Genomic DNA, 117,123 nt, shown 5'->3' on the forward strand with positions numbered 1-117,123 from the left:
ATTGAAAAGAATGGCGTTCCTATTTGTGCGTCCCACAATGCACAAATCTTGCACGATTTCCTCGCCAGTGTGAAGGAGTCCTAACACAGAGATGGCGAACCTTTTAGAAATCAAGTGCCCAAACTGCAACCCAAAACTAACTTATCAAAAGGTGCCAACAAAGCCATTTAAGGGCTCATTCACACGGGCGTATGTGTACAATACTACGAGTATCGTGCCGCGTTGTACTTATCGCAGCCCATTCGCTCTGCCAGCAGACAGCCATCAGTGAACGCGTACGGGATTCTGACATCACAGACATGCGCAGCGCGACTTTTTTTTTTTTCAAATTCCCCGCTCTGTGCAGAGTGAGGTTATGCTCTAAACGCTGTACATTCGCAATGCCGGTGAAAGGACAGTGTTTCATACGCAGCCCTTCAGGGGCTCCTATGATACGCGGAGGAATAAAGCACACTGCGATTTATTTCACTTGCGTATTATATATATTTTTTCTGACCAGACCGCTGGGATCCAGAAGCCGGGGAGCGCCAACAGCGGGAAGCTCACGGAGGAGGTGAGGGGCAGCGCCGCATGGTGTGAAATCAGCAGTGGATAGGCAGCTGATCTCCAGCTAAGATCCGCACCAGTAGATGCAGAAATGCTGCAGAAATATCGACTGCGGACATTCCATAGCATTTCCGCCTCATGTAAATATATCCTAAGGCTAGTTCCACATGGGCAAAATCGCTTCTTTGTTCCCGCCATTTTTGAGCGTCAGCGCTGCTTTTTTTTTTTAAAGAATAATATTGCCTGTTGCCGCCCATGATAGCATCGCACAAGTTTTAAATCATGAAAGTCAAGAGGACTTTCTAATGTTAAAATCGCGTGGCAATGCAAATTTGTGCATTGTGATATGAAAAAAAGGGGGCTCCATAGGGAAACATGGGAGATAAATAAAAAAAAACAAAACAAAAAACAAAAGAAAAAAACGCACATCACAGAAAGTTAGAGCATGCCGCAATTTTTTGTTCTCGCAACATCGCATCAGTGAGAACATTGCAGATGGGAGGAAACCCATTGAAAGTCCCCGATTTCATAAATCTGCTTTTTTTAAATTCACTCTCGCATCGCTCAATTTTATCGCCAGTGTGAAACCACGCTGAGTCAGATTGATTTATGCTGCCACATGCAGAGTGGCCTCAGTAGTAATAGTGTCCTCTATGTTGGCCACAGTAGTAATAGTGACCCCCACAGTGGCCCCAGTAGTCACAGTGTCCCCTATATGGGCCCCAGTAGTCATATTGACCCTCCCAGTGGCCTCAGTAGTAATAGTTTTCCCTAAACTGACCCCAGTAGTAACAGTGAACCCCCCCCATAGTGGCCTCAGTAGTAATAGTGTCCCCTATATTGGCCTCAGTAGTAAAAGTGACCACTAAAGTGGCCACAGTAGTAATAGTGTCCCCTATATTGGCCCCAGTAGTAATGGTGACCCCCACAGTGGCCTCAGTAGTAATATTGTCCCCTATATTTGCCTCAGTATTAAAATTGACCCCTAAAGTGGCCCCAGTAGTAACAGTTACCCTCACAGTGGACTCATTCATAAGTGTCCTCTATATCGGCCCCAGTAGCAATAGTGACCCCCACAGTGGCCTCAGTAGTAATAATGACTTCCACAATGACCCCAGTAGTAATAGTGACCCCTATATTAGCTCCAGTAGTAATAGTGACCCCCACAGAGGCCTCAGAAGTAATAAGGTGCCCTATATTGGCTGAGTAGTAATAGCGCCCCCTGAGACCGATATACCTACCTCCTCATTGTCTTCAAAGCGCCGCTGCTCCTTTGCTTGGCATTGCTGTGGGCAGTAGTGTGTGTGCCAGGATGCCTCCTCCCTTCTCCAGCGGAGCCAAGGAGGAGTACTCAGGGGAGGAGGAAACCAGGTGCACACACTAACATGAGTTTGAATCCCCGTAGCAATGCCACTGAATGATTACCAGCCGGGAAGCTGCAGCACCCTGACTGGTAATCACTTTCTTGGAGATCAGACAACCCGAAAAGACGTCAAAAAAGCAGGACAAAAGTGGCTGTTCCACTTAGGGACCATGGGGGCAGTGGGACACAGGAACTTAAAGCAGGGCTATCCCGCCTACATCTGGTCACCTTATTCTAGAAGTACTAGTAACAAACCGAGCGTGCCCACAGAGAGGCCATAGGTCCACCACCACTGGTCTAACACTTGTTCTCTACTCATCTGGTTATCATCACAGGCTGGATTACAATAAAAGTTATAAAAACTAAATGGCCTCTTTATTAGAGATATTCATATGGTAGCGCGTTTCACCTCCTGTGGTCTTCCGAACAGCAGTAATTCTTCATGGCATAGATTCCACCATGTATAAAAATCGTTCTGCAGGAATACTAACTCATGCGGACGGGAAACTTCTTGGAGTTGGTGCAAATTAATGGGGTTGTCCAGGAGTAGAAAAACATGGCTGCTTTCTTCCAAACACAGCGCCACCCTTGTCTGTAGATTGTGTCTGGTATTGCAGTTTAGCTCCCAGTTGCTTCAATGGAACCGAGCTGCAATACCACAAACAACCCCATGGGCAAGGGTTTGTTTGAAAGAAAGCAGCCATGTCTTTCTAACCCTGGACAACCCTTTTAAATGGTGGTGCTGACATGTTCTTAGCAGCTGACAGGAAGGGGGTCATCAATTCATGCTGCTTACACCAAATTCAGACCCTCCCATCAGCACGGTGCAACAGAATTCTGGATTCATCTGACCAGGTGATGTTTTTACACTCAGTGATCAGATTTTTTCATGGTTTTGCCTACTGGAGTCTCGCCTTTCTGTTAAACTATGGCGCTGGAACCAGTTGTCTACTGTTGCAGCCCATCTGTACTAAGGATCAACGAATTGTGCATTCAGACATGATCGTTGGAGAACCAGCGTTATATTGGGCTGAAACTATGTGCCTTTTTATCAGACCGATTCTTGACATCCACCTTGACCCCTTCCAGGAGAGTCCCTGTGGAGCCACTGCTTCCTTCAATCTCTTCCTCACTCCAGAGGATGCGGTCCTGCTCATGGCCTTGGGCTCACAGGCAGTGCTGATGTACATGGATGTTGCTGTGTTATATGAAGCGCGTACAATGTCATATCATCGGACGTATAGTTGGAGGCCTTGGAGCTTCAGGCCAAATTTTAATTTCTGCAGCAAATTTAGTCCAGGGACGGTGAACAAGTCATTTTTGTTATTTTGAATTTCCGTGTTAATGGAAAAACAATGTTGTGTGTCCCCATTCTAGAATGATTAGCTGATCATGTAACTGTATGTGGACCAGGAAGCAGAGAGCGATAAGGCAGGAGATCATACAGGCTTATATTATTACAAGGCAGTACAAACACAAATCCTTCTATAAGAAGCAATTAACCATTCCCTCTACACCAGGGGGAGTGTAATCCCTGTTTAGCAGCTTGTGGCTGCACTATAAAAGATTATCGGCTTGCATGCAAATCATTCAGCGTCCCCTCTACAGAATCCCAGCCCAGTGTCTGCATTGATCTCCTTCTGACAGTAAAAGGGTCACCGGGGAGGCTGTTTCTGGCAGAATATAACGTGCTGAGCAGACTAATAACATGCCGCTGTCCAAGTCACTACAGGAGACTCCAGGAAAAGTCCTTCCTGCACCTTCATTACACGCTGTCAAAAAAGAAAAAAATGAATCAAGTCCCTAGAAGAAGTTGTCGTTTGCTACAAAACTCGGCATGCGGTTCCATCTCAGGCAGATATGTAAATGATTAGAGTTGTGGTGATTAGATGGACGGTCTTGTCACCGGAGGCCCTAAAATTGGTTCCCCCCTTAACCTATAAAAGCCTCTCGGAGCCTCCTTGTGTGCAGTGACCTCTTCTTCCGCTTGTGTAGGGCTTGTTGACCACTAGATATGACTCTACAATGCAGAGAAGAGACTTCACCCCGTTACCAGAGTCTGAGAGGGGAGCATTATTGGGATGCGAGAAGCTGGATGGTCGTATCGAAGAATTGCCCGCTACCTGGGCCGTTCAGACAAGACTAGTAGGAGGTGTTGGGAACAGTGGATGCCTGATGGCACACAAGCTGACCGGCCTCAAAATGCCCTCGACAGGCCACCAGTAGAGTGAACCATCTGATCATCTGACAAACATGAGCAGCTGCAACTGTTTCGTTGTCCACCATCCAGACACAGGTGGCACCAGCATTACACCCGTGTCTGACAGAACCATTGTCTTCAGCAACAAATCCAGGTTTTGTTTGGACACTGACGAGGACTGTTTGTGTCTGGAGACCTAGTGTTTAGCACCTCAACCCGGACTTTGCTGTGGAGCGGCACACTGCCCCCACTGCTGGTGTGGTGGTCTGGGGTAGCAATTACATACTGCAGTTGTTAGCCCTAGTAGTGGTACGAGGGACAGTGACAGCTCAGCAATATGGACAGGACATCTTGCAGCCACATGTGTTTCTCTCATGGCGGCTGCCAAGAGGCATTTTTCAGCAGGATAATCCTTGGGCGCAGCCAGCAAGAAAGTCACAGGAATGTCCCCACAACATTGTCACACTTCCATGGCTGCCCAGTCGCCAGTTTTATCGCCAATAAAACATGTATGGAACCATCTGGGACGCCAGCTTCCACAGCCTACAAGTTAGCGTGATATGCTGCAGGATACCATAGGGAACCTGTGTGCCTTCATGTCCAGTCGTATCACATCTTGTATTCAAGCTACAGTCGGTAAAAACAGGGTACTAGAGCCTCCATGCCCCGTTTCACATCTTGTATCTAAGACAGAAGTGGCCCAACAGACTACTAGAGCCTCCATACCAGCCAGTATCACATCTTGTATCTAAGTTACAGGTGGTACAACAGGGTACTAGAGCCTCCATGCCCGCCTGTATCACATCTTGTATCTAAGTTACAGGTGGTACAACAGGGTACTACAGCCTCCATGCCCATCTTTATCACATCTTGCATCCAAGCTAGAGGTGGTACAACAGGGTACTAAAGCCTTCATGCTGGCCATATCACATCTTGTATCCAAGGTAGAGGCGGTACAACAGGGTACTAGAGCCTCTATGCCGCCCGTATCACATCTTGTATCCAAGCTAGAGGCGGCACTAGAGCCTCCATGCCTGCCTGTATCACATCTTGCATCCAAGCTAGGGGCGGTACAACAGGGTGCTAGAGCCTCCATGCCCTCCCATATCAAATCTTGTATTCAAGCTAGGGGCGGTACAACAGGGTACTTGAGCCTCCATGCCCTCCCATATCACCTCTTGTATCCAAGCTAGAGGTGGTACAACAGGGTACTAGAGCCTCCATGCCCACCGGTATCACATCTTGTATCCAAGCTAGAGGCGGTACAACAGGGTACTAGAGCCTCCATGCCCTCCCATATCACCTCTTGTATCCAAGCTAGAGGTGGTACAACAGGGTACTAGAGCCTCCATGCCCTCCTGTATCACAGCTTGTATCCAAGCTAGAGGCGGTACAACAGGGTACTAGAGCCTCCATGCCTGCCCGTATCACATCTTGTATATAAGCTAGAGGCAGTACAACAGGGTACTAGAGCCTCCATGCCCTCCCATATCACATCTTGTATCCAAGGTAGAGGCGGTACAACCGGGTACTAGAGCCTCCATGCCTATCTGTATGACATCTTGTATCCAAGCTAGAGGCGGTACAACAGGGTACTAGAGCCTCCCTTCTAGGGGTCCATTTTATGCAATGAATTCTTGTGCTTTGATATTGTAAGCACTTGATATTTTGTTGACAATGCGTATATTTACATAATAAGACTCTTAGGGACAGAAGTAACACTTAGATATGGGCTGCAGCAATACCTGTTAGCGTTGTATTTCATGGGTGAGTGGGGCTGTAGAGGTGAAGGATTAAAGAAAATAAATGGAATGGTTGTTCAAAAAATCCTTGGATCGTGTGAATATGAACAGCGATTCGTTTGCGGTTCATTTCATACAGACATAACATTCATTGTTCTGTCGTTTGCAAGTCGTTACATGTAAAATTGATCGTTCAGTCGTTCACATTCACTGGTGCACGGCCCTGAAAGAGCGAATGCCGAAAAAAAATGTAAATGACTACCTGCGCATGTAAATCATTCTTTCGTTAGAGCAATTTCTTGCTCCGTGTAAAAGGACCCTAAGGGTGCCTTTACACTTGCGATCGCGATTACGCTGCATTTATTTAATGCGGTTGTCAATAGGACTCTCTAATGTTAAAAACGCATTGCACAAAAATCACAGGTTCGTGCTCTGCGATTTTTGTGCGATGCATTTTTAACATTAGAAAGTACTATTGACATTCGCATTAAAAAACGCAGCGTTATCGTGATCGCAAGTGGGAAGGCACCCTTAGTATAACTTAAAAATATGTAAGAGACGTATATTCAACTTCGCATCCCCCTTTTTTTTTTTTTTTTTTTTTAAATAATTGCTGCAGTAGATTTTGTGGTCAAGAGTTAAAGCCCTTAAACAGAGAATGACTTCAAACAAGTGAAAATGAATGATAACAACTAGAGATGAGCGAGTATACTCGTTTACAGTAATTACTCGATCGAGCACCGCAATTTTCGAGTACTTCCGTACTCAGGTGAGAAGATTCGGGGGGCGCCGGGGAGGCGTGGCGGAGCGGGGGGCAGCAGCGGGGAACAGGGGGAAGCCCTCTCTCTCTCCCCCCCACTCCCCGCTGCAACCCCCCACTCACCCACAGCGCCCCCCGAATCTTTTCACCCGAGTACCGAAGTACTCGAAAATTGCGGCGCTTGGGCGAAAAAGGGGCGTGGCCGAGTAGGCTCGCTCATCTCTAATAATAACCAACGATTAATTGTTCCCTTTTCATTCATCGTTTATTTCACGTAGGCAGAAAATCAATTGTGATTTCCGCTTGCAGAGGAAAAATTGCAGCATGTTATATTTCAATGCAGATTCCGCACGGACGGCTTCCAGTGAAGGCAATGAAAGTTGTCCGTCCCACAGCTCTTCCGCAATGACAGTGCAGAAAGGTCATAGGCACCAGGGTCATCACCGAGCAATGATGTGGGGAAAGAAGGAATTAAAAAAAAAAAAAAAAAAAAAAAAAAAAAAAAAAGATTGTACTTTGCCTTCTGACGTCTCACCATGCGGATCATCCACAGTACAGAAAAAGAAGAATGTCAGGTACGCGCAGATGCCGGATGGGCACAGGGTCAGATTTCGCTACGGGCTCCCGCATGCAAAATACGACCCGGTCGTGTGAAGCTGGCCTAAAGTAGTTATTCCAAAATAGACTTATCACCTATCACAGGGTAGGTGATAAAATTTGGGTTAGTTGGGTTCACACTGCTGAGACCCCCACCGATCCTGAGAATGGTGTTCCCGTTTACGCTCCTGCCTGTTGCAGGGCTTAATAGGCTACAATCGAAAGTACAATATACTGCAGTACAGAAGCGCTGCTCTACACCATCCAAGTGATCAAAGTTTGAGTTCCCTTAAAAAAAAAAAAAAAAAAAAAAAAGGAACATCAAGCTGAATGTTTTTCAAATATTAAAAATTTGAAAAAGCCATTTCTATTTTTTCAAAGTTAGTTCCACTTTGTCCTGAAAAGTCTGAACTATTAGAACATGTCATTATTTATCCCGTACGGTGTACAAAAAAAATGAACTCCTAATGGGGTAATGTGCTGTGGTTTTTAAGAACTTACAGGTTGTTTCTGCAGCTCCCCTTCAGGAGATGAGTCCAGTTTATTTATGAGGAACTGCTAGATCCACCTATCAGCTGTGATTCCATTCTGGGATAACTGCCTGTATATTAGCTAGAAAACGGTCAGGCATGGCGGATGGGCGGGGCTAGCAGCGCCTCCTGAATAAATTGGACTCATCACTTGCTGGGAGTTGCAGTCACAATCTGTAAGTTCTTAAAAACCCCTGCACATTACCCCATAAGTGACAGACAGATGACCTCAGTGTGTCCGAGGAGCAGAAAATAATGACACCGTGAAGAGGCAAGATGATGTAACCGATAGGTTACCTTTAAACAGTAACATTTAGGCCTCCTTCCCACGAACGGATTTACGCCGCGTAAATTCGCGGCAAAAATCCGCTGCGTTGCCCCCTGCTATTATGAACCTAATAGCACAATGCTCACGGTGCGGAATTCCACCGCGGAATTTCGCACCGTGAAATCTCCCGTCCTCACCCGCAGCATGCTCTATTTGCCGCGGGTGTACGCGCTGACGGCTTCCATTGCAGTCAATGGAAGCCGTCCGTTCATGCTATCTCCCGCTGTAACGAGCGGAAGATAGCGTGAAAACGCTTCCCCGCCGCCGCGCCATATGACGGTGGGCGTGTCACATGACGCGACGGCGGTGGGCGGGGAAGTGTCTTCACGCTATCTTCCGCTGGTAAGTATGGGGTTTCTGGGGGGCGCCGTGACGGGCTTCACTGCGGAATATTACGCGGCGGAGCCCGTCACGCTCGTGTGAAGCCGGCCTAAGGAAAACAGCTCATTCCACAAACAACAAGCCCTCTTACAGCTATGCTGATGAAAAATAAAGTGATGACTCTTGGGACAAAAACTAAATAAAAAAAAGTTCCTAAAAGGGGTTCAGCAGGATAAATAAAAACACTTGTTTCACATGAAAGCATAAGTAGTAAACTTACACTCACCTCTCCCGGGTCACCACATCTCCAGCTCCATCCTCTGCAGCAGGTCTGTGTTTGCAGACAGTACAGGCTGCAGTCAGCCTATTTACAGGACGTACATGTACAGGCTACTCAAGAGCTGAGGTATATGATTGGCTACAGCAGCCTGTGACGTCCCTTACACAGGCTGCTGCAGCCTGTAAACATCGCAGCATGGGTGACACAGAGCTGTCTGCGCAGGAGATGCAGGGATCCTGGAAAGCCGAATAGAAGCTTATTTTCTTTCCTTGAGAACAAGTGTTCTGGTTTTTTTTCTTTATTCTCAGACAACCCCTTTAAAAAGGGCCAAAACCGGTCTTACTGCAGTTCCACTGCCTGACAGAACCCCGTTCATCTTTAGCTTCCTAGTGGACATCGTGCAATGGGGGGTGCGGACACCGTAACTGCTCCACAGCGCTGTATTTTACAGTAGTGGTCACATATTGCATTACTTCAAACTGTGTTTTCCATGCAAAACATTTCTGGAACTCTATAGCTGTGTGATCCCCTAAGAGCACTATGAGGGGGGAGGCAAATATATTATGCAGGCTGTCACAACTAGAACCTGATATGGGATATTTCCAATTATCACTTACCGTACTTCCACTACTCAATGCTTTGCTTGCTTACCTCCGGCTTCAGTGTAATTACTATGTACTCTCCGTGCCCCCCGGCCGGACTTGCGGAGTGATGAATCAGTCACCTATGAAACACTTTGCTATTAATAGCTGGTATGATCAGCACAGCGTGTTCTATAAAGGTCTCCGTGATGTATTTACTAACAATTACTAGACATGACACCACAGCGATGCCTACGTAACGGGCTAATTACTTGTCACCCGGGCCACCACCGATCAAAATGTCTGACGACACTAGGACATGGTGAAAGTTTTTAAAATGTTTAGTTGACCTTTCTCAATATTTTTATACTCCGGCTTCGTTGTAGAGATTTAGGACTAGGTGTTCTTCACAATATCCCAAATGTCTTTCCCATACAGCTTCCTTGATCCATATGTTGTGGAATCTTCCTAAATGGAGAATGTAATGGCCGGGCATGATTAGCAAGATCAATGACTTATTTGGAGTATGACTTTCCTCTGGACGCTGTGGCCTGTCTTTGTTGATCCCACTGGACACAACTACTTGAAGAATGTGAGTATTCTTAGAGCTTTACAAACCCTTCATAAGGTGATCTTAGGTCTTCGAATTACTAAAAAATAGGCCTTCATTAATTGGACCACGTGTTTCATTAATGTTCATTGCAATGCAGTCTATCATTTCTCTGTCAATAGCTGATGATAGTAATTTCACTTTTTTGGTGTGTATAATAACTAAAAGTTATCGTGAAATCAGCATTTTTCCATTTCTTTTTCCTTTCTTGCTGCTCAGGGTATAGGAAGGAGATGCAGTGGGTTTTTTTCTTTCTTTCTGTCTGGGTTTGTAGGGGCAGGGGGAGCAACGCCGGCCCCATTGAAAGCTATGGGAGAACTTTGTGATCCTCTGAGTGCTTTTAGATAAAGCACTCACTTTGCGCTCCAAGCAGGGTATACAGAAGACAACTGCAGCACCGTCTTCTGTATACTCCTGCTGTGTTGACGGGGCGCATATTTGGTATTTCAGCCGCAATTCAGTAGCGGTGAGCGATTCCAGCGACCTGATTGGTTGTTGGGTACACACCCCCCCTTTGGAGATGTGCACGACTGGGCGGCCCATTAAATAAGCAGCAGCAGGGCCGTAGGAGGGTTGGCAACTAACCCTAAACCTAAACCCTAAGCCTAACCCCCCACTGGTCTCGTGAAGTAGCACTTGTGCACATCTCCAAATGGGGGTGTGTACCCAACAACCAATGATGTGGTTGGAATCGCTCACGGCTACTGAAGTGCGGCTGAAATACAATATATGCTCACAGGGCACAGAGCTGAGCGGTTTGAGTGAGGTATGCAGAAGACAAGCCGGGCTACTTGTCTTCTGCATCCAGGTGTTCTCGTCTCGGAGCGCTCAGCTTTTATACAGCTAAGCGCTCCAAGCGGGGTATGCAGAACACAGGTGGAACGCTGTGTTCTTCATACCCCGGCAGTGGTCACGAGTGGGATACCAGCTGAAACAATAGTATCAGCTGTAACCCACTGGGAACTCCTGATAAGGCTGATGGTTCTCTTTTAGCATGCTGAGGGTGCATTCACATGAACGTATATCGGCTCGGTTTTCACGCCGAGCCGATATACGTTGTCCTCATCTGCAGAGGAAGGGGGGGGGGGGGGGGGGGAATGGAAGAGCCAGAAGCAGGAACTGAGCTCCCGCCCCCTCTCTGCCCCTCTGCACTATTTGCAATGAAAGGGGGCGGGGCTAAGTTCCAAGAATTGTCCCCCCCCCATCTCTCTATTGCAAATAGTGCAGAGGGGCGGAGAGGAGGCAGAGAGGGGGCGGGAGCTCAGTTCCTGCTCCTGGCTCTTCCACCCTCCCCCCTGCAGATGAGCAGGACGTATATCGGCTCATGAAAACCGAGCCGATATATGTTCGTGGGAATGCAGCCTGAAAGAGACCGATCAGTAACTTGTTAACAAAAATTGCATAATGTCCTGGCAGTTAGACAACGATTCTCGCTCAAAAGACAGCTTTGAGCAATTTTTGAGCGAGAATCGTGATGTGTAAATACGCCTTTAGGCATTAGTTTAAACACACAGATTACAAAAAAATATTATATATATATATATATATATATTAGTTTAACAGGATTGTTCAGTTTGCGGCACCAGTAAAGGAGAACGACTCTGCGATTGGGGTTTTACCCCAACGATCAGCAAATGATCCAATGATGATTTTTATGCTTGCATAAAATGATGAGTGAACGAATTGTCTTTCAATCCCTGGCCGCGTTTACACTAAAAGATTATCGTTCAAATCCGAATGATTTTTTTACAACAATCATTCCGTGTAAAAGCACCCTTAGTAAATGTGGGCCAATGTGTGTAGAGAACTTTGTCTCAACACCAGCAAAAGTGGGCAGGGCTTCATAGTTCCTTAATAACCACTCTGCCACCTGCAGACCGGCATCACCAGTCTTGTACTTCAATCACTTTTATGTCCATCACGCCTCCTTCATGGTTTCTCTTTAAAATTTCCTACTCCATCTTCTAGCAATACGGTCAGGCTGCAGAAATAGATTGTGAGCTAGGAACTCAACTTCTGCATGTTCGTGTATCACCGACGAGCACGTGGCAATGGGACAACATAACATGACTAACCTATTACTATGAATCAGTGTAACTAAAATCCAATGCTACCCCAGGCAGAAGCTGGCTCTACCCTGAGGACGGACCATGAATTTCATAAGGTTAGATAACCCCTTTAAAACTGCAGGAACTAATCTTTTGCTACTCCACATTCCGGAGAGCCATATTTGTCCGTCAAACAACAAAATTCCAACATTTGCGTTAAAGTTTAGAATTCACTGTTCAGCATAAACATTATCTTTATTCTACAAGTTGGTACAACTACAGCGATACCAAATATAGGTTATTTTTAAGGGATTCTTTTACACAATAGCACATTTTATGGAAAACTATTTGCATTCCAAGAGTCGTAAGACTTCTACTGTCAATATAGCTGCATGTGGGCTTATTTTGTAGGACAAGTCTTCTTTCCAGTAGAACCATTACAGGAAGAAAAAAAAACTATTGACATATTCTTGCGTTTCTTTTAACGCCATTCACCATGCTGTTTAAACAACTTTTGCTTGTGGGAACTGCCAAGGCGTTATATATCATTTATAAAAATGTTGTATAAAAATCAGTCACTTTATTTTGGGTAAATCAAGTAAATGGGGGCTATGCTTATTATCATTGGCTATTAAATAAGCACAAGTTGTCTGCATTGGTAAAATTGAGAATGCTTCCCAGAGGCTCCTTTCTCAGTCGATGTGGCAATTACCTGATAATCGGCTTCTTCCTTACAGGGGGTTTAATAGTTGCAAAATTCTAAATCATTTTATTCTTACTTTAATAGAAATCTTCTTGTACCGACTATGTGGGATACAGAACTGACTTGGCTGAATTCACAGCAAGCAATCTGAGAATGCAGAATTACAGTGTAAGGGCACATTCACAAGTGGTGCAAGAATCCACTATAAACAAAATTTGCACCAGATTTGCCCTGGATTATGCCCTTTGCATTGCATTTAAAACACGTGGATTATGGTGAGGACTTGTTTGTGGTGGATCTCTATGCATGTATAGGAGACAGACTAGCTACCAGAGACTCAGGTAAGATGGAAGGTGGATTTCAGACCATCACACACTACAATAGGCAAAGCAGCTAAGCCAAGTCACTGACCATAACTGGGCCTAATGGAGCAAAATGAAGTGTCATCCCTAATTATTCTCTTCCGTGTTGGCTAAGGCCTCCTTCCCACGAGCGTGACGGGCTCCGCCGCGTAATATTCCGCTGCGAAGCCCGTCACGGCGCCCCCCAGAGCCCCTATACTTACCTGCGGGAGATAGCGTGAAATCGCTTCCCCGCCCACCGCCGCCGCGTCACCGCCCGTCACCGCCCACCGCCGCGCGTCACCGGCCGTGTCACGTGACGCGGCCGGCCGTGTCACGTGACGCGGCCGTGCGCGTCATATGGCGTCATATGACGCGCGGCGGTGGGCGGGAAAGCGTTTTTTCACGCTATCTCCCGCTGGTTACAGCGGGAGATAGCGTGAACGGACGGCTTCCATTGACTGCAATGGAAGCCGTCAGTGCGTACAGCCCGTCCTCACCCGCAGAAAATAGAGCATGCTGCGGGTGAGGACGGGAGAAATCGCGGTGCGTAATTCCGCGGTGGAATTACGCATCGTGAGCATTGTGCTATTAGGTTCAATAGAACCTAATAGCTGCGGGCAACGCAGCGGATTTTCGCCGCGAATTACGCGGCGGAAATCCGTTCGTGGGAAGGAGGCCTAAGTCACTTGCAATGAGTTTTTAGAATATATGACTGACCATCAGCTTTGAGGCAATCATTATTCTCCCTATTATGACAAACCATAACTATGAAAAGTTAGTTTCAATTACGTCTTGCTCTTACCAATGCAGACAACTTGTGCTTATTTAATAGCCAATGATAATAAGCATAGCCCCCTTTTACTTGATTTACCCAAAATAAAGTGACTGATTTTTATACAACATTTTTATAAATGATCTGGAGAAGGGAATTGATGTTAAACTGATCAAATTTGCTGACGACACAAAGCTAGGAGGGATAGCTAACACTAGGGAAGAGAGAGAGAGTATTCAAAAAGATCTAAAAAAGCTTGCACAGTGGGCGGCAACTGACAGAATGGTATTTAACAAGGAAAAATGCAAAGTCCTACGTCTGGGCAAGAAACATGAAGAAAGCACATACAGAATGGGAGGAATTGGGCTAAGCAGCAGCACATGTGAAAAAGACTTGGGTATACTAATAGATCATGGACTGAACATGAGTCAACAATGTGATGCAGCAGCCAAAAAGGCAAACACAATTCTGGCATGCATTAAGAGAAGCATAGAGTCTAGATCACATGAGGTCATTATCCCCCTCTACTCTTCCTTAGTCAGACCTCATCTGGAATACTGTGTCCAGTTCTGGGCACCCCACTTTAAAAGAGACAGACAACCTTAAGCAAGTTCAGAGAAGAGTTACCAAGATGGTGAGCGGTCTGTAAATCATGTCCTATGAAGAACAGTTAAAGGATCTGGGAATGTTTAGCTTGCAAAAAAAAAAGCGACTTAATAGCAGTCTACAAATATCTGAAGGGCTGTCACAGTGCAGAGGGGTCAGCCCTATTCTCATCTGTACAAGGAAAGACTAGAAGCAATGAGATGAAACTGAAAGGGAGGAGACACAGATTAGATATTAGACAGTGAGGGGGATCAATGAGTGGAACAGGTTACCACGGGTGGTGGTGAATTCTCCTTCAATGCAAGTGTTCAAACCGAGGCTGGACAAATATCTGTCTCAGATAATTTAGTGAATCCTGCACTGAGCAGGGGGTTGGACCAGATGACCCTGGAGGTCTCTTCCAACTCTACCATTCCATGATAGGGGGGAGACTAGGACAGCAGAGCAGAGGATGAGTAAAAACACTCATTGAACTGTATGCAGAGTAGAGGGGGAGGGAGAGCCACACAGACCTGAATGCTAAATCTAATGCCGAGTTATCTGCTGTAGTTTATACACATAGACACAACCTCATCATGTAAGAGTGTACAGAAAGATTTGGCCGTGTAGGTGTGTGTTTAACAGACAGAGACCAGAATCTGCAGTTCTCTGTGTACAGTCTACAGCACACATAGAACAACATCAGTGTCTCCCATGTGGGAGATTTCCAATAGGTTCACCATTTTGTATGTATTTTCTGTTGTCAACTGTTAAGATACTATATTTTGTCTATAATGTAAACCTCTGGGGGAAGGGAACATCGACCCCCCCACCTCCACAAGAATTGGAAGCGCAGTGATGTGTGTCCAAGAACTGGTCAAACCGGTTCTAACTGGCAGAAACCTATCTAGGAATGTCTTTGTCTTCGACAAGCAGAGAGGAGAAACAGGATGTTCTTCACATGAGACCAAATTCAAGAATGAACTGAGCGTGCTCACCGAGGTTCCTCCCAGATGGATGACCTCACAAGCTACCTCACAAATACCTCCCTCTGAGAATGACCTATCAGCTCACTAAATAATGTAACTGTATCCTAAATTACTTCCCTTCCTGTGTTGAGATTTTATTTAAACTTTACGCGCGTGAATAAAGTTCAGATTCTTTTGGGGACACATGATGTAGACTCGTGGTCTTTGAAAGGCTCTCCGGGCCTACACATATTATCTAATTTGGAACGCACAGCATATCGAATAGCGAATTTTGCGCTAACACCCACCAGTCCTGAGAAGATGGGGAATCCGATATACAGCCGTCAGAGAGGAAAAAAAGTACAGAAAACACGTCATATAATGGCCAGAAAGAGGGTTCATGCCTCATGTACACACACAGCAGCTTATTCCAAAGAGTCAGGAAATCTTAAAATTAAAGGGTCACAAGGTAGCATGTTTATACCCTGCAAATAAACACTCCGCACACAGTTCCTGCAATGTCATCATCGTTTATTGTTTTTGTGTTTTTTTTTCCCAGACTCCATAACTCAATGGGAAGGAGGGTGTTAATTCTGCAGGGAAAAAAAAAACTGAAAATATAAAGGAGAGGGGAAACACACATCTTTCTTTTTACAGTTTTCATTTTTAAAAGTTTCCTGCCTTTCCACATGAAGAGTACAGGAATTCAAGTATGTTGTGGAGGGCAGTAATACAAAAAGGTTTCATAAAAAACAAAGCAAAAGAGAAAAATGAAGAAAAAAAACAGAAAGAAAAAAAAAATCCTTTGCACATGCCAGTCCCCCTGGCACCGATCACTTTGGTAAGGCTAAACAATAGGTGCAAACCAAGATTTCACAAACAGGGCATTATCCTCTCACACATAAGCAGGAGGAGAATGGGGTACAAAGCAGGGTTAGGGGCGTAACCTGGCAGACCATTACCTCCTCCCCCAATCTCAAGAAAGCCAGCGATTAAAAACAAATTCCCGGGGCTGATCTTTCAACAAGATGATGTTTGCATTTGACCGCATAAAGAAAAGAAGAAAGCATCTAAAGCCTGTGATAAAACATTTGCAGTAGCTAAACTTAAAACAAATATACTCATAATATATAAATATATATTTGGTAATATATATCATATATTACACAGATATAGATCATAAAAAGAGCAATCCACAAGTCAGATTTTTGGGTCCCAGAATCAGAATAGCGCATCTCGGAGGAGGGGGAGGGGTTACAACGCAAGTAGCAAGATATAGATCTCAGCCCAATATGAATTTTCAGATATTTCCTATATCCTCATACACTGGTATCCTGGCAAAAGAGAGAACAGAGAGGGGGAGGGGAGTGGTAGGAAAGAGGGGGGTGTTGTAGCAGCAGAAGAAAATAAAAAAATTAGAAAAAAAAAAAAGAAGATTGATACATTGTTGCAGTCAGCTTTTCGCCAGCGTGTAGTGAAACTTGGATGTTTTGTATCACAGACAAGCTGAAGGTCTCCACCTTCTGGACTGTAATTGCTGGCCTTTGTTAAGAAAATAGAATCCCCTTATATTTATTCCTCGTGGGGTGAGCTTGTCAACGTGTGGTGATATTATTTAAATATATGTACAGGGTTTCATCTGTTGTGGTGTAGCGGCTTCCAGAATGACAAACCTCTTCGTGATTCATCGCCGCGTCATCGGTCGGCACTCTGCTTCTCTCTCATCCATGCATGGATCCTCTCCTTAAGTTCTGGCACTGCAAGAAAACATGTTCAAAAGATTTAAACCTCCTGAAGCAAAACTAATTACTACTTAGGGACATGTTGTCGTCCCCTTCACTGATCAAATTAGAGCAAATCACATTGTTCCATCAGCAACACTTAAAAAGGAGCTGTCCCTTTATTAGGGCAGGTGGACCTCATACTGGCGGTCGCCCTTCTGTTAGCCAACATGACTCTTCCTGTGCCCCGGTGATGCAGCATCACATGCTAGCCATCTAAATACATTTCCCCTGCACCACATGATGTAATGACCATACATAGGGGCCTCGTGTGGAGCAGAGTGTTAAGGCAGCAGTATACAGTAGCTCTCGCTCACAACCTGAAGGTTGTGATTTCAATCCCTCCATGATTCAGGTAGCCGGCTTAAGATTTACTCAGCCTTCCATCCTTCTGAGGTCCGTAAAGTGAGTACCCAGCTTGCTGGGGGGGTAATAAATAAAATTACCTTAATAAATAAGTCACTTTCCACTGAAATACTTATTTTGGGTGGGTATTTAGCAGCCAGTGAAGATGAATATACAGGGTGTAGTCAAACACACTGATCCAGCACTATATCTCAGTACTTGTGTCCTCTATTGAAATAATAGCGTTCCTGACTAGGAATGTATGGATGTGCTACAAGATGGTATGGCGCATGGGCCCTTCGAAGCCCCGGAAAATGGATTTCAATTGTGTTGTGGCCCATGTAAGAGATAGAAAGTAAAACCTAAATTGCAAAGTTGAAGAGCATGTTTTCCACTTCTCTCTAAGTCCTATGGGATGACTGAAGTAAGAGAAGAGTACTCAAAGTGGCCTCCTCCTGCTACGACAGGGACAGATCATCCAGGAAGATACAGGCAGTAATCTGTAATGAGTCCGAGGAATGAACGCCGGTCCAACAACGGCTCCACACATGCATCATAGAAGGAGGCCACATCAAGTATGTTTTTTCAGTCATAGCAGCCATTCCAGACTTTGAGAAACACGGAAAGCAGACTTTCGTTTCTCACATGCTACTCTTCAGCTTCGCAATTGGGTTTTACTCCTACATGGGCCACAAAGCAAAGTTGAAATCCATGTTTTGTGGGACCCCGGGGATCCATGCGCCATACCATGTGTTCTTATTAAATATGCCATTATTTCAATATGGAACAGCAGTATGGAGATATACAGGGTGTAGTCAAAAAGACCGATCCAGCACTATAATTGTAGAAATAACCCGCACCCCACCTAGAGTCAGTCTGCATTTTAAAGATCCCAATAAAAGGCATCTGAAGCCAAATAAAACGTGCGGTAGATCAGGTGTGCCAGGGAGACAGGACAACGTTTCTTGTTTTCATGATCCAATTATGGGATGCGGATGCAACACCCTTAAATTACGAAGCATCATCACACTGCTAAGACTTGCCACAGACAGAGAGAGCAATGCTCATGTAACAGCATGAACCATCACATCTCCTGGGCAGATAACCAACTGGTGCCGGCGAATGGAAACACTGAAAACCAGCCCTGATCATTACCAGCAGACAAATGGAACTTCATCTACTAATATTTCGGCAATGATAAGCACTGAGAGGGAGTCCGTCAGCGTGAACACGCTGTCCCAACTGCAGGCAGGATGTTAAAGAGAAGCAGGAGGGACGAGCAGATTGATACATAGCTGTATGGGGAGACACTCAGGAGAACTTGTGTTAGATTCATTTAAACTGCTGCTCATTCTGAGCTGACCAGTCTGGTGGGCGGAGCCATCAGTGATTGACAGTTTTCTCTAAAACCAGTAACACTGATAACTCCGCCCACAGGATTGTTCAGCTCAGAACGTGCATAGGTTTAAATAAATAAAAACACACGTTAGGCCGGCTTCACACGGGCGTATTTGGAGTGCAATATGCAGAGACTAGAAGCCATCGATTTCATTGGGTTCGTTCACCTTTCTGTATTTAGTGCACGCATTTCGACCATGCAAAAAAATAAATAAAATATTTTTCTGCGTGCCAAAAGGTCCCTGTAGAAGTCAAATGCATGCGCAAAACTCTACGACGTGTGAAGCACTGCGGAAGTCCGCTGGAAAAAGAACATATCTGGAGCTAGTTTGCCATTTCAATCTGTGCGTCTTTGTTTGCCATTCGCAAATGAACATGCCTGCGGGTGCAAAAAGTGCAGTAAGACATGTGATGCACGCACAAAAAAAAGCTACGCTCCGGCGCTCGCAAATACACATTTGACAGTGTGAAGCCGGCCTTAGACTGAATCTTTCCCCATAAAACGATTCATCCATCTGCCCGGCTGCTCCTGATCTAGAACATGATGCCTCGAGCCGAGGGGTTCCCTTCAACCCTTTAAGGACATCGATTATTTTGGCCATAAGGACCCGACAATCTTTTAGGGATTTTCCTCTTCAGTTTTCAAAAGCCATAACTTAATTTTTCTGTCAACATGGCCATATAAGAAAAAAAATGTTTTTTGTTTTTCTTTGAAGGGCATGGGGGAAAATAAGTCAATAAATAAAAAAAAATAAATAAATAAATAAAAATAAAAAAATCAAATCTGCCTTTTTTTCTTTTTAAACAGCGTTAATACTACATCTTAAATGACATGATAAAGAAATTTTAATTAATTTCAGTATTGCTGTAATTATATACCAATCCACGGGGGGGGGGGGGGATTATTTTAGGTTTTCACACTTTTGGGAAAAATAAAAACCCTTTTTGTAAATTTGTTTCTTTTTGCATTACGTACTCAAATTCCCATGACTTTTTAATTTTGCCAAGTGATGGAGATCTGACAAGCTGTATTTTTTGGCACCATATTGGGGTACATGTGGCTTTTTTGGGAGGCAAAATGAACAAAGGTATTTTGGCTTTTTTTTGTTTTGCTATGCAGGATAAATATAGTGCATTCAATTTACTGTACAGAAAAGATAACAAAACAACCCAAAACACACATTTGGCACTAATTTTACTTATACCAAAAAGGGAAGGTACGCAAAAAAAAAAAAAAAGATTTTTTATTACCATTTTTTTTTCTAAATTTATGTCCCTGTAGGGGATTTCAACCAGAAAAGTTATGATCAATATGATCACAATTCTAATTGCCAAATACACAAAATACCCATAGATAATATCCTCTAAAATATAATCTAAATACTTTATTATTCAAAAAAAGACAAAAACAACATTGAATGATATTCAAAATAAAGAGGCAATAGGCGGCGCAAATGAAATGTGGCCAGCAGTCATCAGTTAGTATCATGTGTGCAATTGTGCATATACACACTAAAACATAGACCTGGATGGCCAACTTCCAAAAGCCTATGTGGAAATAAATAAGTCAGCACCACTAAAACCCTATTAAAACCTAATCTATAGGGGGTCGCTATAGGTAAGATTTTAATAGGGTTTTGGTGGTGGGAGCAACCTCGTACGCTCCCACTGAAATGCATGTGCAACCTCCACTCCATACACACGAGTACCTTCAGGACCCCTTTTCTGGATTAGTGGGGATCCCAGTGGTCAGACCCCGACTGATCATAACTAGAAATGAGCGAGCGTACTCGGAAAAGCACTACTCGCTCGAGTAATTTGCTTTATCCGAGTATCGCTGTGCTCGTCCCTGAAGATTCGGGTGCCGCTGCGGCTGACAGGTGAGTCGCAGCGGGGAGCAGGGGAGAGCGGGCGGGAGAGAGGGAGAGAAAGATCTCCCCTCCGTTCATCCCCGCTCTCCCCTGCAGCTCCTCGCTCCGTGCCGGCACCCGAATCTTCAGGGACGAGCACAGCGACACTCGGATAAAGCAAATTACTCGAGCGAGTAGTGCTTTTCCGAGTACGCTCGCTCATCTCTAATCATAACATTACTCCCTATCCTGTAGAATAGGGATACATTTGTAACCTTGCACAACCCCTTAAATTTTGAAAAGCCCTATAGTGTACATTACAAATGTGAAGCTCATAAATGAATTGCCTGAAGCTGAAAACTGCCAGTAGTGTACGGTGTGCATTGTACCTGGTTCAAGCATGTTTTCTGTGAGTGTTTGTCTATTGAAGGGATCTGTAGATGAATTAAGAAGGTGTCTCAGAATGATCGACCGGTCCATGATGGTCCCAGATGGCAGTCTCACTGGCTCCGACATCAAAGTGTCCATCAGTGGATCTGGAAGTGATAAAGATAAAAACATATTTTTGCCAATGCAATGTGCCAATGTCCCAATCTTTCTCCTGATGCATTACAAATAGGTTGTGACCCGTGTCTGAATCAGAGGGTAGTAAAGTACGCAATCTCAATAAAGAGCCATGGTGGCTGTTGAGAACACTTATTTCATGTATTTAAAATGAAGAGGTCGCTAGGACAGACCCCTTTAAGGACATCATCTTTAGTGGCATTTGATGTAAGCGTGCCTTTAGTTCATATGTTACAGCATTCTGTAAATGCATTACTTAAAAACAACTCCTTAAAGTTTGGGGATAAAAATCGTGTCCCAGGACTGGAGAGCGATGGGGGCGGTGGGACATCATGCATTGCCCTCCCGATCTGCCGGGTCTCATTTTCGGCTGTCCAATATGGCCGATGCAATCTACAAACTACCCAATCCCCATAGTGCATTTGTAGTGTTAGAGTACCAATTCACTATATCTGCTCTCTGATTGGCCAGGCTTGCTAACATGACCATTGCTGGCCAATCAGAGGGCAGTGCACAGTGTGCATTATGTAGAGAATTGCAGTGGTCATTTTGCATGGCCGAAAACGGTACCCAGAGCCAAAAATCATAGGGACAGCAGAAGAAAAACTGCTATAGCTCTGTCCCCTTAATGGTCCGGTCCAGAATCTTATCCCAAGAACTGAAAGGTCACTTTAAAAACGCCTTCATTAACAATACAGAAGAACCTTGAAAGACATTGTGGAATCCTATTCTTTTTCCTGAGACGGTTACGGATACACTATTCGTATACCTCTGAACTCATCTGGTGCATCACTATAATCGATCTCTGCCCGAGCGTTCCTCGCCACAATCTCCTCCACCTTCTCTGCCAAGAGCTTGAACTTCTCAATAGCAATAGTGGATTTAATTCCGGCCTTTTTCATCTTTGATATGACCTCCTCGAAAAGTTCTTTGCTATAAGATCTCTGGAGGACAGGAAACACAAATGACAATTATCTGGATTTATTGCACACGGAGCTTGTCTGTATACTGAATGCAGATGTAAATTACTAAATGTCCTTCAATAGACTGTCACCCCTAGTGGCCAAAGTAAACAATGCATATGTATGATAACCACAGTTCGATCAGGTGGTGACACAGACCTGGTCATCCGCTATGGCCTTTGCAAATCTGGCACAGTCTAAATGCAGGTAGATATCAGTGAGTTGATCCAGAAGTTTCTTTGGTTCAAACCCATACTTCTCTGGGTTCTCCACCTTCAGGTCTCGACATTTAGGTCCGCATAACTGCTGCAAGTTAAAATTTAGCATGGCCGCTAACCGGGGGCCAAGCTCCTGCAAGAGAAGGAAGCAGAGTATACATTGGAAGGGATAAATATAACAAGAGCCACGAAAAAAAAAAAGAAGAAAAACGTCCACTTACAGGTCTAAGGAACGGCTTCTGCACTTGTTTGGTAAGAATGTGAAACATGTCAACAGTCTCAGTGGCTAAAGCGAGATAGGAACGGGACACGCGCTCATCCTGAGCCAGCTGAGACTGTCGGGTCTGCTGCTGATCCTGCAAAGAAGATATCAATTGGAGTTTTACAATTCTTCCCTAATAAATGGCACATAACCAATAGGACTCTTCTAACACAACGGTTCAGCTGGTAGGCAGATGGGACTAAGCTGGGAGTAGAAGAGACTTCTCATCTTACTATTCCCTGCCCAGCTCTGGCAGCCTTGCGACGAGGGTCCACTTTACATATAATGTTTGCATCCTCAAACTAACCCGAGGTAGCTGATCCCAGTGCTCCTTGTTCCTCATCTCCTCTTGCATTTCGTGGATTCGCTTCAGGGACTCCAAGCTTTCATCCAGCAGGAAGGTGGTGTCATTAATCAGCATGTTTATGTAACGCACAAACTGCTTCCCCGAGCTGCAAATGGAAGAACGCCTCTATATCAATTCTGCCACAAAGCATAACAGAAAAGGCGAAATCCAAGAACGTCACAGCTAAAATGAGTCATGGCATGACCAAGATACCAGACAGAGAGAAATCACATATAGACACATTGTGCTCTCTGCAAAGCAATGCAAACACCAGGCTTTCGTGTCAAGTTTACAAATGTTTCTACCACCATCAGCCATTCCATGATTGCACAATTACCCTAATGTTAATGGCAAATGAGAACCACTCACTTATATAGCATTACTTCACTTCCCCATAAGTAACATCCCCATATGTGCATCCTCACAACTGCTGATTACAGGGGGTTGTCCAGCGTACTGGACATTTCCCCTATAGGGCCCACTGTGCTAAAGCAAAAGGAGCAGCGCTTACCTGTTCTCTACCACCACAGCCCCACTGTGGTCCCATGTTTGTCGCGGCAGAGGTCACTTGACTACTGCAGCATCACCATTCATTCCAAATCCTGGCATTGCGGTTCCCAGGATGTGAGCGCTGATGACCGGGGAACAGGCAGTGAGGTTGCAGCCACAAGAAACACTAGGACTACAGCAAGGCTGTAGCAAAGAAACACTTGCAATCCTCTGAAGCGTATCAAACAAGCGCCTATGGATGGCAATTTCACAGAAACGATGCGAGGCGTTTTTGAATGAAAAACGTACGTTGCCAAAAACGTCTGATATCGGGCAGAGTTTCTTAGCCAGATCTTGCACTCACCAGTGTGTCAGGTAGCCTTATAGGCGCGATCTGCTACACGTCTATCTGGGTTTTTCTATACAAGTGACATTTTGGGTGTATTTAGGCCAAGCAATGAATTTTATTGGTCCTTTTATTCTTTTAATTAAGAGGTGTTCTTATATCTTTGCTATGATTAAGAACTGTAAAGTGTAAACGTGTTAAGAAAGAATTTTTGTATTTGGCTATTTTGGAGTTGCTCTATTATATGGATTTGGCGCCACTGAAGTGGCCACAGCATTTCTTTCCCAACATCGATGGGTGTCCCAGAGTTTGGGCCCTCTTTGTTCATAACGGATGGCATAGCCATGTAAAGGGTAGTATAAAAGACATATAAAGATAGTTATATAAAATGGGAACACTTCGATTTGGCAAGAATGGGCCACACATGGAATATTGTGGACAGTTTGGGGTACCGGTCCTCAAGGAGGACATATCAGAGCTTGAACAGGTATAAAGACAGGCAACTAAAGTAATAAATGGAATAAATGGACTACAATACCCAGAGAGGTTATCAAAATTGGAGATATTTAGAAAAAAAAAAGACAGCCGATGGTGCTGTCAGGCTTCTGGTCTGAGATGTTATATCCTCCAAAGTTACGGATTTTCCTCCTCTCCCAAAACCACCCACATTCTTCCTCCTGCACCTCAGAGTCATCTCCACTTACTCCTATAGGCACTCTGTGGTGAGACACCTGGTTAATGCATCAAGAGCATGCATCCCAAAGCTATGGCGACAGACGTCACCTCCCTCTAGCTCAATGTGGCTCCACATGATCCGCCAGACGATGGAGAACCTTACAGCATCCATTAAAGACACTCAGGACAAGTTCTCTAAAACCTGGCACTACTGGGTTGAGTGCCTAAACTCAAAAGGAATATAAAAACCTACTTGTCAATGACCTCTCCAGCCCACTACTAGGGGTCCATGCACAGAATGGCTGGACACTGTGCACCCCTCTTTCCCCAATAAGGCAAAAAGGGGGTTAGGTGTATGGGGCTGGTTTGGTCCTACTTACCCCCTCCCTTTTTCTTTCCCCCCACCCTATACCTTTCGTGTGCACAGAGTCTTCCTTTCCTCCCCCTTTTCACCGTTCTTTGGTTCATATGGACCAACAGTCAACTTCCAGTATAAAAGAATTCCAGGCCCAACATTCCTGTTGGCGCATGGGTACCAAACACATTCACTCCTTACGACACGAACTCCATTGTGTCCCTGACTGTTTCTGCTAGGAACAAGCTTTGAAAATATGTAAACCTGACATTACCATTGTATGTGACAATGTTAGATTTAAAGGGGTTGTCCTGCGCCGAAACAGGGGTTTTTTTTTTCCAATAGCCCCCCCGTTCGGCGCGAGACAAACCCGATGCAGGGGTTTAAAAAAAAAAAAACGCATAGTACTTACCCGAATCCCCGCGCTCCAGTGACTTCTTACTTACCTTGCGAAGATGGCCGCCGGGATCTTCACCCACGGTGGACCGCAGGTCTTCTCCCATGGTGCACCGTGGGCTCTGTGCGTTCCATTGCCGATTCCAGCCTCCTGATTGGCTGGAATCAGCACACGTGATGGGGCGGAGCTACGAGGAGCAGCTCTCCAGCACGAGCGGCCCCATTCAGAAGGGAGAAGACCGGACTGCGCAAGCGCGTCTAATCGGGCGATTAGACGCTGAAATTAGACGGATCCATGGCGACGGGGACGCTAGCAACGGAGCAGGTAAGTGAATAACTTCTGTATGGCTCATAATTAATGCACGATGTACATTACAAAGTGCATTAATATGGCCATACAGAAGTGTATACCCCCACTTGCTTTCGCGGGACAACCCCTTTAAACTATATTCTAGAAAGAAGAAGAAGAAAAAAAAAAAAAAAAGAAGAAGAAGAAGGACGGCTCAGCTGATGAACGACCTAATAACTATGTATGGATCTGACCTGTTTATACCCAGGACTGCAACGTTAACAAGAGGAAATCCTCTACGTCTAGAGGAACGAAGATTTCATCCCCAACATAGAAGGGGGTTCTTTACTGTAAGAGCAGTGATACTGTGGAACTCTCTGCCTGAGGACGTGGTGATGGCAAAATCCATAGAGGAGTTTAAGAGGGGACTAGATGTCTTTCTAGAGCGCTGTATTATTACAGGGTATAGACATTAAATAACCTGCGGGTGTTGTTGATCCGGGTCTTGGAGTCAGGTAGGAACTTTCAGAACGTTGATCCAGGGACTATTCTGACTGCCATTATGGATTCGGGAAAGGAATTTTTTCTCCCAAATGGGGCAAATTGGCTTCTGTCTCATAGGGGTTTTTTTTGCCTTCCTCTGGATCAACGGGGGGAGGAGTGAAAAATGCTGAACTAGATGAATGTTGTCTCCCTTTGGCCTAACATACTATGTTACTATCAGGGCACAATACATAAAAAAGGTTAGTCACAAGTAGTGGTGACATGGGAAGCCCTGACTGAACAAATCTATCTCTTCCTCACACAGGCTGAACGTAGGTAGTCAATCTTCATGCTCATTTGCTGTACAGTTGAACTGAAATCAATAGCCATTATTGGGCAGAGTTTGCCATCTGGAACCCCTTTAGCAAAGAGGACCTATAGTAAGTAATTCGGCTATTGCTATCCCTATCAAGCAATCTAACGTGTGTCTCCAAGTGGTGCCTCCCTGCCAACAGTCACCTAATCACTTTAGAGAGCATCTTCCATAAGGTTAAAGGGACTTTGTCATCCTATAAAGAACATGTGCCAATTGTTTTTGGTTATGCATTGGACGACATGTTTAGAAAGCCCCTTTTCAATAAAAAGCCAACTTGTCTCATGCAATTCCAAGCTGATCTGTGGTTTGTGCCCAGTGCTTCTTACTTGAATTCTTCCATAAAAGTGCCGTGATGAGCCGGATTCTGCCAGAGGCTTTTGAAGATGGTGCTTATGTGGTAGCGTATGGTGAACTTATCATAGAACTCGCTGGTAGCGCCGGTGTGCTCGACATCTGGGAAGAGAGAAACGGAAACTTTCACTTAACTGAAGACGAGGCCAACGAGAAAGTAGCTGATGAAACGGAGCATCACTTAAGAAACACATGCCAGTCCCCTAGAGCTGCGAGGAGCTCGAGGCCGCGACAGAACCAGAGAAAATCTGATTTTGCAAGTCGACATAGCAGAACTAATGGAAGGAATCACTCTTGCAGAAGACATGAAAGAACTGTCCGAACAAACACAAGGTCACGGCATGCAAGGCACACGCATCTCCTGCATGCCTGCTCATTAGCTGCTGAGGAAACAGCTTGGGGGGGGTCCATTATTCATCATGTTCTCTAATAGATTTAAAAAGCTATTTACTTAGGTCTTCCATTATATGGCGTCACAGGAACTGCGCGCACGTCAGCGGTAGAATATGACAAACTAAATATTATAGTGCTTAACCCTTTTATGTCTGAAGCCTAGTTTTGACCTAAGGATACAACGACTTTTTGGGACTTATATCTCAACTTTTTAAAATCCTTAACTGTTTTTGTCTGTCGGCATAGCCACATGCAGGCTTTTTTTTTGCATCATTGCATTTAAAGACCCAGAACTTCTTTATTTTTACCATGGACAGAAGGGTGTGAGGGTTGTTGTTTTTTATGTGACGAGCTGTAGGTTTTTTTGCTACCAGTTTGTGGTACATATGACTTGGAGGGGGGGGGGGGGGGGTGTGGAAATCCCTTTATTTTGATTTTTAAACAATAGATTTTTATTGGCATTTCTAAAGTATACAAAGCAAATTAATGCGAGAGTACATCAATTAATATCCATTAGAGATGAGCGAGCATACTCACTAAGGGCAATTACTCGATCGAGCATTGCCCTTAGCGAGTACCTGCCCGCTCGGAAGAAAAGATTCGGCGGCAGGTGGGGAGCGGCGGGGGAGAGCGGGGAGGAACGGAGGGGAGATCTCTCTCTCCCTCTCCCCCCCCCCCCCTCCCCCCTGCAACTCACCTCTCACCCGCGCGGGCAGCCGAACCTTTTCTTCCGAGCGGGCAGGTACTTGCTAAGGACAATGCTCGCTCGAGTAATTGTCCTTAGCGAGTATGCTCGCTCATCTCTAATATCCATCAATGCACATCATATGCATTTTAACAACTTTTGAGAGGGAGCTAAAAATCACTTTTTGTGAAGCGAAAGGAGCATAAAGAGCATTCTGGACCTTTCTTTGCCTTTTATTTTACTTTTAATTTAATTTACTTTTACTTGCCTTCCAGTGTTCACTTTATTGTATGGGTCATTATGGGTGCAGCAATTTTTTACCTCAAATAAAGGGGGGGGGGGGGAAACTCTGCAAAAAGTTAACGTTTTTACATTTTTTCCCCCCAAAATTGTTTTTAAATGTCACTGTAGGGAACATGGACCTGCGATCTCAAGATCATTCAGATAATACCCTGTAGTACATTATCTATATACTTTAACTATTACAGTAGCAGACTCAGAAGCCATTGACTGCTGCCCGGTTGCCACACCAACCTATTAGCCCTCAGCGATTATATGGTGGAGGACCGATGAAAACCAGAGAAAGCTCCCTCCCTCTGTTAACCTGGTCATACCATGATCAACCACTATCGCGGCATGCAAGTGGTTAATGCTGGGGGATCTATATTTTTCCTGATCCCGCCAACTGTAGCAGCACCCTGGCCTGTCTGTACCACAGGCGGTTCTCGTTGCGGACGGCACATGCTCAGCTTCTGAGTCTGCATTATCTGTATGCTGTAAATATAGGACATTTCGCTGCAACCTTTTCCTTCCCTTGACATGTGCATGCCATGAGTCAAGAAGGGGTTAGTAGTGAAATAGATACCTCGTTAATAGTCAAATGCATAAGAATTGACTTTGCTATGAAAATGGCTTGTATTAGGCTAGGATTGCTGCCCAGTGCCAATCAACAGGATGAAATGACACCACAGACCACCACCACAATGCAATCCTATTACATCAGGTCAACCCAAAACTGGTCGAAATAACAGGAGAGGAGGGACCAGAATAAAATGGACTGAAAGTTAAGAAAAAAAAAAAAAAACTACTGTGAATGGCTACATTGTCCCTTACCTGTGTAAAACTTCATCAGCGAGGGTACAAGAAGTTTGGTTGACAAAGGGTGACCTTCGATCATCTCAAAAAACTTCTGAGTCCGATGCTGAATTGCTGGATTAGTTACAAACATCACCTCCACCAGCTTGGCCACTAAGTATGGGTTTCGGATATAATTCTGGTTGCATAGTAGCACCACCAGGAACGTCGCAACATCCTGTGTACAAGACTCAAAAAGAACCTGAGGAGCATATCTGGAAGAAAGCCAAGAAACGCAATGATTAAAAAACGCCCCGGCAAGTGATCGACAAGAACTACAAGCCTTTACGGGACCGTGTAGAGCCGTATACAAAGAGGAGCAATGATAAAACAGTTTACTTACTGCACAATAAAAAACAAAAATTCAGCTACATCTTCTACATAAAACTCAGGCAGTGCAGCAAATATCTTGGGAATGTCTGGACTTAAAGGCAGCGTTATACTGGGAGAGAAGAAAAAAAATTAATTTGTCATGAGAAACCCTGATACAACGATAGTTATATTAAAATAGAAGTGACCAAATTATAGAAGAGAAGTGCAGAATTTGGCTACAAACGCGCACTGCTAATCTAGATGTTAAATGGTCACTAGCGTTTCAATCCACTTGTGCTTATGGGATTTGCACTTTATCACCAAGTTAGCACTTTTGATAGTTAACGCCACTTCAGAGACAGCGCTCGATGAACCAATCACAGGCATTTATTGAATGACATTTGGCTAAGGTGGCGTTCCTGAACCAATCACAGCAATCTCTTGCTAGAGGCGGGGTATACAAACCCTGTTACCAGAAAGAGAATGCTCCCTCACCGCTGAGGACTACACAGAAGATTACCGGAGCGCCGCAGCCCAGCAGGAAGGACCTGGACGGCGCCTGCTAGGTTAGTATTAAACCACCCCTGAAAATAAGACACCGTGCCTCTTTTGCGGCAAAAAATATAAGACTGTGTCTTATTTTCTGAGCAACACGGTATGATGTACCGATAGATGCCAGTTCCACCAAATGCCCTTGGAGGGATGGTACATGCTTCAGATCAAGAGAACTTACCTTGGGTAAGCAGGATCCACCATGCGTAATAAGAGTTGTATAACCATTCCATAGAAATTGAGGCATCTTCTAAGGAAATTTTCGTCCAGCAAACCAGCATCAGCACAAGCCTTGCAACGTACTAGCTTCTGCAGTGTCAACAGATGAGGAAGTCATTAGATTTCAAAGCACTGAATTTATAGTGGTTGCTAGACATACAGCGCACAGAAGGAAGACCCACTCTTACAAGGGTGAGCTCACAGGGTGGGAACGGACGTGGATTTTCCTGCTGCGAATGGGCAAAATCTGCATATGGATCTCGTTAAGAAATGACATGTCGTCACTTCTTTAACAGATTGTTGCCGAATTGCGGTGGAAATTTTGCATGTAGGTTTTGCCCATGCATGGGGCTAAATCAAAGTGTAAATCCATGGCAAAGCGTATGCAGCTTAGCTACAGATTTCTGTTTACGGTTTAAGAAATGGAATCAGTGTGGAAAACTCCACATCGAATTCTGCAGTGTTAATACAACCAAGAATCTGTGACTTGCTTTTTTTTAAACTCGTTTTATTGAAAATAAAAGAACATTTTAGGTTTAGGTTCAAGTACATAAAAGCGGTTACAATTGCCATAATGCGTTTTGCGTGTGGGTTGTGGTTGATGAGCCACACCAAATTCCTCAGATTTTGTAGAATTTATCTGGGCACTTTCTATATTATTTATAGACTATTTTTCCATATATGGGAGAATAGAATGAAGCAGATTATGCCAATTGGGGGAGAGTCGGGGGTCTCCTATCCATCCAGTGCAATGCTACAGCCTTACGGGGCAGAAACAGCATCTCACAGAATCTATGTTTTTAGTGAACTATATTGCCAATATCCTCCTCAAAATGGCGAATCAATGTATACCCTCTCCCAGAAGGACTTATTCTTCCTGCGCAATACAAAATATTCTGTCAATAAGAACAAACCTTCAGCTGAGTTTTACAGCGTTTTAGCATCTCTCTGTGTCTGGCAGCAAGCGGGGAATCTTTCCATTGACTCTCATTGTTCTTCAGCTCTTCCACTGTCCTAAGGTTGAGTAGGAAGAAAAGCAGTAATACGTACATGTTTTCAGTAAATCTATGAACCATGAATACGTTACCCAACTGCTGTGAATAAAATTCTGATACAACTGATGAAGCAGTTCCCACTTCCTATTCATATCCCCTGCATTTAAAGGGGTTGTCCCGCGAAACAAAGTTGGGTTATACACTTCTGTATGGCCATATTAATGCACTTTGTAATGTACATTGTGCATTAATTATGAGCCATACAGAAGTTATTCACTTACCTGTTCCGTTGCTAGCGTCCTCGTCTCCATGGTGCCGTCTAATTTTCAGCGTCTAATCGCCCGATTAGACGCGCTTGCGCAGTCCAGTCTTCTCCGTGTTGAATGGGGCTGCTCGTGCTGGAGAGCGCTCCTCGTAGCTCCGCCCCGTCACGTGTGCCGATTCCAGCCAATCAGGAGGCTGGAATCGGCAATGGACCGCACAGAAGACCTGCGGTCCACCGAGGGTGAAGATCCCGGCGGCCATCTTCGCAAGGTAAGTAAGAAGTCACCGGAGCGCGGGGATTCGGGTAAGTACTATCCGTTTTTTTTTTTCAACACATGCATCGGGTTTGTCTCGCGCCGAACGGGGGGGGGGGGCTATTGAAAAAAAAACAAAAAACGTTTCGGCGCGAGACAACCCCTTTAAGTTAATGGGATCCAACCTAGGACCTCCTGGTGAAGCCAACTATGGCACTAGCGCTGTCCTCCCCTATAACGACATCCGGCCCTGCTGCACTGACAGAAGAGTCCCGAGTTGATGGCTTCTCTTCATTATGTTCATATGATTTAACAGGGTCTATAGGAAGAAACGCTTTCCAAAGAGCAAAACTCTGTCCAAATTACAAATGCATTGCAGCTAACCTGTTCAGCTCCCGGATGGCCCTTAATCGTCGGATATAACGGCGGCAGCTAGGCAGAATAGCGAGGTGATGAGCGTGCAAGGTCAGAAAGAAGCACTCCGTAGGAAACTTGGGCTCCGAGAATGAAGAAGACTCTTGATCTACAAATGGTATAAATCAGAATACATATTATGGGATATACATTAGAATAGCCATTGTATCTACCTGGACAACTAACCTACTAATGTTTATGTTAATCTTTTTGAATGCCAGGAAAAAAAAAAAAAAACAGAATCCAAATAGGACATGACACCTACTCAGCTCTGCCATCCAGCTGGCGACCTCCTCCATTGAGGCTTTGATACGGGTCTCATCACTGGGCAGTGCTATGCGACATTTTGCATGGAAAATATACATGGGGTCCACAGTTTCCAGCTTAATCTTGGTGCTAAGCTGCTGTAACACCCATAAAAAGTTCAGCATGAAGCCATCGGTAGACACCAGCCGGTCGTCCGTCTGTGGTGTACAAAAAACAAACTGGATTAACAATGCTCTACTGTCATACAAAAGACATGAATTGTGGAGGAAACTATACCTGCATCTGTGCCTTTTTCATATTGCCATTGACTATGGCAGCCATGTAATTCAGAGCAGATTCCCGGGTCTCACCATTTAGCAAAATACTGTGTAGAATCTTGAATAATTCTTGCTAGAAACAAAAACATAAAAAAGGCATGTAATAAATTCTTGCAGCATTAATGAAACCTTCTGAATTGCATCTAAAAAATTATACCGGCAGTGGAACCCCGCCCCCATGTGGTCAAATTACCAAACTGTCCAACTTTAACGAACGGCACATTAAAAAGGGGTTGTCCCACTTCTAGCAGTTTTACTGCAGGATTCAGACTGCTCCAGACATTGCAGAGTGGCCCAAGTTGGTACTGCAGACCAAGTCCCAATCCCTTCAGTAGGACTCTGTGCCAACCCAAACCACTGTGCAATGTAAGAAGTGGTGTGCTTCCCACAGAAAAACAGCAAGAAGTAGGTCAACCCATTTAACGTCCTACATCATACTGTATATTAAACCAGTAGGATGGGGAGGGCTCAGCAGCCATGCATGCACCATATCCAGTAGGTGGCTCTCTGCCATAAGCCAACGATGATCATGCTCTGCACACTACCTGTTATATTACAGGTGCCTATAGGGCTTACTAGTCCAATGGAACTAAAGCACTTAAATCCAATTAGCAGTAGGAATTTAAGATTCATTCAGCATGAGTAGATCTACATTTCTACTGCAAATTCGATTGGTATTTTGCGCACCTGCAGTAATACCAATCATGGTATTCGAGTAGTATTTTACCTCTGTTAGCCCATTGGCGCTGCACTGGTGTGATCGTGGGGTGATGATTGACTGCCATATGATAGTCTTGGTCTTTAAGTGGGATTCTGGGCAAAAACTATTGATGATCTACCCTTAGGATAGGTCATCAACATTTAAATCAACTAATTCCCGGCCCGCAGTCAGTACAGCGGGGTCAGATGTTGTTATAGGAAACAGCAGAATTGCCATAGTTGAGCTTCACTTATATTAAAAATCCACAGAAGCTGAAGCAGACTATTAAACTTCCGCCTCAGACACTGTGGTCAGACATGGAAGTTCTTATGGATGTCAGTTGAAGTGAAACCAGCTATGGCACTTCTGCTGCCATTTCTTATGATATCCAGCCCTGCTGCACTGACGAGTGGAGTGATTAGCTCATCATTGGGGATCCCAACCAGCGGGTCTTCAGCAATTAACTAATGATGACCTACCCAGGTGATAGGTCATCAATATTTTTTGCCTGGAATACCCCTTTAACAATGGTCCCCATATCTGACATGTACAAAAGCCCATTAGGTTTTGCAAGACACAGCACCTAATCAGCAGCCAGAGTAAAGGCCCATTTAGACAACGATTACAGCTCAAGAGAGGTCTTTTGAGTGATAATCGTTGCATCATTTACATCGCAAGATGATCGATCACCTTGCGCTCTGGAGGATGCAGAGAACAAGCGGGAAGCCACTTGTTCACTTCATCCAACTATTCCCCGCTAGGAGCGCCCAGCTGTCTTATAGCGGAGGATGCAAAGGACAAGCGGGGTGGTGGTGGGGGACTGGGAGCGCCCAGCTGCCATACAGCCGAGCGCTCCCAGTGGAGGATGCAGAGGACAAGAGGGGAGCTGCTTGTTCACTGCATCCAGCTGATCCCCCGCTGGGAGCGCCGGGCTGTCATACAGGTGGGTGGGTGGGTGTGTGAGTCCCTGTGTCCTATAAAGCGAATGGGCCAAAGTTCAGCCCAGCTGGCAGCAGTATGAAAAACATTGCACATCCTTCTCACCCAGTTGCCGTCCGAGACCAAATATACAGTGAGGGAGCCCGTACTAACAGATGATTAGTGGGGCTTAGTGGCGGCGGGGGAACAGCAGCAGTTCCCTCCAGCACTCAGCAGTCAGCTGTTTGTATGGGTGGCTCTTCTCCCCTGCTGTGTGGAAATGATCAAAGGTGGGCTCTATAGCAGCTGCCCATACAAATTGCTGATTAGTGAGCTGAACAGAACTGCTGCTGCTCCCCCACCATCAGCTGTAAGTACTGGCGGCTCTCCTCCCCTCCTTATCATACAATGCTCACATTGTCACGTCACACCATTTGTCCTGCAGCAGTCGACACATGAGAAACGTATGCGTGGCTGTACAATGTTTCTGTTATGGGAATGCTGGTCTTCAGGGATTTAATATCAATCCCGTTCGAACACAAATAAAAGAATCACTTAAGAGATTGGCCCCTACAGACATCAGTGCCCACAGCAGCAGCAACACTCACCCGTGCGGACTCCAAGTAATGCTGAAGTGACTGACTGACCACTCGTGTATTTTCTAAAGTAATTGCAGGACCAGAGAAGTATTTCTCAACAACTTTATTCTGCAGTGAGATAAAAAGTTATGCCAATTATATAATTATAACCAGGAAAAATAAAAGGATCTGTTATCTTGACCTTATTCTTAACAGGGAGGGAATGGTTGAGGAAATAGGGGTGGCTAGGGCCATAAGAGGCAGTGATCAGGTCATTATTGAATTTTGGATAAACAAGGGGAGGAAGACCTGAAAAGACTCAGACCTCAAGGTTGGACTTCAGAAAGGCAGATTTCAATGAACTCAGAAAGAGGATAGAAAAAAAATCCATTGGATGTATGTTCTTAAGGACAGAAATGTCCAAGAAGGTTGGGAAATACTGCAAAAAGAGATTCTCAAAAGCACATCGTTAACTATCCCTAAAAGAAGGAAGAATGGGAAGCATTTAAAGAGACCAGGATGGATGAACACAGAACTTTACACACGTTAAAAACAAAGAAATATATGTTTATCAAATGGAAAAAGAAGGTAATATCTAAAGAAGAATATAATGGGGTCTGCAGAAGCTGTAGGGCAAGTGTCAGAAAAGCTAAAGCTAATAATGAATTGAGGCTTGCAACAGAGGCCAAAAGCAATAAAAGTATATTGGGTGGGGGCAAAAGCAAGAGAAAAGTCAAAGATGCTACAAGCAGCAGAGGTAATGGCTGAACCACTCGCCATAATCTTTGAAAATTCCTGGCGAACAGGAGAATTCCCAGAAGATTGGAGAAGAGTAAATGTTGTCCCCATCTTCTAAAGAGGGAATACAGGTGGACCCAGGATACTACAGGCCTGTGAGCCTGACTTTTATACCAGGAAAGATCTTTGAACAAGTTATAAAACAGCATGTATGCAAGTACTTGGATTAAAATAGAGTAACTAACCAGAGCCAGCATGGGTTTGTAACAGACAAGTCATGCCAGACAAATCTAATTTCCTTCAATGACAGAATCACTGTCTGCATTGATCAGGAAAATGCAGTAGATATGGTATATCTTGACTTTAGTAAAGCATTTGACAAACAATCCCACTCATAACGAAAAAAAAAATGATGAAACATGGGAATGACAAGGCAACGGTTAGGTAGATTCACAACTGTCACGTGGGGTACCACAAGGCTCTGTCCTAGGCTCAGTGTTGTTCAACACTTGTATAAATTATCTAATGTAGACAACGGAGGGAAAACTGATCAAATTTGCCGGTGACACAAAGTTAGGAGGGATGACTAACACTGGAGAAGGGAGAGGGAGAGAATTCAAAAAAGATCTAGAAATGCTTACACAGTGGGCAGCGACTAACAGAACGGTATTTAAATGCAAAATCCTACATCTGGGCAATAAAAATGAAAACAAAAAGGCACATACAAAATGGGAGGAATTGGGTTAAGCAGCAGCACGTGTGAAAAAGACTTGGATATACTAATAGATCACAGACTGAACATGAGTCAACAGTGTGATGCAGCAGCAAAAAAAAGGCAAATGCATCTCTGGTATGTATTAAAAGAAGCAGAGAGTCTAGAAGACGTGAGGTAATTATCCCCCTCTCCTCTCCCTTAGTCAGACCTCATCTGGAACACTGTACTGTGTCCAGTTCTGGGCACCCCACTTTAAAAAAGACATAGACAAAGTGAAGAAAGTTCATAGAAGAGCTACCAGTATGGTGAGCGGTGTGCAAATCATGTCCTATGAGGAACGGTTAAAGGATCTGGGAATGTTTAGCTTGCAAAAAAGAAGACTGAGAGGAGACTTAATAGCTGTCTACAAATATCTGAAGGGCTGTCACACTGCAGAGGGATCAGCCCTATTGTCATTTGTACAAGGAAAGACTAGAAGCAATGGGATGAAACTGAAAGGGAGGAGACACAGATTAGATATTAGACAGTGAGGGTGATCAATGAGTGGAACAGATTGCCACAGGAGGTGGGGAGTTCTCCTTTAATGGAAGTCTTCAGAGGCTGGATAGACATCTGTCTGGGATGACTTAGTGAATCCTGCATTGAGCAGGAGTTTGCACCAGATGACCCAGGCGATAACTCATGTTCAAAGATTGTTTTTATAGAATGATAGAGTCTGAAGGGAACACTTAAACATTATAAGGCGGGGGGTGGGAGGGTATGAGAAAACTCAGAGGCAAAAAAGCAAAACCTCACGGAAATCCTGAAGAAACTTACATCATCTTCAGCAAAGACCGAAAGACTGAAGAAAGAACCAAGGTAAGACAGTCGCTGTAGCTCACGGCCAGTCGCAGGGCTCAGAGGTTTGGGTAACCAAAGGGGTAGAGAGGCCATCTAAAACAAAAAGGAGTGCGATGAGGCATTTTGACAAACGGAACATAAGAAAGTTGCAAAGTTCTCAATTTGGCACTGAGAAAAGCAATGAGTCATTATTTGGCCTCTTAAAAGGCCTTGCCATATGACCAGCGATGTAACCAAACCTGAGCACCTGTGTACATACAGCTCTTTCAAGGGTTCACGCCCCTCATCAGTGTAATGTAAGGTTTGGGTTACACCCCTAGGCACATTGCATGGCCTGTAAGGCTCCCTACATCCCTGTGGTGCGCTCTCGTATTGGGCCTTCAACAAGGAAAAGAATATCCCCTCCTGGATACAAAAAGGAATATTAAAATAATAACTTACCAAGCAGCAGACGGGATGAGTCTTTCCAAATTTAATCTCACAAAGTTCACCTAAAGCCTGCAGAGGAGACAATGCATTACTGAAAGCCAAGAACTATAAACGATCACCAACATTCAGCAGAAATCATTGCTAGTAACAGGTTCTTGCACAGAGCATGACCCTGTAGAAGTCCTGCAGAGAATACAAGAGTCAATCTCCTCCTGGGGTGTTCCATTTTCAGCTAAGCAATATCTGAGAGGGCAGGGTTAGCAAAGTCTTCAAGTACCCTTACATGGGCTAATAGTCACCCGAATAATCGCTCAAAAGACCAATTACGGGCAACTGTCAGTCCATGTACAGACAGCCACTGACAGGGCAGACTGAGAGGTCGCTCAGTAGTCGCTAGTCGTTCCATTTCGAAAGCCTACTGAGCGGCTTCTCACTCCGTGGAAATGGAGTCGCTCAATCTTCCAACGACCGCTGCTTATTATGAATGGAGGTGGGTGGTCAAATATACAGGCCGACAATAAGACCACCCAAAACAACGCATTTCTGATGCAGTGAAACTTACCTATTCCTCCCCAGAAAGTCCTCTTACCACATCTTCTCCAGTCCACTGGTCACAGCAAGTAGGCCGGATCTTCCTATTCTTGTTATGGAGCGTCCATTCTCGGCAGTCTCCTTCCAGCAGGTCAGTGTAGGTCACATTACTAGTGATGTAGCGTTAACTGCCTAGCCAGGAATGCTGAGCTATTGCCGAGACTGCGCATGTGCGCTGACTCGCCATGTTCCCATACTATTGCCGCAAAACAGCATGCATGCGCAGTCTCTGCATTAGCTCGGCACTCCTTGCTAGGCTGTTAGCCCTACTAGTGACTTGATACATTACCCTGCAAGAAGGAGAATGCCGGCAATGGACGCTTTGTCACCGTAAGAAGATGAATCGGCCATCTGGGGGGGAGGTGACCCGGGGGACTTCAGGAGACGGAAGAAGATGGTAGAGGAGATGTGGTAAGAAAACTGACGGGGGAGAAATAGGCAAGTATAGAATATATATATTTTTTAATGTCAGAACCCCTTTATCATTCTGCCATGTCACTGCAGCGCCCACATTGATCATCTGTAAGGTGCATGAAGGGTTCTGCTATCTTCTCATGCCATTCTGGCTGCTCTAGGTCATTTCATGTATGACAGAATCAGCTTACTTCTGCACCACCGTTTATGAATCACCCTGTATAGGTCTCATTCAGACGAGCGTGTCCATGAGCAGGGATTATATTTCAAGCATTCTCAAAAAGCCTGAAAAATCATTCTGCATCGTCAAAAAATTCTGAAAAATCATGCTAGGTCTTATTTTCAGGGAAACCGGGTAGGTATTGTACATGTCAGTTGTGTTTATATCCACGCGCCATGCATTTTTCTCGTGTGCAAAAAAAACCCAAAAAACTGAAAAGGGCAAATATTTTTCTTGAATTGCTAAGAGATGATCAGTGAAAAACTGAATGCACACAGGGGTCATTCACAGGCGCTCTGTAATTTTTTCCCCCCAATACACTCATATTGAATGGGTAATTCTGGTTGACAGACTTTAAAAAAAATTTTTTTTTAAAGTACATAGAACAAATCAGTCCATGGCTGGATTCAGACGAACGTATATCGGCTCGGTTTTCACGCCCAGCCGATATACGTCGTCTCTCTCTGCATGGGGGGGCTGGAAGAGCCAGGAGCAGTGCTCTGAGCTCCCGCCCCCTCTCTGCCCCCTCTGCACTATTTGCAATGAGGAGAGGTGGGGCGGGGACGGGGGCTAATTCTCGGAACTTCGCCTTGCCCCCGTCCCGCCTCCTTTCAATGCAAATAGTGCAGAGGGGCGGAGAGAGGGCGGGAGCTCAGTTCCTGCTCCTGGCTCTTCCATCCCCCCCCCCCCCCTGCAGATGGACACCATATATCGGCTCGGCGTGAAAACCGAGCAGATATACGGTCGTCTGAATCCACCCTTAATATGTCCATGTACTGTCAGTTACACACACAGCCCTAATATCTGAAAATATGCCTGTGCGAATTATCCCCAAGTCACACAAAAGTATCTAATGTATTCATAAAGCATTAAGGGGCATGGACCACCAAAGGATGGAAGTAGGGGTCTTGCAAGCCCTCACATGTCTATTTAAATTTCAGTCTCTAGGTTCCCTTTATTGGGATTTTCAGACACAGCTATAAATGATGCAGAGGATTTCTGCGCTGTTACAGAACCTCAGAATTTGCATATATTTTTTACGTGTGATTATTTTGCAATTAAACAGACAAATTTTACAGGATTCAAGACAAATACAGACCATTGCAGACAAACTATAACGAAACCCTTTAGCACACACAGAGGTGTGGTAATGGTGCGGTGATCTGCGGGACGTGACTACGGGGTGTAAATAATGCCGCCCTCCCTCCAATCTGATGCAACTGGAAGAGTCTTTCATCTTCTAAAAGTTCTGGGGTTGCCCCCACTGAGCAGCGGCGCAGCCTCCTTACCATTAACGGGTATTTGAAGTTGTCACTATCCAACGAACAATCTTTAGCTGCCAGAGCCAATCCTTGCAGAATAGGAATAAAAATCTGCGGACATTAGAAAAAAAAATGAATCAGTAAGGCTTTGTTTCTTGGGGGTTCATCAGTTCGTTCCATGTAAAGAGTTGTCACCAAGTTTATAGATTCTCTCAACCAATTACACAAATAGGTAAAGGATCCAGAACTTGGGACCCTTTTAAACGAAACCATTATCGTCCAAATAATTGTTACATCGCGCGAAAATGAAAGTTAATAGTTCAGTGTAAACATGGCAAACGATTGAACGTTGTACGATAATTAGCTTATAAAAGTCGTTGTTCATCATTCGCCAGTTGTTTCGTGTAAATGGAGATGGTTCAGTCATTCGCAGACCGTCCCCGGGCACTTGCAGACATCCCCGACAAAACAATAGACTGAACAAGCTATGACCAAAAAAAACAAACCCGCAAACAATTATCTGTGCATGTAAACAGATGCCGTCTGAAAGTAAACGATATGGCTGATGCTCACTTGTTCCAACGCTAAGTTGACCCTTAGGTTACCTGTTTAAACACCTCCTCATCCTGATATGTCGTCCTTACAAGTTCTTGAATGAAGCCAAAAGGCAAGTTCCTACAGAGCATATATGGCACCAGGAGAGACTGTTGCTGTACAGACCTGAGACAGAAATATTACATGAAAGGAAGCGGCACAACTGGGAAACTGCATGAAGCTTTATATGAAAATCAATAAATCCCCATAGTGGATCGGAGACATCTTGTTCTGGGTGGAAAACTGCTTTAAGAGTATGTTCACATGCTGCAGAAATGCTGCGTCGGTTTTAATCAATCGGTTTTGATGTGGATTGTAACTCGAAATTAGCTGTGGACCACCAGCCGATTTTAGCCTGCCACTGCTCCTACCTTGCAGTTAGAAGCCCCTGACGGCAGCGCACAGAACCGCCCTCACGTGGCAACCACTACTAAGCTGACGGTCAGGCGATGCACCCACTTCCATATCCCCTGACTGGCAGCAGCAGCTCTTAGTTGTAGCTGTCGGGTGAGGAAGGTGAGGGCTGCTCCGTGTGCTGCATTGAAGGGCTGCTGATTGCGAGGCGAGAGGAGTGGCAGGCCGAAAGCAGCTGAATTTGAGCCAGACTCCACCAATGGTGCAGATTTTTACTTTTGATGTGAATGCTGAGGATTTTGCAGCAGGATTTTCCACTGCATTTCTGCTATATGTGAACATAGTCTAAGGGTACATTCACACTAAATAGGCTGTGGATTTGGGTGCAGATCTACACCGAAAATCTAACTGCTCTAAGGCCGAATGCACACGGCCTGGTTGGATTCCGACTGCAAGATTCCCTGTGCCCTAGGGGTGATCCCCACATACCTGTGTGATGGTTTTTCTCTTTGCTGCGGATGTACCGGCGATGATGCGCATGCAGGGCGATTTCGAAATTGACATTTCAGAATCGCCGCGAGATGGGCGGCTTCCATTGACTGCATTGACTGCAATGGAAGCCGTCCGTGTGAGGCCCGCACTAGAGTAGGACATGCTCTAACCTTTGAAGTGGCCAACGCTTGTAACTGCAGACACATCTCCCACTGATTTCAATGTGAGCTGCACTTGCAGTTACAAACACTGGCCACTTCACAGAGGTTAGAGCAGAGACATCCGCTCCAACCCCTGTGTATTTGTGGCGCACAATCAGCGCTTTAATTCTGGTTCAACCCAGTTAATGTGACTGATAGGGATTGAATATCTTGTACTGGGTGGTACCTACCTTGGCTGGGTGAGTGCTCCCTGCAACACCAGAGCAGCATGGCAGATACACTGTGATCGAATGTTGCTCAGGAGCTGGCTCACATCTGGCTGACTGCACATCTACAGAAGGAATACAAGAAAAAAAAGAAGGAGGGGGGGGGGGGGAATTATTATATCCCATCATTATGCAATACATGTCAATCACAGGATGAGGCAGAGAATAGAAGTGACAGAACAAGTGCGCCACCCAGTGGACGCATGATGCCATGTCATCTCATTTATCTTTACCTTTGGTGCTTTTCTCTCCTCTATTCCCACTCTATCAAAGCACTCAATGAGGTAGTTGAGCATCTCTGTTTCTTTGCAAGCTTCTATTGTGAAGTGATCGCCGCAGGACTCCGTACTACTAGTTCCACTGCAGGAGAGCAGAAACACTAGATCAATTTAATCTTAGCAGAAAAAAAAAAAAAGAAGAATTAACACACAAAAACCAATTTTCCAAAATCTGCAAATCTCTATTAATCCTGGATTATCCAGTACACAAGGTCTCAAACTTGAAGATTTAACAGTATCAGCTATTCTCAGGAAAAAAGGAAGTTAGTGAGCAAGCGCCAAAAGACACGAAGTCCAGAACACGAGGTTTGTTAGGGTTTAGTACTCAGAGTCCACACAGCGGTTAGGTCATCTCCTTCCAGTGTAGCCCAAGGATATAACTACTAAGGAATCAAGTAGGAGGCGTAAAACTATAAACCTGGAAAATGAAAACGTGACTATTGAGAGTTTCAAAAGGCAACATAGTCACAGCTGTGCTCATTCCATGCACTACCAATGGCAACCCTTCATTAGGGTACAGCCCCGCGAAGCAGTAGGACATGTTTGTATAGCACCAACGTATTCCGTAGCGCTTTCAGGTAATTTGTTTATTACCCCCAGCAAGTTGGGTACTCATTTTACCAACCTCAGAAAGGCTGAGTCAACCTTGATCCAGCTACCTGAAGCATGCAGGTATTGAGCCTGCAACCTTCAGGTCATGAGTGAGAGCTTAGGACTGCATTCTGCTGCCTTAATACTTTGTGCAGCAGCTAATGGCACACAATTTTACTGGCATTATTGGGCGACCGTTGGCCATCGCGTGTTGTTTCAGCCCCATGTGGTCACTGCATTGTGGGGCTGTACCCTAAACTCATTAAAAACTTACCAAAAATACTCTTGGCCATTACATTATGGATCACACCAATTTAAAAACACCATAGTCAGTCAGTGGCAACCAAAAACAGTTCTTCACTGTAGACACACAATGCCGCTGGGGCAATGACCGACGCAGATCAGAGCAATCAGTAGCCAAATACAGCAAGGAGAATCAATACACTTGTTAAGGGACACTGAGGACCAAACATGATAGGAGTATCCAGTACACCAAGTGTCTCACGTGTATGGCGCTACGACCAGCGCACCTTTGTTAAAGGGGTTGTCCAGTTGTAAAGTATTGATAGTCTATTCTCAAGATAGATGATCAATAGTAGGCCAGGCTGCTTATAGCGGGTGACTGGGCTGGTGCGCTCATAGATGGAGCTGATTTCTGCAGGAAGCAGACAGCTCTGTACTCAATGCAGAGGCCAGGCTTGGTATTGCAGAGCAAGTTACCATTCATGTCAATGGGAATATTGCCTGTAATACCAAGCATGGCTACTGCAGTGAGAATGGAGCCATTTTGCGATATTTTGATGGATTGCACTTTTAATGAACGTGAGGATACCCATATGTGTATTTGAAATTTCCACGAGGGATTTCAACTTGAGATTTGATTGCTTGTAACACATACTGCACTACTTTGGTATTGCAGCATATGGTGCTTCGGCAGGCAGACACATGCCAGTCCTTGGGCTGCCATGACAACTGGACAGTATCTTGCAATCTCATTGTGGGAGGGGGGTGTTCGGGGCATTTAAGCAGTTTACAACCACAATCTCTGTAAACTGTCAATGTTTTGGCTGGGTGTCAGCCCTGTTACAAGCCTATGCCATATTAACCCTGCGCGCCTGGGATGTACATGTACGTCCTGGGGTGCTAAGGGGTTAAAACAAAGTAGAATACGTTCCAGAAGATCAGGCCCACAAACATTTCCAAAAGCAGTCACTTTGCACCTACGTAGCAGCATGCAGCCAGAGCTGTTAAAGAGTTAAATTCAGATAGAAAGTCCACTCATTTGCAAAAACTGCAATGCATTGAATAGGCACAGCAACCGGTACGGGTGAGAGTTAGTGAGCGCTTGGGCACGTCGACATGCCACGTGGCCAGTACCTGGACCCAAAGTGCACACTAGAGAAATCCTCTTCATCGCTCTCCTCGTCACTGCTGACCTCAGCCTCACTGACGTGGGTGAGGAATAGGAGGGACAGAGGGTTGTCGAACGCACTGGCACAATATGGAAACACAAAGTCAATGAGTGGAAGGATGTGGAGGAGGGAACGCACCAAACATAAGGGAGAAGCAAGTTACCCCTGTCTGCCTTTATATGCATTAGTACCCGAGAGGTGTTTGTATCACTACAGCTCAAGTTTACCATCCAGGGGCCCGGGGAAACAAAGTGGCGCAAGGGATACAAAAAGGGCCATATTGGTAGCAAACCAACTTTCAAAGATTTCATCTTTTAAAAAAGGGGGTCTTTCCACCAATCAGAAAATCCCTTCAAAAGAGAAACCCATCAAATACTTGGTCAGACAGGCGTACTTTCCATCCGTGTATGTCGCAGACCCATTCTAGCGTATGAAGTCACGCAACAAACACGCTTTGTCACACGGACTGATGGTCTGTATGAAAAGATTGCTGCCTGCCCCATTCATGTTATAGGCGAGAGTAAGACGTGCCATATGCACCATCCCTGCAGGTGGGACGTACACAGACTGGAGTCCGACGAGAGCGGCGGTCGAGGTTCTCTGGACAGGAGTGGGTCTGGACCTTTTTGGGGTAGATTTCCTGTTTTCTCAGGGACAGGAAGTGAGATGAAATCTTTTTACAGGACACGGACCAGTAAGAACATGACCGTGGCTCCGACCCCACACAATACCAAATAAAATAACTTGCATGGAGTTCCACTTTAAATGCAACTTGGACAGAAGTTCTTTGCTGCGGGAGTGGAGTAACGGATATCATTTTCATGGCTGTCCAACTGCAGTTGATTACCAATAGTAACCACAGCTTGCAGCGATATCATCTGTAAACTCATGTGTGAATTGGGGACACAATTTGTTCCAAACGCCTCTCCCTTGAAGGGTTTTTCCCCACAACTTAAAATTGTTTCCCATCCACTCTGACCTTCCTGGTTGCTGCGGTCCAGGACATGTGACTGCTGCAGCCAATCACAGCAGTGACTTTCTAGAGCCAGCGATTGGCTGCAGCAGTAACCCGGAAGACAGAGGATGAGGTTGTGAAGCCATTTTTAGTTGAGGGAAAACCCCTTCAAGGTCATCTCATCATTCTGGGTAGCCGAAAACTTGACCATTATTTCCTATAGGAGAGTTAAAGTAAAAAAAAACAAACAAACAACAAAAAAAAAAAAAACACATTGCACTCACAGGCAGGATTGGGGGTTTAAGATGCGATATGGAGCCAAGTTTCTCGGATATCATACTTGCCTGTGTAAATACGACCCGCCTCTGCACTGGCTAACAGCAGGATCTAGTCACAGACATGCTCACAGGAGTTTCGTAATACCAGAGTTTTACTTTCCCTCTAGCTCCTCCATTGTGGGAACCTTCAGTCTGCCAGCCCATGAATGTATCAGAACTGAAAGGCCTTCAGCTCCAATTAGTTTCTGTGTTTTAAGCCTCCAATCTGCGTTTGTTTCCAGTTGAAACGTTTATTATTTATATATATATTTTTTTATATTGTGGTCAACGAAAACAGAAGCAAACTGAAAACAATCCATTCGCTTCCCTTCTTCATTTCAATTTACTTTCCATTTAGCTGTTTTCACAACAGAAAAGGTAGATGGTAGCAAAAACCGCTAGTGTGAACGTCGCCTTATATTTGTAAGTTTAGAGCGCTTGTCGCAAAGGTTTTCGATGTGGCTCATTAACCCCTTAACGCCACAGGATGCAAGCTTACGTCCTGCCAGAATGGTACGTGCCACAACAGGGTATAAACTTAAAGTGCCTGTCCACGGGCGAACCACGCCGGCCGACGCTTTCCATAGCATTGCTATGGAAAGCGCCGGCATCTGTCTACGAGTGGAGAATCACTGCAATTCTCCGCTCGCGGCGGGACTTTGCATCGCCCGTGGACAGGGGGCCTTACATCCTGTGGCTGGACCAGGGTGAGAAGTGAACCTGCGCCATCCTGCAGCGGGAGTCAGCTGTGACAGACTGCCTTCTGCTGCCACAGCGGGAATCTGTGAGAACAGTCATGGGTCCTCCACTGGTTAATCGCAATGGGGTGCCACAGCAAAAGAAGGCCAGACAATGGCGTCAAGGCCTGCCATGACCTGTGATTGCTATGGTGAGTGATAATGCATTGCAGTACAGAAGTACTTCCATGCATTATCATAGCTTTTCTGGTTTAAAGTCCCCTACAGGGCCCAGAAAATAAATAAATAAAAAACACGAAGTCTGAATACACACGGCCGGGTCAGATACAGACTGCGCCCCAGCATCGACCCCCGCGAAACCTGTTACCTTGTCTTCTTTCTGCCCCCAATAAATTGCACACTATCCTGCTTTTCCGAAAATAAGATCTACCCCGGAAAGAAGACGTACCTGAATTTTCCGGATTTTCGGGTAGGCTTGAAATATAAGTCCTCCCCGGGAAAAAGGCCCTAGTGGCATTACATAAAATAAATAAATAAATGGAATACTTACCTGGCAGGCTCGGTCCTGGTCTTCCTGCTGCTGTCCGGAGCTCAGCCATGCGTCCTGCAGTCAATGCCGCTTCTCAGCGAGCCAGAGCTCTGGAGAGCAGCGGGAGGGACCTGGACCGAGCAATTAGACAACCCCTGGAAATAAGACCTAGCGCTTATTTGTGGGCAAAAAAATAAAAAATATTATATATAAAAATATAAATAATAGGACAGGGTCTTATTTTCAGGGAATACATAATTTATCCTGCAGGACAAAAAACAAGGAATTGATCCACAATATTTATTTCGTTCACACACACACACACACACACACACACACCACACTAAAAAGCTGTATGCATCTCAAAACTGTACCAATAAAACTACAGCTCGTCACGTAAACCACAAAACAGAAAAAAACCCAAAACTGAACAACTTGTTTAAGGCCTCCCTCACACAGGGCGTTTGAAAAACGCTGTTTTCAACGCTGCGTTACTGCAGATTCCGCCCCGTTTCAGCATCAAGAATGCTGAAGAAAAAAAAAAAAAAAAAAGCAATACTCACCTAGCCACTGCAGTCCAGGTCGCGGCCGCTGGTCTCTGCCGCTGATCCGGGCTTCCTCGGCACTCCCAAGTCTATTGCCGGAGGCCAGGTTTGAGAACCCCGCCTCCGGCAATAGAGTGCTATGATTGGTTGTCGGTGCTTGGTCGACAACCAATCACAGCACTCTATTGCCGGAGGCCGGGTTCTCAAACCTGGCCTCCGGCAATAGACTTGTGAATGCAGGGGAAGCCCGGATCAACGGCAGAGACCAGCGGCCACGACCCGGACTGCAGCGGCTAGGTGAGTATTACTTTCTTTTTTTTCCCCTCTATCTAACTGGGACTGATTTTCGGGGTAGGGCTTCTATTACAAGCCCTCACCCCGAAAATCGGCGAGCGGTTAACGCTGCCAAAAACGCGGCACCAAATGTTGCCGTGTTTTCAGCAGTGCTAAAACCGCTGGCCATTTCATTTTCCGTTTCACATACAGCATTACAGAAGCATATAATGTCCAGCAGTCAGAGGGGAATCTATACTTCATTACCCCTATAGAGCTGAACGCATCATCGTAGCAGCCTTTACTGTAAATACAATGCAGTCACAAGACCCGCAGCATTCAGAGCTGAACTGCAAACTCCAGCAAGTAGAGACGTCACGAACACCGCACAATGCCTGTCAGCAGCCTGTAAAGCCACACACACAGGTTTTTGTTTGACTGCCATTGTCCAAACCGACTGAAACACAACAAACCTGTCACAGAACACCCAGAAGAGTCACCATCATCAACTCCTGTGCCTTGTAAAAATGGGAAACGCAGATCTTCAAGACAGAAAAGCGCACTTTTACTAAGCAACGCAAACCAGTTCTGGGCAAAAAAACAAAAATAGAAAAAGAAAAAAAAAGAAAAAAAAAAAAACCTGCAAGTGATCTGCAATAAAGTTGCACCCCCCCCCCCCCCCCCAAAAGGCAGGTTTTCTGACCACTTCATAAATGTGAAAAGTGACAATAGGGAGTGATCAAACTTAATAAGTAGGAATTCTGAAAATGTTGCAAATTTTGGAACAAAACTATACTTGCCGATTACTGGCTCAAGTTTCCCTTACGTGAAGGGGTTGTCTGACGAGATTTTAATTATAGCCACAACTGTAACAAAAGCGGGGGTATTTCCCAATCCTCTTCCCTGGCGATCCAGCCCTGCAGCTCAATGCTCCCCCTGGTCTTTGTTTAGGAGTGGATACTTCCTGACTGCTGCAGCGAATCAGAGGCTGCAGCCGTTACATACTGCCATGATGCCAGTAGAATAGAACCTGGCCTCTGATTGGCTGCAGCAGTCAGGTGATAGCCATTCCAAAACGAAAACTGGGCGGACCGCGGCGCTGCAGCAGTGGGTTTCCGGGGCAGAGGATGGTTAGGAACCACCGATTCTGTTATTTTAACACATTTTCAGCTATACTTCATAAATTTGCAACCGTTTAATGGGGCTATCCGGTCACCAGATTCTTTTAAGAGCTACGCACCTTGAAATAAATTTGGCGCCAATCCCTCCAATTATCTCCTTCACTTAGACTTGCACAACATATACCAGTCTGGGTTTACAGAAACAGACTTCTGACCAATTAGACAGACCGCGCAAATTACAAAATTGGTCCAAATTAGAGGTTTACATCTGCGGATATTCTCTTAGGCGCGCACTAATTCGCATTTTCCCCCCAACTGCTGTATTCCTCAGAAAGGATCTTTTTATTTCCTAGAACGGCGCTGATTTCACGCTACAATCACAGTTATTGCCTTTTTTTTTTGCATGTCAGATCAATTTTCTGGTGGAAGAGACATTTTAAACCGATCAATTAACCATTTACAGCAATTTAGATTGATATTGGCCTAAGTGCACAGAAACGGATCAGATGTACTTAGTGAACGTGGGCCATCGATTGCGGAATTCAGCGAGAACAAGACGCAGGCGGTAAGATGTTAGGGAACTGAACAGTCTGCTGCTGATCTGAAGGGAAGCAGCGACGTCACATACCCCCAAGCAGCGCTGATATATGCTCCGCTAAGAACTCATTGGCCGCTCAAACAAGCATATTTTTATGTTTTTTTTGCATACTGTAACCAAAGCCAATGTGAATCTACAGACTTAGACAAATTAAACTTCCACAACTCAGAGGACTCTGGAGGGCGCTCTGCTGAGACGAAATTTGGACGATAGCCACTTCAGACAACACATTCACCATTTCTGAAAAAGTACTTAGTAAAAAAAAGTCGTCGATAGGTGGCGCTGTAGTGGACAAGGTCTACCGTGACAGATCTGCATCAGTGTCAGATCTGAAAGACGGCATTTGTTGACACGTTGTAGCGAATAGAGCAGAGTCACTAAGTTGGAAGACAGGATTTTGAACATGGAGAGCATTGTTGAGAACCAAGGGGAACTTCTTGAACATTTACAGTGTGATTTGCGTAGCTACAGCGCCACCTATGGATGACTTTAATAAAAGTGTGGGCTTTTTTTCCATAATTAGCGAGCAAGTAATCTAAACGTGGTCGTTGTCCGAATTCCATCTCAGTTGAACAGCAGAACACCCTCCAGAGGCTCCGAACTGGGGAAGTTTAATTTCGCTAATCCAGTATTTAAAAAAAAAATAAAAAACCACACTTTTCATGAACCTTTTTGGGAGCTGGGTGCAAACAGAGTTAGGTCTACAAACCATCTCACTCTTGTAATATTTTACCCTACGAAGGATGAAACGGAATATCACAAGTGATGCAAATAACTTCTCTTAAAAGGACCATACGGGATCTCCATAGACATGCAAAGAAAGCAGCGAGGGAAGGGAACACAACATTCCGGCGTCATGCACACACCCACAATCTGCGGAGAAAATACCTAGGCGGTATCCGGTTTTGCCTGGGGGACATTCTGGGAGATACCAAAGACCTTCGTCTGGGTGAACTGGCGGGCACGGCTCGAGGACTGCTGGACAAGGTGTGAGGACTGGGTGACGGGTGCATGGCAGGGGTGAGGCTGGAAGTCCTTGGACTGGAAGGGATGGGTAAGGGTCCTGAATGGGCGACGGTGTAGGGTCTATACCGCGATGTGGAGGCAGCATAGCTTAGTGATGGGGTGGACGATACAGGCAAAGATTGCCCAGGGCTGCACGGCTGGGGACTAGAGACGGGGGGCGAAGGTAAGTGGAGGGCTGGCACAGCGGCAGTACGGACGGGACTAGCATCATAAAGACTGGACAGAAAGAGAAAAACATGAAGAAAATGATGTAATAAAAGGAGTTGATACAGCAGAGGAGATGACAGCTTACAAAACTAATACCATATTCAGCTTCGTGGGATAATAAAAATTTAAATATATATATAATTTTTTTTTATTATCTCGAGTATATATCTGCAGAGGTGGTTTCTCAGAATATTGGCAAGTTGATCCACTTATTACTACTTCAAATTTGCTACAGGACAAGATCTAACATTTATAATCCACATCCAAATCAATAGTAAAGACTAAAGGCCGATAACGAGTGACGCATCACACCCCTGCCCCCACTGAAGCCGAAAGAGGGTCAGTCAGCTCTGATATGCCTAGCTTAGTAACCACTTGCTTTAAAAGGGGAATCAGTCATCGGGATATACTAAAGGCCCAATTAGGCCCAAGGATTTTCACTTAAAGTCGTCTTTTGCGCGATAACCGTTGCGTCTAAATCCATGGACCTCGTGCCGTTTTCGTGCACGAGTCGTTCCTTGCTCAATTCTAGTTTTCTAGAATTGAGCGATGAACTCTTATCAGCGGTGCAGGCTGTTATCACGGGAGGTAGTGCAGCCCGCATTCTCAGTGATCCCTGTATTTTATGGCACTAATATTTAATAAAGCAAGTCACTTTTTCAACGGATTGCCCCAATTCTCTTGGATCTGTTATCACAGTCAGTAGCGCTGATAAGATTCTTTCAGCTCATAACCTGCTGGTAGTTCACAGCAGGACGCGAGCTGTAATCGTGGAGAACAATGCAGCTGTTTGCTTATGCAGAACAGCTGTATTGTTCACCGAGTGATAGCGGCAGTGACCCGCTCCACCTGCACAACTCTTAAGTAGCTACTTAGCTACTATAGACTATGCAAAGATGATCGTTCTAAACTGTCAAACTATCTTTTGAGAGACTTTTGAGCGATCATTTGTCAGTGCAAATGGGGTATAAGTAATGGTGCTTGTAGGACAAAGAGACGTGTGATGTGCTTTACATGCTCACCCCGCTGCCCATCCCCACACTGTGACCCATGGAAGTCAGAGTGCAGACATGTCTGCAAACCACGCACTCCCATAGAGAACAATGTACGTTACCGCACTAGCTGCAGAGACGAGGCCGATGTACTGTTCACCTGTCAACTTCAAAATCAGTAACGACGTGGGAACAGGGAGCGGGGCGAGCATGCAAGGCAAATTCCTGAACTCCACAGGACCTGTCCGACAAGCATCATAACTCAGTTTACGGTGCTCGTAGGCCATGACTAGTTCCCTCTAACCATGAAATCATTTTCTTTTCTTAGAATGCTGTAATTTGCGGTTCCTCTATTATTCCTCCTGGAAATATATGAATAAATTGACAAATGGATGTTGCTATTCCCTTGTTCAATGGAGCGTCCCTCCACACTCTCACACTGTCCAATCAGTAAGCCATCCTCCCCACTTTTTCCAAACTCTTCAAAATTTCTTCTGTCTGTATAACCTCTGCTACTATAAAGAACCCAAATGTGTTCCGAAACAGAAACCTGGTGGTTTTACCATGGTTGTACAGACTATGAATATTATTTATTTTTTTCCACAAATAAAGCCTAAAAAACTTTTAAATGAACAAGTTTGCCTCCATGCTGGAACTACTTTTAAACTGTCCAATCAGTTCTGACAGTCTCCAGGTAGAGTCCCATGTAGCCATCGCCACAAAGCTACCATGTGCCCAGCCAGTGATGTGGGTCCATGCAGCTGACAGATGAATTAAAGGGGTGTTCCCATCTCTGCATAGCAGGGTAGGGAAACAGCTGCCATCGTTAGCAGCTCCTCATTGAAAGCCTACGGAAAGAGCCAAACGCTTAGGTTAGCTCAGTTTCCGTAACGCTCATTGACGTAAATAGGAGCTACAGAAACAGCGTAGCACAGCATGCTAGTCTGTTTCCGTAACTCCAAGTAATGTAAACAGCCCAGCATGCTGTGCCACACCGTGTCTGTAGCTCCCATTCACGACAATGAGAGCTACAGAAACAGCGCTCCTCTCTTTCCATCAGGTGGTCGACACAGAGCGCTGTTTTTTTTTCCATGAAAGAGGTGTGTACCGATCTTGGGTTAAGTCTTCACTAGCTGCCAGTTGTTAGTGGCTACAGTTTGCCTAAAACCGCGCAGCCATTAACAACCGACTAACTCATCAGTCACCCGTACAGACGCGAAGAGCTGGCGAGATTGTGGGCTGCATCATTGCCGAAGCCGATACATGGAGCTGTACTCTCAAGAGTTCGTAGGAACAAACCCCTACTGCCAAGGAAAATGGTAACACCCAGCTGTCAATTTATTCATAGATTTTGAAGAGAAACAATAGAAGAGCAGCAAATCCCCCCAAAAGTGCTGCAGGACTATTATTTTATGAAGAATTCAAGCATTTACTGATGCAGACATGCCCGGGGCAGTGACCGTTCCTCTTGAGGGCAGTGGCTCTTTATGCCATACTGGTAGTTTCAAGAAAGGCAACTGGCAGCTCAAGAGGTGCCATATGGACACTCTTGGCATCCATCAGGTAAATGGGACTTCATAGATATTTTGACATGTGCTCCAGGAGTTGTCCCGGAGCATAGACACACTGTGATTTCACAATTCTCCAAAATAGACCCACTATTGGATCCTTGCCTTTTCCAACATTCATTTGCCAGATCGTAGGGTCGTGTAAAAAGGACAATGATAAGTCAATCGAGCAGCAAATGCTCGTTTGTCTTTTGATTGTTAATTTTCAGCAAGTCTGGCTGTACATCTGCCCGGGTCAACGGGGGTATGCAGCCGGCCTATGGGGATGAACCGGCTGGGATGAGCCGGCCTTATGGGATAGGTCCCCATAAAGGTTTCACGGCACATGTAAGTAAACTAGAACCGACTGACACGCTTGTCAACTGAGGCGCATTACATCGAAGCTAATAATCTGCCCATAAAAAAGGCGATTCCGCACTCACAGGAGATTCCGTTACAGAGATTGTGCTACCAGATATCACTTTGTGACGATTAGGCCAAACAGATCAATAATCCTAAATGTTAAACTCCACTTGCCTTGATAAGGAGCTGGCACCAAAGGATCCAGAGTTACAGAACATTGGGCTAGTGCCAGGTGTTGACCCAGAGTTAAGCAATAAAGTCTTCTCTGGGATGCGGGTTGTTGCGATCGGCTGTGACGTGGCGGTCAAGCTGGCGAACGGGTTGTCGTCTTTAGATTGTGTGGATATCATCAAGACTTCCATTAAAATCTGCCCAATTAAGTCTTTAAAATTGGAGTACACTGTAGATAAAAGAAGGCAGCAATAATTAGTAAGCATCATACACCGTCTTCGGAGGTGTGAGGCCTGCCGCGCCTCAAGACAATTCATTGTATTAGGTCTTGGCTTATTTTCAAGAACATAGAAAATACCTTCTTTAGGGTTTTGCCTGAATTGAGCAGATAGAGATCTCAAGAAAACAACGTCTCTGTCTCTGTCTTTCCAAGATACTCTGAAGATCTTGCAGACCAGCTGCAGGGACTGTTCTTCAGACACCTCAGATCCTGAAGAGGACTCCTGGAACCAGAAGAAGGCCAACGATTCAACCAGAAGTAGTAGAACTCCCCCCCAGATGATCCTACCATAAGAACTGCCCAGAGTCTACATTACCTTATCAGTAAGGCTCCTCTTCTCCCTGCGATCGTTCTCGTCCACCTCCATGTTCTCAATCCCTGAGTCCACATCCACCTGGGACATGCTGGGAAACAAGATAGAAGTCAGGGATATTAACTAAATAAAGCCATGTAAGAGATACGGTAAGGGTTAAACAACACTGGCCAAGGTTTCGCTGACAAGCGGGTCTATCAGACCTCTGCTGTACTTACTGAACGGGTCTACAGGGTTTTTAGAACATACTGTAAAATCCTTTTAGCATGATACTAAACCAAGTCTGCTTGGTAGAATTGCTTAGAATGTCCCTTTAACCCCTTAAGGACATGGCCTATTTTGGGCGTATTTTTATCTACATTTTTCAAAAGCCATAACTTTATTTTTCTGCGGCGAACTGCAGTTTTCTCGGTGCCATTTTTGGATATAGACTATATTGTAAAACTTCTATTAATTTTTTTATGATAGCGGGAAGAGAAATCCACTTCTGCCATAAGATTTTTTTTTTTTTTACAGCGCCAATCATTCAGCATAAATGTCAATTCATTTTTTTCTGCGGATCAGTACGATTACAACAATACCAAAATTATTATATTTTTTTAGGTTCCCACAATAAAAATTAAAATTAAAAAAAACAAAACAAAAACACGTTCTGGAATTTATTTCTAAAAATCGCTGCATTTAAAAGTCCTAGAACTTTTATTTTTTCATGAACTGAGGTCTGCGAGGGCTAATTTTTGGCGAGACGAGCTGTAGCTTTTATTGGTACCATTTTAGGGTACATACGGCTTTTTTGATCACTGTTATTGCGTTTTTTGGGAGGCGAAAATGTATTTAAAGAAAAAAAGAATTTTGCCTTTTTTTTTTTTTTAAAAAAAAACACTTTTTGCCGTGCAGGATAAAACGAGTGCTTAATTTATTATATGCATCGTTACGAATACAACAATACCAAATATGTGGGATTTTAATTTAAAAACAAAAAAAATTTCATGTCAATATGGAAAAAAAGCGCTAAAGGGTTTTCCCTACATTGTTATTTTTTAAACACACTTTTTATGTCCCTGTAGCGCGTTCCCTCTGTGAACCCTTTACATGCCGCGATATACATAGATCAAAACAGGGAAGGGGTTAACAGCAGGGGTCGCTGTCCTGATGCACCCCGCTGTTGCAGCAGGAGGCCGGCTATCGGTGACAGCTGGCTCCTGCTGCCGGATACCGCGGGATCTCTCCTGATCTTGCGCTATCCTCAGGATGTACATTTACATCCTATTCCAGGAAGGGGTTAAACAGCTGGATTTTTGGCGCAAATAATTAAACCAGGCTCACATGAGCGTGTGGTAAAACGCTGCGGTCTACCACTGCGTATAGCAGTGATTTTTTTACTGGGTAGGATAGCGTTTCTCATGCACAGTCTGACTCTTTCCCCGCTCTGTCGTTTAGTGACGTTGCGAGTAAATACCGCACGTGCGCAATGTAATTGCGTATGTACAGCATTTATTACGCGCCCATAAAGAAAGTAGAGCCCCATCGTGCGTAATAAGTGGTAAAATAGAACATGGGCGCTCTTTTTACACGTGTATTATATGTAATGTATATACACAAGTGTAAATGGATCAATGAAAAGCAATATACTTGCATTGACTCCATTCACCACGTATAACGCACACGTAATATGCTTTTAAATTACGCCCGTGTGAGCCTGCCTTTAGTTGAATTGCGAATTTCCGCAAGTGTATGATCCGTGGTAAAACGCTGTTCAATCAAGTACATGGGATTACACAATTCTGCTTACACTCGCAGGTCAGGATGGCGTAATCCGCTTGCAGGAAATAGAATGCTGCAGGTTCTATTTACTGCGGATGTGTGTGACAGAGCCCATTGTACTCTATGGTCACGGACATACTCGCAGCCCATACACAATCACATATCGTATAGGCTGCGGGTACCCGCGACGTCGCTAAGCATACAAAGAATAAAAAGCTGTACTGCGCACGACGGCCTGCATGAGTACACGGCAATACGATTACGCGGCTGTACGCAGGGTACCAGCCGGACTAACACGTTCTTGCTGCTAGGTCATCCTTTGGGAAGCTTTCGTCATCCACAAGGGACCTCGTAAGACGATATTCCTTCAATGAACTGTAGTCCTAAGACAAAACCTAAACCCGTAAAGCCGGTTCCGCTAGAATAAACTCCTCTGTACTTTACCTTTTTTCACAGGCAACGCTGTCGATGTCCATGCTCTGAGAACGAGACAGGGACTGGGACTGTGTTTCGAGGCTATTTGATGGGGAACTGCTGAGCGAACTGACGCCTTCACTGCTCTGACTCCGATGGGCCACCCCTGGAACACAACATGGGTCAATACATTAGTAAGAAAAAAAACTAATTACGTTTCTTACAGTAATGCTTAATCAAGGCAATTACACACAAATGCAGATTTTACAAAAAAATTGCCCTTTTTTCTGAAGCGGTCAGTCAGTCCATATACGCATAGACAGCCCATAATTAATCGCAGTTGCCTGCACTACGTGTTCTGCTAAAAAAAAAAAAAACTTATTAAACAGAAATACAAGTGGAAAGATTTCTAATTTTAATGAAAACCCACTGAAAATCAATAAGGGACCAAAAAAAAAAAAAAATGACACTGAAGAATTTACCGGTAATTCGGAACTCCAAGCATCATAGATTCCTATGATGCTTTAAGTTCGAGTCAGGAGACCCATGGTCAGACTGGGACACATCCGTATTACAGGAGCAAAACTGCGACCCAAATACGGAGGTGTAGCACTGGCCAAAGGGGTTGCCAGAACATCAATTGTTGATTTGTGGAGGTCCGCTGCTCGGGACCCCACCCAACAGATAGCTAGGCTCACTGTTGGCGCTGGAAGCAGACTGTGCTGTCAACACTGCAGCGGCCTGGTACTACAGACAACTCCCATTGAGTTCAGAAGGAGCCGTGCCTGCAGTTCCAATCTGGGCCACTGCAATACAGACAGCGCTGTCAGTTTCTAGCACCGTCAGTGGGCCCGGCGATCAGCTGGCATCACAAGCAGTGTACCCCAACCACCAAGCATTGCTGACCTATCTTGAGGATAGGTCATCATTAGTAAAAGTCCCGGACAAGCCCTCTAATGTAATATTTCTTAGAAGTTTCTGAAAATGCCAACACAAATGCTCTTGCAGAAATCAGAAGCGCTCACGTCAAGGAAAATCTTCACGGGTCACCTAAGGATCCGTCAGCCGTCGTAGCGGGAATGTCTATTCAAGTAGACACACGTTAATCTGAGTTCCCCTGTGTTGGTCTAGTTAGCACCACCGCGATGCCTCATAGCGCCGGCCTGTGATCACTAATAAATCAGCGAAGACATACACAGAGCTGACAGCGGCACGGAGCAGACAAGGCTGCCGCCTGACCGACTGCACTCCGTGAGGGGGAGGACTTAAAGAAATAGCAAGACGTCTCCAATTCACTGACAGGAAGCAGAGATGTTGGAAATGATGATGAAGTATAAAGATAGGTCCATATTTAAAAGGGATCTGCCCGATAGGAAAATTCATGTTTATATGGACTTTCACACGGGCGAACGGGATATCAGGCTGTTAAACTCCTTGCCATATCGCGCTCGGGAACGTGTGAGGTGCCAACGGATGCCAGGCGTTTGTGCGTCAAAAGCGCCTCCCATCACTCCAGCACAGTTGCGATCCCCCAGTGCGGCAAGTGTTTCGCATGGTTTTCAAAAGAATGGCGCTCATATTTGCGAGTCTCGCTACGCACAAAGCTCACACGATTTTCTCAGCCGTGTGTAAGTGGCCCAAGGGAGTACGCCAGCGTAAGAGCCCTGTAGGCCGTAGCCAGCAGATTGTAACATGCGATTTTTGTGCATTTGCGAGACACACAAAAATAAAACCCATTACTTGCAATGGGCCCGTTTACACGGGCGATTTTTCTCTCGCAGCAGGTCATATTTTTTGGGCAATATGTCTGTGGAAGCAATGAAAACAAAACTTTGCAGATGCAATTTTTATGCGAGTGTGATGCCAAGATTTCTTAGAACATGCAATTTTCACGCATTTTCATTAAAATTTTTTTTTTAAAAACACACACGTTTGGCAATTTCTTGCAAAACACATAGTAACTGCAGGAAAAAAAAAAATTAAGGCAGGTATCATGCTTGGCCATGTAAATCCAGCCCTAGACAGCTTCTGCAAAGGCTCCCAGCCTGGCGGGTCACACATGACCATGTAATTACATGACCCCGTCCGTCTACATGAGCACCAAGCAATAATCACCCAAATGTGTGGCTGACTGCCGGAGGGGAGCGGTGCGGTCCAGATCAGATCTGTACATATAACAGGACATCCCCTTTAAGGCACCAGTTGGTGGTCATGCATACTGTAGGTCCTTCTGTACATATAACAGGACATCCCCTTTAAGGCACCAGTTGGTGGTCATGTATACTGTAGGTCCTTCTGTACATATAACAGGACATCCCCTTTAAGGCACCAGTTGGTGGTCATGTATACTGTAGGTCCTTCTGTACATATAACAGGACATCCCCTTTAAGGCACCAGTTGGTGGTCATGTATACTGTAGGTCCTTCTGTACATATAACAGGACATCCCCTTTAAGGCACCAGTTGGTGGTCATGTACACTGTAGGTCCTTCTGTACATATAACAGGACATCCCCTTTAAGGCACCAGTTGGTCGTCATGTCCTGTTATATGTACAGAAGGACCTACAGTGTACATGACGACCAACTGGTGCCTTAAAGGGGATGTCCTGTTATATGTACAGAAGGACCTACAGTGTACATGACCACCAACTGGTGCCTTAAAGGGGATGTCCTGTTATATGTACAGAAGGACCTACAGTGTACATCCCCTTTAAGGCACCAGTTGGTGGTCATGTATACTGTAGGTCCTTCTGTACATATAACAGGACATCCCCTTTAAGGCACCAGTTGGTGGTCATGCATACTGTAGGTCCTCTTATTTTATTTAGGCACAATGAGTAAGCCGCCCAGTGCTGTCGGCCCTAAGCTGCCAGTAAGCAGCAGTGATCTGCAGAGCCCGTAGAGCGGAGGCTCCTGGATATTAGCGCTGCATTCCCTGAATAGCAGGAGGATTTACAAGAGTTGTATAAAACCAGATTGATGGCCTATTTATAAAGTTAATACGGCATCTGTGTTGGGAATACGTGTGGCTGGGAGACTCAGCCGTGTGACCGCTCCGTCCGCCTGGCAACGGTACAGTGCATATAAAAATTCCCAAGGGCTATTACCCCCTATTTTAAACTACTTTGCACCCAAAAAAAAACACCTTTACTATTGTGGATGGCTGGAAAGTGTCACATGATCCATTTCTCAGTTTTCTGCCTACAACTCTTTGCAAAACCTCTTGCATGCACACTATCCGTCCATCACCCACCAACACTATTCCACATTACAGCCAATCTCATTCCTTTTCTAGGAGCCATATAGTCTCAATTAGTTTCCCTAGTCAGTCTCCTTTCCCCTCTGGCAGCTATAAATGTAGTCCTACATCAGTCTCCTTCTCCCTCTGGCAGTAAAAAAAAAAAAAAATAGAAATATATATATATATATTCCCCAGTAAATTGACCGGCAGACAGATAATATTTTCGCAACGGAGTCTAGAGCAGCGCTAAGTACTTGCTTGCTCATAAGATGGTCTTCTCAGATTTGCTACATATTACAGTGCTACGGCAGAGGATCGGGTCAGATCCCGATAAGCAGGGTAGAAGCAATTTGTATAGGCTGCTGGTCTGTTAACAGGATCAATATGCCAAGAACAGGACTGAGAATCTGGCAGTGCTGAGAGTTGCAAGTCCACCAGCTTTTTAGATGGACATGTACATTGCTATACACTCTAAACACCAGGAGGCGCCATAGCACGTAAATACAAAAGCATAACTGGTCATTGAATCATTTTTTTAATGCGTGTAAATGGCAAATAGTTACTTTTTCATGATCTGTATAACAAAAGTGATATTTAATGGCAGAACAACCACTTTTACTTATGGAACAGTGCCAAGAAGCAGGAAACAGAACTTAGCAGCGGTTTTAGCCATTCTACTTACAGAAGATTCAGGACAGACGATAAAAGGGAATTCCGGTAAATTAATTTTGTTTTTTCAGTTTTCACCCATCCACTTGATGGGTGAAAACTGATAGCTCGGTGGGGGCTTGACTGCTGCAGCCCCCACGGATCTGGAGAATGGGGATCCTGCTTGGTCTACTTCCGTTCGCCTCTGTAGCACTATTTCAACCAGAATACTGTCAATTCCACAGATGCGCATGCGTGTAGCAGCTCCATTCATTTCAATGGGCTGACGGAAATGGCCGAGCCCCGTTCTTGGCTATATTCATCAGCCCATTGAGGCCGTGACAAAGATAGAAATGGCTGTGCTTGGCTATCAGCCCAATGAAATGAATGGAGCTGCGGCACACATGCGCAGCCGGCTCTCCACAGAAACTGATAGGCTACCGGGTGCAGCAGGTCTGAGCAGTAATGAGTCAACCGGGACCCCCCCCTAGGCGGGGGAATCAGTGGGGGTCCCAGTGGTCAGGTCTTTGCCCATCTATCCGTTTTCCCCAATCCAGCAATACGACTAAGAACTAGAATAAGTGGAACATGAATGAATGCAGCACCCGTAACGCAGGCGCTGGCATCACTGGCCTAACACAAAGTAAGCCGGACATCACCAAGTTGTCCACCAGGTTAGGAGCCTCCTCTAACCTAATGTGCCCTCCTCTCAGACACGTGAAAAGTCCATTTCCCAAGCTGCAACAACATGATCTGAGCTTGGAGAACATCTGACCAGACGTGTGTTTCTGCTTCCACAGCTGTTTGTGCTAGAGAAGGGCCCGAGCCCGGATGATACATAGCAGGCCTCCCCGCCGGGGACAAGATGTTCTGTTTACACTACTCACAGGAACAGCCACTTCTAAACTTGGTCCTTCCTCAGGATCCGAGCACATGATCACAGAGTGAGGCAATGGAGCAACAACTGCAAGTGGATGTGAGGAGTAGGGCTGTGTAATGGCAAGTGCAGAGTGTTTACACACCGACCCATCAGGTTCCGTCACTTTTCAGCTCGCTTTGCCTCTTCCGTATCTCCCATTTACTAGAATGCAGAACAACTGTACGGAATTCGAGGAGTTACAGCACCGACGGTACCTGCACATCAACCATTCCGGAAGGGCAGACAAAGTTTGCAATGTACATACTTAGTGCAAAAGTTTTACTGACGCATGTTCTCCTTGTTATACTACTTTTCAGACAGTTTGGGGAAGTGTGACTAATTAGTGTAACTTTCAATACAAGTTGCCAAATATACAGTATTGTACAATTTGTAGAAGAATGCATATTAATTGCTCAGTTACACGCTGGCTTCCCATTTTTTTGCCTAAGGGCTAATACCAACGGACGGATTTCTGTCGCGTTTCACGCAGAAATCCGCTGCGTTATCCCACAGCTCTAAGGTTCTATTGACCGTAATAGCTTTCTGCCTTTCAATGGTAACGATGCGGAATTGTAGTCAATGGAAGCCGGCCGTTACACAATTCTTCCACTGCGAGTACAGCGGATGTATCGTGCGATTAGGCATCACCGTGTCATGAGCTGCACTGCGCATGCCTGCCGGCTCACAGGACGGGACTCACGCGCCGGATAAAAGAGGCGAGTAAGGGGTCTTTGAGGGGCGCCGTGTCAGATTCCGCTGAGATATTCTGCTGGCGGAGTCCGACACGGCCGTGGGCAGGAGGCTTATAGGCATCCTCATAGTAACATATGAGGCGTTTGCAATACATTAAAGGGGAATTAACTTTTCAGATGACTTCTGCTCATCTGGCAGCTCGTGTCAGTCTTATCTATTGTCATTTACTTAATTAAAATTGTTGTTGCTTTACTACTCACGTTTGAAGTGGCTGCCACTAGGGGTCTCCCATCCAGCTTCTCTGCAATCCACTCATTATGGAAACGTCCTTGTTAATACAGAAGCTGTGCATCTAACAGGTGCGGTCTTCACAGACTGCAGGCTGACAGATGTGCAGACACTGTGATAAAGGATCTCTGCCTCTCCCCTGCCGTTACAGCGTGTGTGGGTATACTAACCATTAGGCCAGAATGACTATAAATGCCTGAACCATCCTAGGAAAGCAGAGGTGCAGGCATTCACATACTGCCTCCTTGCTGCTTGGATCAGAGACAGTGCAATGCACCATGGGAAGGGCAAGGACGTCAGGACAGTGAACTACTAGCAAAATGCTAGTCTTGCTACACGCACCCTCTGCAGTCTGTGAGGTCTGATTTTCAACAAATAAGTGGGTATGTAGAATCCGATACGTTTCAGAAAGCTTGCTGAAAACTCAGGTACGCTTTAATATTAACTTTCCGTACAGTACAGGGTGAGATGTTCCAGGAATTGGGTACAGGCAGATAGTTTCAGGTAGTACACTGGATAGGATAAGAGCGCACTATGCCCAGTAAACAATTGGTAATACACCAAAAATTAATGTCATCAGTGGGGTCTAGTTTTAGAAATCTGTGGGTCCAAGCTCCCAGAGCGGCAGAACACTGTGTGAGGTTCAGGTAACAGATCTCCAAGGTAAAAAGGCTGCACACGAAATATAAGGAGATGTTCATCCGCAGCGGAAACAATCCACAGCAAATCTACATCAACTGAAGGGGTGAAATCTGCTGCTGACAGAGGCCAAAACACATGCTGAATGGTGGGGATTTTGCTGGGGATTGTTTCCAATCCGCCCCATGTGAAAGCCCCCGAGTTTAGGTTTACAGTGCAGAATTTTCACATGGATTTCAGCATATAATCCGCACCATAATCCACATGTATCCAGCCTCCCATGGCTTGCAATCTGTAGGACTTGATGTCACTTAGAGATGTTTCCTGCATGGAAACCATGGTCACACGCCAATTAGCCCCATTGAGAGGGGAAAACCTGTGCATAGACCCACAGCATAGCAAATCCACAGCAGAAGTCATAAGAGCCAACCTCTGCTTTCTACTGCAAATACATGTTAGGCTCTCCCACAAGTTCCATCCCCTGTGTGAACATACCCTACGGCCCAATGTCCACATGCATCTCCCACAGCTCTAGAAGCTCATAGGGATGCACTAGCAGCCGCAGGGCAATTTAAAAGCGTGTGAATGTAATTTTTTTTCCCAGCATGCGGATTGCACACATGGGAGGAAATCACAGCATGCTCCATTTTGCCTGCGGATCCCACAGGACGGCTTCTATTGAAGTCAATGGAAGCAGTCATATCCGCGGCACACCCGCAGCCGTCATTGTGGCTGTGCCGCAGATCTGCGAGAAAGCAGGATATTATAAAAAGTTAAAAATTCACTGTGCATGCATCCAGCAAGTCGCATCCGCTGTGCTGAAGAAAGAAGATCCGCCTGGTGCAGAGGCGATCTGCGCTAGAGCCAGAGAGGTAACAGTCCCCCCCCAATGTCCGCGGGCATGGCTGGATTCTGATGCAGGATTCAGCAGTGGAATCCGTGCGTGCGAGTGGACATTGGGCCGGGGTACTTGCACACGGAGTAGATTTGTTGCAGATTTTCTGCAATGGATCCACGTGTGACATACAGATTTTCTCATGGATTTGCAGCAGATTTCAATCAAACCATTGCACAGGGTGAAACCTACAGTGAAAATCCAGAGGAGGAACAGACACGCTGTGGGACTTCTAATTCTGCACTGAATGTCAAATTACACACAGAAAATCTCTCTTTTGCTGGTTCTGCATTACACGGCAGAGATTTTGTTGCAAAAACAGCAGTTATTACTCGCCGTGTGCATTACCCCTAGGCTACATTCACAGGGGGAGTGGGGAAATCGCTGCGTGTCCTATTTTTTTGCATCCCTCGGAACGCATTGCTCATCGTTTTCAATGGGACAGTCAAACACATTGCATTCTGTGTGATGGAAACGCTTTGCGGATCCTCCAATGTGCATGAAACAAACGCCAGAGGATCGGAATTTCAAAGGCCCATTGAGAAGCGCGATATTGGGCCGGGTTTCTTGACCTAATATCGCGTCTACATGTGTGAATGTAACCTTATAATGTCTCGCTCTGAAAACCGTGGTCAGAGACTCCAACGATGTGACTAAACATCAGGAGCTCATTTAAAGCTTGAGGGTTCCTGTATGGCAGGCTGTACTCTATACCTATGTGTTGTTTTATGGGCTTTTCTCAGCAATTTCTCTTAAAACATAAAAAACCATTTCTGGGCTTTGTGTAAAGTTTGTTATTTTGTAACCAAGTCCCCCACTAGTTACACTGAGTGCAGCAACATTACACTGACATTATGCACCGGTAGGCCCATTCCACCAAACCTCTTATGGAGCTACATCACAAGGCAGAGCAAGTCCAGCCGCATCATCTGGATCTACTGGTCACTACATTCCTAGCTGATGCCCATACACATAGCATGTCTAAGTCAAAGAGATGCAAATTAATTCACCAATCAGTCAGAACATTAAAACCACAAAGAGATGAAGTAAAGATTACCTGGCCACAATGGCTTCTGTCAGGGATGGGATGCAGAAGGGCTCATTCACATCTGCATTAGGGCTCCATTGTGGCTTCCAATCTCTTTGTTCCGTTTTGGAGCCGAGAAACGGAATTAAAACTCAAACATTTCTGTTTTTCCCCCAATGATTTAAAAAAACAAACAAAAAAAAAAAAAAAAAAAAACACAGAAAGCTTTCACTTTACTCCCGTTTTAATTTTTTTTCAATGGAGCAAATAGTCCTGCCGACGAAAAGCCATAAAGGAGTCCTAATGCAGATGCAAATGAGTAGGGATGAGCAAACGTACTCGTTAAGGCAAATTACTTCAGCAAGTATCGCCATTTGAGTACATGCCCGCTCGTGCCAAAAGATTCGGGGGGAGCAAGAGAACGAGAGAGATCCCCCCCCCCCCACTCTCCCCCAAAATCTTTTCGGGCAAGCAGGCATGTACTCGAAAATGGCGATACTCGCTCGAGTGATTTGCCTTAACGAGTACACTCGCTCATGTCTACAAATGAGCCCTTAGGCGGCAAATGAACAGTCAGTTCTTGAAGCTGATGTGTAGGAAGAAGAAGATGTAAAAGAGCTGAGCAACTCTGACAAGGAGCAAGTTGTAATGGTGCATAACGGAGTCAGAGGATTGTCAAAACAGCCGGTCTTGTGGGGTGTTCCAGGTATGCAGCCCTAACACCCATTTAGACACAACGATTATCGCTCAAAAGCCATCTTTTGACCGATAACCATGTCTAAACGGGCGGTCATCGCACACCATTCGTTCATCGTTGACTTTTAGCAAGCTAAGTCAGCGATGAGCCTCATCAGCACCGCGTTCTGAGTTCTCAGCGGGCTACCAGCTGATAGCATTCTGAGAGTTTGTGGGAAGTCCAACCCATGGAGGCCATACCTCACACTATCCAGGACTTATAGGATCTGCTGCCAATATCTTGGTGCCAGATACCACCGGACAGTGGAGAGATCTGGTGGAGTCTATGACTTGTCAGAGTAGTTTTGGCAACACAAGGAAGAACTAGACATTAAGCAGGTTTTAATATATGGCTGATGCACATCTTCCATGGAAGGTACAGAGTTCTTCACCAGTTTGCAAAGTACATACAAGTAGTTAATGCCTTTACACATGCAGTTAGAAATACCTGATGCTCCTATGGGTGAGGTAGCTGGGGTTATACCCTGAACATTTAGGCCAAGCTGGTGGGACGCACTGGGGGCTGGTCCTGCTACTGGTGGTCCAGGTGGGTTTTCTCTTTGAGGAGAAGTGAGTGGAGTTGTGGGCTGTGAAGAAGGCCCACCAGCAAGCCGAGCCAGGCGCCTACGTCTAATCTGTGAAAAGGAAAAGAAAGCAATGAGTATCAATACTGCGTCCTTCATGCTGCCCAACATCACACGGCATCAGATCAGAACACTATGCTGAAGGGGCGTATATACTGTATTTAACAAACTGCAGTTCCCCGGGCTGTCAGCACGATCCGGTCCATATCATGGAGGTATTGGGAGCAATACTATATTACGCATTCAATTGAGCACCCAAAAGTCTTCATTGATTCGGTTTGAACCCTGGTAGAACAAAATGAATGGTTCGGAGAGAGGAGAGTAGCATGTAATTTATTTGAATTGGATCACTAGGTGGAGAAAAAAAACCCAAAAAACCCCACCACCAAACTGGCTTACCCTAAAGGACGCATTTTTTGGATTCGGTGACTGCCAGAGTCATATGCCACTTTTACACGGGACGATTCTTGCTTGCCCGAGCCAATGAGCTGGTGACGTCTTCACCAACTCGTCCGCGCTCGGGTCGACTCTTTAGACGGCACAATTTTAGCTTCATGTTATAATTCGTCGCTCAGTTGCTGCCCGCGTTTAAACTGAACGATCATCATTCGGTTCAGCTTGTTTGAACCATAATGGTTCGGTGCAGACGCAGCCTTGAGTGAGGTTTGTAATCCGAAAGTGTTCCTATAAATCGTTGGGAAGGGCGCCTGTTGTCTGAGTATTGCGAGTAGTATTTCAAAAACGTAACTTTGTATTCTATGAGAATTAGGGTGGTCTCACATCGGTGTTGGAACCCCCGGCCAGAGATTCCGTCGTAGATGTGGCGCAAATACTGGAAGATCAAGCAGTGCAAGCAGCGCTTTTTAATCCGGGCCAAAACTAGGCAGCTGAGTGGAAAATGGGCAGAGCCACTATAGTCAGTGGGGTCAGCCGGGTGATGTTCGGTTCTGTCCATAGACGGGACCATTCAGTCAGGGGGATTCCCCTTTCTTGTTTCCTGAACGGAGTAGGAAAGCAGAATCCCCAATGCATGTGTGAAACCACCCTTAGGCTGCCTGTCAACGGCCGCTACGGAATATCGCTAGCACTATTCCGCTGCAAGGAAGGTCTCCGCGATGAGCCCATCTACATGATAGGCTCTCTGTGGAGAATCGCGAGATGCTGCGATTGTAATCACGCGAGAGAAGAATGGCTACGATTCTCCGCTCGTGGATGTCGGGCTGAGCTTTCCATAGTTATCCTACATAACGCGTGTCATGCGAGCTCCACGGAGGATTTATCGCCGCGGATCTCGCTATGACATCTCGCCAGTGGACAGGCAGGCTTACAATGTAATTTTGAAGTATTTCCACTGTGATGCACAATTTGTTTGGTTCTAACAGATTATGTAATGGATCTCCTTGATAAAGGTATAAATATTGGTGAAGAAGGCGAGGAGTCCCCCAAGGTCGCTGTGTGGTAGCGCCACATGTCCTCACGCCGCTCTTCTGCCTCCGAGTCATCTATAGACGTGCCAAAAAGCACTTTTTGCACACGGGCAAGATGCGAATACTTTGTTTCTAATGAGTTTCTATAAAGCAATTGAAACGCAAATGGTGTGACTTGTTACCGCTGCATGCTGATTATGTTGGGGTCTGCCGTCACCAGGCAGCCAGAGATCCCCTTGTTCCGTTGGTGGTTTGATGAAATACGGCCCCATAGACCGTTATGGATGCCATAAACTAGCCGGCCACTCCAGTAGGTATGAGCTATTTGTATGCAGAAACCTTTTTTTAGTTTCCAAGGTCATTAAATTCTCCTTAACGATTGTGCTAATCTCACTTCACCATTCCATTCTTCATATTTGGTGCGAGTACAATGGCTGCTGCCTTTTGCACAGTACTAGGAAGAACACGGCGTCTCTAAACATTAATCACGGTCTACAGCATTGTCGAGCGCTACAAAACCAACTCTCAGGGGAGGAACGAGTCCCAAAAGGCTTCTTTACACAGTCCTCTAATTGGACCTTAAATGGATTTCCAAGACTTACCTTTCGTTATCCGCTAACAACTTTGTGATTACATTTTAGAGATGTGGCTCCGTACGCCTTTCCACAGTCCACGGGATTACTGTGGCTTTTGTAAGGCAGGGGTGATGCGGCCCACATGAATCACATGGGGTTGGTTGGAGCAATCCATACCCCAATATATGACATATCTTCAGTAAGGGCCCATTTCGTGAATGAAATACTCCCGTATCGGTCGGCGTGTGCTGCTCTACGCATACTGTCACTTCAGTCCATAGCATACATTGTATAGCAGCTCAATCCCATTTTTCACTTGGATTGGACCGCGCTGCTCTCAGGTCATGTGACTGATGAACGTGGCATTGCATGCCTGAGAACAGCCCTGGCCCGAGTGCTGCGGTCCCTTTAACCAGCTGATTGGCAGGGGTCCCAAGCGGCTGACCCTGTCGATCAACTATTAACAACCTATCCCAAGGACAGCCTAGTCCTAGAATCCTTCTGGGTGAATAGCTTTGATGAATGGCATGCATGTAAAGATTATATTAAATGATCCAACTAGGGCCGCCTGCTTCCGGGGGGATTTGCATTGCTGAGTCCAGAGCGGGCGTCTGCCTCTGTAGTCTGCAGCAAGTACTGCCCATAACACGTGATGGAAAAACGCCTTTTCCTCCACAAGAACAAAAGTCAATAGCGATTTTCCGCTCACGAAGGGGGAAAAAAAAAAAGGCGCAGCATCTTCTATTTTTGCGTGGATTCATTGACTTCAATGGAGGCCGTCCGATCCGCGGCTCTTTCGCAATGACATTGCAGAAATGTCACGGATTGACGTTTGACGCTGGAAAAGCATGAGTTTAAAAGAAAAAAAAACCAAAACTGTACCTCGCATGTCCGCCGGCGAGCCGTGCGGACCATCCACAGTACAGATGAAGAAGAGAGAAAGCAGATACGCGAGGACGCCGCTACTGCCAGGGCGGGATACTGCAAGCGGAATCCGACCCGCCCGTGTGCAGGCGGCCTAAAAGAGAAAATTGTGACCGATCGTTATGTGCCAAAACCATGTTCGAACTAGTGTCACGGCTGCATTTGCTAACAGCGCCAGCGGTCACGGTTGTACTACTGCCCCCCATTCATTTCTATGAGATCGCCAGAAACAGATGAGCGCTTGTATTTGGCCACCTCCAGCAGTCTGCAGAAATGACCGCTCCGCTTGATGTTGGTCCTAGCGGTCGGACCACCGCTGACCAAATCCTTACAAAATGGCTTCATGGGACAAGACCTTTAATGACCTGTCAGTTTTTTGTGAAGAACGGGGATGAAATGGGAAAAAACAGCAGTGTGAACAGATGAACGCAAATAATGATCAGCGACGACTAACGGAGGTTGTTCCAGCAGTCCGAACACGCGGGATTAGATGCCAACATAGCATTGCCTTCACGGCGCTGCAATATTCTGCATGAGGAGTTTGTATTACGAAACCTTCTTTCTGTGCAACAGTAGCAAGAATACTTGGATGACTGAACAGCGGGGCTGTGGGGTACGGCCGCTCTACAAGGACGCAGAACGCCGTGATGCCACACAGTACATTTATGTGCGAAGGGCACAGAAAAAAAAAATAATGTGCTGTATAGAGAAAAACGTCTGCAGCGTTGGAAAACGAGGATGCAATAAAGTTTATGGCGTAACACTCTAGGCAGCGCACAGCGAGGCGCCCCCATCTACTACACTGCAGTGCAGGGCATCGGCTTCATCAACGACTGTGTAGATTGAAAAATAGGAATTGTACTAAAATCATCAGGGGTTAAAGGGTTAAAGGATTTTGGGATAAACGAGCCCCATGTTACTTGCTATAGGACCTCGGTGGAGCCCCTACAGACAGCAGTGTAGCCGTTCTGCATTGCACAAGCATTGGACATGATACATTGTGTCAGATGTGACACCGGAGACTGGCATGTGTGCCAACCACCGCCGCATGGCATTCTAGGAGCTCCTATGCAAATCACAAGGTGCAAGAGAGTTTTTTCTTGGGTCACCTTTAGGCCAGTTTCAAAACGAGCGTTTTGTAAGACATCCGTAACAGAGATCCGTAATATGGACGCGTTATGGATGACAATACGACCTTTATGAGCGAGTTATCAGTATCTGCTCCCTGTATTTATTGTCACCGGGCAGATACGGATCCACATTTACCCAACAGAAAATAGCAATACGGAGGCCAAAAAAAATACGTGCATTCGAAAGCGACCCGAAGCCGGCTTCACAGGGACACATTTGTGTGTACAATACACAGAGAACAGAACTCCTTGATATTAATAAGCTCGTACGCATTTCCTTATTTTGCGCGTGCCTCAACCGTGCAAAAAAAAACACACACGCTCTTCTTTCCTGCATATTTGTGCACCCAAGGTCCCCATTAAAGTCAATGGGGATGCACGAATGTGCCCGTATTACGCAAAGCGAGGCATGAAACACTGCATAATTGCGCTGGAACGCACACATCTGGAACTAATTAGCCATTGCAATCAAAACAGCATGTCCTATTTTCGGGCAATTCCGCTGCGACAATCGCCTGTTATTCCCCCCACCCCCCCAAAAAAAGCATTGTGCTCACAAGTGAATGCAGTTTCCATGCAAATACGATGTTTTTTTCCCCATTTTAATGACTGAACAACATGCAATTATTTTTCCTACTTGTGAAAAAGGCAAAAAGGCACATGGAAGAAGACAAATAAAGAATTAATTTAAAGTTTGCAGGTACATTGATGAGTTTTTAAAGCCAAGTGCAGAATAAAATGCCGGCTTTCTGGTGCGATATTGCCTAATATTAGGCTCGCCCCTCACGGATCTCCTGCTGACTCTGACACTACTTTCCATTATAAAGATACCTAACCGATTTGGTGTGAATTTTCCACCGCAGATAATTTGCATTAAAGTCTACGGAAAGGGTGCGAATTTTGATGTGGATTCGAAGCGAATTTCAGCCCTTCAATTGAAAAGGCGAATTCTGCTGGGATCTGCGCCAAAATCCAAAACCAGATGGTGCAGGTTCACATCAAAGTCCACAGCGCAGAATATGGTGCAGATTTGTACCAAACTCCGCCACGTGTGAATGCACCCTGAAGGCACGGTCACATCGGCGCTGGAGGCTCCATTACAGAGGAAGCGGCTAACGGCCTCACGGGCCAATTCAGATCCGCATCATTGTTTCCATTATAACGGTGATAAATGGTTACACCGAGTCCAGAGGATTCCTAAGGCTTTACGCTTTGGACTATTTTCTCTCATCGCACAACGGACCCCGGCGGCACCTGACAGACCCCATTGACAGAGTCCAGCGGGTCCGCTGCAAGTCTCCAAAATAGATGTCCACAAAGCCTTAGAGGTCCGCCCTCCGAACTTGGCGCTGTAACCACGTATTACTTGTGTGGTGCCCCAACTCTTCCTGGTATTACTAAATTTCCAGAATAGCCCGTCGTTGCCATTATGTAGCTTCTTAAGCTTATAACATACCGTTTTCCCCAATTAGATTAGTTTTAGTGCCCTGATATCGAGGCTGCCAACCTTTTCAGTTTGAGAGCCACAACCAAATAGTCATTGAAGGGCCAAATCCCTTGCGTAGGTCAACTGGTGATTCCCCAGTTGACCTACAGACCCCCCCCCCCCCCGCCTCGCCCCCAATGATCTGCTGATCTCAGACTACACAGTCACACCACTAGTTTTTGGTTCCTCAGCCCCCCTCCCTTTTGTTCTTCTCAGTCGCCAACATGCGACTTTAACGCCAATGCGAGGCGGTTTTGTATCAATGTCTCGCATGACTGCGGAGGAGTAGCGATCCTGCGCCGAGTGTCTCCCATTGTTGTCAATGGAGAAAACTTGCATTGCATCGAGCACGCGGTGTGATGCTACCACTGGCCACACTGAAAACGGGCAATGCGAGGGCAAGCCCAAAAATGGGACATGTCGCAACATTTTCCCCGCAGCGCAGTGCGATGCGGGAGGCGGAAACCTTGCTCATGTTTATGACCTCATTCAAAAAAAATGGTGTTCCTAGTCGTGCGTCTCTCAACTTGAGAATCTCAGCCGTGTGAAGCCATCCTACAGGCTCATGCCCACGAGTGTCGCGGGATAGGCCCATTGACATACGCGGTGGGAGTACCGCAATTAAAAACGTGTTAGTGCCTGTGAGTGATCCACAGTCTCCATTAATATACTATATTAATGGAGACCTCCCGCGATTTATTTCTCGCTGCAGAAATCCGCAGGTCAGCATCAGCAGCAGAAAGCTATTAGATGCAATAGGACCGAATAGCCGCGGAATTCACACGGGGATTTCCGCTGCTGGAAACGCGGTAGAAATCCGTTTGTGGGCGTTCACCCCTAGCCAGAAAAATCTATTACGTTAAATACTTTTTTAATACACCGGCAGACGTATTCTACATGTGATGCCATTATTGGCCAATCAGAACGATTGCATCCGCACGCTTCCTCAGCTGACGCAGAGGCTTAGTCGCCCCAATAGCTCACATATATACGTTTTTCTGGTTAGTCAGGGAAGCGCTCTCATCTAGAACACTTCATACAGGACCATTAAACATCACAGACAGCAGATTAGACGGTTACCAGCCACTACTGTACGTCACAATTACCAGCAATTAGCGTGCAGGTAACGAGCGGTCTGAATGTAGGTCATGTTTTACCTGCCGGTCCTGGAATGCCATCCATGGCTGTGACTCACCGCTTACTCGTCAGTCATTCACCAATTGTTCCTCCGTGAGACATACAGGTACGGAAAAACACACAGCGACTGCCGACGCCGCTCTCAGGACCCTTATACACGGAACGATTACCACCGGAACGCGGGAACCTGAACCGTGATCATTCCGGGTAAACGCTGCCGGCGAATGGACAACGAATGATCATTCGTTCGCTTATCGTTTAGTTTAGGCAGGCATAAAAAGCGAATAACGATCAGTCCGTGTCAACAGGCGGTTCGTGCAAAAACGCATCACTTCTGGGAAATGGCGATCCTCAGGCGCGTTTTTCCACACACGTCGGAGGATCAGCAAGTGTTTCCTATTTCAATGGGTACCAGCACATCGTACAGCATGCAATGTGCTTGACTACCCCGTTGGAAAAAAAAAGCGGTGTTCCACAAAGAAAAGAAAAAAAAGACGTGCAGTTTTTTTTTCTTGCAGCATGGAGTTGATACTTGAGCCAGTTTTTGTGTGCGACTGGTGCAAGTTTTGCGCTCGTGTGAATGTAGCCTAACGAATGCAAACAGATCCAGTATCTTCACTGATATGTTACACCGATCTGTCAAAAAGATGATAAAAACGGCCACCAATCCTGTTCCATGACAGATCCTGACGGAACACAATGATCAGCATTTACGGGGAAAAAAGACAAAAACAGCAATTGGAAGGACAGAGCTGCATGAGCAGGGCGATCTAACAGAGCCGTAACACAGAAGCCCAAAAGGAATGTTCTCCATTTGTGTCCGGCCTCCATTAAGTACAATGTAAGGGAGATGATGGGGGAGAGGGGGGGAAGGAACGACTCCACATATACATATACACACACACATATACATATATACATACATATATATATATATATATATATATATATACACACATATACACACACACACACACACATATACCGTATATATATATATACACACACACATACATACATATATATACATACACACACACAAACATTATTGTGTATGTATACACACACATACATACACGTATACGACGGGAGTACAGGAATAATAGGACATCAGCAACCCACAAAGGGTGACAGATTTTATATGGCACGTAATGAAATAGGTCTTGCCCCATGTTTTGATGAGATACGCTGGAGGCTCCCATAGACCACATACGGTTATGTGAAGGAGGCTTCATCACAAAAAGAAGGGATCTGATGTGTTGCTAAGGGCAACATGTACTAAATGGCAATAAAATTCTTATTTTATGCAGGGACTTTGTATCATTGGTTTCAATTGGAAGAACCAGCAGCAGCAAGAGAGTATAAATCCCACCAAATCACTTCCTTTACAGCAAATCCCTGCACCGAGTGTGAGGCCTCATGTCCACGGGCGGGTCGGATTCCACATGCAGATCTGTGGGAGATCATGGATGTAATGGTTTTTCGGCGCAGATGTATACAAATGCACTGCGGATCATCTGCGCGGGGGAAAAAAAAACTCCAACCCCAACTGCCAACCTTCTCCTCACCTCCCCAACTGTCAAATCCGCTCCCATTGGCTTCTATTGAGCCCGTCAGCACGGAATCTGCACTATAATGGAGCAAACGGTCCGCAAATAAAATCTACATGCTAAAAGAACTACCCGGGATCCAAAACACAGCGGGAAGCGTTTAACCGTAACGGAAAATGAATGAGCCGATGGCATCCGCTGAAACTGAATGCTGAAGGCTTTAAACCCAACGATTATAGTTCACTTTCGGTTCTTTAAACAATCGTTACATCTAAACGCAGCGTTAGGATGGGTTCTCACGGGTCGGATTCTCGGCGGAAATCTTGCGGTTTTGCCGCAGCGAAAAAAAACGTGAGATTTCTGCTGGGAAACCACAGCTTCAAAACCTAAGACCCTTAGCCGCGGGTTTTGGAGCGGCTTCGCCGCATACTGTTCTGTTGCAGCCGGCGCTCCCATAGAGGAGAGCGCGTCCACAGCAAAAAAAAAAAAAGAACGGACTTGCTGCATCCCAGGAATCCTCGACGCAGCGCCGGCTGTGCTGTAACAGATTCGCCGCCCTGTGTGGACGAGATCTTTGACAAATCTCACCCATATGGCTCGCTAGTACCGGGAATTAGCAGCCGCAGCGAAGTTCCGCAAATCTGCCCCGAGCGAACCCAGCCTTACAGAAATTGATCCTTGCTCTGACATATTGTACAAAGAGAATGATCCATGAGACCGCTTGCAACACTGGGAAGAAGGGGGGGGGGGGGGGGGGGGGAGAGAGAAATCAATCCACAGACTTCCGTGTATGGCAAATAAGAGCCATATGGGAAAGTAGGAATAGGGAAGTATTTTCAATAGGAAACCTCGCAACGCGCTTGCATGCACATCACATGCCGTGCCGTGCGATGTACTTTAAGGCTCATTTACACGCAAAGACAATCTTTCAAATGACTGAAAGATTGACAGTTCTAGCAATCATTTTGCATAAACTGTTAATGAACACTCATGACCATTAGCACTTTATTAGCTTCATTTGCATGTAAATGAGCCTCCATGAGTTTGCAGAACAAAGCAGGTGGTCTGAGCTCTGCAATCCGCTCCTTTGTCCTCAAATGGGCTGTCAGCTGAATACAATGTAATCAGCTGCACCCTTGCAGAACACAGCGTCTGTGTTATCTACTCTCCGGCTTAAAGATGGATTTTAAGCTCACCTTAAAATCATTGTTCAGCCGAAGAGTAAATGATGGTAGCATTTACACGCAGCGCTTATCGCTCATATGCCATCGTTTGAACACATTTTGAGCGATAATCGTTGCATGTAAATGGGGCTTTACTGTCCCACTGAAAACAATGGGCGACGTGTACTGACAAACGTGGAAAGATAGGACATGCAGCAAACATCGCTCATGTATATGACTCCACGCAAAAGAATGGGCTCCTATTCGTGCGACATTTGTGTGTCTCGCAACACACAAATCTTGCGCGATTTTCTCGGCTGTGTGAAATTTGCCCTAGGTATGTTTTTTTTTTTTTTTTAAAGAAAAAAAATATTGTTAATTATCTATCTCTCCGTTAGGCCGGTTTCTCTTCTGCGTACGAATGATCGGTTGGCTGTTCCGTCGCAGATCCGTCTAAAAATAACGGAAGTAAAAGCGCTGCATGCGACACCACTTCTGTTCAAAAGCTGAGCGCAGAGCGGGCGGACTCCATTATAGTCAATGCTGTCCGCCGGCGCTGGTCGGTTTCGCCCACAGACATAAGCATTCGGCCGCGGCGATTCCCTTTTCCTGCTTCCCAAACGGAGTCCCCAGCGCAGATGTGAAAGCAGCCTTAATAAGGGCTAAGAGAATGCTGACGTGACGCCAGCGCCGGTCGGCATTCCAAGCAGCCCGGCGGACCACGGCACACTAGAAGGAGCAGGAGGCCGGTAACAGCACACTGCAGGTACGTGGCTTAGGGCTAGGGATTAGGAACGACAGGTGAGATCTCCGTCTAAATCCAGTGAGGATTTCAAAGTGAAGCTGTCATCAGTCCCGTGGCCATAAAACCATCTTCACCCATAAAACAATCCGACGCACGTTTCCAAACTTATTTTGCCGTTAGACATCCTGCTGAAATCATCCCTTTAAAAAGGAAGGTATTTCCATTCCCCTCGCCGCATGCAAATGCCCAGCAAGCGGTCCGGCCGAACCGTCGCCATTGGCCTGCGTACCTCCCCTAATGCCGCCTTTCTACTACTGCGCACAGGAGACATTCACCACATGACCAAAGCAGCGGTCAACTATTGTGCATGCCCTAGGGCAGCACATGCGCAGTACGACCGGGGGTCACATGTATCACAATACAGGCTGCAAGATAGGAATAGGCACGTGGCACACAGTCAGTATGCAATGACATTGCCTATTGCCCATCCTTATGTAATCTTGGCGTGTATGCATGCTTGCCTACGGGAGATTGGTACGGCGTATTCTGCGCAGAAAACGCAATACCAACACACTAGTGTGAGCTCAGCCTTAGTCGGTCCCTTCTGTGGGCAGCTTCAGTAGACTCAAGTGCGCCAGTCCAGCACCAGACCGCCCGCTGGGGATTTGCATGCAGTACAGGGAATGTGACTACCTTCTTTTTAAAAAGTTACAATTCCACCCAGAATGTCTAACAAAATTCTGGAAGTGTGCATTACTGCTGATTTGGAGTCAAAGGAAAGAAAAAAAAATAATAAATCAGAAAACAACTAGTTATTGAAATCAACTTTCATGTTAAACATATTTAAGAATTTTTGGTAATTTTCAATGGCACTAAGTATATTTAAAAGATATCCCGAATCTGATATACTCCAGAGCTGCACTCACTATTCTGCTGGTGGAGTCACTGTATACATGCATTAGTTATTCTGTATTATACTCCAGAGCTGCACTCACTATTCTGCTGGTGGAGTCACTGTATACATGCATTAGTTATTCTGTATTATACTCCAGAGCTGCACTCACTATTCTGCTGGTGGAGTCACTGTGTACATACATTACTTATCCTGTACTGATCCTGAGTTATATCCTGTATTATACTCCAGAGCTGCACTCACTATTCTGCTGCTGGAGTCACTGTGTACATATATTACTTATCCTGTACTGATCCTGAGTTACATCCTGTATTATACTTCAGAGCTGCACTCACTATTCTGCTGGTGGAGTCACTGTGTACATACATTACTTATCCTGCACTGATCCTGAATTACATCCTGCATTATACTCCAGAGCTGCACTCACTATTCTGCGGGTGGAGTCACTGTGTATATACATTACTTATCCTGTACTGATCCTGAATTACATCCTGTATTATACTCCAGAGCTGCACTCACTATTCTGCTGGTGGAGTCACTGTGTACATACATTACTTATCCTGTACTGATCCCGAATTACATCCTGTATTATACTCCAGAGCTGCACTCACCATTCTGTTAGTTGTCACTGGGAACAGTCAGGAACCCTTAAAATTCTCATATTCACCCATTCTAGATGGTCAGGATTTAGGTGGCGATTGCATCCCTTAATCCAGGCAGAATTAGCCATCAAGCCGCCAGCAGTGCATGTGAATTGAGTCTCTTATATCCCATCCATAGACTGAGAGAACCCAATACAAACTAGATTGTGGGTGGAATCGTGCCCTTTATCTGATGCGTACGGGCGCAGCTTTAACCTTTCCTACATCATAAAACCGGATAGAAGGACCATATACAGAACAAGCCCGGCCGGCCGGAGAACGTCAGCTCTGAAGGCTGTAGAACTGCAAAGGAGTCTCCCTTCGGGGCTTTCCTCTCGGACTAATAAAAGGGGTCCCCAATATACAAACTGCAGGAATGTTCTATCAGACCTCGAGATTAGAAAGCCTACAGAGGTGAACTAGTTATCTGACCGTCCCCCAGATACCTGCTAGTCCGGGGGACCCCGCTCTTCAGCGTTAGCCCCAAGATCCTGAACCTGTTCTGTCACCAGATGAGGCCATTACAGAAATCAGAGTGTCATCCGGGCCCATGGGGACGCAGATAACGATGCCATCTACTTCATCATTAATGGGTTAATAATGATCCCAGGAGACGAGAGGAATATCACGGCTCACACCCGGGTGGTAAACAGGAGGAATCCGGTTGCTAACCAAATACGTAGATGTGTAAAAGGACAGGAAGGACTATCGCTGGGACGACCTGTCGGGCATCTGAGTTCTGGGCAAAAGCAGCCTAAAGAAGGCAGAAAAGTTATTTGACAGATAGGCTGACCGCAGAGAACAGCAGCAGTCCGCAGCATGCCGGCCGCGAGCGGAGAATCGCAATGATGTTCCTTCGTGGACACGGGGGCCGGCGTTTTCTGTAGCAACGCTATGGAAAGCTTCAGACGGCGTGATTCGCCGACGAAATCGCATCCGTGGACAGGGGACCTAAAAGGTCAGGAAGGGGGTCTACCTCTGGGACACTAAGCTACTTATAGAATAGTAGTTTCCTGACTGCAATACCACCAAACCAGACAGTCCAAGGCTCAATCTATACCATGGCCCCATATATAAGAGACAGGGGGTCCTCATCAGACACAAGGTAAAAGGGTTCTCAAGAGGGAGAAGAAAAAAAAAGTATGGGCAGGGAATGGGTTAAAAAAAATTGTGATCATTTATACTTCCTGGTCAAACGTGCCCCTGGTGGTCCAGAGCAGGAGGAGCCCGATCCCAGGAGAAGCTGCAGCAGTGATAGTGCCATGGACAGCCTGCAGCTTCTTCAGGGGTCAGGAGCAGCTCTGAAAGGCATCTGATTGGTGGGTACGGCTTCTCTTTATTTTAACCCCCTTCCTGCCCATTTTTATTCTTTAAAAAGGTTTTTTTGGGACATGGAAGGATGGTTAAAAAAGGTGTAAAGTAAATTTAAAAAAAAAAAGGCTACTCGCGTACTCCAGCAGCTCCCAGACCCGCCACTCGCAACCCAAAAGAAGCCGATGCTGTTCATCACATCCATGACCAATCGACCAATCACAAGCTTCAGAGGCGATTCTTCCATGACCGCTGAAGCCTGCGATTGGCCGAGCAGTGATGTGCACAATTAGTGGCACATGACCACTCACCGCTTCTTCCTGGTCACGAGCGGTAGGTGCTGGGGCTCCAGCGCTGAACAGGGAGGCGCTGCAATAGGTGGCTAGCTATTTTACTGCAATAGAAGCTCATCATTTTTTAAAGGGGTCGTCCTGTTAGACCTTAAAGAGACAGTCACCATGTTTTTGCCCCCCTCTCTGATGGCATCATTAGGTAGTAAAAGTCACACTGATGACAGCGATGCATCTGCTGTGTGGATCTGTGCAGTAGTTTTGCAGAAACTTACATCTTATCAGTATTAGAATATACATAGGAGGATTACCTAAAGTAGTCCTGGACATTCAGAAGCTGCAGCTAGCCACACCCACCCTCCAGCTGTCTGCCTATTTCTGTGCATAGAGAGGGAGAGCTACCAATCATTGGCTGGAGGGTGGTGTGGGTGTGGCTAGTTCACAGCTCATGAATATGCAGGACTACTTCTGTGTCTGGCCTCTACTATTAAAAAATGCAAGTTCCTCCAAAACTACTGCACAGATACACATAGCAGACATACCATTGCAATCAGTGTGACAAGCGCCACCTTATGGTGCTCTCAGCAAGGGCGGCAAAAAGATAGTGACAGAATTACTTTCAGGCTGGGTTCACACAAGGCGGATTCCCGTCGGAAATCTCGCGGTTTGGCTGCAGCAAAAACCGCGAGATTTCCGCCGGGAGAACCGCCGCGGAAAAAGCCGCGGCGGCTTTGAAGCAGCCCAGCCGCTCGCTTTTCCGTTGCGGCCAGCGCTCCCATGGAGAGCGCGGCCGTGACGAAAGTAAACAAAAAAGTAAAAGTAAATAGACATGCTGCATCTCTTGAAACCGCGGCTGCCACAGCCGCGGTTTCAGCCGGACTGACCGCAGCGGATTGGCCATCCCGTGTGGACGAGATTTCTGAGAAATCTCGTCCACATGGCTGGCTAATCCCGAGATTAGCGTCCACGGGCGGATTTGCCGCGGGGAAATTCCGCGTGGCAAAACCGCGGCAAATCCGCCCTGTGTGAACCCAGCCTAAAGGGGGGTTTCCAGGGAGAATACCATTGATGACCTATAATAGTTGATCGGCGGGGGTGCATCACTCGAGCGGGCGCATGCTATCAGAGCACATATACACCGAGGTCAGAATGGAAGTTATCTGCGCCAATCTCCGTATAGTGGCCGGCGCTTGTAACTGCAGGCACGGCTCTTATTGAAATCAACGCAAGCTGTGCCTGCAGTTACAAGCGCCGGCCATTACACAGAGATGGGCGCAGAGGCTTCTGCTCCGATCTGTATTTGCGATGCTGACAGCATGCGCCCGCTCAGCTGATTGGTCGGGATCCCAAGCAACGGATCCCGCACGATCAACTACTGGTGGTCATCAATAGTATTCTCCCTGGAAAACCCCTTTAACTTTTTAATATCAGAGCCAAAAGGGTTAAAATAATATAACAAAAATGGTACTTATCCCAGGTCTCTCTCAACAGAAGTCAGGTGACTGCTGCTAACCAATCAGAGGCACAGCTCACATCCCAAGTGCCAGGAATTTCAAATGTGTCTCTCTAGCCTCTGATTGGCAGGCAGCAGTCACCTGACTTCTGCTGTCAGAGATTGGAAGGGTCATGGGGTTACAGCGCTAATCGCAGGGGTAAGTACCCTTTGTTTTAATGTTTTAACCCTTTTGGCTCAGATTTTTTAAAAAGTTCAATTCTAACAGGACATCCCCTTTAAGTCCTGGAAACCCCCTTTAAGCCTCAGACCACCCCTAGTCTCTGCACCCCCATAGCTACAGTAATAAGACATCCTATAGGACAAGCGCAGACAGACAAGACGTTGCGGCTTCCACATCAGTCCTGGAGGTGATACATTGTATCACATGACCAGCAGAACGCTACAATGTATATCCATCGCTCACCTCGTCAGCGCTCAGCTCCTCCATGTTTTTCCTTTTAATGGTGACAGAAGCCCGGGGTCCGTGCGGGGGGCAGGAGGAGGGGGAGGCAGAGCCGGGGGCCTCCGGCTTCAGGGCTGCATTGTCTACGGGAGAGTCCGGAGAGAATAATGGGAGCTGAGGAGGGGAAGACAGCTCTGTGCGCCGCCTCACACACCGCTACGACAGCCGTAAAGTGAGGAGAGGGGGCCGGGCGCGCACGGAGGGGGCAGGCCTGCGCACCGGAGCCGTTCACACAGGATTATTCATCAAAACAACCGGGCGGCCATCTTGCGAGAGTGCTCATGTGACATCAGGAGAGCCCGCCCACAGAACGAGGGAAGTGACCAGTCAGCGAGCCAGGCAGGCGGGGATGTGGATGGTGGGGGCGTGGCTAGTCGGAGGCAGCAGATAGGGCAGAGAAAGGGGGGCCGCCTGGCAACAGGGGAAGAGTCTAGTGTCCATGGTAACCAGGCCTAGTCCTTCCTGTGCTGGGCCTAGATAGGTGGCAGAAGCCTAAGGCTGGGTTCACACTGGCTATATTTGCTGCTTTTATTCCTGCTGCATGGAAAATCTGCAGTCTGTACAGTATAAGCCGATGTGGTTTCGTGAAATGTGGTTCTCACGTTGCGCAAATGTTGATTTATGGTCTGCGGCGTGTCCATTTTGGCGTCGTCTGTAGGTCCATAGGCCTCAATAGAAATCCGTAGCTGATTCCGCATGCTCGTTTCTGTTGCGGAAATTTAGTGTGGAAAATACGCTTAAAATACGCATTAATAAACGCAGTACTTCAGTACAACCTACCCGCGGATTGTGATCGCACAATCTATACGCGGAAAATAGGCAGAAAGTCAGTGCAGAAAAAAAGCAATAAATCCGCTCCGTGTGAACCCAGCCTTATCCTGGCAAACACACTAGTGTTTTTCTCCCCGTGTGCGGCCATGATAATCATGGCGGCATAACGGGACAAAGCAAAACCACTGATTTCAATAGGATTTCAGTAGTTTCGTTTTCACTATCAGGATTCTCGCCTGCTAATTGTATGGTCGAGAACAGATAGGACCTGCCCTATGTGTGGGAGAGATAAGGCAGCACCTATCTTATGGCGCAGAGTTTGGCGCAGAGTTTGAACGGCCGGCAAAGTGGAAGAAATTTCCCTAATTCAGGCATAACTACGCTCTGTACCGGCAAGTGTGGTTGCGCCTATAGCCGTCTGAAACCACCTTGAATATGGAGGTTTTCTGCATATCCATTGTATATTTGCGCCAGCCTATTTAATGGCTTATTGCGGTGTGGAATACGCTCCAAAATATGCCATGCTGCGTATTTGGTCACGCGATCATGTGAAAAAATACGCATATGTGAATGAACCCCGTGAAATGGGTTCTATGGACTGCGAAAAAATTACACACATAATACGCGGCACAAATGAGCCCGAAGGCTGGCTTCACACGGGCGAGAAAATCGTGCAAGATTTCTGCGTTGCACACCGCACAGATGTGAACCCCATTTCTTTGAAAGGGGTCATACACATGAGCAATATTTTCCCGCATGTAACCGTGATGCGATGCTGTTTGGGAAACAATTCGCGGCATGTTCTATCTTTCTGGGCGATCTCGCATCGCAGTGGCCATTGTTTTCAGTGTGGCCGGCGCCAGCAGCAGCCCCATAGAGAGCAATGGGAGAAACTCTGCGTGACAGGATTGCATGTTCCCCGAAATGATGCGAGGCTGTTTTCACATGGATGGAGAGAGTGATATGGGGGTGGGATTCCCATATTGCGCTCGCCTGTGTAAAGTTAGCCTAAATGTACAAGTAAGGCAGGCTGTCCACGGATGGGTTTGAATTGCGTTCCCTGCGGCACTATGCGATTCTCCGTTCGCGGGCGGCAATTCGCAGCATGCTGCGAATTTATCGCGATTCTCCGCCTACAGGCTGACAGCAGAGATCCGTCTGCTGGCTCCTGCTCCCCGGCGGGCAGACTGGACAGGCAGCCTATAAGCTTATTCACATGGGCGTAAATGCGCTGCATATTTTTTACACATGTAATATGCAGGGAATTAAACCCATTGGTTTCTATGGGCTTATTCACATTTGCATATTACCGCAGCTAAAAACCCTACAGCATGTCCTATCGCCCATTGTGATTGTTCTCAGCAAGAGAAACCACGTAATCTTGTAGATATGATACCTTTTAATGGCTAACAAAAATACATGATGTAATAATAGCGAGCTTTCGTACCAACGCAGGGTACTTCTTCCGGCTTAAATGGATTGGATCTGAAGAGGCATGCATATTTATACACACTTATAACATACATACTTATGACAAGGCACAGATATGGATGTGATTGGTTCGCACTTAAAAGGAATTCTGCAAACCAGAAAACAAACTTTTTTTGTCTAGGCACTGATAGCGGAGTGAAAGTTTTATGGTCTCTAAATTACTGTTGCCTCTTCAGATCCAATCCATTTAAGCCGGAAGAAGTACCCTGCGTGGGTACGAAAGCTCGCTATTATTACATCATGTATTTTTGTTAGCCATTAAAAGGTATCATATCTCCCCCCTCCAACAGTAATTTAGAGACCATAAAACTTTCACTCCGCTATCAGTGCCTAGACAAAAAAAGTTTGTTTTCTGGTTTGCAGAATTCCTTTTAAGTGCGAACCAATCACATCCATATCTGTGCCTTGTCATAAGTATGTATGTTATAAGTGTGTATAAATATCCATGCCTCTTCAGATCCAATCCATAAGCCTGAAGAAGAACCCTGCGTCGGTACGAAAGCTCGCTATTATTACATCATGTATTTTTGTTAGCCATTAAAAGGTATCATATCTACAAGATTACGTCGTTTCTCTTACTGAGAACAATCACATTTTGCTCTACTGGCTAACACGGTACCAGATCTTTGTTTTCACTATCGCCCATTGAAATCAATGGGAGCATGCTTGCAATGTTCACTTCCCGCGGGGCTCGGACAGCACACGGACGTGCAATGCTCACTGCCAGCAGGGCTCAGACACCACATGGACATGTAATGTTCATTGCCCGCGGGACTCGGACAGCACACGTACATGCAATGTTCACTTCCCGCGGGGCGCGGACAGCACACGGATGTGCAATGTTCACTTCCCACGGGGCTCGTACAGCACACCAATGTACAATGTTCAATTCCCACAGGGCTCGGACAGCACACAGACGTGCAATGTTCACTTCCCACGGGTCTCGGACAGCACACGGACGTGTAATGTTCACTGCCTGCGGGACTCGGACAGCAGACGGACGTGCAATGTTCACTTACCACAGGGCTCGGACAGCACACGGACGTGCAATGTTCACTTACCACAGGGCTCGGACAGCACACGGACGTGCAATGTTCACTTACCACAGGGCTCGGACAGCACACGGATGTGCAATGTTCACTTCCCCCGGGGCTCGGACAGCACACGGACGTGCAATGTTCACTTACCACAGGGCTCTGACAGCACACGGACGTGCAATGTTCACTTACCACAGGGCTCGGACAGCACACGGACGTGCAATGTTCACTTACCACAGGGCTCTGACAGCACACGGACGTGCAATGTTCACTTACCACAGGGCTCGGACAGCACACGGACGTGCAATGTTCACTTCCCCCGGGGCTCGGACAGCACACGGACGTGCAATGTTCACTTCCCGTGGGGCTCGGACAGCACACGAATGTGCAATATTCACTTCCCCCGGGGCTCGGACAGCACACGGACGTGCGTCTGTGTGCTGTCTAATGCAAGTTGAGCAACTTGCGTACACCCATCTGAATGGGCCATAAGAGGTCTCATAGCGCTTTCATATGTCTCAGCATTCATTGGGAGGCATATAAAAAATTTTTTAGATTTCACCCCAAAAATTGATGGCATGCTCCATCGGACTCTGTAGGTCTGGAAGTATGAGCAAACTTCGCTTCTAGGGAATTATATTTCCATACACATGGCACACGACAACACCAGTACAGCTACTCTGCCTGCCAGCTTCTCTGCACTACTGTACAAGATACGTACACAGGGCTCTGACTTACATGGTTTAAAGTGATATTCCCATCTTAAGGCCCTTTTACACGGAACAATTATTGTTTAAAGGAAAAAAACGTTTAACCCCTTAGTGACCAAGCTTGTTTTCGCCTTAATGACCTGGCCAAATTTTGGAAATTTGACATGTGTCACTATAACATAGGATAACTCCGTAAAGGTTTTGCATATTGAAGTAATTCTGACTTTGTTTTTTCGCCACATGTACTTCCTTTAGGTGGTAAAAATAGAACAATATAATTTGTATTTATGTATTTAAAGCGCCAAAATTGGGAAAATGTTGAAATAATTGTAATTTTTTCACATTTTCAACTGCAATATGTCAAATTTGTGCAAACATACTGTACAAATTTTTGATAAAATATATATTTCCACCTGTTTACTTTATTTGGAAGCACATTGGAAAAACTTCAGGGTTTTATTCAACCATTTATGCAAAAGTCCTATTGACTTTAGCAATAAAAATATCGCGCAATTGTACCGCAGGGGGCAGCGACGCGAGATTATTCTCCAAAAAAAGCAATGGTGGCACTCAAAAAGGACAGGAACAAAGACGCAATTTTGCTCTGATTTTTTTGCAGCAAAATCACGATCGCCCAAGTGAAAATAGCCTTACAAAGTAAACAAAAATTGACTCCCTAAAAAGAACCTCCCTTTTTGGCATTCCCTAAATCTTAGATAAAATTAAAAATGTAAAACTGTGTGGAATACCCGAAGACGGGTTATTACGGAGGCCTGGTTGGGATGGGCACATGGTGCAATACAAGCAACCAATACTTTTTTGTCGAGCATTTCGTGACCTCAGTGGCAGGGATGGGGTGTAAACAGTGGCGCTCTGTGAACCTTCGCACCTCCTAAGACGCGTAAGCCTCCTGAGGTGCGGCGGTCTCACACAGAAGGCATTCAACAAGCTGCTCCTCGAACTGCAAGAAAGTGAGCGTTCCCTTGGACCTCTTGTAAATTATGTAGGCATTGTAGGTAATGATCTGAATAAGGTCGATCGCTACCTTTTTATACCATTGGATAACGGCGATCATGTGACCAGAGAAAGCTCCCTACACCTTTGATCTGTGCTTCAGGCTCTGGGCTACCTTCAGTAGGCAGGAGCAAGGAGACTTTAAATTTCCCAGGCCCTCCCCGACTTCTGTGCATGCATCGGAGATTTTTCTGGCGGACGCATGCGCTGAAGCCGGGGAAGGTTGTGGACGATGATCACATTGGAGGACAAATCCGGAGGTCTCTTGTAAGAAGTGTCACCTCCCCTCAGTGATCAAATGAAGATGAAACTTTAACATTTAAATTTTTTTAAAACTTTTACATTATGACCATTATCCATTGGATAACGGCGATCATGTGACCGGGGACTACTCACTGGGGCCTTTGATTACTGCTTCAGACTCTTGGCTACCTTTGGTAGCTGGGAGCACAGAGATTTTAAATTTCCCAGTCCCTCCCCGGCTTGTGTGTTTGCGCCCACCAATTTGCCGTCAGGCACATGCGCAGAAGCCAGGAAGGTTCGTGCAGGAAGATCGCGTTGGGAAAATTTGACAGAGGCATTATGTAGAATCGGATCCATGAGGGAAGATGAAACTTTAACTTAGCCATTGGATAATGGCGCTCATGGGACTGGGGATCGCTCACCGCGCCGGGGAAAGGTCCTTGCAGGACGAAATCGTCGGGAGACAATGCGGAGGCCTTAAGTGAGTAGTTTCATCTCCCTCATGGATCTGATCCGTGAGATGAGATGAAACTAACTTTTGAAGCTTTTTTTTGGGGGACTTTCACATGATCGCCGTTATCCATAAAATTTACACGTACAGAGAACAGAAGCCTTTGATTTAAATGGGTTCGTTCACATGCACATATTTTTCCTGCGCACTTTGGTTGCACAAAAAAACCCTGCATCATGCTGTATTTTCCTGCACATTTGCGCACCAAAGATCTCCATAGAAGTCAATGGGGCGTGCGCAACACACTAGGAGATGCGTGATTCACTGCATAATTCTGTTGGATAAAGAACACATTTGGAACTTATTAGAATAATTATCCATTTAAATTGGTGCATCCTTGTTTGCCGCGCACAAATGAGCATGCCTTGTGGATTCAAAAAGTACCGTAAAATATGCTGATGCTTGCACAAAACGCATCAGTCGTTCTGAAAAAAAAAACCTACACTCATGCAAATACGCTTGCGGCTGTGTGAATCTGGTCCTAGACTTTTATGGCATATCAGCGACATATCCACCTCTGGGAGACACCGCTATCTTCTCTTCTGGCCCCCAACTTTCCCAGCCACCCTGAACGCAGTGATCAAAAGAACGGAAACAGCCAAGCGCCTTCTGCATTGCTTTTCTCTTTACTCCTATAGAAATCAGTGAGAGTTTCAATGCGAGCTACGCTATTTCCGTCACTCGGGAGCTGTGGAAGCAGTGTAGTTTGCTACACTCATTGCGTATCTCCCATTGACTTCTATGGGAGTTTTAGAAACAGTGTAGCTCAGCCAAGCTTGGCTGGTACCATCAGCCTGGCCACCTTGTATTCAGCGGTGTTCCAATCTCAACCATCTTTGGCTAAGATAGAAATACCTCTTTAATCACCACACGTTTTAAGGAATGGGGAAATGTTGGAGGGTTTCCTACTATAATCTTCCACCTCAGTACATAATAAAGGTCGAATACTATGAATAAGCTCGTTGACAAAAAAAAACAATAAGTCAAGGAGTTGTTGCAATGGAATGAAATCTTCTATGTGTTCAATATATTTATCAATGGCCTGATAGAGGGACTACAAAGTAAAATATCAATATTTGCAGATGATACAAAATTATAGAAGACAATTAATACAATGGAGGACAATGTATGGCTGCAAACGGACCTAGGGGCTTGGGTAGAAAAATGGCAAATGAAGTTCAATGTGGATAAATGTAAGGTTATGCACATGGGCAGGAGAAACGGATGTCACCAATATACACTAAATGGGGTACTGCTAGGGAAATGTGAGATGGAAAAGACCTGGGGGTATTAGTGGATAGTAGACTAAACTGAAGTAACCAATGCCAGTCAGCTGCTGCAAAAGCTAATAAGGTGTTGGGGTGCATTAAAAGAGGTATAGAGGCAAGGGACAAGAACATTATCCTTCCATTATATAAGGCACTTGTCAGGCCTCACATGGAATACTGTGAACAGTCCTGGACACCGGTGCTGAGGAAAGATGTTGCGGTGCTTGAGGAGGTTCACATAAGGGCAACTAAATTAATAAATGGAATGGGAGAACTGGAATACCCAGAGAGGCTATCAAAATTAGGATTATTTACCCTGAAAAAAAAAGATGGCTAAGGGGCGACCAAATAACTATGTATAAATACATTAGGGGACAATACAAGGATCTCTCCCATGATCGGTTTATACCCAGAACTGCGACGCTAACAAGAGGGCATCCTCTACGTCTAGAAGAAAGCAGGTTTCATCATAAACACATAAGTGGGTTCTTTACTGTAAGAGCAGTGAGACTGGAACTCTCTGCCTGAGGAGGTGATGGCAAAATCTATAGAGGAGTTTAAGAGGGGACTAGATGTCTTTCTAGAGCGCTATGATATTACAGGATATAGACATTAGGTGACCAGCGGGGTTGGTGATCCAGGTCTTGGAGTTAGGTAGGAACTTTCAAAACGTTGATCCAGGGATTATTCTGACTACCATTATGGAAGTGGGAAGAATTCCCCCCCCCCCCCCAATGGGCTAAATTGGCTTGTGTCTCATTGTTTGTGTTTTTTTGCCTTCCTCTGGATCAACAAGGGGGAGTGGAAACAGGCTGAACTAGATGGACATTGTCTCCTTTCGGCCTAACATACTGTGAGTGTTTGGGCATCCAAGTGCCAAATGACGATCAATGTGGATAAATGTAGAGTTCTGCATCTTCTTACTAATAATTAAACTCCATATGTTGTAGGGGGAGAAACTGAGAGTCACTTCTAGAGGATGTACTTGCAAATCATTGACTAAATAACAGAATGCATGCCTCCCAACCATCCCGAATTTGAGACACTGTTCTGCAGTCCACCCCCAACATGTAAAAAAAAGCTATTATGCTCACCTTCTCCACTGCCTCTCTGCTCCACTCCCTTCCCATCCCGGTCATCACCCTGCAGCTGGTCATGTATTAAAAGAGGTATGTATTTGCAGAACAGGGATTACCGTTTTACAAAACATTGGTACATTCTCCTCTGGAATATGTAGTTCAATTCTTGGCAGCGGTTCATAGACAGGATGCTCTGGAGTTAGAACAGGTCCAAAGAACCTAATAGCTCAATGTTCACGCTGCGGAATTCCACAGTGTAAAAGAAACAGCGGCATGCCCTAATTGGCGCAAAAAACCGCGCGGCCAGCTTCTATTGTAGTCAATGGAAGCCATCCGTTACGTGATACTTTTGCTGTGAGTACAGCGGAAGTGTCACGTGATTGTGTGTCACTGTCCACCGTCAGCCGCGTCATCGCCCACCTCCGGCGCGTCCTGCACTGTACAGCGCATGCGCGCCAGCACATCATGTGGGACTCGCGCGGCAGATCCGGAGAGGTGAGTGGGGGTCTTTGGGGGAGCGCCGTGACGGACTCCGCTGCAATATTCTGCTGGCCAAGTCCGCCACAGCTGTGGGCATGAGGCTTTAGCGTTGAGGAAAGTCACTGCTCCATTCACATCAATGAGACCACCAAAGATCGCTAACTCGGCTATCTGTGGCAGTCCCATTGAAGTGAATGGAGTGGTGGTGTGCATGCACAGCCACTGCCACCATACACTTCAGGATGAGCTGCAGCTAGCAAAAATGACCGAATGTTCAGTGTTAGGGCTCAGTCACACGCGTGTTTTGTGCGCATAACTGATGCGTTCAAAAAATCGTGTGACCAAAGCTGGCGGCACGGCGGAAAAAACGCTACTAGCAGCGTTTATCCGCACAAAAGGGCTCGGTCACGCGGGCATTTTGACACTCAAAAAGCTGTCACAGAGGAGCGCGATGTTCTCCCATTGAATTCAATGGAGCCGGCAATACAGCCGGCTCCAATGATAGGTGAGTATACTTTTTTTTTTTTACACATTTTTAGGATGGTTTTCAGGGAAGGGCTTATACTTAAGCCCTTCCCTGAAAATTACTATAGCGCTGGCTGTCAGCCCATTGCTTTCAATGGAGCCGGCTGTATTGCCAGCTCCATTGAATTCAATGGGAGAATATCGTTCTCCTCTGCCACAGCTGTGACAGCTGTGGCAGAGGATCACAATCTTCAGTATATGTTCTCAATGGGGTAGGCGCTGCTGCCACCAGCCCCATTGAGTGCAAGGTGAAACCCCTGGATAGCACAGCACCCAGGGGTTCCACATACACAGAACACCGATTTGTCGCAGAATGCTGTTACATGCATTCTGCGAATCATTGTGACTAGAGATGAGTGAGTATACTCACTAAGGTACATTACTCGAGCGAGTAGTGCCTTAGCCGAGTATCTCCTCGCTCGTCTCTAAAGATTCGGGGGCCGGCGCGGGTGACAGGTGAGTTGCGGCGAGGAGCGGGGGGGGGGGGGAGAGAGGGAGAGAGAGAGATCTTCCCGCCGCTCCTCGCCCCCCGAATCTTTCGCCGCATGCGTTTGTGCACATGTAAAATTCGCACATGTGATTGCTCCCATTGCAAAGCATGGGGCCTATATAGATGCGAATCGCAAACGCAATAGTCAGATGTGCGTACAAACGCCTCTGTGACTGAGCCCTTAACACAGCTGACAATTGAACAATGAACTATAATTCATTTTACTTATCTTCATCGTTTATTTCATGCAAGCATAAAAATTATCATTGGCTTGTTCGCTAATCATTCGGTTTCAATACCAACACTTCTCATTCACCGGTACGGCAAATGCGCATTCACTGCTAGCATAGACTTCAGAACGAGCCGCAGCTGGACTGCCTGCATGACAGGTAAAATGTGTTGTCATACAACACCTTTAACATCTATGCAAATGTATAGAATTCTTGTTTCCTCATACCTCTTCCACTTCTGCAACATCCTTTCGCACCCCTTGGTTTTATTGTATGGCTTTTCTTTAATCGGTGAGGGTCTGGCTGACAAGACCCTCACGATTGCTGAAGTACTTGTCCGATGCTGTCGCTGCTCACTAGCTGAAGAGGGGCTTAATAGAAAGTCTATGAGCCAGTTAGTGAACAGTGGGGGTCTCAGCAGCCGGAACCCCAATGATCAAAACTTTTCACATGCCAAAAATATTTAGAAAACGTGGTTAGACTTTAACTTCTAAAGACAACTCTGCGCAGTTTATGCAATCTCATAGGAGTATATTGACCTATAGCAGTTGAAGTACGGTTTGAAGCCATATCTGAAAAACTGCATGCGGTTTTGCTCTTCAGTAGTTGGTCGCGGGTTTTTCGGAGGTGAAACACATTTATTTTACATATTTCACATGTAAAAAATGCACAGCCAATTACCAATTATCTCAAACGACACTAAATCGCTCTAAATCCATGCCACACCTCAACAGCTACCTGTGGATATACCATAATGGTATCAGAAGGCAACACGTATCTAATTATTTGTAAGACGCAATATATGGTCTGCACCTCAGGGACTTCTACCATCACCCCAACCCCCACTTCTTGTAACTTTCTTGCTAAAGGAGCAAAGTCCAAGCTGTGATTTTCAGTCTGTGCACTGAGATTTGTGGTTGTTAATGAGAACAGATTTCTATTACTATAATTTAGGCTTCTAACGGAGCGTCTGGGTCTGGGACTTCTGGCTCATCTTCCCAAAAGAACCGCGACGGTAGGTAACCTTGGATGCGTCTGATGGCTGAAGTCGCTGAAGAAACATTTCTGTAACAGGATGGCCAAAGGAGTAAAAAAATAGAAAAGGCTCCGCGCTCTGGGACTAGGAGTAATCTTAAGACCTACTGGTCTAATGGTTAGATAACCGCATTTATTAAATTTACTTATGCAACGTGTTTCGGCGCACCTCTCGCCTTTCTCAAGCATAAAAACAAAAACCACAATGTACACAGAATGATTTTTTACTCCTTTGGCCTGGCTGTAAGCCCCTGGTTACCAGTGGGCTTTAAACCTCCGAGACGTCTCTCCAGAGCCCTGGATCAGAGGACGAAGAGTTATGTCGATATGGACACGAGGTACCGGTGTGACCCCTATCCAGGAGTCCCATCGTGTACCAGGTGAGTGGATTTCCCTTTAAGAATTTAAACACTACAGGGCGCTGGCACATGTCTTCCTATCTTTCTCTGTTGTAACAGGATGGCTGGAAGCATTCTGCTGAGACAAGTCCAGAGGCTCATCTTCCCTAGTGGACTCCACTCCTTGGAGGGGAGGAGGTTGGCGCCAAACTTCCTGAGTAGGGGTGATTCTCCCCCCTACTTTGCGAATAGCCAGAAGGAACTTCCAGACGTGAACTTTTTGGCGGTAATGTTTTGGCCGGAACCCCCTGTGGAGAGGGGAGAAGACGTGGCTGTTGGGCGCCATCTTGAGTAGACATGCTGCGACTCAGATGGGGCTCCGTAGGAAAGCCCATAAACTGCACATGGTCCAACAATATTATCACACCCTTTCTCTCAGCATAGTATTTCCTTGTAACGGCCACTGGAGAGGAAATTTCTTGAACATCTGAAGACATGGCAGGAAAACTTGACTCAGAGGTTTTCTTTCACTCCAGACTTACCAGAATTTTCTTCTTGAGTACCTCTGCGGTAACACAGGCAGAGAGATGCGGCACAGAGGAGCTGAACCTGTTTGTGACGCCAAAAGAAGAGGTCCTGTGGTGTCCCAGTGGCCACCCAGACACGAGGCCCATGCTGAGGAGCTGGGAGGCTAGAGTTAGCACTTGCCACAGTTGCTCTTACCACAAGTCCACACACACAATTAAAGGGGTTGTCCCGCGCCGAAACGGTTTTTTTTTTTTTTTAACCCCCCCCCCCCCCGGTTCGGCGCGAGACAACCCCGATGCAGGGGTTAAAAAAAACAAACGGAGAGTGCTTACCTGAATCCCGGCGGTCCGGCGTCTTCATACTTACCTGCTGAAGATGGCCGCCGGGGTCTGCTCCCTCCGTGGACCGCAGCTCTTCTGTGCGGTCCATTGCCGATTCCAGCCTCCTGATTGGCTGGAATCGGCACGTGACGGGGCGGAGCTACACGGAGCCGGCATTCTGCACGAGCGGCTCCATTGAAGAGAGCAGAAGACCCGGACTGCGCAAGCGCGGCTAATTTGGCCATCGGAGGGCGAAAATTAGTCGGCTCCATGGGAACGAGGATGCTAGCAACGGAGCAGGTAAGTAAAAAACTTTTTATAACTTCTGTATGGCTCATAATTAATGCACAATGTACATTACAAAGTGCATTAATATGGCCATACAGAAGTGTATAGACCCACTTGCTGCCGCGGGACAACCCCTTTAACTTTAGTACCTCAGTCCCTGGGAATGGACAGGGGCTGGAAAACCTTTACTTGTAACTCGACAGTATACAGATTATTACACACCAGTGCAGGCAGGACAGTAGACTTGAGGTCAGGGAGGAGACACAGGATGACACCGGTCCTACAGTCCACGTTATCTGTAAGGTAGCACTCCTGGAAGGGGTACACTTCGGAGAACGATGGGGGTAGAATCACTCCACAGGCACTCACTTGATTCAGCACTTGGATCACTGCACGGCGGACTCTTCTCTCCACTCAGCTCTCACTCTCAGATGAAGGTTCCTGGGATAGAGACATTAGCATACCTTTCTTCAGCCTCCATTCTCTTCACCACATGAGGGTTAAAGGTACCCCCATGTGGCCGGCACTCTCACTACCGTTGAAGATTGTGGACTCAACTCAACTCTCTCACCACACCTCAATCACTCATATTCATAGGACACAGACATCACATGACTAGACAGATATTGATACTTTTCTAGACATATCCCAGCCAAACATTAACCTCTCATGTGCTGCAACTGTGCAATACACATAACAAGAGACTAGACAGTTTGCACAGTGCATCTACATTAAAGACTTGACATGTATGATATTTATGGAGGGGCCAGAAATAGGTGTTTTGGGCCACTACACACCCAGGTACGTTCATCTGATGTGAAGATGGAGTAGCGTTACTCATCATCACTCCATATAACATTCTTCCATTGCTCAACCGTCCAATGATGACACTCCTTGCACCATTGTAGATGGCCAATGCATCTTCTTTACATGAATTCGCCAAATATTTTCAGGATGAATGGCGGGAAATACCAGCTGAAGTATATAAGACGTTAGTAGAAAGTATGCCACGGAGAGTATCTGATGTCATTAGGTACAACGGAGACCCACTGAGACCCTCTGTCCAGCGATATTCCACCCAAGGGGATGAGGGGGAAGAGCTGACAGGTCTCAGTGGTGAGCCTATCTAACAGATAGGTTCACTGCGGAGAACCGCGGCATGCCGTGATTTAGATCGCTATGATTCTTCGCTCGTGGATGCCGGCGCTGCGCTTTCCATAGCAACGCCAATATGGACTAAAATGTATATGGCTGCATCTCTTCACCAGACAATCCTTCAATCAACAGTTGTTCAACCATCAACCTACTTCTATTTTTACTGTCAAGTGATTTTGCTTTCAACTGTAAAGTAATAAAAGGTAAAAGCTCTTGAACCCAGAGATTATCAATACAGTAATGCTGACTCACTGCCGTTAGCCCCATCCTGTTATTTACAGTGCAAACTTCAACAAAAACACTGGGGATTAAGTGGAACACAACAGTCTGCAAAAGTCAATAAAGTATCCAATAACATGATGGGGCCACAGAAGGCTCCGTCATCAGCAGTTCGGTTTGCAGTGGGGTGTTTGTCCTACATCTGGATAGGCTCTTGGTGGAGTGTTTAGAAATCATTCCTGGAATCTGATATCATAAACTTAGAACACAGAGGAGATGTTTGTATCTGGAGAGCCGGCAGCGGCTGCTGCTGCTCTTATTTTTCAGTTCGTTTGTACTGAGAGCAATGTAGTCAAGCTTGTTGCTACCTGGAAACCATGAAAAAGCAGCCATTCTTTGGTAGAATTTCTCGTGTCTTCATTCTTTATTCAAATTATGACTCATGAACTTTTTTTTATAGTATTCGCTAGTGTAAATGACAAACACTTTTTGTGGTGCAATACTGACAATATCAATATTATATATATTTTTAGTTTTTTTTTACTTTTGCACAATAAAAACCCTTTCTTGGAAAATACCGTATATACTCGAGTATAAGCTGAGTTTTTCAGCACAAAAAATGGGCTGAAAAAGCCCCCCTCGGCTTATACTCGAGTGAGGTAAAAAAAAAACAAACCTCAATACTCACCTATCAGACAGGGGTCTGTGTCCCCGGCGGCGCGGCCAGCTGCTGCAGTCTTCTCCTCAGCTTGCTTTTGAAATCCCCGGCGTCAGTGCTGTGATTGGATTAAACGCCAGCCAATCACAGCTGGCGCTCGATAAACCAATCACAGCCATTCAGTGATGTCATTCTAAATGGCTGTGATTGGTTTATTGAGCGCCGGCTGTGATTGGCTGGTGCTCGATCCAATCACAGCACTAACGGCGGGGATTTCAAAAGCAAGCCGGGGAGAAGACTGCAGCAGCTGGCTGCACCGCCGGTGACAACATCGTGCCGGGGACACAGACGCTGGCTGATAGGGGAGTATTGCTTTTTTTTTTTTTTTACCTACTATATACTCGAGTACAGCTAGGCTTATACTCGAGTCCATAAGTTTTACCAATTTTTTGTGTTAAAACTTATTGACTCAGCTTATACTCAGGTCGGCTGATACTCAAGTATATACGGTAATTCGTTTTTGGCATTACTGCTTTCAACATTTTTATTATTCCATGGACAGAGCTGTATGAGAGCTTGTTTTTTTGCTTGATGAGCTATAGTTTTTATTTGTACCATTTTAGGGTTCATTTGACCTTTTGAAAAATTTTTCATTGTGACCGGATATTAATTTTTAGGACCCCACAGCCCTGGAGAATAAAATAAAAAAGAGCAAGGCCAGAGGACTAATCTCCCTGTCGGGCTCATGGCTGCATTCCAGGTGAAAATATCATCACACCTACTTTATTGTTAATTTTGGAATATTCTAATTACTTTACGTATCTTATCCTTCTAGTATTTTAAGTGGCTATTATCCACATAGACTTTTATTACATTACAGAGGTGGACACCTGTCTATGTGGTCTATTGTCTACACCAACACGATAAACTCGCATAAAACCATGGTCAATTGAATTTTACACTTTACACTCCTGATTATTTACGACTTTTTTTCCTTCCGGCCCCCACCGTGTTGATGAAGACACAGACCTCACCGACTGCAACGTGGATTCAGATCATGTGGCAGCTACGTCTCAGGAATGCGGTTTTCATTCACAACAATCTTCAACTGGATCTTCCTTACTGGAAACATTGCAACAGAACCTCGCTACCAGAGAAGTTTCTAAAAGAAGTATCCCTAACTCTCTACAAGCTTCTAATTCCAAAGGTCCTTCCTCTATATAAGGACCTTACACTGCCACTGCTGAAGTTATTGATATGGAAAACCCCTGCTGCAAGTTCATCCAAGTTCAGAGAAGCCTTTAACTACTAAAACCATGAAGGAATTGCTTTTGGCCCTTCAAAAGGGGATTTCTAGAGACTTACCAAAGATTTCCAGTCAACTTCAGACTAACATTGATCATCTTGCCACATGCACATCCCATGTTGAGCAAAAGATGGAGGAATTTTCTAATGCTCATAACGAATTAGTGGATGCACCCAACACGTTGGAAGAAGAAGCATCCCGTCTACGGGAGAGGGTCATAAACCTTGAGGATAGGTCCCGAAAAGACAACATCAAATTTCGGGGAATACTAGAATCTGTAACACCTGCCGACCTTCCTGTGTATCTACTCCAGCTTTTCCAAACGTTGCTTCCATCTCTGCCACCATCGGATTGATCCATTGATAGAGCACGAAGGATCCCCAAAGCCCATTCTGTTCTGGAGAATGAACTACAAGATGTTCTGTCTCACATCCAATTCTATGAGAACAAGTAAAGGCTCTTGAATGAAGGGAGATGAAGAGGATCCTTACCAGCACCATATACAACCGTTCTGATGTTCTCTGAGTTTTCTACATCAATTTTACGACTCTGCAGACAATTTTTTTCCAGTTACATCTGCTATTTGTGGCGCTAATATTAAATAAAAATGGAGCTTCCCTACCAAGCTTCTAGTTTCAAGAGATCTAACAGATGGGATGTCACTTCTGAAAAAATGGGGCAGTACCTTGATGACAATACTTCCTGACATTTATTTAAATTATTATTTGGACATGATGTCCAAATATGGTAATACCCAAGGGGGCGTGTCCGGCTAATGGACGGATAGGTCGCACACAGAGCGAGCTCCCGCGTCCTTCACCCAGCCCGCAGCTCTGAGGCACCCAAAAGCTGCCAAAAATCACCCCCGGACGTAGCACCATGAAAAGGAGACAGCCGCGGCCCCAGGGATCCACGCCGAGCGGAGGAAAGGGTGCAATGGAGAGGTTTCTCGGTGCCCCGGCAGAAGCCTCCGTGAAATCCAAGATGGCGTGGGCTCTCGCGAGACCGCGGGAGCTGCAGCCAGATCTCACAGCACCAGCTCTGGCAGGGAATGAGCAGCAGCGCAAAGTGTCCCAAGTAAGGGAAGGAGATCAAGCTCAATCGCCTGACGCCGGGGAGAGGCAGAGAGGAGGTCACTGAAGCGAGACAGACATGGAGGGGGAGGTCTCGGCGAGCTGTCCAGAGAGGGAAACCGTGAGTAGTACGGGCAGCAGCTCCTGCACCCAGCACAACACACTCTTCCCCTCAGCTCCAAACAGAGGGCGGGAGTGGTAGTCCATACCTGTGGCCACAGACCCTCGGACCTCATACTACAGGCGCCATAACAAACAAAGGGATGCAAACCCCTCCTGTAGAGGCAAAAGAGGAGGCATGGAAAAGCCGCATTATGTCTATCCCCACAAAATCATAATTGGACAGACTTTTCCAAAGATTTAAAACGTCCAACAAGCAGGTCTTAGAGCAAATACACGCAGATATGTAGCACCTGGGCCGTAGAATTCTACAGGTTGAGGAGATGCAGGAAAACACGGTGGCCATTTTGGAAACACACAAGCAGGCAATACAGGCACAAGCCGATCAAATTACAAGCATCATCATGCACATTGACGACTTGGAAAACAGGAACCGCAGGAACAACCTGCGCATACGCGGCCAGCCAGAAGAAATAGAGGGGCAACATTTAGAGACATGGGCGCAATCTTTTTTCCAGCAGTTAATAGACTATCCAACGCCCTATTGAGATCGATCGCATCCACAGGGCCTTGGGTCCCAAACCAACTGACCCCAATAGGCCAAGAGACATTATATGCAGAATCTATTTCTTCAAAATAAAGGACACAATTCTCTGTAAAGCTAGAGAAAAAGGGGACCTGCAATATAAAGGCAAACAAATCATGCTCCTGCAAGACTTAGCTCGACACACCTTACGCCTGAGGGGGGCCCTGAGACCGCTTCTAACAACCCTGAAAAACCAGGGAGTCCCATACAGATGGGGCTTCCCCTTCTCTCTCACGGCCAGGAGGGATGGGAAGACGGCCACGTTCCGCTCCTTAGGGGACCTACCGAACTTTTTGGGCATGCTAAAGTTGCCAATGATATCACTACCCGACTAGCCAGAGACACCGACATTCGTGGCCCCCACCGCCCAGGAGCAATGGCAGACCATACAGCCGAAACCCCGACGCGAGAGACGGATCCCAGCGGATGAGACTACCTGACTTTAGAGCCTTTGATCCCTCTGAAATAGCCCCCGTTCCACGGGACTCTCGGAGCGGACTTTTCCCAGTTGACTAATTTTTACCGCGTGCTGCGGTTCAGCGACTATAGAAGCAAAGTTTTTTTCTCTTGTGCTCTCTCCCATTTTATTATTCAGAAGCAGAGGGAGCGCGAGCGCGGTGGGGCGCATGGTGGGGCAGTGGGGGGAGCAGACATAGGATGCTTAAATCAGACACCCCAAAAAGCAAACAAGTTGTTGCGGCACTTCCACAATAGGAGAAAAATACTCACTGTTAATCGGGCTTCAGATGCAAAGCTGAATTCGGATGTAGACCAAACATCCAATGCAAATTCTTCCAAAAAGTAATAAATCAGCAGCATCACCCCTGATACTGCTGACTTATTACTTTTTAAATCAGACACCCGACGGCGGAGGGTGGCTTAGTCCCTACCTCGTTACGCCGGGATACATTTAACCCTCATTTAGGGGCACGGGATCTGCCCCCCCCCCCCTTCTGGCCAACCACGTGCCAATCTTAACGCTACTTATGTGCCGTCTTACAAGTTTTCCGATTAAGATACCGTCCGGTTTATATTAATGTTAAAGTTAACGCAAATGTTGGTGCCTCATGAGTCAGCATCCAAGGCCTATTATAGAGGCCTATTGCATATCTGAAAATCCCTAGTCCTGGGGGGGACGCAGGGGGATAAAGCCTACCCCAGTCATTCTTTCACGCCTCCCACTCCAGGTAACCAAATGCACTCAGTGCAAATACTGGCAATTAATAGGCCAGTAAGCTCACCTACTCAGCACTTGCGGCTGCTCAATGCCGCACAAGGTCCGCGCGGGGACCTCCTCTCTCCCTTTCTCCCTCACCTGTTCTCTTTTCTTTTTCCAGCTATCTCTCTTCATCTTACCACCAAGCACCCACCCCTCCTCGACCGACCTACACTCAGGCTCGTCAAAACTAAAATCAGATGGCTGACTTAAATTTTTGTTCCTTTAACATGAGGGGGCTGAACAAACCTGCCAAGAGAGGGCAAATCCTTGACCACCTACACAAGAAAAGAATTATGATAGCCCTCTTGCAGGAAACTCATTTCCAAGACACAAAAATTCCCAAATGCAAACACCGTCACTATACCACATGGTTTCACAGCCCTCACCCAACTAAAAAAGCGGGTGGTACATCCATCGCTATCCACAAATGCCTACCCCAGAAACTCATATCCTCTGAAGTGGACAAAAGTGGGAGATTTATACTCCTAAAGATATTGGTGAATAATGAAACTTTAACAGTGGCTAACATTTACGTCCCTAACCAGGGCCAGAAACCGTTTGGTATTTGGGTGTTGGGGGCTCTGGCGAACTTTGCAGAGGGGTCCAATATCATTCTCGGAGGTGACTTATCTAAGCATGGATCCTGCACGTGACTCCTCAGGGGGTAAGTCAGGGGTTTCCCCCTCAATCACACGCAAACTCAGGTCAGAGATAGCGAGCCTCAGATTAGTAGACCTTTGGAGAACCTTACACCCAGGGAAGAAAGACTATAGTTACTACTCATCTGCACACAATAACTACCATAGACTGGACTATCTTTACATATCACACGGATTACTAGATAGATCCCCCTCCTCTTCAATAGGTACGTTCATCTGGTCAAACCATGCTCCAGTCTGGGGGTCCTTGAAGACAGGCAGAAGGGACAGTGCATCTTTTACTTGGCGCTTGAATGATAATTTGTTAGACGACGCAGCCTGCAAACAGAAGATACAGCAGACCATAGATGACTTCAGATCTGACCATGAAACAGACTCCACACCAGCTCCCATTAAACGGGAGGCCCTCAAGTGCGTTCTACGAGGGATATTTATTACGCACGGGGCCAGGCTTAAAAAAATCAGAACAGCCAAGTTAGAAGAGCTGCTGACACGCCTAGATAAATTAGAGACAACCAATAAGTCATCACCGGCGGATAACATCGCCGCAGAAATTTCTTCAATGCGGACGGAAATACTCCGCATACTCGACCAGGCCTCACTTTGCCAGCGAGATAAATTAAAAGGGAGGTTCTGCGAATTCAGAGACAAATGTGGTAAGGGACTAGCGAGGGCCTTGAATCCTAGATAACAACAGACATACATATTCGCAATCAACAAACCAGGAGAGGGGTTAGTCCACCATAACACTGGAATTCTTGAAAGCTTTCAAGCGTTCTACCAGGACTTATATAATTTGAAGGAAGGACGGGGAGCCCAGGGACAAGAATTATTTACAGAGAGAAACACATATATCGCAACCCATACCCCTAACTCCATACCAGACACTGACAACCAGGCTCTCGAAAGAGACCTCACACTCCTGGAGTTCGAAGGAAGCGGTAATGTCACTGAAGATAGGCAAGAGTCCGGGCCCAGACGGCTTTACACCCCGCTTCTTCAAGACATTCATAGATCAACTGGCCCCCATGATACTAGGAGCCTTTAACGCTATCTCTAGGGCTTGCCCCTTCCCGAAACAGGCCTTGCAAGCGGTGATCACAGTTCTGCCCAAACCCGGGAAAGACCCTACCCAATGCGGGAGTTACAGCCTGATCTCGCTACTAAACGTCAACACGAAATTGTTCTCTAAGATGCTTGCGGGTCGTCTCCAGCCCCACATTCCCACCTTGATACACGGTGATCAAGTGGGATTCGTACCCAGCAGGGAAGTGGGAGATAATACAATAAGAACGCTGTCACTCCTATCCAGGGCTCAGAGCTCAGGAGAACAATTATGTCTCTTAACGGTCGACGCTGAGAAAGCGTTTGACAGGGTAGGATGGGGGTTCCTGGAGACAGCCCTCAGGCAAATCGGGCTGGGTCCGAGGTTTCTAGGATGGGTAATGGCACTATACTTTGACCCCTCCACCCGAATTATGGTTAATGGTAGGTTATCCCAACAGATTCAGATCACAAACGGCACCCGTCAGGGCTGCCCCCTGTCCCCCTTCCTGTACATTATCGTCATGGAGACTCAGGGCAAATGACAACATCAGAGGGGTCCAGACGAATAATGAAGAACAAAAAATTGCCTTTTACCCTGACGATTTGTTAATTTACATAATCAACCTTAGAATCTCCCTTCCTAACATCCTAAAAGAGTTTCACCAATTTGGTCGACTTTCAAACTTTAAAGTAAATTTGAGTAAATCTGAAATTCTTAATGTTAATATCCCGGAAGATGAAATAGAGGCCATGAGACCCGCCTTCCCGTTTTCTTGGAACAAGAACAGCATCAAATACTTAGGAATCACAATTATGCCGAACAGCTGACCTTTTCCAAAAAAATTACAAGACTCTCCTAACCAAATTAGAAGGAGACCTGGACAGATGGTGCACAGTACCCCTCTTCTGGTTGGGTAGGATTAGCACAGTCAAAATGAACATTCTCCCTAGACTATTATATGCTCTTCAAACCGTACCGATACACCTACCGGGAGCCTTTTTAAACCTGATCAGGAGGACGATGATGCGGTTCATATGGGGAGGTAGGCGACCTAGACGTAATTGGAGGGCACTTACCAGCCCGTGGAAATGTGGTGGGATGGGCATACCAAACATAGCACTATATTATAAGGCCACTCTGTCTCGACGCATTTTAGATCTAATACATAGGAGCTCCCAAAAATGGTGGATGACGATAGAGCAGGACGCAGCTCCATATAAGGGCCAGGGCCTATTGTGGCTACCAGGTCGTGCGGGTTTCAAAAACATTGGACTGTCACCTTTTATTGAGAATATCCTGTCGACCTGGGTGGGACCAGCCACAAAAGTAAAACTAATAGTGAGACCGGGGCCCCTGACGCCTCTGGTAGGCAACACGGAAATTCCTTTATTCTTCAAAGGTTCACCTCTCACAAGTATACTAATAGCTACACGCCTAGCTGAGATCCCAAGGGTTAAAGACATGCTGGGGACAGAAGGACTTAAGCCATTAAGGAAGGTGCTTGGAGATCGGGGACCCCCGGCTGGAGCATGGTACCAGTATCTCCAGCTAAGCCACTATATAAGATCTCTGGGAAAGGTTGAAAAAATAAACACATCCCTGACACCTTTTGAGAACCAATTCATATGCAACCAGACGAATTATAGTAAAATCTCAGACCTATACAGATTCCTGGTAGATGAGGAAACCCGGGACAAGGGGGCGGGCCTGGAGAAGGAATGGGAACGAGAGCTAGGGCGCGCACTCACAGAGGAGTCATGGAGGAAAGCCTACATTCTGACCTTTAAAATAAACATCTCAAGCAAACTGCAAGAATTAAATTATAAGATCCTCACGAGATGGTACAGGACTGCGGAGAAATTGGCCAGATTCTGCCCCCAGCACCCGGATACCTGCTGGAGATGCCTGTCGGAAAAAGGCACTCTTACCCACTTATGGTGGTCATGTGCGTTGATAGGCCCTCTCTGGCAGGAAGTAGGTGCTCTCTATACATGGGTCAGCGGTAACCAGATACACTTAACCCCGGAACTTACATTGCTATCCATATTTACCGGATCTCTGGCCCAGGCCAAGAGCTCACTACTGAGATTTTTTATTCTAGCAGCACGACAGGTGATCCCTAGAAAATGGAAGTCCACGTCCCCACCCGGATAATGTGGTTAGAGGCACTAGACAACATCAGGTATCTAGAGGAGTTATACGCCAGAGATGAGATGAGAAACAATAAATATCTGTCAGTCTGGCTCACCTGGAACCAGCTTTGGGACACACAGGAGGTGATCACCTGGGTAGTGAATGGAACTACCCCGCCTCCCCGACTGCGCCCCCACCCATCTGCTACAGCTTCCACAGGCGACGAAGCTACAACTTAACCAGCTGATACTGAATAGGTCGGATTTGCCCCCCTCCTCCCCCTTTACCCACTGCCCACTCTCCACCCCACCTTAACTTTCTCTCACTCTCTTCTATACAAAGCTTTCCCCTAAACTCTTCTATCCTTGATTCTATTTTCGGCTAGAGTGATACCGTATGGTAGATGATTATATTTTACATTTGTTACCCGTTTCCTAAGCTTTAACAATTCCACCATATGCCTAATTGTGATATCATTTAGTTCGGTCGTCCAGGCGAGGTCCGCCGAAGAGACTCAGACACTCAAAGAGATTTAAGGACTAGAACTCAACAACAGTTTCTTTGTAATAATTTTGATTTATTATGATAATGTTATTGTACACAAGGTAAAATCAATAAAAATACATTTTGAACCAAATATGGTAATACCCCCAAAATGTTATTCTCCTACTGTGCAACGTAGGTGAACAATATTATATTACTTTTCATTTCTTTAATATGATATTTTGTTACTTTTGCTTATGTAATATTAATGAGAAGTCATGTTACATGTTATATGTCCACTTCTTTCTGATTGTCATGAAGGCAGTGCAGCATTTCTGTTTATGTATTTACCATTCCTGTTACTTTTTCTTACCTGTATGTTATAGGTTTAAACAGTCCTTTTAAAATAGCTGGTTATGGCGCGAGGCTCTTAAATTACGAACAAGTGTATTTTTTCCCCCAGGAAATAGATTTTGTAACAGACAATCATCCTAAATGTTCACATCCCAAATTTCCATATCTCTTCTTAGCATCTAACTCTGTTAAGAAAAAAAGAAGTATTAATCCTTTGCAATCCAATTTTGGAATCAGGGTTTTCCTAGGGAGCTTTCTCTTTCTGCCGTTATACAACAGCGCCATCTGCTGGGTAGAGCCAGTATTGCAGTATGTGACATGCCAGAGAGGCCCCGACAACAAAGCAGCCGGCAATATATAGTAAGAATACCCTGCTGGACATCTTCCGACATGGAGCTGCACAGGCTTCAATCAGAATGTAGGAAAACGTCAGACAGCGGATTGGAAAGGGTTAATAGCAATCTGAAACTCGTTATCTTTTTCCCAGGAAAATCTATATCTAGACCTTTTGGATCGCTTTATGATTTTAGTTTGCGAAATGAACAATGTCCCTTTCACCTTGCTAAATGTAGATTTTCCACACAAACGGCAAGCAAGATTTTTCTCCACAAGTGTTGAAAGAAACCGCTAACATTCAAAAAGTTCCTCTGATCATTGGAGATTTCAATTCTGTTATAGATTAGTCTTCAGATTCCTTTTCTAAATCTAGATTACCCTCCCCTATTGTCCTACTCTTGCAAAGTGAACAATTATATGCAGTCTGGCATTGTCTTCATGCAATGATTACAGCTATTTTATCTTATCTTCACCACATTCTTTCTACTTGAGAATTGACCTGTTTTTTTCAGGTGCCAGGGTTTTGGGGGGAAACCATAGGGACTGAGATCAGAACCATTACCTGGTCAAATCATACCCCAATATATTTGTCATTACATGAGAAGTTTCCTCATTTCTCTTCCCATGGAGACTTAATGAATATATTCTTTCACATCCAGAATATAAATCTTAATTGGAAGCAGAACTAGAAATGTTCTTTACTGTCAATTCCACATCTGTCCCCAATGTTTTCTTGGTATGGGACACTCATAAAGCATGTATGAGAGGCTTGTTTATAAAGTTCTGTTCTAGGGCTAAAAGAAAAAGAGAGGAGAAACTAACCCTCCTAACCTCTCAGACTAACAATATTGACTCTTTAAACAAAGTTAATCCCATGTCCCAAAGAACAGGAGAATTATTTACATTTTGGACAAAACTTGAAAGCCTTTTAGCTGTAAGACACAATATCATTTCCCAAAGAATGAATATGTAATTCTATGCCCATGATAACCGTACCGGAGCATTATTGCTAAACAATTAAGGAATATTTAAGCCAAGGAAATGATTAATGTCCTTCTAAATTCTAGCAGTCATAAAATCACGCATCCCCAGGAAATTGCTAATGCATTTGCTTCATACTATTCTTCTCTTTATGATTTAGGAGAAGACACCGATACATATGAATCCCAACAGAAAGAAATTTTCAGCTTCCTTCAGAGTATTGGTCTTCCGTGTCTGTCACCTGACCAATTTCAATATCCAAAGTTCAAGAAGCTATTAAAATGTTAAAAGCCTTTAAATCCCATGGGACAGATGGGACAGGCTTTTCCAATGGGTACTACTGTTGGAAGTCCCTATTGTTACCCTACCCAAACTTGCCAAGGAAACCACATCTTCCGCTAATTTTTGTCCTGTTTCTTTATTGTATATGGATCCTAACCCTTTCCAATCCTATTTGTATCCTGGTTTTCCTAGGGGGCTTACTCTTTTTCTGCCGTTATACAACAGCGTTATCTGCTGGCTAAAGTCAGTACTGCATGAGGTGACACGTTGGATAGGCTCCGACAGCAGAGAGGCTGGCAATATACAGTAAGAGAACCCCGACGCAGGTCTTCCAACATCGCAGCTGTACAGCCTTAAATCATAATGGCTTTAGACGTCAAACAGTGGATTGGAAAGGGTTAAGATTTAGGCTAAAATCCTTAGTAACCGACTTTTTATTATTGTTCCAACAATAGTTGCAGCAGAACAAGTGGGATTTATTCTGCAAAGACAGGCCCGTGACGAAACCCGTCTGTTCTTCAATCTCATTAGAACCGCAGAAACCTCTGTGCTGACCTCCCACATAGTGGCCGGCGCTTGTAACTACAGGCATGGCTCTCTCTATTGCAGCGCAATAGACAACATGCGCCCCCTCAGCTGATCAGTCGGGTTCCTGATCGGTGGACCCCAGCTGATCAACTATTGATGACCTATCCTGATGATAGGTCCTCAATAGTATTTATGCCTGGAAAACCCCTTTAAGGGTATTTCTTTCTACATGTGGTGGTCTTGTCCAGTTATTCGCTCCTCTTGGAACACGATTTTCAATTCTCCTCATTCTATACACATTGTTTTATGGCCCCGAACCCGGCGCTGGCTCTTTGCTTTCAGCATACTGATGAGCTTCCTTCCACCCTTTTACTAAGTCATTATCTCCCACATTTTTCTTGCCTTTCGCCTAGCAATAGCTAAGAAATAGAAATCCTTGGAGGTATCTTCCCTTAGTGAAGTTATCGCTTCCATTAATGTTATGTACCGTTTGGAAGGGTTATACTCCTATAGATATGTTACTATAACCTCCACACTTTCTTCCTGGCACCTTGGACAGACTGCCTTGCCAAGAATCCTCCATAATCACCCATCTCAATCATATTGCCCTCTTATCGGGAGTACATTGCCTGCTCCGGATCCGTAGACCTATTGAAATAAAATACTCTTAACTTTGATCTGTTTAACCCTTGCTTCCTACATTGAACACTCTCCATGTTTGCATTTTCATCTTCCTTTCATATTATTTTCAGTACTGGTGGACATTTCATTTTATTTTTTAAATTTTAATGCCCATCCATCTCCTTGGCTGTCAGAAACAGCTGAGGACGCGAAGGAGAAGGAAGATGTGGTTTTTAACCGCTTCTGCCTTCTCCTTTCCCAGCTACATAGTGCTCAATGAGCACTATGTTCTTAGAAGTGAATCTAAAGTGTTAGTTCCGCTGTGTAACCCGGCAATCATGTGACCGAAGGGTGCCCCTTGTCACAGCAGAGCTGCAGGGTCCTGGCAGACCCTGATCAGCTCTGTTAGTGACTACTGTCACTATAGGGCAGTAATGGCGAACCTTTTAGAGACCGAGTGCCCAAACTGCAACCCAAAACCCACTTATTTACCGCAAAGTGCCAACACGTCAGGGGCGGGGTTTATCACAACGCATAATATTTACCCCCCTTATTCTAAAAAGGACAGGGCCGCTTCATAATAGACAGCATGCAGATTTTAACTGCTTTTTGGACGTGGAAATACTGCAGAATGTTCTCGGCGGAAATTTCTGTGGCAAATTCTGCAGCATTTCCGCATCCAAAAAGCAGTTAAAATCTGCATGCTGTCTATTTTGAAACAGCGCTGCCCATTTCTGCCACATGTAAGCATACCCCAAGCATAATAGCGACACCCCACAGCGGTAATAGTGACCCCCCCCCCATCCCCCAGCAATAATAGTGACATCCCACAGCAGCCCCCGTATAATAGTGACCCCCCCAGCGGCCCCCCCAGCAGTAATATTAGTGACACCACCCAGAGCGGCCTCCCAGCAGTAATAATAGTGACACCCCCCCAGCGCCCCCCCAGCAGTAATAATAGTGACACCTTCCAGCGGCCCCCAGCAGTAATAATAGTGACACCCCCCAGCGGTCCCCTAGCAGTAATAATGCCCCCCCCCAGCGGTCCCCCCAGCAGTCATAACGCTCCCCCCCCCCCCAGCATGTGTGAATGTCCCCCAGAGGTCTTATATGATGTCATGACGAACATAGATGACGAAAATAGTTAGAAAAGTAAGTTTAAAAAAAACTACAGAATAAAATAAAAGTATATACATAAAAAAGAAAATGACCCGCGGCCAATGCCGACCAAAACCATCACCGTATGTGCCCTGTAATCCAAAACTAGACACATTATATACTAAACTGTGAGAATCAAAGCGAGGAACCCATTTCCATATTTTATTTTAGCGTAAAAATACTAATTTTAAAAATCAACAAGTATAAATAAAAATAAATACACTTCTTTAGCTTTTAACCCCCCCCCCCCCCCCCCCAAAAAAAAAAATATCAGTGAAAAAGGATATAAAAAATATCCCTGTATGTCACCAAAAAAAAAAAAACATTAAAAAAAATTTTGGTAGTTGAATAAAAAAAAAAAATAGGGCTGTAAAACCACCACGTGGGTAAAATCCCTAAAAAGTGTCTGGTCCTTAAGGGGTTAAAGAAAGGTTTATCGGATTGTAAATGAAGGCCTGTTATTGGGTTCGTACTCTGAAACAGAGTTGCTTCCTTTTAAGCTTATTTTGTTAGATGTTTTAAAAAAAGAAAAATTCAATAAAAACAGAATTCTTAAAAAAAAAAGTTACGATTTTTTGAAAGTGTAGGCTAGAGACTGAAAATAAAAAAAAAAAAGGACCACATCCTTAAAGGTCCTTTCAGATGAAACGGACTAGGCCGAACGATGCACCGCAAGCCATAGGTGAATTCCGCACCACAATCCACCGGCTACCGGCAGATTTTGATTCAGAGCTGAAAAGGGCTTTTTAACCTGCCTGCAATTCTGCATCAAAAACATCAAGTTGCGGATTTTGGAGTGTAATTCCGCAGCTGTGGATTTAGTTGCGGCACAATTCTGTTCTGTGTAAAAGGGGTTAAAGGACTACACCTCATTTTGAGGATGCCAGAGGCACGGTCCCGCAGTATGATGTCACTGCTGGAGCAGCAGATGTAGCAGCTGCTACCACCCCTCCCTGTACTACCAACAATGTCCCTTGGCATTCCAGAAGCAGCCCACTCACTCGTCTGTACCCACCCACATAGCCAAGCAAGACTCAGACTAGAATTAATACGTCTGCTGACAACAGGAATTTGGGAGCCTCCAGTTCAGATTGTAGCAGTTCTTTCACATGGGCCGGTTTGTACCATACGAACATTTGTTTCGCCACTTGGGCAACTACATCGGCCCAGGTCATTTCAACGAGCGCTCGTCAATCGGTTGAAATTGGCCCATGGAAAAAGACCTTTGTACAATGCTGAAAGGCTACACAGGACTTATGTACAAGTCTAGCTGGAGGGACACAAAGAGTATAAGGCCAGGCTCACAGGAGCGGGTCTGATTCCGCATGCAGATTCCGTCTGCGAGCCCGGCTGGTGACCCTCCCTTAACTGCACTGCAGATGACCGCGGAGGCTCGCAGGTGGTTATGCGCAGTACAGTTTTATTTTCGCTTGTATTTCCACACTGTTGCTTAGCAATGATGCCGATAATTGCGTATGGGCTGCGGGTCGGATACCTCCATTGACATCCATGGAGGCCATCTGCGCAGAAACCGTGGTAAAATAGAGCATGCAGCGATTTTTCTTGCACTCGCAAAATACGTAATTTGTATGCGCAATTGTGAAGGAGAAAAAAGAAACCCGAAAACACGCCTTTCAGTGCTCGCGTTTTACCGATCAGGGAATCTGCAAATCAAATATGGTGGTGTGAGCCAGGCCTCACACGAGCGGGTCGGATTTTGAATGCGGGAGGTCTGCAGCGAATTCTGGCTATGAACCCGGTCGATGACCCTGCCTACCATCTTTTAACTGTATTGCGGTTATGCACAGTGCAGGTTTTTTTTGTTTGCTTGTATTTCCCACGCCAACGCTTAGAGATGGCGCGAGTACCCGCAGCCCATACGCTTAATTGCAGCCCAAAATGTTAATTGTATATGGGCTGCAGGTCAGACGCCTTCCTTGATATAAAGGCCGTCCGTACGGATTTCGCAATAAAATAGAACATGCTGTGATCTTTCTTCCGTTCGTGGAAAACGCAATTTGTATCTGCGAGTGTGAAGGAAAAACCGAAAATGCATGCTTTTCAATGCTCACGTTTTACTGCAGAAAGTCCGAACGAACGCTGATTGTTATTTAAACTGAACGATAAGCGTTCCAGTCGATGACGATTGTTATGCCTGCATGAAATGAACGATAAGTGAATGAATTGTAATTCGATCATCGGCCGCGTTTACACTGAAAATTACCGTTCCAATTGGAACAATCCAGCGATTTTTCAGAAGGGTAATTATACAATCTAAACACGCCTTAAGGCCAGATGCACACGGGCGTATGTGTATTTGCGCGCACAAGATTTTTGCGGAACAAACATTGCTTTTTTTGACCGTGCATCAACGTATTTTTCCACGAGCATTTGCGCACATCAGAAATAATGTGCACCGATTAAAATGGCTAATTAGTCTAATGAGTTCCAGGTGTGTTCTTTTTCCTCCACAATTACGCAGCTAATCACGCATCTCGTAGTGTATTTGGTGCTTATTTGCAAATCCCCATTGACTTTGTTGTGGACTTTTGATACGCAAATGCGCAGGAAAGTTGAGCTGCGTTTTTTTTTTTGCATGACCGAAATTTGCAGGAATATGTGCATGTGATCAACCCCAGGGGCGTAACTATAGGGGATGCAGGGGATGCGGTTGCACCCGGGCCCAGGAGCCTTAGGGGGCCCATAAGGCCTCTCTTCTCCATATTGGGAGCCCAGTACTATGAATAAAGCATTATAGTTGGGGGCCCTGTTACAGGTTTAGCATTGGGGCCCGGGAGCTTCAAGTTATGTCTCTGTGCAGCATGGTTTAGGTATGGGTACAGATACAGATAGAGGGGGGCCCCAGCTCACCTTTTGCATCAGGGCCCCTGAGCCTTTAGTTACGCCCGTGATGAACCCATTGACATCAATGGGTTCCATTAACTGCAAATTGCACGCACAAATACGCCTGTCTGGATGCGGCCTCAAGCCTATATACATAGAAGGTTTATTCATTGTGACATAGTCTAAACACTTTGATCCTGCAATGTTGGGTGGTGGTGATACTTTGCTGCAATGAGACTTCCCTGGAGATATACCCTGGGTAGAAGGAATACTGGAAATAGCGGATTCTCAGCAGGAAGTTAAGACGAAAAATTCGCAGTCGCTTTATTTATGTTGCATAAGTTGAATTCATTGGAAAGTTCAAGAAGTAATTCCCAATGTGATATCAGAAGGATTGAGTCCTCATTAGGGTTATGCTGCCATCTGCTGATCTGCATTGGAATCGACCATGAAAGCATCCTAACAAGAGTTCTTAGCTAATTAAAGGGGTTGTCTATCCAAGATTTTAAAAAAAGTTTTTCCCAAAGGCGTCGCCAAGTGTTTACATATAACAAAGAGCTCATACTCCCCTCTCCCTGCCAGTGGCTCCCACTGTGGATGACTGACAAGATGCATTGCTGAGCTCTGTCATTGGATGCAGTAGCTTGTTTGGAGAAAGCTCATGCTGCATGCAGCGTGCACAGATGACATCAGCAGGGAGACCGGAGCCGGCGGTGGGAACGAGCGGGAAGTGGGGAGTATGAGCTCTTTATTATGTTTACACATTGGGGGACTCCTTTGGAAATAAACTTACTTACCTTGGACAACCCCTTTAAGGATCCATTAAAAGGAACTTGTCAGCAAATCTGAGCATGTAAAATGCCTACACCAACAGAACACTCAAGATAAATAGCCACGGATCATATTTAAAGTGATTTTAAAATTTCGCGACATGCTCCATTTAGGTGCGGATCACGCGTGTGGGAGCTCAGGCCTAATGTCCACGGGCAAAAGATGATTTTAAATCCGCAGCGGATCACCCGCACGCGGATCCGCACCCCATAGGGATGCATTGACCACCAGCGGGTAGATAAATACCCACGGATGGTCAATAAAAGGGAATTTAAAAAAATATGGAGCATGAAAAAAAATGGACATGCTCCATTCAGGCGCGGGTCTCCCGTGGGGACGGCTCCCGCAGGCTTCTATTGAAGCCTATGGAAGCCGTCCGGATCCGCGGGAGACCTAATCAGAATATACTCACCTGCTCCGGATCTTCCCTTCTTTGCGGCTTGATCTTCGGCGTGCCGTGCACATCCGCCGGGCCGAAGAAAGAAGATCAAGCCGCGAAGAAGGGAAGATCCGGAGCGTGCGGAGAGGTGAGTAATTACTATTTTCAGCCCTCATGTCTCCGGGGCAGGAGGGACCCGCTACGGATTCTCCATGGAGAATCTGTAGCGGGCCTGATTTTCCCCGTGGACATGAGGCTTCGTAGAGCTCATAGCTCAATTGATCTTCCACATGAAAAAAAAAGGAATTTATGCTCATCCGCACTGCATCCGCAGCAGAAATCTGCGTTACATATCCGCAGCGGACCTGATTTTCCTTGTGGACACGAGGCCTAAGGCCCCGCGGACATGAGCGCTGAAAAAATGGATTATACCTACCTGATAATCAGGTTTCCAGTAGTCTCCACGACAGCACCAATTGAGATTGCCTCCTCCTGATAGGACAGGAACATACTGAGAGGTTAAAAGCTCCCCCCCTTCCCCACTTTCCTCAGTGGATTCTAACGAATTGCCGGGGTAGGAGCTCAACTTTAATTTTTTCCCTTAACCGGGATTTTTTTGTTTTTTTGTTTTTTAGAATAAAGTTATATTATATATATGTTTTTTTATATTATATTACATAGTTTCTTTTCTATCAATTTAGGGGGGGAAGGTACGGGTGCTGTCGTGGAGACTACTGGAAACCTGATTATCAGGTAGGTATAATCCATTTTTTCCCCCAGTCGTCTCCACGACAGCACCAATTGAGACGTACCAACTAAAGTTTCCCTAGGGTGGGATTGCTGCCGAGAGGACTTCGCGGCCGAAGGCCATGTCCTCGTCCTGCTGCACTTTTACCCTATAGTGTTTAACAAACGTGTGGGGTTTCTTCCAGACTGCGGCTTTGCATATCTGCTCGACCGAAGCTGAGCTATGTTCGGCCCATGAGGATGCTACTGCCCTTGTAGAATGGGCTTTAAGAGCTAAAGGGATTTCCTTCCCGAGGGCTTTATAAGACTATGATGGCCAGGCGGATCCACCTGGCTATGGAGCTTTTTGCTGCTTTGCTCCCTTTATTTGGGCCACTGAACTGTTAAAACAAGTTGTCGTCCCGCCTCCAGTGGCTTGTTGCCTCTATGTAGCCTAGGACTGCTCTCCTAACGCCCAGGCAGCTTAGGGTTTTTTTTCTTCCTCGTTTTTAGGTTTACTAAAAAAATGAGGGGATTATTATGTCTTGGGACCTAAGACAATGTGATACTACTTTTGGCATGAAGGCAGGGTCCGTTTTAAATACTAATTTGGTGTCCGAGGTTTTCAGGAACGGGTGGCGAATGGACAAGGCCTGCAGCTCGCTAACCCGTCTTGCGGAGGTGATGGCTACTAAGAAAATGGTCTTGATAGTAAGCATTTTTATGGGTAGTGCTTCGATCGGCTCGAATGGTACCGCTATCATAGCCCTTAGGGCCCAATTAAGGTTCCAGTCTGGAAAAAGATTTATGGGTCTAGGCCGTAATCTAGTTGCTGCTGCTAGGAACCTGTTGACCCATCTGTTGTCTGCGAACTTTGTGTCACATATGGCGCTAAGGGCTGCGACCTGGACCTTCACTGTGCTTTGAGAGAGGCCCATCTCTAGGCCCTCCTGCAGGAACTCTAAGATTAGAGGGATGTCCGGGATAGAATCCCCGCGATCCCTTCCCTGTCTCCATGAGGAAAACCTTTCTCCAAACTTTCTGGTAGATAAGGTGGGTAGTCTTTTTTCTGCTGGACATTAACGTTTCTACTACTCTCTCTGAGAATCCCTTCTCTTTTAGTGAGGATTCCTCAAGAGCCATGCTGTTAAGTGGAGCTTGTCTAGGCTCGGATGGCTTAGTGGCCACTGCAATAGAAGATCTGTCCAGGTAGGGAAGATGACTGGGTCCTGGACGCTCAATGTTGCTACGAGACCGAACCAGCTTCTTTTGGGCCAGGAGGGGGTCACCAGGATTAGTGTGCATACCTGGGTTCTGAAATGTTGTAAGACTCTGGGGATCAATGGTATAGGAGGAAAGGCGTACACCAGCCCCTCTCCCCAGTCTTGGCCTAGGGCGTCTACTGCTGTCGGACGATCTCCTGGCCGGAGGGAGAAGAAATTGCTTACTTTGGCATTTTCCCTGGTTGCGAACAGGTGCAATTGTGGGGTCCCCCACTGGTTGATCAGGATTCTGAATGCTTTCAGGGAGAGAGACCGTTCTCCTGGGTCTATTTGCCTCCTACTGAGAAAGTCCGCTTTTTAGTTTAGCGTCCCCTTCAAATAGGTTGCCGTGATCGAGAGGATCCGGCCCTCTGCCCAGTGGAAAATTTTCTGTGCGATATTTTACAGAGCGGGAGATCTTGTGCCCCCTTGGTGTCATATATGGGCGACCGTGGTGATATTGTCTGACAATATCTTTATATGCTGGTCCCGTAGCGAGTTCCCTAACTGCTGTAGGACCTGCCATACGGCCTGTAGTTCCCTGTAATTTGAGGACTGTTCTTTTGTCCTTTGAGGCCATGGGCCCTGAAAGAACTGGTTCCCCACATGCGCTCCCCATCCCCAGGCGCTTGCATCCGTTGTGATGTGAGTGGCTGGGTTTTGTAGCCAATGAACCCCTCTCCGCAGATTCTCTGGGGATGTCCACCAACGCGGGGATGTTTTCACCATGCTTGGGATGTACATTCTTGTCCCTAGGGAGGACTGCCTTTTGTCCCACGTGGATAGGACTGAGGCTTTGCAGGGCTCTGGTGTGAGCCTGGGCCCATGCCACTCCTGGAATGCACGACATCAAGCTTCCCAGGAGAGACATGGCTTACCAAACTGTGCATAATCGTCTCCGTAAAAGGTTTTGACTAGCCGTCGGATTTTTTGTATTTTCTCCTCGGGTAGGCAGGAGCATTGCGATTCTGAGTCGAGCGTTATACCCAGAAACGTTTTCTGTTTGTCGGGATCTAGGCTGGATTTTTCCCAGTTTATGATCCATCCTAAGGATTGGAGAAGTTCTAGCACTATCCTCAGGTGTTCCGTTAGGAGTTCTCTGGACTCTGCTATTATTAAAATATCGTCCAGGTAGGGTATTATTAGGACCGACTCTTCCTCAGGTAGGCGGCTACCTCTGCCTTAATTTTGGTGAAGATTCTGGGTGCTGAGGAGATCCCGAAGGGCAGGCATCTGAATTGGTGGTGCTCTATTCCTTTGCCCATATCCACTGCGAACCTTAGGTATTTCCGGGACCCCTCGTGGATCGGTACGTGGAAATAAGCATCCTTTAAATCGGTGGATGCCATGTAGGCTCCTTTGGGAATCAACTTTATCGTTGAGGAGATGGACTCCATCTTGAATTTTCTGTATCTGATGCGGGTGTTCAGAGGTTTCAGGTTCACTATCATCCGCTGTTTCCCGCAGGGTTTCCTTACTAGGAAGAGCCTGGAATAATGGCCCTGGGTTTCCTCGTTTTGCGGTACGGGGGATATTGCATTTAGTTGTTGCAGGTCCCCAACGCTTTGCCCTAGTAGGTGTAACTGTTGTTTGAAGCCTCCCGTGATAATGAATTTTCTTCTGGGGAGGGACACCAGTTCTATCCGGTATCCCTGCTGTAAGATCTTTGGGATCCATGGGCCTTCGGAAATCGCGGCCCCTTGATCCACAAAGCTCCCTAGCCTTGCCCCTACGGGGATGGCGTCAGGGTCTCTGCTTTGGCTCCCCCTGGTGGGGGTTAAAGAGGATGTTCCTTCCTCTGCCCCCCTTGGGGTAACTCCAGCGGCCTGTCTTGCCCTTGCCTCGGTAGGCCTCTGGCTGTTGCCTTGGGGCCCGGAAGAAGGTCTTCCCTCTCTGTGGCTTTTCTTCCGGGAATCCCTTCTTTTTGTCGGCCGCCTTCTCTAGAATCTTGTCAAGGTCCGGTCCGAACAAAACTGGCCGTAGAACGGGAGGGCGCATAGCTTATTTTTTGAGGCTAGGTCGCCTGACCACGATTTCAGCCATAACTCTCTTCTGGCTGAGTTAGACCGGGCTGTAGCTGTCGCTGAGGGTTTGACAGTTTCGGCCGCGGTGTCCGCTTAGGAAATTTGTTGCCATACGCAGGATCGGAAGGGAATTTAGGATCTGTTCCCTCGGCATCTTATTGGTTAGGTGTAGCTGTTCTAGCCATACCCCCAGGGTTCGCGCCACACAAGTGGCTGCGATCCCTGGCCTAAGTATGTTTGCCGCTGTCTCCCCTGATTTCTTAAGAAGGCCCTCAGCTTTGCGATCCATGGGATCTTTTAACTGTGCGGCGTCCTCAAAGGGCAGGGTCGTTTTCCTGGCTACTTTGGCCACTGGGACGTCTACCTTAGGTACCTCCTCCCAGCTTGCGCAAACTTCCTCCTCGAATGGGTACCTTCTTTTTACCCCTCTAGTGGAGAAGGAGCTTGCGTCTGATTTCCTCCACTCTTTCTGGATTATTTTGGTGATATTCTTGTGGACAGGGAAGGTATGCTTGCGCCTCTCCCCTAGTCCCCCAAATATCTCATCTTGTAGGGTACGCCCTGACTGACTTAATTCCCTTAAATCGTCCTGATGGAATAAGTATTTTTTGTAGTCCTCCTAATC

General features: G+C 45.8%; 1 protein-coding gene across 2 annotated transcripts; it reads right to left on the reverse strand.

The window, feature by feature from the left end:
- Positions 1–15,792: 15,792 nt before the first annotated feature.
- UBE4B (ubiquitination factor E4B) lies at positions 15,793–81,425 on the reverse strand. 2 transcript variants are annotated; one of them, XM_066606583.1, is made up of 29 exons: positions 81,117–81,425; positions 65,770–65,956; positions 56,267–56,402; positions 54,062–54,149; positions 53,824–53,968; positions 53,469–53,694; positions 50,048–50,401; positions 44,089–44,202; positions 42,076–42,202; positions 41,807–41,907; positions 40,581–40,695; positions 40,003–40,086; positions 37,501–37,557; positions 37,036–37,152; positions 34,797–34,895; positions 32,530–32,643; positions 32,252–32,450; positions 31,957–32,095; positions 30,974–31,073; positions 30,022–30,149; positions 29,320–29,418; positions 28,956–29,191; positions 26,740–26,866; positions 22,966–23,110; positions 22,618–22,752; positions 22,338–22,529; positions 21,986–22,160; positions 21,042–21,188; positions 15,793–17,035 (listed from the first exon to the last, which is right to left on the reverse strand). In XM_066606583.1, exons 1-29 carry the CDS (start codon positions 81,138–81,140, stop codon positions 16,974–16,976), a joined length of 3,972 nt encoding a protein of 1,323 aa, XP_066462680.1. In that variant the 5' UTR covers positions 81,141–81,425; the 3' UTR covers positions 15,793–16,973. The 2 variants fall into 2 exon arrangements, with proteins under 2 accessions (XP_066462680.1, XP_066462681.1); XM_066606584.1 differs by lacking the exons at positions 44,089–44,202; positions 50,048–50,401.
- Positions 81,426–117,123: the final 35,698 nt, after the last annotated feature.

This window comes from Eleutherodactylus coqui, chromosome 6 (genome assembly GCF_035609145.1).
Source record: "Eleutherodactylus coqui strain aEleCoq1 chromosome 6, aEleCoq1.hap1, whole genome shotgun sequence".
NCBI lineage: Eukaryota > Metazoa > Chordata > Amphibia > Anura > Eleutherodactylidae > Eleutherodactylus > Eleutherodactylus coqui.

Bases quoted from the DNA above. Each gene is read 5' to 3' on its own strand.
- UBE4B (XM_066606583.1), bottom strand. From the start codon at position 81,140: ATGGAGGAGCTGAGCGCTGACGAG. The intron at 56,403-65,769 runs GTATTTCTAACT...GTTGTGTTCCAG, and splicing joins CTCACCCATAGGAGCATCAG to GGGTGGCCCATCGGAGTCAG. The intron at 40,087-40,580 runs GTAACCTAAGGG...TAATGTCCGCAG, and splicing joins ATGAGGAGGTGTTTAAACAG to ATTTTTATTCCTATTCTGCA.